This window comes from Macaca nemestrina, chromosome 11 (genome assembly GCF_043159975.1).
Source record: "Macaca nemestrina isolate mMacNem1 chromosome 11, mMacNem.hap1, whole genome shotgun sequence".
Classification (NCBI taxonomy): Eukaryota; Metazoa; Chordata; class Mammalia; order Primates; family Cercopithecidae; genus Macaca; species Macaca nemestrina.
This window is the reverse complement of record NC_092135.1, coordinates 131,359,013-131,463,310: the sequence shown is the minus strand read 5'-3', so window position 1 is coordinate 131,463,310 and position 104,298 is coordinate 131,359,013. Positions and strand designations below refer to the sequence as shown.

General features: G+C 47.0%; 2 protein-coding genes and 2 non-coding genes across 6 annotated transcripts; all 4 read right to left on the bottom strand.

Moving 5' to 3' along the window:
* Window positions 1-4,394: 4,394 nt before the first annotated feature.
* On the bottom strand, window positions 4,395-44,650 carry LOC105473895 (S-antigen visual arrestin). Its single transcript, XM_071072486.1, has 15 exons — window positions 44,262-44,650; window positions 37,094-37,154; window positions 34,473-34,517; window positions 32,382-32,575; window positions 30,164-30,223; window positions 25,885-25,961; window positions 24,489-24,624; window positions 23,543-23,627; window positions 21,312-21,384; window positions 17,926-18,063; window positions 14,242-14,319; window positions 11,644-11,667; window positions 9,083-9,138; window positions 5,020-5,029; window positions 4,395-4,629 (listed from the first exon to the last, which is right to left on the bottom strand). The coding sequence occupies exons 1-15, from the start codon at window positions 44,334-44,336 to the stop codon at window positions 4,524-4,526; spliced, it is 1,218 nt and encodes a 405-aa protein (XP_070928587.1). The 5' UTR covers window positions 44,337-44,650; the 3' UTR covers window positions 4,395-4,523.
* A 12,889-nt stretch (window positions 44,651-57,539) lies between these two features.
* LOC105473896 (autophagy related 16 like 1) lies at window positions 57,540-103,543 on the bottom strand. Of its 3 annotated transcripts, XM_011728079.3 has the most exons (19): window positions 103,257-103,543; window positions 98,376-98,469; window positions 91,115-91,220; window positions 90,288-90,361; window positions 89,213-89,464; window positions 83,779-83,844; window positions 80,486-80,572; window positions 79,785-79,841; window positions 79,520-79,570; window positions 78,789-78,891; window positions 75,920-76,025; window positions 72,233-72,303; window positions 70,659-70,730; window positions 63,236-63,356; window positions 62,858-62,963; window positions 60,932-61,081; window positions 60,776-60,823; window positions 59,832-59,933; window positions 57,540-58,938 (listed from the first exon to the last, which is right to left on the bottom strand). In XM_011728079.3, the coding sequence occupies exons 1-19, from the start codon at window positions 103,369-103,371 to the stop codon at window positions 58,845-58,847; spliced, it is 1,875 nt and encodes a 624-aa protein (XP_011726381.1). In that variant the 5' UTR covers window positions 103,372-103,543; the 3' UTR covers window positions 57,540-58,844. The 3 variants fall into 3 exon arrangements, with proteins under 3 accessions (XP_011726381.1, XP_011726382.1, XP_011726383.1); XM_011728080.3 differs by lacking the exon at window positions 79,520-79,570 and having other exon boundaries at window positions 103,257-103,542; XM_011728081.3 differs by lacking the exons at window positions 79,520-79,570; window positions 79,785-79,841 and having other exon boundaries at window positions 103,257-103,542.
* Window positions 64,251-64,515, bottom strand: LOC112425251 (small Cajal body-specific RNA 6). The gene has a single exon (XR_003016318.1). It is a non-coding gene; the product is annotated as a small Cajal body-specific RNA 6 (non-coding RNA).
* Window positions 77,572-77,847, bottom strand: LOC112425253 (small Cajal body-specific RNA 6). The gene has a single exon (XR_003016320.2). It is a non-coding gene; the product is annotated as a small Cajal body-specific RNA 6 (non-coding RNA).
* Window positions 103,544-104,298: the final 755 nt, after the last annotated feature.

Genomic DNA, 104,298 nt, shown 5'->3' with positions numbered 1-104,298 from the left:
ACCTATCGGGGATTATTGCGCTGATTACTTGGGTGACAAAAGTATCTGTACACCAAACCCTCATGACATGCCATTTACCCATGTAACAAACCTGCACATGTACCCCCTGGATCTAAACTAAAAGTTGGAAAGAAATATATGTATTACTGGAAACAAAATTTGAGTCATTCAGTGTGGCAAATGTACCTTACTCATGTAAGGGTTAATAATAGGGGCTTTGAGGTGTGGGGGACCTCACCAGAACATCTTTGCAACTTTTCTGTAAATCTAAAACTATTCAAAATAAAAAGTGCATTTTAAAAAGGATTAGGCTTGGTAAAAATTATGTTCTTAAAGCAAAGAAAACTCTGGCATGAATGTTCTTTGATGATGAAGCAGCTTTTTTGTTCTCCCCGTGAGCGCACAGTGTGGTTCCCCTGGAGATCTCAGGAAGGGCTGAGACATCAACTCCCCCAAAGCGGTGGCCTGGAAGAGCACATTCCCTCCGGTGCTTCTTTATTGAATGAGTCACACTATGAATCATCTCTAACGACAGCCTGCTCCCTGAGTCTACCCCACCTTGAGGGCATATCAAGGTGGCAGTAATAACACACTTCACGTCCAACCTAATCCTTCTTTGTGGCAGGTCAGTGAAGAGGCACAACTCTTGTCAGAAAGAACCACTTCACATTGGAGAATATAAACGGGAAACTTGAAAACATGGGAATCATCCAATTTTTACCCTCAACTAGGGTCATGATTGACATTTGGAGCAGCACATTTCTCCATTGCATGTGACATAGAGCTTCTGGTCCTCAAGCATGTGAAAACCAAAAACCACCACACACATTTCCAAATGTCCCCAACTCCCACCCCGCACTTGCCCTACTCCTCAAAGATCAGTAAATGCGACTCAGTCCTGTGAAAGTAAGGTGGAAGGAAGAAACGTTTTTTAAATGTTAAATAGAAAACAGACACCCTAAAAAGAAATTACACAGGTGACAAAATTGTAGAGAACTAAATACACATACAAGTACAAGTCCAGTTGTGGAGATCTGAGATGAGCAGACTGGACCCATGTCGATACCCCGGTGTGATACTGTACTATAGCTTTACACGATGCTGCCACTGGAGGAAATCAGGTAAAGGGTTCCTGGGGTCTCTGTATTACCCCTCACAACTGCATGTGAATACGCAATTCTCTCAATGAAAATTTCTTTTTCTTTCTTTTTTTTTGAGACGGAGTCTCACTCTGTTGCCCAGGCTGGAATGCAATGGCACAGTCTGGGCTTGCTGCAGCCTCCATCTCTTGGATTCAAACAATTCTCCTGCCTCAGCCTCCTGAGTAGCTGGGATTACAGGCACCTGCCACCATGCCTGGCTACTTTTTTTGTATGTTTAGTAGTGACGGGTTTCTCCATGTTGGCCAGGCTGGTCTTGAATTCCTGACCTTGTGATCCGCCCGCCTCGGCCTCCCAAAGTCCTGGGATTACAGTCATGAGCCACCGCGCCCGGCCTGAAAATTTCGATGGAAAAAAATAGCAAGGGCCAAGGGCAGTTGTTGAATCCTAAATGCTAATCTCCCTCCCCCGACTCCACCAAACTCTCCTACTTCCATTCAGCACCATTCAGTGGGCAAAGGTCTAGTTACAGACTGAGGGACACCAGCATTCAAGCCTTGACTCTCACTAGCTGTGTGACCTTGTGTAAGGTACATAACCTCTCTGAACCGCAATTTCCTCATCTAAGGAATGGGAATGATGCTACTGATTTATAACTACTACTGGAATGGTTAGATGTCAGATGTGAAGTACTTGGCACAAGGTAGACGCTCCATCAGTGGCAGGGATCCCCCTTCTCCAGCCCTTCATTGCTGGTTGCAGAACTTTCTCCGTGCAGCACCTTCGACTGCTCTGTATCCCGTTTCTTGCACTGCACCTGTCCCAAAAACTCTGGGCCACACATTCAACCTACACATAGACTTCCTGCCTCCTGATACCAAGGGACACTGCATGCCAGTAGACAGCCCCACACATGTGCAGGCTGAGCTGAGCCAAGCTTCCACTTTCTGCTCAGGGCAGCTGGCGGCTCGCTTCCTTCCCCAACTCCCTCCCCAGCATGGCCAGCTGCAGGCCATAAACAAGCCAACACCTGGAGGGCGTGTCCAGACTTTTGGCACCAAAATAACTAGGAGGGCAAGGGCTGTTCTGACCTCTCGTCTCCAGGGATTGGTCTTCCAGCCCTTCTCTCCGGCTCTCTCACCCACATAGTTCCAAAGGTCGGGCTTATTAACGTCCACCCTGACTTAGGATGTCCTGGGGTCAAGCAATGCAGGAACCAACGGGCTGGTCCTTGCACCAGGCACCACGGGGCAGAATCCCAGGCCCTGGGCTAGCCCAAGAGCTCTAACAGGAGCTAAACACAGCAGCCTGTGTACTGTGGCAGAGGGCAGGGGAAGGACTCAGTGCAATGGGGAACAGCTTTGAGGATCCTCAGAGGAGTGTGCCACCCTGGCCGTCCCTTGCCTGCATGCCCTGAGGGGAGCATGGGTTAAAATGGTTATGCACCATTGCCTTAGCACAGACAGAAAAAGAAGGAGGGACTGTGTCTGATCCTGCTAACCCACAGCCTGAAGGACCAATCTTCCACCTGTAGTCTAGTGTATTTTAAATCCTCCTCCCAATGCCAAGATGCCTGAGTCAACACACGGGTCCACACCTCGTTTTGTCTGAGATCCCATCCAAGCTTCCCAAGTGGAGCCTCCTCATCTAAATCCCAATCTGCAGGACCCAAACAGCTGGAATCCTGCTCAACAACCCCAGATGTTGGGAACCTTCATGTGTATGGAACCCATGCCCTGGCCAGCCCTCTGTCGCCACATTCCATCCCAGAAGGCCGAGCCATGTGTACTCTCCATCTAGAAGTGAGGGTCGCCATCACAGAAGGCACCCTCTGCCTTCTGTGAGTGGGTTGAACTGTGGAGGAATCTCCAACGCCCCTTTACCCTGCTCCCTTAAAGCATGGACCAGAGATGGACCACAGCCTACGCATCCCCAACCCTTCCTTGGCCGCCATGAGCCTGTTCAGTATCTGTGCCATCAGCAGCAGGCCCGGTGGGTACCTCAGGGCAGGAAGGGACCCTACAAAGGGAAGGCCCCTGGTATCACCTCTATTATCCCTCCTCCACCTGCAGCTCACCTTCCTCCCTGACTTTCAGAGTGCTCTCCCCTATGCCTTTCATGCCCCGTCTCAGTGAAGCACACTCTAAGTAAGCCCACGTGACTCACAATCAACCCCTTTTTCTGGGACTCACCATCTTCAGGGCTGGGCTCTGCCATCGCTAGCCATGGGGTGTTGAATCTCCCAGCCAAAGCTGAGCTAGTTGGATTCTCCTTCCCAATAACTGCCCACTGGGACCAAGAGACGCAGAGCTGGGAGCGTGTAGTGTGGGGCCACATGAATAGCTGCCCTGGAGAGTGGGTCCCTGACCTCTGGAGCTTCTCTGATTCCTGCTCACCCCAGGTGTGGCAGCTCAGGTTCGTCCTTCAGTTCTCTGACCACACCACAGTCCTCCCACAACATTCCTTCTCCCCACCTTAAGTTGACCAAATCTGATTTTGTTTCTTGCATTGAATAGATCTTAACCAACAACCCAAAGCTCAAACAGGCACCTGGACCCAAAAGTTGAATCAGTAACCAAGAGTATTTTTGTCCACAGGTGTTCTCTGCCCTGTTTAACTTGGGAGGCTCTTTAGGGCCTGGAAGTTGGGACTGGTTAGGTAATTAGAAACATACACACCAGGCCAGGCCTGGTGGCTCACGCCTGTAATCCCAGCACTTTGGGAGGCCCAGGTGGGTGGATCACCTGAGGTCAGCAGTTCGAGACCAGCTAACATGGTGAAACCCTATCTCTAATAAAAATACAAAAAATTAGGCGGGCTTGTGGCACGCGCCTGTAATCTCAGCTACTCAGGAGGCTGAGACAGGAGAATCGCTTGAATCCAGGAGGCAGAGGTTGCAGTGAGCCGAGATCATGCCACTGCCCTCCAGCCTGGGCAACAAGAGCGAAACAAGGAAGGAAGGAGGGAGGGAGGGAGGGAAGGAAGGAAGGGACGGAGGGAGGGAGGGAGGAAGGAAGGCGGGCAGGCGGGCAGGCGGGCAGGAAGGCACTGTTTCCAGAGAAACACCTCAGATTGGGACTCCTAGGAACGCCCCTGGACACACCAAGGGCCCCACCTGGTAAGCACATTGATTTCCAGACACCTTCTGTCCCTCATGGGCCAGTGGTGAGCCGTTCTGTGGAAGGCTGGCCTCCTCCCCAACCCTCCGACTCCAGGGACCCTAAAGGTGGCAGCTTCTGTGTCATGTCATCAACTCGGCCTCCCCAACAAATCAACCAACTCATGACTCAGGGGAGAACAAACAAGCTTTATTTCTCAGAAGAAGACTCATCCTTTCATACGTAGCATAACTCCAAAGGGCTAAACTGTGGGGCTTTGCACTGGTAACTACAGGTCATTTTCCGGCATCCTGAGCTGACATCTTCACTCATCAACGTCATTCTTGTCTCTCTTCCCCTCCTCAGCTTCTCCTGCATCTTTCAGATTATGCCGAGCAAACTCCTCAAAAACTAAATTTGCATCCTGATAACTAAAATAACACAAACAACATTTTGATCATTGCACGCCCTTTGAAGCTGAAACTGAAACAAGATCCTTGATATTTTTGCAACAAAGGAACTGATCAAGGTTTTCCCCATGATAGAACATGGGAGCACGTCATTTTCCTCAAGGCTTTGTTTAAAATTCCTTTAACTAGCACCAATGGGAGAAAACAAAGGCACGCACAGAGTGAGCAAGCCCAGCGTAATGGTGCGCGCATGCCGTAAGCACTAGGGAGCAGACAGGAAGTAGCAGATGTGCCTCCTGAACCGGCCGGAGAGCTTGGGATATGTGAAAAGACTCAAAGAGGGGTTTGTGCTGGAGGAGAAGGTCCCAGGGCACAGGGCAAGTCAGGGCCACATTCAAGAGGCTCACTCACCTTTCCTTAGCTGTAAGCAGGAATTAAAGGGAGGCAGGGAAGAGGGAGAGAGAGACATTTGTTAGTATAAATTCTATATCATAGCTGTACCTAGAAAATGCCTCCCTTTTAGGTGACTTTACGGTTTGAGAGATAAGGCCTAGATACATGTAATTCACGATCACAGCGTGTAATTCCTGCCTCCCTGCCTTTCCCACTTGAACAGCTTTTCTCCTTGCATTTTATTTTATTTGAGACTGAGTCTCGCTGTGTCACCCAGGCTGGAATGCAGTGACACGATCTCTGCTCACTACAACCTTTGCCTCCTGGTTTCAAGAGATTCTCATGCCTCAGCCTCCTGAGTAGCTGGAATTTCAGGCATGCGCCATTACGCCTGGCTAATTTTTGTATCTTTAGTAGAGACAGGGTTTCAGCTATGTTGGCCAGGCTGGTCTCAAACTCCTGACCTCAAGTGATCTGCCCGCCTCGGCCTCCCAAGTGCTGGGATTACAGGCGTGAGCCACTGCGCCCGGCCTCTCCTTGCATTTTAAATCACTGCTTCCTTTACAATGTGCCACAACCCTCACCTCCTCAAATGAAACCCCCCCAGTCTCACCTCTAGGACGCTTTCCCTGATCAGCCTTGCCCCCTCTGGTGTTGCTTCTCCTTTCTTATTATTTATTTATTTATTTGAGATGGCATCTCGCTCTGTTGCCCAGGCTGGAGTGAAGTGGCACAGTCTCGGCTCACTGCAACCTCTGTCTCCATTCAAGTGATTCTCCTGTCTTAACCTCCCAAGTAGCTGGGATTACAGGCGCCCACCACCACGCCTGGCTAATTTTTGTATTTTTAGTAGAGATGGGGTTTTACCATGTTGGCCAGGCTGATCTCGAACTCCTGACCTCAAGTGATCCACCTGCCTTGGCTTCCCCACCTTCCATGTCCTCTGGACCCCATCGAGGTCAAGGTCACCAGGGTGCCATGAGCATGTGCGCCCTGGCACCTCCATCTGTCAGGCTTCAGAGGGCTGAGACCTGGGACTTGACGTTCACCAGCACCCCAGGGGTGGGGTGTGCATTAAAGCTTGAAGACCAATCCCCAGTCACAAAGTTTTCAATTTCTGTTAACACACTGATTTTGTTGTTGTTGGGTTATGTTTTCACATGTGTTGTATCCCCAGACTAACTGCTATTAATTTGAATGGTTTTTGTTCTTTTTTAGCTTTCTGCCCACCTAGTTTTGGGAGCACAGTGGCAATTTGATGGTGAACCCCTGCTCTTGTCTCTGGTGCCCACCTGGAAGCCAGCACTGGGAGGGACTGTCTATGAGGGTCGCTACGTACGGGGCCGTAGAGAAGCCAGCTTGTCAAAACATCCCCTGGGCAAGAAATGCCCTGCAGCCCACAGTGCTAAGCGAAGAAATGACACTAAGTGGGACCATCAGCCTTGCAGAGGTAGACAACGAGGATGAATCAAATCAGCATCTTCGGATTCAGTACAGATACCCTTGACAGGGGGCAATAAAAACTTGGTAGCATGTCACAGCACTTATTACACACAAACTGCTTGGCCCCCAGGCTCCAGCAGGGCTTAACTACATATAGCTTATGCTTTCTCTGCTTAGAATCTTACCAGCCTAGACTCAGGGAGCCGAGAACTAGGCAGAGAAGACAGGAGAGATGGCATTTATCTCTAGAAATCTCATCTATCTCATATCTATCTCATATCTCTAGAAATCAGAATTTTGTAACCATGGGGTGATTTGTCTTAACCTTTGCACCCAGAAATCTCACAGTACAAAAGATCATTGTTTCATCCTGACATTGTGATATGTTCGCTGTTAAGGTCATAATGACTGGAACATGAAAGTTGTATATGGAGAAAGAATTTTTAAAAATTAAGTCAGGCCGGGCACGGTGGCTCATGCCTGTAATCCCAGCACTTTGGGGGGCTGAGGTGGGCAGATCACCTGAGGCCAGGAGTTTGAGACCAGCCTGGTCAACATGGGGAAAACCCATCTCTACTAAAAATACAAAAATTAGCTGGGCATTGTGGCACACACCAGTAATCCCCCAGCTACTCGGGAGGTTGAGACAGGAGAATCACTTGAACTTGGGAGGCAGAGGTTGCAGTGTACCAAGATCGTGCCACTGCACTCTAGCCTGGGTGACAGAAAGAGACTCTGTCTAAAAAAAAAAAAAATAAAATTAAAGCATAAAGTCTACTCAAATTCCAAAAAACAACCCAACATAAACTATGACATATCCTCAAGTGACTATCTTTTTAATGTGCTTGAAAGGAACCAGAAAGCATCTTAATCTCACACCATTAAAAAGTAGTATTTTAATGACACAAGCATAAATGAATTGAAAACGTATAGCTAGACTACATTTTCAATTTTCTCCAATTGAAAACATATAGCTAGACTATATTTTTCAGTTTTGGAAAAGTTCATTGAGGGTCTGAATCCAAAATATTTGGAAAAGCTGCTTTGAAACAAAGCACTGTTGAAACAAAACCTAAAATGAATAGTGGGGGCTCATTCTAATGTTTAAATGGCATTTCACTATCAATATAGAAAAGCTACTTGTAAAGTATGAGAAAAATAAACCCTGCTTGTTTATACCACTTTTACTTAAAATATCCCTTATTCCTATACTTGTGGAGAGTTCTCATTTAGACAGATCTGTTTTTCTTTCCTGTCAACTAAGCTGCCTCAACGTGAAGAAAATGTTTCTTTAGAATTTCTGAGATTTCACCTATATTATTTTTGCTGCTTCATTTACCTTTTTAGAAAGAGAATGATTGAGATCAAATTCATATACCATACAATTTACCTTTTCACAGTGGACAGTCTAGTGGGTTTTAATATGTTTTCAGAGTCATACAACTATTGCATAATTCCGTATCCATACAAGAGCCAGTAGATTTACAATTCAAATGAGCTGAGGTATCAGGAACCCAGCCCGACCCTCTTTTCTAGTATTTTCTGTATTCTTATCATAACTGCCACTGTCAAAAATAGTTATCTTGAGGCCGGGCGCGGTGACTCACGCCTGTAATCCAAGCACTTTGGGAGGCTGAGGCGGGTGATCACCTGAGGTCAGGAGTTTGAAACCAGCCTGGCCAACATGGTGAAACTCCGTCTCTACTAAAAATACAAAAATTAGCCCGGCAGGGTGGCAGGCGCCTGTAATCCCAGCTATTCAGGAGGCTGAGGCATGCGAATCACTTGAACCTGGAAGGCGGAGGTTGCAGTGAGCCTAGGTTGTGCCACTGCACTCCAGCCTGGGTGACAGAGTGAGACTCCATCTCAAAAAAACAAAAAACAAAAAACAGTTATCTTCAGCCAGGTGCAGTGGCTCATGCCTGTAATCCCAGCACTTTGGGAAGATGAGGCAGAAAGAACACCTGAGCTCAGGAGTTCAAGACTAGCCTGAGCAACACGGCAAGACCTCATCTCTACTAAAAATCAAAAACACTAGCTGAGGGTGGTGGTATGCCTGTAGTTCCAGCTACTTCAGAGGCTGAGGTAGGAGGATGGCTTGAGCCCAGGAAGTCGAGTCTGCAGTGAGCTTGATCACACCACTGCACTCCAAACTGGGTGACAGAGTGAGACTCCGTCTCAAAAAAAAAAAAAAAAAAAAAAAAAAAAACCTTTTAAATGCCTGTTAATGCTTTCAAATGAAACATGAGGCCTTTCGTTTCCAAATGAAATGCAAAATCCTTGTGCTTTCAAATTAAGTTTTTACCTAAATCATCTTTAATTCTAAATCCAGGTCTGTTGACAGCAGAGCTTCTGCTCTTAAATCATTCTTGATAAAATCTCACGAGGTTGTCCCCATCCAAGAGCAAGGATGCTACATCTTGCAGACTCCAGCTGAAGTTGGATAATCTACCCAGCTCAGTGCTGAACAGATGGGCTCTCCCTTTCCCCCAGACTATTCGCCTTGTAGATGACATGGAATCTCTTATACCTGGCCACTCCATGCTCTAAGGTGTGGTCAAGAAAGACTAGAAATACATCAACAATAAATCTGCAAGTAGGAAATAATTAAAGAAAGCCAAAAAAGGACAAAACTGACCTGGGTCCTCAGGCTGAGGGTGCATGAGGCGGAATGGGACCTCAGTGGCGACTTCACTAGAAAAAAAGAATGAAGATTGGTGTGAACACACACACACACAATTATAAGTAACACAGCACAGACCTATGACTGCAGAGATTCACAAAAGATCCCCAGGCCCAAGCTGAAAGACAAGACAATGCAGTGGGATTTTTTTTTTTTTTTTTTTTGAGATGGAGTCTCGCTCTGTCACCCAGGCTGGAATGCAATGGCACAATCTCGGCTCACTGCAACCTCCACCTCCCGGGTTCAAGCAATTCTCCTGTCTCAGCCTCTCGAGTAGCTGGGACTACAAATGCATGCCCCCATGCCTGACTAATTTTTGTATTTTTGAAAAGTAGAGATGGGGTTTCACCATATTGGCCAGGCTGGTCTCAAACTCCTGACCTCAGGTGTTCCACCAGCCTTGGCCTCCCAAAGTGCTGGGATTATAGGCGTGAGCCACGACGCCCAGCCTGCAGTGGGATTAAAAACAAAACAAAACAGAAATGGTCAAGTAGAAATTGGAAAGGTTCCAGAAACTTCACTTACACAGACACGGCCGAGGCAGCTAGTCTATTTAGGTCTCGCTTACTCCTGTTTACTAGGTACGGTGACTTGATACTGTGAGTGGGGAAGAGGTGAAATCCTGAAGAAAGAATTTTTTAAAAATATTCTTTGCAACAACATACACCATGTTTCATATGTTAAAATTTCTGCAAGGCTGGTATGTTGCTGGCTGGGCACAGTCTCTTGCTACAGAGCAGAACGGAGACAAGCAGGATCCACTGAATTCCAAAAGCTAAAGGGCTGTGGGGCGACTTTCAATTTACATAAAACAAAGGAAGGAAGTAGAAGGGAAATTTAGAGAAAGGACAAATGGAAAAGTGGAGAGAGGGGATGAAAGAAAGGATTACTCCTCACTTAACCCAGGACCCAGGGCCTTCTATCCAAGGCTTACCTCCAGCCCAAGCACCTCTTTTTACAATGAAGCCACCCTCATCAGACCCAGGAGCAGATGGGTCTAAAAGAAAAGGTGGAACCTGGGCTCCAGGTGAGGGAAGGAGATGAGAAGAGTTGGGATGATGGAGTACATAAGCTCAATGCCTGTCTCAAACATTTCTTAACTTGCTGCTGCTTCGTGCATAATTTTAAAAGGCAGCCGTCACTATTTGCAATACCAAAAGGTAGAAACAACTCAAATGTCCACCAACAGATGAATGGGATAAACAAAATGTGGTATATCCATGCAATGGAATATTACTGAGCCATAAAAAGGAACGGAGTACTAGTACATGCTACAACATGGATAAACCTTACACTAATGACACTATGCTAAGTGAAAGAAACCAATAACAAAAGGCCACATATTGTATGAATCCATTTACACACAATATCCAGAACAGGTAAATCTACAGAGATAGAGAACAGATTAATGATTATGTCAGAGACTATAGGGAGGGAAAATGAGAGTGACTGGTTAATGGGTATGAGATTTTCTTTTTGGGTGATAAAAATGTTCTAGAACTAGATAGTGGTGATGGTTGCATAACAGCGTAAACATATTTAATGCCACCGAATTGTGCACTTTAAAATGGTGAAGGCTGGGCAGGGTAGCTCACGCCTGTAATCCTAGCACTTTGAGAGGCCGAGGCAGGTGGATCACTTGAGGTCAGGAGTTCAAGACCAGCCTGGGCAACATGGTAAAACCCTGTCTCTCCTAAAAATACAAAATTAGTCAGGCACAGTGGCGTGAGCCTGTAATCCTAACTACTCAGAATGCTGAGGCAGAAGAATCGCTTGAACCAAGGAGGCAGAGGTTGCAGTGAGCCAAGATCATGCCATTGCACTTGAGGCTGGGCAACACAGCAAGACTCCATCTCAAAGAAATAAATAAAACGGTTAAAATGGTAAAATTTATGCCAGGTGTGTGGTGGCTCATACCTGTAATCCCAGCACTTTGGGAGGCCAAGGCAAGATGATCACTTCAGGTCAGGAGTTCAAGACCAGCCTGGCCAACATGGTGAAACCTCGTCTGTACTAAAAACACAAAAATTAGCCAGGTGTCGTGGCACACGCTTGTAATCCCAGCTACTCAGGAGGCTGAGGCGGGAGGATCACTTGAACCCAGGAAGTGGAGGTTGCGGTGAGCCGAGATCACGTCACTGTGCTCCAGGCTTGGCGACAGAGTAAGACTACGTCTCAAAAAATAAATAAATAAATAATATAATAGTAAATTTTATGTTATGTGTATTTTACCACACACACACAAGCTGACTGCGTGGAGTGCGCCAGTTTTCTAGGTGTGCATATGTGTGTCCTTACACAGGCATAGGTCTAGCTGTGGTTCCAAAGAAATGTGGTCCCAAAGAAACGCCTATGAGCCATGGTTCTGTGATGCATCTGAAGGCAAAGCATCATTCCTAACACCTCTGAGCACAACTGCCCAGAAAGCAGCTTTCACCAGAAACCATTTTGGAGCCCCAGGTTTGCTGCCTTTGATATTTTGAGAAACAAGCAAACAGGAAGGTGAACAGACTTACCTGGAGGTGAGCTCTCCCAGAAAGCTAGAAAACACAAAATAAATGCCTGTCGTAACTGTCACAGTGGTAACGCAACCCTTTCCCATGATTCAGAGGCAGGACACAGCCCAGCTCTCATGGTCCTTGCACCCGAACACACAACGTCCAGGGTCTTTGCATCCCTTAATGTTCAACTTCATTCCTGCTGTCTACCTGTGACTTCATCTCTTTCTCAAGATGATTAGTTTAAAAGGGGCTGGGCATGGTGGATCACGCCTGTAATCCCAGCACTTTGGGAGGCCGAGGCGGGTGGATCACGAGGTCAGGAGATCGAGACCGTCCTAGCTAACATGGTGAAACCCCATCTCCACTAAAAATACCAAAAAAAAAAAAAAAAAATTAGCCAGGTTTGGTGGTAGGCGCCTGTAGTCCCAGCTACTCGGGAGGCTGAGGCAGGAGAATGGCGTGAACCCCGGAGGCAGAGCTTGCAGTGAGCTGAGATCGAGCCACTGCACTCCAGGCTGGGCGACAGAGTGAGACTCCATCTCAAAAAAAAAAAACAAAAAAACAACAACAAAAACAAAAAAAAACAACCAAACCCATCTCTACTAAAAGTACAAAAATCAGCTGGGCATGGTGGCAGGTGCCTGTAATCCCAGCTGAGGCAGGAGAATTGCTTGAACCTGGGAGGTGGAGGTTGCAGTGAGCTGAGATCATACCACTGTACTCTAGCCTGAGTCTCAGAACAAGACTCTGTCTCAAAAAAAAATGTTGGTTGGGCGTGGTGGCTCACGCCTGTAAATCAGCACTTTGGGAGGCTGAGGCGGGCAGATCACTTGAGGTCAGGAGTTCAAGATCAGCCTGGCCAACATGGTGAAACCCCGTCTCTACTAAAAATACAAAAATTAGCCAGGCATGGTGGTGTGCACCTGTAATCCCAGCTACTCGGGAGGCGGAGGCAGGAGAATCACTTGAACCTGGGAGGTGGAGGTTGCAGTGAGCCGAGATCATGCCACTGCACTCCAGAGTGATACTCCATCTCAAAAAAAAAAAAAAAAAAAAATGTCAAGCCCTGACATTCAAGGTAAGTCACATGGGTTATTGTGAAATACCTGCTGGTTGCTTTCCTTGACTGCTAAAAGAAACTCCACCCTGTTTTTAGATCCTTTTATGCACTATCCACTGTGAGAAATTAAAAAAAAAAAAAAACTATACTAACGAAAAATGCAAAACAGACCCATGTTCTACTTTGTTAGAAATTTGGGAAACTCTTTTTTTTAAACCCTTATTTTATTCAAGGGAATTTTTTTTTTTTTTTTTTTTGAGACGGAATCTCGCTCTGTCGCCCAGGCTGGAGTGCAGTGGCGCAATCTGGGCTCACTGCAAGTTCTGCCTCCCAGCTTCACGCCATTCTCCTGCCTCAGCCCCCCCGAGTAGCTGGGACTACAGGCTCCTGCCACCACGCCCATCTAATATTTGTATTTTTATTAGACACGGGGTTTCACCTTGTTAGCCAGGATGGTCTCCATCTCCTGACCTCGTGATCCACCCGCCTCGGCCTCCCAAAGTTCTGGGATTATAGGCGTGAGCCACTGCGCCCAGCCGGGAATTCTTCACTACTTAGAAGTGTGAAACCTAGGCACAGACTTGCCTTTGATGGCAGAACTACTCAAGGCTTGTCCAAGTAAAAGGCCAGAGTCTTTGGCAATGGAACTTGAAACAAAAATGAGAATTCAAGTTTTTCCTTTTTGGTAAGATTAAACAAATGGAAGAAATTGGTTTCACACGAAAATGAAAGTGGAAACCTGGGCCGGGCACGGTGGCTCAAGCCTGTAATCCCAACACTTTGGGAGGCCGAGACGGGCGGATCACGAGGTCAGGAGATCGAGACCATCCTGACTAACACGGTGAAACCCCATCTCTACTAAAAAATACAAAAAACTAGCCGGGCGTGGTGGCGGGCGCCTGTAGTCCCAGCTACTCGGGAGGCTGAGGCAGGGGAATGGCGTGAACCCGGGAGGCGGAGCTTGCAGTGAGCTGAGATCCAGCCACTGCACTCCAGCCTGAACGGCAAAGCGAGACTCCGTCTCAAAAAAAAAAAAAAAAAAAAAAAAGAAAGTGGAAACCTGTTCCCTTAAAACTCTGAGATATTGGCACTCTTGTATGAAAAGAAGACTCCTACGCCCTGTGATTACATGTACGAGAAGGGAGGGGAAGGTCCCTACTTTATGGATCGATACCTTCTAAGATGCAAATACATGAAGATTTACTGGGTCATTTCACAGCAGTTACTCTTTTCTGAAGGATAACCTTTGACTAATCTTCATTCTTGCACATCAGCTTCCACCACATGCACATATGCACACGTATTTTTGCAAAGTGGAGCTAAGAGTGCACACATTTCACAGTCTGCTTCTCCACCCTTTCCCACCTGACATTTTATCAGACAGAAGCATGGTACTAGACAAACAGAATCTCTCCCAAGCTCTACTTGGTAATCCTTGGTAGAAGCTGTGGGCCTTTCCTTGCTTTCTGTCTCCCAGTCATTCAGGAAAGGAACAGTTCATACCATCTAAGACCAGGACAGAGCAGCCCGAGGGTTGGTGCTGGGACACTTACCCTGACACTGTGAGCTTCACCTTGATCTGGTAAGACACCAGGATCCCCAGGACGGTCCGGTCTATGCCCTCTTTAATGCTGCCCAAACAGAAAGGAAAAGGAGAAGGATGATGGAGAGCAGAGGAGGGTGAAGAGCAGATGGGCAACCTTTCCATTCCAGGCAGGCATGCCGTCATGGAGGTTCTCCAGGGACTGGTAAACTCACTGAGCTGCCAAAGTCCTAGAAGTTCACGTACTTGGGGAGTGGGTATGGGGACTCCTTGCAGGCACTGGAGGAATTCCTGCATCTTCTCCTCTAGAAGCTCCCAGAGGGCAGAGCGTGCATCCCCCTTCTCTGTGCTTGACCTCTACAGATGCACATCCCCCGGTCATCCTCCTCAGCTCCTCCCTTCTACCACCTGCCAAAACTGCCATCTCTGCAGGTCCCCAAGTCCTCCTGCAGGCTTTGCCTGCCTGGATTATCTCAGCAACTCATCTCCCACGTGCCAGGCCCCTTCTCTGAGCTCTGTGGCCACCTGCAGGTTCAGCCTCAGAAGCAGCCCGTAAGCCGCCCTGGCCTGCCTTTGCTACTTCATCTCCAGCTGTGTCCCAGCGCCCCCCGCGCCAGACTTGCCAACACAACCCTGCACCAGAATGACCCCTCCTTCTCTCCTGCCTTCCAAGATATCCAGCTGTGTGTCCCCAGCACCCAACATCAGACCTGGCACCAAGTGAGAGCTGTCAATATTTAAGTGAATGTGCAGGATGTGCAAGACCCTCAGATGTGTCCCCAAAGACAGTGCAATGTGACATTCCTTGACAGAAATGTCATTCCAGATCCCACTAATATGTACTGAAGTCCTACTATCTGGCAGGCACTGTGCTGGGCATTTCATCACCGATGCTTATCACGTGGGATCCAACGTGGAGGACATGAGTACTCCAGGATATCCAATAACAGGAATTAAGGTATGAAAAAAGTCATGAAATGCTAGCAAAAATCATGTAAATAATGATAGAAAACAAGCCCAGAAACCGGAAGGCTACAGGCAGAAGGCAGGGGAGGGTGGAACAGCTCTGGAAAAAGAGTTGGGGAGGTGGCCAGCAGGTGCTGGGCCTGGAAGAAGACGTCAGCTCGGGAGCCTCTGAGGGGAAGTGTCTCAGCACATGTTTCTAGAACCACAGTGCTCCCCAGAGAGCTCATTGGTGTCTGGAGCTCCTTTAAAAGAGGACAGAATAGCCAGACATAGTGGCTCACACTTTTAATCCCAGCACTTTGGGAGACCGAGGCAGGCAGATCGCTTGAGTTCAGGAAGTTCAAGACTAGCCTGGACAACATGGTGAAACCCCATCTCTATTGAAAGTACAAAATTAGCCAGGTGTGGTGGTGGGAGCCTCTAATCCCAGCTACTCAGGAGGCTGAGCCAGGAGAATCTCTTGAACCCGGGAGGCGGAGGTTGCAGTGAGCCAAGATTGCGCTACTGCACTCCAACCTGGGTGACAGAGTGAGACTTTGTCCGAAAAAAAAAATAAAAATAATTTTTAAAAAGAGGGCAGAATATCTTTATGTGGACTTACGGAGTATGGCCAAGTACCTCGTGAAGAGAGGATGCCTCCAAAGGGAAAAAAAGGGGGTACAAGCTTGAGATCCTCCCCTTGCTGGGATTGACTTTTTTTTTTTTTTGGAGACAGGGTCTCATTTTGTTACCCAGGCTGGAGTGCAATGGCATGATCATAGGTCACTGTAACCTTGACCTCCTGGGCTCAAGCAATCCTCTCATCTCAGCCTCTCAAATAGCTGGGACTACAGGCATGTGCCACCATGCCCAGCTAATGTTTTCATTTTCTGTGGATATGGGGTTTCGCCATGTTGCCCAGGCTGGTCTTAAACTCCTGGGCTCAAGCGATTCACCCACCTTGGCCTTCTAAAGTGCTGGGATTACAGGTGTGAGCTACTGCCCCCAGCTGGGACTAACTACCTTGCACTGAATAGGGCCGAGCAGCTGCTGAACAGAATGTGATCTGCCACCTGCCTGAGAACGCCCTGCAAACTTTGTTCCCTGGCATCTTCCTGGATTGGGAGATTTGCTGTGGAGTGTACTTTGCTCTGCTATTAACTGATTTAGTGACCTTGGATAAGTCTTTCATTCTGGCTCAACCTCAATTTCTTTATCCATAAAATGCATATAAATATACCTTCCTCATGGAGGTGCGGAGAGTCATAAATTTTTTTTGTTTTGTTTTGTTGTTGTTTTTTTTGTTTTTTTTTCTGAGATGGAGTCTCGCTCTGTCAACAGGCTAGAATGCAATGGTGTGATCTCGGCTCACCACAACCTCCACCTGCCAGGTTCAAGCGATTCTCCTATCTCAGCCTCCCGAGTAGCTGGGATTACAGGCACCCACTACCAGGCCCAGCTAATATTTGTACTTTTAGTAGAGACGGGGTTTCACCATGTTGGCCAGGATGGTCTCCAACTCCTGACCTTAGGTGATCCGCCTGCCTCAGCTTCCCAAAGTGCTGGGATTACAGGTATGAGCCACCATGCCCTGCCGAGTCATACATGTTTAGAAACTAGTCCACACACCACGAAACATTCCCACAGTGCACTGAGCCATCATTGTTCATCTTATTATTCCTACGCCCTTGAATGCATTGATCTAGGCTCTCAGTTTCCCTGATAGTCTCTCCTGGAGTTAACGAATGTGCTTTAGAATCTAACACAGTCACTTGGCCAATTATCCTCAGAAAATCCTTTGACTTCCACCTGCTTTCTGCCAGTTGTTCACTGCTCCCCACTCTCGGTGTCTGAGAGTGTGAGCTACTGAGCGTCAGGGTCTTGGGGTCAAACAATCCAGTCTCCCAGCCGTTGGCATCACCTTGGAGGTGGTCTACTGGGGCCACAGAGGGAACCCGCAGCACATCACATAGGGAGGTGGCAGTGAGTGGGCCCTGAGCCTGGGTTTTGGCCCCAACCCAAAACTCTGAGAGTTCACCAACAGACACGCTCCTGGGAAGGGAAGCGCAAAAGCATGGCTCAGAAGGACAGCGGATGCTATCTTGGGAACTTCACTGCACAGTCTTTGCTAGATCTGCTGCCCAAATTCAGCCAGTGGTCCTTTGAGTCAGGGTCAGCAGATCAGTACCTAATTTCATTTAAATTTAATGGACATCTAAAGTCATTAGGACCTCCTGTTCTTCACAATTCCTGACGGAAATGGATGAATGAATGAATACAGCCAAGAGTATCACTCAGTTTACATGCTTAGGGCACTACACTAGCCAGTGATGCTTCTAAAACAGTAGCTGACATTCCTGGAGCACTCACTGTATGTCAGGCCCCACACTTTACATGGACTGTCTCACTGAATCCTTATAGCCACTCTATGAGACTTGAACTATTATTGCCCCCACTTTACAGACAGGAAAACAGGTTCTCAGAGAACTCAAGGCATTTTCCCAGGGTCAGCAGCAGAGCTGGGATTAGCGCACAGCTGTCTCCAGGGCCCACGGGTGTAACCCCCACATCACACCAGGGGTGAGAGTGGGATCCTTGTTTGGGCCCCTAGGTATGCAGTCCACACTACACACACCAGGCCACCATGCTGCATGTGTGCGCCTGCGAGTCCAGCAGGGTGACGTGAAGGGGAGCAGACCAGCACCAGCCCGCCCTGCTGGGGCCTATTCCCTGAGCCTCAAGGACTTACATGGTGCTGGAGGCAAGGTTCGTGTCCTCATGCTTGATTTTCCCGTCCAGGGCAATGCCTCTCCTTTCTCGATTGTTAGCCAGCAAGGGCAGCAGCGTCAGCGTCTTGGTCAAAGTGCTGTTTGGCGGCACTTTTTCTCTAGAGGAAGAAGAACAGAGGAGATTTATAACCATAAAAGCTGCCATGGGCCCCATGAGCCCCTATTTGACATTAGGCATTTTCCAGGATCCATATCCCCTGATGGACCTCCTGGGAAGCTGGGATCAGGTGCCTGGGAACTTGCCTTACGAGAAGCAGAACAGTGCTTGTGAAATCTCAGGGTGGGCTGGCAGCACAAGGAGGATATTGCTTCAAGCAACTCAGCCTATTCTGAATTGCTGAATTTCTAGAATATTCTATGGAGTTAATGAGACCAACTGGCTTGAGAGTCAGAGACCACAGTGTCCTCCTGAGACTATGAACCACACAGTGGCCTGCAGAACCTTCTGGTTAGCGTCAGCAACGAGCCCAGGCCAGAAAGGCTCTTGTCACCAAAAACTGTCGCTATAAGGAGGTCACAGTGTGACTGTGTGGTAAGTTGTCTAGAGGGGCAACGCAGGGACCCACAGTTTGTGGATCACACAGACAGACTGGCTTGGGTCCAAACAGCACATGTTCTTTCTCTACTGGATCTTCTTCCACATCAGTCGGGGTATAGATTTCTCAACATCTGACAGATGGCGGGGACCCTGTGCCAACGGGCGGGTCTGGGATCAAGCTGGGGACACAGCAGTGTGTGTTTCTCCAGGCAGACACGTGGCAGCACGGCCAGGATCACGAAGCAGCCTCCGCGACTGGGGAGTTGGCTCCTCTGCTCACATGCGTGCTGTGTGCCGGACCTGGTGCTAAGGCCTGTCCCCAAAACCTCTCACCTTACCCTCATCAACTCCGTACCAAGCAGGTGCTCCCAAGATCCCCATTTTCCAGACGGGAAGTGTGCTCATGGTCACGTGGCTGCACACTGTCTGACGGCAGAGCCCATTCGTGCCGGCAGCACACCCTCCCTCCTGTGCCTAGCCAGAAGAAGGTGGGGTGTGGCCAGCATCAGGACCATTCTAAGGCTGTCCTGAGACAGCTGGAAGTCTGAACTGCCTCTCTGGGAAAGGACTTCCTTTCCCTAATCAAGTTTTCCTGGATAGGTAAAAGCAGCTGTTCCCTATCCTGCCTCCAATGTCTACAGGATGCTCTTTCCGGAAATCTGCCAGAGCCCAAGGTGGCCCACATCCTACCATCTGGGTCTTGGTAGAACCTCTCTTCATCAGCATAATTTGGGCATTGAAAAAAGCAGAAACAGCATTGTAAAGATGGCTGGAATAGGAAGAGGGCCCTTGGGGTTGGGCTCAGAGGATGGACTTTGTGTGTGTGTGCAGAGCTTGCCAAAGGACTATGTCTAGGCCCTGGGGCCGCTCCCCAGAGCTTCAGGATGTGGGTTTGGATGGCGGGGAGCAGCTTGGGAGTCAGGTCTGACCTGGTTCCGTGCAAGCCTGCCCACCAAAGCCCCAGAAGCCACAGGGCTCTGGGACGATGGCTCCTGCCCTGCAGCCTTCCGAGTGACCTCTAGCCTGAGACTCATCAGCACGGTCCAGTCCAGCTCCCAGGCTCCTCCAGCCTTCGGGGGACTTTGGGATGCTTTCCAGTTTCCTGGGAATCTTTGACCCAATATGCACCCAACACTTTGAAAGAGGACCAGGCGATGGAATACATATTAGAGGAAAACTGGGCCAGGACCCTTGGCTCCCATGTTGCTGAGCACATGTGGAAAGGTGAACCAGGGCCAAGACCCCCAGGACACAGGGATGTGTGAGGATCCCCTAAAGGCAGAACAGAGCCCAGGCTTGGCAGAAAGGAGGCAATAAGTGGTGGTTCTTTCCTGTCTCCCTCCCTTCTAGACCTGAAGGTTGAATCTGTTTTGAGTAACAGTAATAGTTTCTCCTAAAGTTGCCTTTTAAATATTACCGTATAGGCTGGGTGTGGTAGCTCACACCTGTAATTCCAGCACTTTGGGAGGCTGAGGCAGGTAGATCACCTGAGGTCAGCAGTTTGAGACCAGCCTGGCCAACAGGTGAAACCCTGTCTCTACTAAAAATACAAAATCAGTCAGGCACGGTGGCTCACGCCTGCAATCTCTCAGCACTTTGGGAGGCCGAGGTGGGCAGATACCTGAGGTCAGGGGTTCGAGACCAGCCTGGCTAACATGGTGAAACTCCGTTTCTACTAAAAATACAAAAAATTAGCCAGGGGTGGTGGTGTGACCCCGAAATCCCAGGTACTCAGGAGGTAGAGGCAGGAGAATTGCTTTAACCTGGAAGGCAGAGGTTGCAGTGAGCCGAGATCGCGCCATTGCACTCCAGCCTGAGCAACAAGAGCAAAACTCTGTCTCAAAAAAGAAAAAAAAAGAAATTTAGCTAGGCGTGGCGGCGGGCATCTGTAATCTCAGCTACTTGGGAGACTGAGGCAGGAGAATGGCTTGAACCTGGTAGGTGGAGGTTGCAGTGAGCCGAGATCTCACCACTGCACTCCAGCCTGGGCAACGGAGTGAGACTCCATCTCAAAAAAATATATCTATTACTTTATATTATCTTAAGGAATCAGTTTGTCTTTCATCACTCCCCTACCCTAACCTTCCTCTAACCCTGCTAATATTTTTTACATACAATGGTGCTTAGAACATGCCAGCGAGGCAAAGAGTTAAGACCTGGCCAAGCTATCCTCTTGTGGGGCTGGAGGTGGGGGATCATCGCCCTCCACTCCAAGCCATGTGTTAAATCAATCTATTGACTTTGTGGCACACCGCAAAGCTGGGCAGGTCTCTCAGGCCAGCATAAAGGAACCATGGCAGGATTCTCATTTGTTTTTGATTCTAACAAAGGGGAAAAGTCATTCACAACAACCGGCTAAGAATGGATATATTATAATCCAGCTGTCACTGGTATTACGATTTTCAATTTGAGATCAAAAGATAGGGAATCCTAGCCTGGGCTGACAGTTCATTTGACCATCTTCTGGGAGGCGGAAATAGTATCAAATTCCTAACAATTCATTCCAAGGATAAATAGAAAAAGCCAGTTGATCCCACGGTGACATTTCTGAATTTACGTCTCTCCTCTACATCATTCTTTGGCTAGGATTAATCCTCAGAACTCCTGTGAGATGGGCACAGAGGGGTGTGGTAGATGCAGAGATAAGATGCTCACTTTCTGTGCAGCCCTCGAAGGGAGAAAGAGGAAGGAAGTGGAAGGCTGGCGAGCTAGCTGAACATTCTAGTTCCCTCTTCAGCAATAACCGGTGAGAAACTTGACACAGAAGGCTGAGACGCCCAGGAAATGGAAACCCCACCAGCTACTCACTGCGCTTCCTCCATAGCCACAGGCTTGACGTAATAATCACTCGAGTAGAGAACCACATTGGCCACCTGTTCCACTGCAAGAGGAAGACGGGAGTCAGGTGGTCAGCACTGGTCCCCCAACACATGCACATTCCCTGCGGCCTCCCAGGGTGCACGCTGGTCTCTCCTCTCTGATGATGGTTTCCCTCCACTTCCCAGGCTTGGCTTTCTCAGCCCTCAGCTTCAAGGCTGTGGTTTTGAAGTTCTTTCTCCAGGTCATTTCTGGTCACCCATAACCTGCTCTGTATCAACTCCCACCCATAGCCCAGTGCCTGCAACTCCCAGGCTGCAGCTCCTGGGAGACCCCTCCTTTCCCATGCTTAGCCCCATCTAACACCCTCCATCTTATTTCATGAACATTGTCCTTCCTGTCCTCCAAGAGACTAGTTAGAGGCAGCACAGGACCGATTGGTGGGTGGAACACGGTGGACAGGAAGGTGGGCCTGGAGCCAGGCTGTTTGGGTGCCAGTCTTGGCTTAGCCACTAACTGTGGGGAGAATTATTTAGCTATTCTAAGCCTCAGTTTCCCCATCAGTAAAATGGGGGTAATAACTGCATCTAACTCGTAGGGACGTTGTGATGATTAAAAAGATGACTTTTAATCACCTTTAAAATTAAGTTTAAGGATTAAAAAAATAATAATAAAGGCAGGGTCTCCCTACATTGCCCAGACTGGTCTTGAACTCCTGGGCTCAAGGGATCCTCCCACCTTGGCCTCCCCAAATGCTGGGATTACAGGGTTGAGCCACCACACCCAGCCAAAGTTTGAGGATAAAGAAACAATTTGTGCAAGGTATGCAGCAGAGTGCCCAGTCTATATAAAGCAATTACTATTTTGTTTTAAAAAATTTAACAGCTCTCTGGGTGCAGTGGCTCATGCTGGTAATCCCAGCACTTTGGGAGGCCGAGGCGGGTGGATCACCTTAGGTCAGGGGTTTGAGACCAGCCTGGTCAACATGGCGAAACCCCCCTCTTTACTGAAAATACAAAACTAGCTGGGCAAAATTGGTGCACGCCTGTAATCCCAGCTACTTGGGAGGCTGAGGCAGGAGAATGGCTTGATCCAGGCGGTGGAGGTTGCAGTGAGCCGAGATCACACCACTGCACTCCAGGCTGGGCAACAGAGGGAGACTCTGTCAAAAAAAGAAGGAAGGAAGGAAGGAAGGAAGGAAGGAAGGAAGGAAGGAAGGAAGGAAGGAAGGAAGGAAGGAAGGAAGGAAGGAGGGAAGGAGGGAGGGAGGGAGGGAGGGAGGGAGGGAGGGAGGGAGGGAGGGAGGGAGGGAAGGAAGGAAGGAAGGAAAAGAAAAGTCTAGAATTCCTTAGCCTGCACGCATCAGAGTTGCTGACCCTCATCTGTGATGACTCACAGGGAAAAGTGGTATATGACACCTAGGGCCACTGCTCACCCTGGCTTGCCTGGGATAGCCCATTTTAGGACTGGAAGTTCCACATCCTCAGTCCTGGGCCACCTGGGATAGTTAGTCACCCCAAGATGTATAAGTCTCATTTTGTCTCGGTCATCAAATGTTTGAGTTAAAAACTGAACTTAGAGGTTACCCTCACAGGTGATTCCATCATGTCTTTCTCGTAAAAGAGCCACATAAGACCAACATATATGACCCCCTGTGCTTTGATGCCCTCTGAGCTTAGTTAATGTGTGGGAACAGCAGGCAAAGGCACCTCCCCTGTAGGATATGGCAGGGTCAGCCATGACATGATGGCCATTTGAGCCGAGACAGTCACACTTCAACATTTACAAAGCGCCTCCACATGGGACCTCTCCTTAGAGCCACACAAAGCCTGGGAAGGCAGACAAGGAGCCCCTGCTGCAGATGCTGGGATCACAGAGCCCACAGCAGGAGTCCACAAATTAGGCCTCACCCACGACACTGTGCTGCACCTGTCAGCAATGCTGAGCACTGTGGGCCCCTCCAGGAAGGCATGACCATGGAAAGAGATCACTTGTCAGGAATTTTGTTCCAAGACAAAAGCCAGCCGTAAGTGGGCAGGAAGTTGACTGAGATGACTTGTAAGGCCTTTCTCCCTCCACAGTCCTGCTGCCGATGACGGCAGAGACAAGTAGCCAGTTCCAAGGACCCAGAAGGGCCTTGTCAGACCAGAGAAGTGACCCCTCAGGAAACAGGATCAGAAACTCTAGAAGACTACCCTCTACTTTTGAGAAGAAGGTCCTACCGAATGCTTTAATCTTCTTCACGGTCTTCTCTGTGTTATTGGTGACAGTCACGGTCACAGGGATGGGTTCCCCATGGAAATAGATCTGAAAAAGTCAGCAGACAGGTCAGAAGAGAACAGATGTGGTGGTGTCTTTAATCTCACAGCTTTCTAGATTCATCTCAATCCCTTTCACTAGATGAAAAGCGGCAGAATGTGAGGAAGATGAAGTGATAGCAATACGTTTCTTCCAAGGAAGGGCCTGAAACACATTCCACCCACCTGTGGGAAGCTAGGGAGGGGATGGAGTTCCAGTCATCCCATGGAGGAGGCCAGGGGTCAGGAGGTGATGGGGGCAGGATGAGTGAAGTGAAAGGAAACCACTGGGAAAGCCAAGTGCTGGCATCCCGCCCAGCAGAGCCCGTGTAACCCAGCCCCTGGGCACACCCCCACACGTGTATGCACACACAGTGCACACACGGCTGACTGCTGACCAGAGGAACCAGAGGCAGCCTCGGCCAGCAGCTTTCACCTTTTCCCACCATGCCACCCCTAAGAGATGACATCACAGGTGACACCGCCATCCCATATGGTTTCTGCAAAATTTAAATTTCCCAGGAAGTGAAGAATTTGCGATATCACAGCTATTGATGCTCCATGGTGAACAAGGCCAATGGAGGTGGAGAGGGCAAGGATAGCTGGGGGGCAGGTATGTGCAAAGCAGCGCCCCTTCCTTCCCCAGTCCCTCGGGACAGCCAGTAGGTGGAAACCCTCCACTAAGGACCATGCTGACCAGCTCCAGGCTGTGAAAACAGGCCAATCACTTACGCATGTTGATGCTTTATCCTAAAAACAAGCTTCCTTGCAAGGCACCCACGTAGACAGAGGCTGGGGCTGGTGAACAGGGGGTGTGGGGCCTGCCCCCAGGCCTGCTGCCCTTTGGGTAGTAGCGATGGTAGGTGGTTACCTCTTTGCTGAGAGAGACCGCAAGCTGCAGGGGCTTGTCAGACATGAAGAACTGCCAGGCCGCCTCAGCTCGGGGCTGGGGACCCATCTCAAGTGGGGCATGCTGTACTTTCCGGATCAGTAACCGCACGGAGCTCCTGCGGGGAACAGCCACAGACAAGCCAGGGATTGGCACCCAGGCCGCTTCAGGGAGGCCTCTGTTCTCTCCCAACCGTCACACGGGGGTTCTCCAGGAACACTCCACATGGAGACAGGGTGGACGGAAAGAGGGCAAGGACACTGGTCAGAGCCTGAGGCAGCCCTGATGGTGGGAGAGCCTGGGGGTCTGGTTTCTGGTCCCTTCCCTGGGGGGAAAGCTGTGGGGCCAGGCAACGTCCCAAGGGCCAAGCTTAGCCTCTTAGGCTCCATGGGCTCCCGGCTCTGCCTCCTCTCAGAGAGGCTGAGGTGTGAGGGCCTCAAGGACCCCATGGAATAGCTGCGATATACATACAAGCTCCATTACTGCAGCTCACTCTCCTGCGCCTCCAGAGATGTGTACATGGGGCAGGAGGAGACTGGGTGAAGGGCCAGGCGGAAACCTTGTTTAGGTAAAAAAAGAAAACAGCACACGGGTGGGAGAATGGGAGGGATGGAATGGTAGGCTTAATGGTTGTAGAGTTCCTGCTTGGGCAATGAGAAAGTTTTGAGTATAGACAGCAGTGATGGCTACACAACATTCGGAATGTCCTTAAGCCACTGAATGGTACATTTAAAAGTGGTTAAAATGGGCCGAGCACAGTGGCTCACGCCTGTAATCCCAGCACTTTGGGAGGCCAAGGCGGGCGGATCACTTGAGGTCAGGAGATCAAGACCAGCCTGGCCAACATGGTGAAACCCCGTCTCTACTAAAAATACAAAAAAAAAAAATTAGCCAGGTGTGGTGGCGGGCACCTTTAATCCCAGTTACTCGAGAGGCTGAGGCAGAAGAGTCGCTTGAACCTGGGAGGCGGAGGTTGCAGTGAGCCGAGGTCACATTGCACTCCAGCCTGGGCGACAGAGCAAGGCTCCACTTCCAAAAGCAAAATAAAATAAAATACAAAAGTGGTTAAAATGGCAAACTTCATGTTGTGTATATTTTACCACAAACAAACAAACAAACCAAAAACCTAAAGAAAGGAGAAACCTGGGAGTTTCACGGGATTACGTGAGCCCTGGAGGTTGCTAACTTCCCTGTCATTTTCTTGTATTTTTTTTTTTCCCAAAAATGATCAACCTTTGACCTCTATCCCACATGCAGATGGTACCCCAGCTGTGCCAGCCCTGTGGGAAGAGTTCTGTCCCACAGAGACAAGGTAAGGCCATTTCTTCTCTCCACCCCCACCGCAGACCCCTCACCTATTCCACAACCAGACTCTTACTTCTTGGGGATTTTGTCCTCTTCGTCATCGGCGCTGTCTGTGGCGAATGCTTTGACCTCAAAGTCAACCCCACAGGACTGTTGGGAAGAGAGAGCAGACAGGCAGCGATCAGCGCCTCCCGCTCTGGGTGCCGGGCCAGAGGGCCACACCTCACGTAGGGCACGTGACGTGGCACTATCTCTTTTTGTCTTGGCCGTGTCCTATTTGGGGTTGCACCATTTAGGGATTTGGAAGCATACTAACAGTGAAACAATGACAGTAGCACAAGGAGTGTGCCATGGGCCCAAAGCCCTTAGAGGGAGGGGATCCGCCTGCCCCATGAGCCCTCCTGCTGCCGTGGACAGTCATTTGCATCCTCGCTGTCCTTGCCTCCCGCCACCTTGCACACTTAGGTGTCCCCAACTGTGACCCCGCACATGTTATTGACTTCCACTGCCTACAGCAGGGGCCAGAGGTACAGGCACTCACAGGGCCAGTGCTGGGGTCCAGGAATCCCCTGATATAGTGTGAAACCCTGACCCCCATGGTCACCTGCTGTTCAGCGGCAGCCTCATGTGGCCAGGCAGCAAGGCACCCAGTGCTGGCAGCTCGATTTTTTATTTTTTATTTTTTATTTTTTTGGAGACAGAGTCTCACTCTGTTGCCCCCAGGCTGGAGTGCAGTGGTGTGATCTCGGCTCACCGCAACCTCTGCCCCCCGGGTTCAAACGATTCTCTTGCCTCAGCCCCCAGAGTAGCTGGGATTACAGGCATGCGCCACCATGCGCGGCTGATGTTTGTATTTTTAGTAGAGTTGGGGTTTCACTATGTTGGCCAGGCTGGTCTCAAATTCCTGACCTCGTGATCTGCCTGCCTTGGCCTCCCAAAGTGCTGGGATTATAGGCGTGAGCCATCGCGCCCAGCCAGCTCAATTTTTTAAAAAGAAACTCCATGTGGAATTTGGAGTGAAATCTCCTAGTTTTTAAATTAAATAAAAAGACTTTTGGCCGGGCGCGGTGGCTCAAGCCTGTAATCCCAGCACTTTGGGAGGCCAAGGTGGGCGGATCACAAGGTCAGGAGATCGAGACCACAGTGAAACCCCGTCTCTACTAAAAATACAAAAAATTAGCCGGGCGCGGTGGCGGGCGCCTGTAGTCCCAGCTACTCAGGAGGCTGAGGCAGGAGAATGGCGTGAACCCGGGAGGCGGAGCTTGCAGTGAGCCGAGATCGCACCACTGCACTCCAGCCTGGGCAACAGCGTGAGACTCCGTCTCAAAAAAAAAAAAAAAAAAAAAAAAGACTTTTAAGCATTGTGTGGGTTGAATGAACACATCTGCCAGTGACCTTCCCCCGATTCCCAGTGTGTGAAGCCCCTGGCCCCCAGTGCAAGCCCTCGGTAACCTCCCTCATCTCTGCACGTTCACAGGTGTTGGGGAGCCAGAGGAGGGCACCAGCCTGCCCTCCACCACTGCCTGGAGGGGAAAGGAGAGCTGACAAAAATTACAGGAAGCCAGTTCTGTCCATGGTGACATATGAAGCACGGATTTATCGGTTCTGCAACCAGGGAACCATAGCAGTTCTAAACTCTAGGTGGAAAATAAATACGCATCCTTCCCTGCCATCAGCCAGCCATTGTTCAGCCACACCAGCGCCTGCTCTGCTTGTCCACCTGAGTTCCTCAGCTGTCGAGCCCCCAGGCCCCCAGGCATTCAGGCACTTCTCTCAAACGCCCTGGGCTCAGGGCTCGCCCCCTTTCCTGAAGCCCTGCAGCTGTGCTAAGACCTTCTCCTCTCCTAGAACAGGAAACAGGTGGTGCTTTGTTGGGCCTGTACAGTGTTGTAAAAATCAAGAAAGGTCACCTAAAAATCTGAATTTGGGGTCTCTCTTACAGAAAACTATAAGATCTAACACAACCAATTTCATTTCCCATTGTTCTGTGCCCCCTTCTTCTGTAATCACCTCGTCTTCCCCCATCTCGACTGCGCACACCCCACCCCATTTTCCTGGACCAGTAGCTTAGAGATGTTCTGAAAGTTGGATTTGTAACATAGCCCAGTAAACAGACACAAACATCTGAAACAACTCTCCTGATACCATATTCAGCTTCACCATGTGTGACCCACTCTGAGATTTTCCAATCCATTCCGTTTTGTTCTATTCTATTCTATTGTATTCTTTTTTTTTTTTTTTTTTCCAATGGAGTCTTGCTCTGTCGCTCAGGCTGGAGTGTAGTGGCGCAATCTCAGCTCTCTGCAATCTCTACCTCCCAAGTTTGAGCGATTTTCCCACCTCAGCCTCCCGAGTAGCGCACCACCATGCCCAGCTAATTTTTGTGGGTTTTTTGTTTGTTTTTTGTTTGTTTGAGATGGAGCCTTGCTCTGATGCCCAGGCTGGAGTGCAGTGGCACAATCTCGGCTCACTGCAACCTCCGCCTCCCAGGTTCAAGCAATTCTCCTACCTCAGCCTCCTGAGTAGCTGGGATTACAGGCACCCACCAACATGCCTGGCTAATTTTTGTATTTTTAGTAGAGACGCGATTTCACCATGTTGGCCAGGCTGGTCTCAAACTCCTGACCACAGGTGATCTGCCCACCTCAGCCTCCCAAAGTGCTGGGATTACAGGCGTGAGCCACCGCACCCAGCCTGTTCCATTCCATTCCATTCCATTCTGTTTTTTAAAAATGCCATTTTGGATCCACAACATTGATTTCACAAACCGCTATCAGGTCAGATGCCCCAGGACAAAAACACTGCCCTTGTCATCACCTATCACTGCCCAGCCCATAATCCAGCTACAGAACCTGCCACTCTGCCCTCAGTTGTATCTGTGTAGCTCCCTTCCTCATGAATCCCAGATCCAGTGGCTTACGGGGCCTGAACCCACAGGTCCTGGCACCTCCCTCTTCTCCTGTCCCTACTGCCTCCTTCGACGCTGGAGCCCCGTCCACCTGCCTCACTCCTCTCTCACACACCCTCAGCCCCCAAATCACATGCTTAGCCAACTCAACTCCATTCTCAACTCTGTGGCCATAGTGACCGTTTGGAAAGTCAGCGCCTGTCATTCATAGCCTGCCAATGGCTCCCATCTCATTCAGGCAAAAACCCAAGTCTCTACAACATTGACAAGGCCCTTCGTGATCTGGCCACATCTTCCCTTCCACTCTAACCTCAGCTTCCCACTTTCTTTTTTTTGTTTGTTTTTGAGACAGGGTCTCACTCTGTCGCCCAGGCTAGAGCGCAGTGCAATGGCATGATCACAGTTCACTGCAGCCTCTGCTTCCTGGGCTTAAGTGATCCTCCTACCTCAGCCTCCCAAGTAGCTGGGGCTGCAGGCATGTGCCACCAATCATGGCTATTTTTTGTATTTTTTTGTAGAGATGGGGTCTCGCCACATTGCCCGAGCTAGTCTTGACTCCTGGGTTGATCCACCCGCCTCAGCCTCCCAAAGTGCTGGGATGACAGGCCTGAGTCACTGCACTTGGCCTCCTCTTCCATTCCTTGCTCCTCTCACTCAGGAGGCAGCCTCCTCACTGCCCCCGGAACACAGCAGGTGAGGTGTGCCCTCCACCTGGAAGGCTCTCCCCTGGGAGAGTGTGGCTTCTCCTTGGCCTCATTAGAGGCTGGCTTTAAACACCCTCAACACACATCCCACCAGATACTCCCGTAGCCTCTCACAAGCCTCTTGTTTTCCACAGCATCCGTGGCCACCTGACACGCCGTGTAGTTCCTTGTTATTTGGGTTTACCTGGTGCTCTCGGTTAATGTGCGAGACTCACGGGGGTCGGGACTCTGTGATTTTGTTCACAAGGATGTTCATGGTTAATAATCGCTGAAGATGAGTGATGGGTTCATAGAAGATCTTTATACTGGTCACTCTACTTTTGGGTATGTTTGAAATTTTCCGTGATGAAAAGCTATCTTTAAAAGACTAATGGGCCGGGCGCGGTGGCTCACACCTGTAATCCCAGCACTTTGGGAGGCCAAGGCAGGCAGATCACTTGAGCTCAGGAGTTTGAGACCAGCCTAGTCAATGTGGTGAAACCCTGTCTCCACACAAAACACAAAAATTAGCTGCGCGTGGTGGCACACACCTGTAGCCCCAGCTACTCAGGATGCTGACGCTGGAGAATCCCTTGAGCCCAGAAAGCAGAGGTTGAAGTGAACCAAGATTGTGCCACTGAGCCCCAGCATAGGCAACCGAGTAAAATCCTGTTTTGGAAAAAAATAAAAATAAAAAAATTAAAAGTCTATTGAAGGAATGAACAAATCCATGAAACCATGGCATTTCTTCTTGAACTAACCTTTCCTGTATCTTGTGGAGCTGGCTGCAACATCACTGAACAGGGCAAGTAGTCAGGAAACTGTGGAAAGAAACAAATGAAAAATCATTTATTTCAGAAGGGGCTGTTCCATAGGTAATATATAATCATGTAAAAATTAGAAAATAAAGATGATAAGCAAGAAAAAAACATTCAGCTATACTCCTGACACCCAAATACATGTTGCTAACATAACCTTCCCAAAATTTCCTGCCTGTACACATAAATATGTATGTTTTGTCTTGAGATGGAGTCTTTCTCTGTCACCCAGGCTGGAGTGCAGTGGCATGATCTTGGCTCACTGCAACCTCTGTCTCTTGGGTTCAAGCAATTCTCAGGCCTCAGCCTCCTGAGTAACTAGGATTACAGGCACACACCACCATGCCTGGCTAATTTTTGTATTTTTGCTACAGATGGGGTTTCACCATGTTGCCCAGGCTGGTCTCAAACTCCTGATCTTAAGTAATTCACCCACCTTGGCCTCCCAAAGTGCTGGGATTATAGGCGTGAGTCACCGCACCTGGCCACGCCTAAATATGTGTATGTGAGAAGACATTTTACAGAAATGGGACAAAGTACTGATCATGTTCTGTAGTCTGTTTACTCACGTCATTAATTCTAGTCCTTTTCAGAAAGGATTGTGACCATTTTCCCACATCATAAAATATAGTTCAGAATCATCTGCTTTAGGGCTCTAGAATATACATTTAACATAGCCAGTCCCCTTTATTGGCTACTGAAGTGGTCATTACTTTTTTTGCCATTATAAACAATGCTGTAATAAATCAGTGTTAGCCAATTAATTATATAAGCTGCACTGCTAGAAAGAGAACCACATTTTTTTTTTTTTTTTTTTTTTTTTTTGAGATGGAGTCTCGCTCTGTCACCCAGGCTAGAGTGCAGTGGCACAATCTCAGCTCACTGCAAGCTCTGCCTCTCGGGTTCACACCATTCTCCTGCCTCAGCCTCCGGAGTAGCTGGGACTACAGGCGCCCGCCACCACACCTGGCTTTTTTTTTTTTTTTTTTTTTTTTTTTTTTTGTATTTTTAGTAGAGATGGAGTTTCACCATGTTAGCCAAGATGGTCTCAATCTCCTGATCTCGGAGAAGCATATTTTTAAAGGCTTTCAATACATGTTGACATATTGGCTCTAAAAGGTTATGTCACTTCAAACTCCCAGCACAGGTATATGGGAGCACCCAGGACCATATAACTTTTTCATAAATGTGATTTTGTAAAACAATTGTGATAAACATAGAATGACATCAAATTTACCATTTAAGCTATTTTTATGGTTCATTGGCATGAAGTATATTCACAGTATTCTGCAGTAATCACCACTATCTATCACCAGAACGTTTTTCATCATGCCAATCTGAAGCTCTGTTCCCATTAAACCCCAACTCCCCATCCTCCAACCCCCCAGCCCGTGGGAAGCACTATTCTGTCTCTGTCGGTATGAATCTGATTACTCCAGGTATCTCCTGTAAGCGAAACCATAGAGTATTTGTCTTTTTGTGTCTGGCTCCTTTCATTTAGTATAACGTATTCAGGATTCATCCATGGTGTAGCACAGAACAGAATTTCATTCCTTTTTAAGGCTGAACCATGTTACTTTGGAAGTGTATATACTCTTAAGACAAATAAACATGCTAATAAAGGGAATGGTAGCTTCCCCAACTGAGCTCACGCCCAAGACTTCAGAGAGTTTGCACCCTGGCACCGTAGGTAGCCAGGTCTCAATGGATGAGAGACGGGCCCCCAGAAAGATGAAGATATCTCCTGTGATCCCCCAATCTGCAGGCAAGGGAAAAGATGACGTCTTACTTCCCTAAGCTCTCCCGTCCCGTAGGGAACCCTTTCCTGCTCAGAACTCCCCAGGGCCGAGAGGCACTTCTGTGAGCTTGCTTTTTCCAGCTTAGCAAGCAAAGGAATAACACGTGCTCATGTAATTAGGGGGTCGGGTGAAGGGAAATATGTAAACGGTAGGTTGAAAGGGTGTCTTCAAAGGCTGAGAGGCTATTTTCAAAGACTTAAAAAAAGACAATCACAGACCATGCAATCTAGAATTTCTTCCAAGGGTGCAATTTCCAGGCCCGCGGATGTGAAGTTCTTCCTCTGTCCCCTTCCCTTTGCCCCCACCCACATGATAAGGTGCTGCGGGTGAAGGAAGCAGGGCCGGCTGGAGGAGTCACCCACCGTCAGCAGAAAGGGGTACGTGTTGCTCCCCAGCTTTTTAAGCAGGCTCTCTTGCAGCTTTGTGGGGGTGCTCGCAGCCCCCACAGGAGGGTACACCTGGACCCGGGAGAAGTACAGGTCCCTGCGGAAGGCCAGGCCGATCACATCAATGTCCTCTTGGCCATAGCGGAAGGCGCAGGTCAGAGTGACATACACTGCAAAGGAGATGAAGGCAGGGTTGGACTTGGCACTCGGCCTGGCACCCACCACCACTGATGGAGTGGGTAGCGGGCCCGGGTTTTCAACTTTTAGCATCTGGAAAGGATGCGGGTTGGGACTGGAGAGAACCCTGCCACCCAGCTACTCCACACCGCTCTGGAGAATCAGCCCCTTCGTGAGGGTTCACCACTCTAACCGGAGATCCTGGCATCTCCCTCCCAATTGTGTCATGTTGTCAGAATGGTAGGAATCTGCAGACAGAGGACCCAGTCCCCTCCATCCTGCCCGCCCCCTTCATTCCCTAGCTCCCTGGCCTCAGAGGCTTTGAGACAGTGCTGGCTGCTCACGTTCTGGCGGGCAGGATGTCTGGACGAATGAAGGAAGAAGGTAAGATGCAGAGGGAAACAGTGCTGGGCAGCCAAGCAGATGTGGGCCAGAGTTAATCGTGGGCTAAGCGAGGAGCCAGAAGGCTCACAGGCCACATGGGGAGGCGAAGTCCAACTTGAGAAGGCTCGAGTTCCAGCCTCCTTTTCACAGTGCTCTGAAACATACTGAGCGTGCTCCAAACCCCCACTTCTGAAAATTCCACTTGTTGAACAGACTTAAAGTGCGCGCCCAGTGGACTAAAAGAATTGTATGGAAGTTCACTACGCCTTCTAAAAAACACACAAAGCATGTATCTCTCAAATATAAAGCGCGTCAGAGGTGGCCCCTCCAAGTGCGTGGCGGCTGTTGGTTGAGAATTTTGCCTGTCAGCCTCAAAGGTAAGTGCCCCTCGCTGCTGACTCAGAAGAAATGGTGGCCACTCACTCGCCCCTCATTCAAAGTCAGGACTAAGAAGGTGCCCAGAGACCACCCAGTTTGACAGCTGTCCTGTGCTGTGGCTTTCCCTGAGAACAGGCGCCCTTCTCTGGTCAAGGACATGGGCTTTCAGATGTCTCCTGGTCCAGAGAGGAGCAGGGCACCCAGATGTCTCCTGGTCCAGAGAGGAGCAGGGCACCCAGATGTCTCCTGGTCCAGAGAGGAGCAGGGCATCCAGGAGGAAGGTGGAGAGGACAGAGGGGGCCGTTTGGGGCCCCATTTCAGCCATGCCCCTCTTGATGCTGATGGCCCCACAGCTGACATATTCCAGTGGCACATCCAGGGTTCTCAACAATTCCTTGATGTTGCCAGTAGCAACATTCAAAAAGGCATATTTAGAATGGAACTGAGTCAGTGACATTATCACAAGGATAGCTGGAATCTGTTCTAATTTGGTTTACGCAACTGTTATTAGTAACAAATTACTTACCACACACATCAAAACTGCCAGAAATCTTCAAGGGCACCGTGACACTGGTTCAGAACCATCAAAGTAAGCGCCATCATAAATTCCGGGTCTTACTCCCCCTGTCTCCCGGCAGGCATCATTTGCCCCTTTTTAGTGTTGGTTGAGAATTTTGCCCGTCAGCCCCAACAGTAACTGCCCCTCGCCACTGACTCGGAAGAAACACTGTCCACTCACTCTGCCCTCATTCATTCAAGGTCTGGTGTCCTCCTGAGTCCGAGGCAGCCCAGGCGCCCTCCTGAGTTTGCCCCTAGCACAGAAGTACACGATACAGGGGTTAGCACACACCGATGGGGGCCACAGACCTGGGCTCCATCTACCATCTACTTATCTGCCACCCTGGACAATGACTTTGCTGAGCGAGTGAGCTCTGGTGTCAACGGGACCTATGTCACGTGAATTAAGTACGGGAGTGTGGGTCAACGGGCCTGGCGCTGGTTCCATGTGCAAGAGCACTGCCTCTGCCTTCCTGTCTCTCCTTCCACGTAAATGCCCCTTCCCAGAGCCGCCCAGAGAGCAGCCCACTCCACCCAGAAACCAGCCTGAGACAAGGGGCTTCATCTCACCTTTCTTTCCCTTCACGAGATCAGGATCAACCAACACGACACCATCTAAGGCAAAAGAGGGAGAGAGCAGTGAGGGTGGAGAAGATCAAAGAAACCAGACACCTACTTTAAAAACTATGTATGTTTTTAATTGCACATGTAATCCATGTTCATTATAAGAAAGAAAGAAAAGTTAAGGGCAAAAAGTCATCCAAATTCCTACTACCTAAAAATACCTATTGTGAAGCTCTCGGTGCAGACTTTTATTTTATTTTTCCAGGCCAGGTGTGGTGGCTCATGCCTGTAATCCCAGCACTTTGGGAGGCCGAGGCAGGGGGACTGCTCGAGCCTAGGAGTTTGAGGGCAGCCTGAGCAACACAGTGAGATCCTTGTCTCTACAAGAAGCTTTTTAAAAAATTAGCAGCAGCCTGGGTAACAAAATGAGAGCCTGTCTTTACATAAAATTTAAAAAGTTAGCTGGGTGTGGTGGTGCATGCCTGTAGTCCCAACTACTCAGGAGGCTGAGGCAGGAGGATCCCTCAAGTCTGGGATGTCAAGTCTGCAGTGAGCCATGATCATGCCACTGGACTCCAGCCTGGGTAATAGAACCAGATTTTTTCTCAAAACATATAAAAAAGAAAAAAGAAAAAAAGTTAGCAGGGCATGGGCCAGGCATGGTGGTGCCTGCTTGTGGTCCCAGCTACGTGAAAGGCGGAGGTAGGGGGATTTCTTGAACCTGGGAGGTTGAGGCTGCAGTAAGCTGTGACCATGCTACTGCACTCCAGCCTGGGTGACAGTGAGACACTGCCCCGCACCCCCGCCCAAAAAAATTTTTCCAGACATATATAACTTAATTATATGAATGCTTTTACTAAGAAAAAAAAGATCCTATTGTACTTACTGTTCAGCTAACTGCTTTCCTCACTCAATTATACATTGAAAACATCTATTCAAACATACATACATCTATACACACACGTATATATATACACACACATATAGACAAAACATGTGCTAAGCATTTTAATAGCTACATATTACTCCATTGAATGGATGTACCATAATTATTTAATCACTTTCTATTGTTAGGGCATCTAGGTTTTTTCCAGTTTTTCCCATTGTGATTAATATTGTGATGAACATCCTTATACATACATCTTTATATCTCTCCATGACTTTTTAAAAATAAATTATAGAATTGGATTTGGCTTTTGATAACATGCTGTCAAATAACCTTCCAGAAAGTGTTTTGCCAAGGCACATTTTCATATCCAGTGTCTGAAACTGCCAGTTTTTCTACACTCTTTAAAAAACGTTTTGTGTTGAAATGATTATAGATTCACAGGAAGTTGCAAAGATAGTACAGAGACGTCCCTCGTATCCTTCATCCAGTTTCTCCCAATGGTTCCATCTGCCATAATTACAGTACAATATCAAAACTAGGAAGCTGACGTGGGACGTTCTGAGAAACATTTTGGTTCTTTCCGGTTTGGAGTTACCACAAATAAAACTGCTGCGAACAATCATGTATAGGTTTTTGTGAGGACACAGGTTTTCATTTCTCTGAGATAAGTGCCCGGGATGCAACTGTTGGATCATATGGTAAGTACATGTTTCGTGTTTTAAGAAACTGCTGCTGGGCGCAGTGGCTCGCACCTGTAATCTCAGCACTTTGGGAGGCTGAGGCAGGCAGATCACTTGAGCTCAGGAGTTTGAGACCAGCCTGGGTAACATGGCAAAACTCTATCTCGACAAAAAAATTAGCGTGGCATGGTGGCACATGCCTGTAGTCTCAGCTACTTGGGAGGCTGAGGACAGAGGATCGCTTGAGCCCGGGAGGTGGAGGTTGCAGTGAGCCAAGATCTCGCCACTACATTGAAAGTAATGGCAAAAAACTGCAATTACTTTTGCAGTAACCTAAAATATTTTAGCCATTTTGGGAGGCATATAATACACTCTCACTGTAGCTTTAATCTGTATTTCCCCGATGGCTAATGATACCAAAGATGTTTTCACGTGCTTGCTTGTCTTCGTGTATCTTCTTTGATGAAATGTCTCTCACTGTCTTTCCCCCGTTTTCTCATAGGATCTTGCTTTTTGTACTGCTGAGTTCTGAGCGTTCTTCATACATTCCAGACATGAGTCCTTTGTCTCTTCACACTCTTTAAAATTCTTTCCAGCCGGACACAGGTGGTTCAAGCCTGTAATCCCAGCACTTTGGGAGGCCGAGGCGGGTGGATTAACTGAGGTCAGGAGTTTGAGACCAGCCTGACCAACATGGTGAAACCCCATCTCTATTAAAAATACAAAATTAGCTGGGCGTGGTGATGCATGCCTGTAATCCCAGCTACTTGGGAGGCTGAGGCAGGCGAATCACTTGAACCTGGGAGGCAGAGGTTGCAGTGAGCTGAGATCGTGCCACTGCACTCCAGCCTGGCCAACAAGAACGAAACTCCATCTCAAAAAAATAAAAATAAATGTAAATAAAATTGTTCCCACTCAGCCAGTGGAAACTCACTGATGTTTTAATTTGCATTTCTTTAATTAGATTATTAGCAAGGCTGATTTTTGAAAGTACAAAGTGAGCAGTTATCTGTGACTTAAAGGAAAACCAGCATTACAATTTTCTCCAAGCAACTTACCCACAGGCTGGACTTGGCTGACATGGTCTATGTAGTCTCTCTTCCCCAGGTAGATGGTCACCTGCAAGACAAGTGGGTGTGGGTCTAAGGGCCAAAGAATGCTAAGCTAAGGCATCCATGATAAAAACCAGCTGCAGCCCGGGTGCGGTGGCTCACGCCTGTAATCTCAGCACTTTGGGAGGCCAAGGCGGGCGGATCACGAGGTCAGGAGTTTGAACCTGGCCAATACGGTGAAACCCTGTCTCTACTAAAAAAAAAAAAAAAAATACAAAAATTAGCTGGGCATGGTGGCATGCGCCTGTAGTCCCAGCTACTCAGGAGGCTGAGGCAGGAGAATCGCTTGAACTCGGGAGGCAGAGGTTGCAGCGAGCCAACAGCATGCCACTGCACTCCAGACTGGGCAACAGAGTGAGACTCAGTCTCAAAAAAGAAAAAAAAAAAGAAAAATATGCAAATGAGATGTTTGCCATTCATTTGCATATTACATCTTTTATTTCCTGTTGTGGAATGAAAGGTATCCCCTCTTTGTTACAAGAACTTCTGGACAGGCTGGGTGTGGTGGCTTAACCCTGTAATCCCAGCACTTTGGGAGGCTGAGGCGGGTGGATCACCTGAGGTCAGGAGTTTGAGACCAGCCTGGCCAACATGACGAAACCCCATCTCTACTAAAAACACAAAAATTAGCCGGGCATGATGGTGTGTGCCTGTCATCCCAGCTACCTGAGAGACTGAGGCAGGAGAATTTCTTGAGCCTGGGAAGCGGAAGTTGCAGTGAGCAGAGATAGTGCCACTGCACTCCAGCCTGGGTGACAGAGCGAGACTTTGTCTCAAAAAAAAAAAAAAAGAACTTCTGGACAGAGCAAAGAGGTGGGAGTTCTGGAGAAGCCCCTGAAATCCCACCAGGTGAACTTCTGCACAGGTAGACCTGAAGCCGTAGCCCGAGGGAGCTGGGTGGAGAGGGGATGGCCATTATCTGGGCCCACAGTCCCTGCCCCTGTCCTGCCCCTGGCAGCAAAGGTCTCCACCCACTCATGGGAGAGCAGGGTTGGGTTCCCCAGCCCTCAGCACTTTAACCCATAGGACTGTGCCTTGGTGGTGGTAACCCAGAGTCTCTGCACGTCTTTCAGCATCTACTGCACAGTCCCGGGCACACAGGGATTCAGTGTTTGCCAAGTGCAGCCATGAATGAGAGCACACTCTTTCACTGAGTGGCCCCCTGGCTGGCCCCCTTCTTCAAATGAATATTTTGTATTCCAGGAACGGCCTGAATCATTTTTGTTGGCATTAAGTCCTCTCCTATACGCTCCCCTTCCACCCATATCAGATGTCCCGAAGTGTGGCCCTGTGTCCTCTAAGTTACTCGCATGATTGATGCTGAAGCGACTTCAAGCAAATACCGCTAGAACCCTGGTTTACAGAGAAGATTCCGCAGGAAACCTTATACTCCCAGCGCTAAGCATATTTGGGAGGCCTCGCTAGCCTGGGTGGTGTGGAAGCCTGGCATCTGAGAGGAGCGGGCTGACCAGGACACACACTGCTACCTGCTGGTTCCTGCAGTGAGTCCCAGCTTCCTAAACACTGTGGGTGTATTGGCCTTGCCCTCAAGATCCCCCTGGGGGCCTGACCAGGGTGTGTTACCCTAGTAGATTCCCTGGTCTTCCAGCTTCTGGGCAAGGTGGGCCAGATGTTTGTCCCCACCTTGCTTGCATGGTGGCCGGGTCTGGGGCTGGCACAGCCCCCTAGTGGGGATCACAGTTCCTGGCAGGTAGCCCTGAGGGCCTCGGGGTTCTGAGACTTGTGTGATCCCTTAGCCCCAGGGAGGTGCCAGTGCCCAGCTGCTCGTCACTGCCATGTGGCGCACTGAGCTCTTTCTTGTAATTTTTTTTTTTGAGACGAGGTCTCATTCTGTCGCCCAGGCTGGAGTGCAGTGGTACTATCTCACCTCACTGTAACCTCTGCTTCCCGGGATCAAGTGATCCTCTGACTCCCAGCCTCCCTGACTTCAGCTGGGACTGCAGTTGCACGCCACCATGCCCAGCTAATTTTTTATATTTTTTTTTGTCGAGACGGGGTCTCGCCATGTTGCCCAGGCTGATCTCAAACTCCTGGGCTCAAGCAATCCACCCACCTCGGCCTTCCAAAGTGCTGGGATTACAGGCATGAGCCACCACTGTACCTGGCTATTTCTTGTGATTTCTTTCACACCTGCCTACACCTTAGCAAACAGCTCCCTTTTTTTTTTTTTTTTTTTTTTTTTTTGAGACGGAGTCTTGCTCTGTCGCCCAGGCTGGAGTGCAGTGGCGCGATCTCGGCTCACTGCAAGCTCCGCCTCCCGGGTTCACGCCATTCTCCTGCCTCAGCCTCCCGAGTAGCTGGGACTACAGGCGCCCACAACCGCGCCTGGCTAATTTTTTGTATTTTTAGTAGAGACGGGGTTTCACCGTGGTCTCGATCTCCTGACCTTGTGATCCGCCCGCCTCGGCCTCCCAAAGTGCTGGGATTACAGGCGTGAGCCACTGCGCCCGGCCAACAGCCCCTTTTAGAAACTCTCCTCTGGCCAGGTACAGTGAGTGGCTCATGCCTGTAATCACAGCACTGAGAGACCGAGGTGGGAAGGATCGCCTGAAGTCAGGAATTCAAGCCTGGGTAACAAAGTGATACCCCCTCCTCTGCCCCCTGCCATCTTTCCAAAAAAAAAAAAAAAAAAGATTAGCCTGGCAACGTGATGCCTGCTTGTAGTCTCAACTACTTGGGAGGCTGAGGAAGGAGGATCACTTGAGCCTAGGAGGTTGAGGCTGCAGTGAGCTATGATCATACCATTGTACTCCAACCCTGCTCTCCCACAAAGGGGGTAAAGAGATCTTCACTGGTCCCCAGAGTGAGACCCTGTCTCTAAAAAAAAAAAAATTCTCCTCAAATCAACCTATTTGGAGGCTGCCTTGCAGGAATGGTAACTATTACATCGCTATTCAGCTGCTCAGTGTCTAGTGGCTGCTCACTCCTTCTCTGTGGCATAAACTCCAGGGCCTTGTGCGTGGCCACCCTGAGAGTGTCCCCTCTAACAGCTCCGCTCTTCCCTGGGCTCTGGCCACAGCGGCTCTGCCACAGCTCCCCCAAACACCACAGATTTGTGCCTCTGTTCCTATTGTTTCCACTCTAAGGAAGGCCCTTCTGCTGCCCTTTCACCTGGGGGCAATCCTATCCACGCTTCAGGGGACACCTCAGGGTCCCCATCTCTCCCTTTGCCCAGCACCCCCTGGCCTTTGGTGCCCCGGGAGCACATGGCCTGTGATTCCACCTCAGCGGCAGCACACTGCGTTCTGGATGTTCTTGCAGGAGCCTGTCTCCTCTGCTAGACTTCGCCTGTCAATTAGGCAAGTGCTGCTTTCATTCATCCCATACACGGTTATGGAGGCCCCAGCAGCTGCTGGCTACTGAAAATAAAAACTGAAGAAGACATCCCCTTGGTCCCCAAGGTCCCTGCTTTTTGGTTGGGAGCCCAACAAGTGAACTGACAATTGTGGCCCTCGAATAAATGCCAGGGCAAAGGCTGGTGGGGAGGAAGCCTGAGGGGAGGGCAGGGAGGAGGGAAGGAGAGATGGAAGGCTCTTGCTTTCAGAGGAGGCTCTATCCAGTGGACAGATAGCATAGCCAGGGGACAGGGGACGGTGAGGGCATGCTGTCTGAGCAAAATGTATACAAAGCCCGGGGCCCTGAGATTGCTTCTGGAACTGCCAATGGCTTCACCTGCAGGTGAATGGCCACCGAATGGGGATGCAGGCTGCTGCTGAAATGGTCTCATAGGACGTGGCCCTAAAGAACCTCAGAAGACGTTGAAGCGTTTTAAGCAGGATGAAAGACTTGAATTAAACAGTATTTAGAGAAGCTAAATAGAGAAATAGCTTTTGGAAGAATTAAATAGCATTTAGAGTGCTTATCATGTATCAAGGGCCAAGCTAAGCACTTTGACCACATGGTTTCACTTAATCCTCAAAGCAACTCAATGAGATAGGAATGGAGCCCATTTTATAGAAGGGAGCACTGAGATTTAGCTCATATCAGCAGTAAAGTGGAGAATGGATCGGCAAGGGGAGGGCCGGTTAGGCAGCCTGACTGTGGTGCAGATGAGGGGCACTGGAGAGTGGCTGGGAGAGAAGAGGGTAGGTGAAGAGAGGACGTGTTTCTTCTCTTTCAAAAGGTTTGGTTGCAAGGGAAGAAGAACTAGAAAGAATATAGGGTCGAGGGTAGTTGGTGGTTGTTTTGAGGTGCATAAGATCAGTACTTACTTATTTATTTGTTTTGTTTTGTTTTTTGAGACAGTTTCGCTCTTGTTGCCCAGGCTGAAGTGCAATGGCGCGATCTCAGCTCATTGCAACCTCTGCCTCCCAGGTTCAAGCAATTCTCCTGCCTCAGCCTCCCGAGTAGCTGGGATTACAGGCGCCCACCACCACGCCCAGCTAATTTTTGTACTTTTAGTAGAGACGGAGTTTCTCCATGTTGGCCAGGCTGGTCTCGAACTCTTGATCTCAGGCCATCCACCCGCCTCAGCCTCCCAAAATGCTGGGATTACAGGTGTCAACCACCGCGCCTGGCTGGTACTTCTTTTCATGCCCAGACGAAGTACTAGCAGAGAGGAGAGGCTGCAGACACAAGCAGACCAATGGCTGAGGCCCCTGAGGAGGTGGCCAACCATGAAACCCAGGGTGTAAGAGGTGGTGAACTTCAGATGGGAGCAAAGCACCCCTTCCACTGCAACAGGAAGGGCAGGGGCAGGATGGGGGCAGGTAGAGAAGTGGGTGATGGAGACTGTAGCCAACCTTCAGGGGGCCATCCAACAGCCACACACCCCTTCTTCTGGATAAAAGCTGCAAACTGTGTTCAGGGACCACCATCTTCCACCAGGCGGTGTGCTCAGAGGAGGCCAGCTCCAGGGAACGATTCTTGATTGGCCTGATTCACTGTGATCATCTAATTCTTCTGCCTTGGGATTGGCTTACGGTGGGCATGTGACCCAGTTTTGGCCAATGAGATATGGGAGAAGAGGCTTGGGAAAGATTTCCTGACCTTTACAAGAGACCCCAGGAAACCACAGCCTCTTCCTTCTAGATGTTGTCAAGTGTGGGTGAGACGCCGGGAGCGGGGGCATTTAGCCACCTGCTGGAGGATGAAGGTCAAAGAAGAGGGCAGCGTCCGGAGAATCACAGAGAAATGGGCTCAAAGCCCTGGCACCTCATGCCTGGGGCCACACAGACGTCGCTGGCAAAATGATCTGAATACATGAGACAGGAATTGAATTCTCTTTTCCCCACTGTGATGACTTATCTACAAAAACCCTCTACATTTCTGGGTGGAAAGGACGTCTATCTAGGAGTGAGGGGAAAACAATGTGGGACACCAACACGAGTGGTTTCCTCTTCAGCCAGAAGTTGAGATAAAATGGACTGGAAAGATGCAACTTGGGAAAGAGCTTGGAGAACGAAAGAATCAGAGTACTTGATTAAAATGACCGAGTTCCTTAGCTAGGAAAGGAGAAGGCGGAAAGCACACAGGCAAAGCCGGATCTCCTGGGTGGCACAGTAAGGATGGGGAGGTTCTTTGGCCCCCATATGGGTTTCAGAAGTCAGCCACAATGGGCCAGGTGCGGTGGCTCACACCTGTGATCTCAGCACTTTGGGAGGCCAAGATCGGGGGATCGCCTGAGGTCAGGAGTTCGAGACCAGCCTGGCCAACATGGTGAAACCCCATCTCTACTAAAAATACAAGAATTAGCCAGGCGTGGTGGCGGGTGCCTGTAGTCCCAGTTACTAGGGAGGCTGAGGCAAAAGAATTGCTTGAACCCAGGAGGTGGAGGTTGCAGTGAGCCGAGATCACACCACTGCACTCCAGCCTGGGTGACAGAATGAGACTCCGTCTCAAAAAAAAAAAAAAAAAAAAAAACCAGAATGATGGCGAGCTACCCTGTCCAGTAGGGTAGCCACTGCTTAAGGTGGTTCCCGGACACCTGAAATATGGCCATTCCAAATTGACATGTTCTGTAAATGTAAAATACACACCAGATTTCAATAATTCTTATATTATTTATGAGTTGAACTGACAGTTTTTTGGATATAATGGGTTAAAATAAAATATAGCATCAAAATGAATTTCACCTGTTTCTTACTACTTTTTAAATGTGGCTACTAGAAAATTTAAAATTACGTATGTGGCTTGCACTGGATGGTACTGAGCTAGATTTTTGGCTCGTAAGAAGATGTCAAGTGGCACTAACCGCAGACGCTGGACGGTGGACCCTCTCCCATGCCAGGAAGTTCATGGACACACCTGGAGCATCTAACGTGCTCCTGGAGAGTGGTGGAAGGGGGGCAGACTGGGGCCCTGCAGGCCCAGCTGAGGCTTGAGAGTCCCGTGGTGGGGTAGGTGCACAGCGAAGGAGTCACAATGATCACTGTCTGGGTTTTACCCAGGCAGGTGACACAAGAGATAGACAAAAGGCCAAGGGAATCACAGGTAACACTGACAAAACACTGTTTAAATAACAGTGTTTAAATAGTAGGTCAAGGGTTCAAGGCCGGCTAGGAAAAGAAGCAGAGGTGGGGCAGACAGTGTGGGGATTGAGGGATTGGGAGAAAACTGAGGGTCATAGGACTAAAGTCTTGATGAGATTGAAGAGAACCTATGTTTCTGCAGTTCATTCACTCATTTATATCTCAGTGATCATCCATCTTAGACAGAGACGAAAATAGACACAAAGCTTCCCTGGCCCTCACAGGGTTTGTTTGTTTTTTATTTGAGACAGAGTCTCCCTCTGTTACCCAGGCTACAGTGCAGTGGCATGATCTGGGCTCGCTGCAACCTCTACCTCCTGGGTTCAAGTGACTCTTGTGCCTCAGCCTCCCAAGCCTGGGATTACAGGTGCCTGCTACCATACCCAGCTAATTTTTTTATTTTTAGTAGAGATGGGTTTTGCCATGTTGGCCAGGCTGGTCTCGAACTCCTGGCCTCAAGTTATCCCACTTCAGCCTCCCAAAGTGCTGGGATTACAGGCATGAGCCACGTGCCCTGGTCCTCAAAGAGTTTTGATGTTGCTCGTGACTACACTGTATGTGAAAAAGCTCCATTTTTAAAAAACAATAATTTCTATCAAACCACTCACTGCTGCACCACTCACCGATTTGTCCCGGGAGATCTTCTTGAAGATAACATGGTTCGGTTCGGACTTGCTGGTCTTCCCGCTGGCTGCCATGTTATCTGTCCCTGGCAACTTCTACCACCTTGGGGTGTTGGTCAGGCGTTAAGAGGACTGGAGAAAGGTAAGACAATCCTAAATATCAAGTCAAGAACATCCTGGGTATGAAATCTACTCACAAGATGCGGTGCACCCTCACCATTCCCTTCTACCGGCTTCAACATCCGAGTTTCACTGATAAGTCTTTGCTTAGTTTGTATTTTACTGCAGCATGATTTGGGGTGTTTTCGATATTTTATTTTTCTTGGTAAGCTTCAGACATTTCTCAGTAACCTCACCAGGGAGTCTAGCTAGATTCCAGTGAGGTTTTACTTTCTGGCTAACCTTTGGTGTTATCACACTTAGCCAGGTGGAATTTAAAGTTCTATCGTGACTGTGTCTAATGGCAAATAAATCAAAAAAGTTCCTGAAAACCACAACATAACTACTTCACAAAGACTGTTTTCAAGAATATATTAATGGCCGGGTACTGTGGCTCACACCTGTAATCTCAACACTTTGGGAGGCTGAAGTGAGAGGATTATTTGAAGCCAGGAGCTGGAGACTGACCTGGGGGACATAGCAAGATCCTATCAATTTTTTTTTTTAAAGACTATATTAAAATCCCAAAAGTAGGCCGGGCGCGGTGGCTCACGCCTGTAATCCCTGCACTTTGGGAGGCCGAGGCGGGTGGATCACGAGGTCAGTAGATCGAGACCATCCTGGCTAACATGGTGAAACCCCGTCTCTACTAAAATACAAAAAAAAAATTAGCCGGGCGCGGTGGCGGGCGCCTGTAGTCCCAGCTACTCCGGAGGCTGAGGCAGGAGAATGGCGCGAACCCGGGAGGCGGAGCTTGCAGTGAGCCGAGATGGCGCCACTGCACTCCAGCCTGGGCGACAGAGTGAAGACTCCGCCTCAAAAAAAAAAAAAAAAAAATCCCAAAAGTTCTATTCAGCAATTCCTACTAAGAGATAGCCACCCTGTATTACAATTAAGAGGCCGTCTTAGTGGTCTGGAATTAAACATACTCTGAGGTTTTTTTTAAGATATAGGATCTCGTTCTGTCGCCCAGGCTGGAGGGCAGCATCACAATCACAGCTCACCGTAACCTTGAACTCCTGGGCTCGTGATCCTCCTGCCTCAGCCTGCTGACTCGCTAGGACTACAGGTGTGTGACACCATGTCTAGCTCATTTATTTTTATTTTTTTTTATTTTTTTATTTTTTAGAGACTGGGTCTGACTGTATTGCTCAAGTTGGTCTCGAATTCCTGGCTTCAAGTGATCCTCCAGCCTCAGCCTCCTGAGTCGCTGGGACTACAGGCATGAGCCATGGCACCCGGCTCACTCCGAGTCTCCTTAAATAGCAAAGTCTTACGGAAACCACACAGAAAAGGTGAAGGCGGGACCTACTGTCTGCATGAAAACGCCCATCCTGGCTCTTCCCCACACCTGCCCCAGGTTTCTGAGAAGGTTTTGGCCTGTGGTGGTCACATACCTTGTGATTTGTCACCAACCAGGTGGGAAGGGCCGGGTGGCAAGGAGAGGGTCTCTATGCTCTGAGACGATGAACAGCCAGCCCCTGTTCTGAGCAAGCTGGTGCCGTCTCACCAGTTGAGCCTGCAGAGGCACCGCTGAGGCCCCTGGCCTGTGTATGTGGGGAATTTGTAGGGGATCTAGCGAGGATGCCCAGCGTCCAGGTCTCAATGTCTAAAAGCCAAATCCCACTTAAGGAGCAGAGTTGGATTAGTGCTGAGACAGTGAACTGGTAGTTTCAGCAGTTCTAAGCATTAAGCAACACCCCCGTCCCGGTCTCCATACAGAGGGTCTTAGATGTGTCAGTCACCCAGCTCACTTGGGGAAGGTTGGTGGGAGGGCCAACAGCTAAATGAAAGCTACTTTTTCTTCTAAACCTCTTTGGATTCTGGAAATAGACTGATTATCCCTTCATTCCCGGGCATTGCCAGGACAGGAAGAGATTTGATTAAACTCAGCAGGCAGCTAATGCGACCTTGGGGGTGGGGACTAAACAAAAAGGTCAAGGAGAAATGTCAGCCTCAAGATGAACCCGGTGTTATGCAAACCAAGCTGGATCTGTCCCTCTCCTCCACCCGCTCCTACTGACTGATGGCTCCAGGAGTCCTGTTGATCTCCTCACTGTCTCTGGAACCTGTCTGCCTCCTCCCATCCCCAGCACGGCCTTTGCTTCCCAGGACTGGCCTGACTACATCTATTTCTTTTCTTTTTTTGTGTTGTTTTGTTTTTTGTTTTGAGATGGAGTCTTGCTCTGTCTCCCAGGCTGGAGTGCAGTGGTGCAGTCTCGGCTCACTGAAACTTCTGCCTCCCAGGTTCAAGTGATTCTCCTGCCTCAGCCTCCCGAGTAGCTGGGACTACAGGTGCCCGCCCACCACACTTGGCTAATTTTGTATTTTTAGTAGAGACAGGGTTTCGCTATGTTGGCCAGGCTGGTCTCGAACTCCTGACCTCAGGTGATCCAACTGCCTCGGCCTCCCAAAGTGCTGGGATTACAGGCGTGAGTCACCACGCCCAGCCGACTATATTTATTTCTACCCTCCAAGCCCTTTTCCACACAGAGGCAGAGAGACCTTCTGAGCCCGGACCTGTCACCCCTTGCTTATAATCACCCATTGCTCTTAGAATGCAGGCAAAAAGCTTGCAGCCTCTGGAACCTCCGCCTGCCTTTCCTTCCACGCCGTCTGCCACGCTTCCTCCTTCCCACTGTTCTTTTTGCCTGGAACAAGCCTCTCCTCTCTCCACTTTGTTGACTCTTCTTGGCCTTTCAGATTTTTGACCAGGAGTCGCTTCCTCAGGGGAGCTATCCCCAACCTCCAGGACCAGACTGGAGGCACACTTGCATTTCACTCTTTTTTATTTTTTTATTTTGAGATAGAGTCTCACTCTGTTGCCCGGGCTGGAGTGCAGTGGCGCCATCTCAGCTCACTGCAGCCTCTGCCTCCTGGGTTCAAGCAATTCTCCTGCCTCAGCCTCCCGAGTAGCTGGGATTACAGTTGTGTACCAGTACGCCCAGCTAATTTTTGTATTTTTAATAGAGATGGGGTTTCGTCATGTTGGCCAGGTTGGTCTCGAACTCCTGGCCTCCTGAAGTGCTGGGATTACAGGCATGAGCTACCGTGCCTGGCCGCATTTCATTCTTGGTTGGGAATTATTCTACGGTCTCTCTTCTCTCACGGGAGTCTAGGCTCCATGAGGGCAGGGCCTAGGTCATTTCATTTCCCTCACTTTTGTCTTCACAGTGCCCAGAACGATGCCTGCTCCCAAGAACACTCAGGGAATGGATGGAGGGGACTCTGTAACCACTAACACACTTACATGGGGGACTGACTTGGGAACGAAACGAGTATATGCAGAAAGCTTGTTCCGACATTTGGGGTATCAGCATCCACTCAAACATTCCAATGGCTTCCCATCTAAGTCTGGACAATGCTTGCCAGGTCCAGCATGCTCTGGCCCCCCGTTACCTCTGACTTTCTCACCACTCTCTCTCCCTTGTCCACTTCGCTCCAGAGTACCGAGTCTGTTTTCTTTTAGAGACAGGGTCTAGCTCTGTCACCCAGGCTGGAGTGCAGTGGTGCAATCACAGCTCACTGCAGCTTTGAACTCCCGGGCTCAAGCGCTCCTCCCACCTAAGCCTCCCGAGTAGCTAGGACTACAGGCATATGCCACCACACCCAGCTAATTCTTTAAAATTTTGTAGAGATAGAGTCTTGCTATGTTGCCCAGGCTGGTGTCGAACTCCTGACCTCAACTGATCCGCTCACCTCAACCTTCTAAAGTGTTGGAGCTACAGACATGAGCCACCATCGCTGGCCTGCTTTTCTTTAAACCTCCGTCTAGGCCTTTCCACTTGCCATTTCCTCTCCTGGAACATTCTTCCCGCAGCCGGCGACATGGCTCACTCCTTCAATTGCTTTGAGTCTTCACTTCAATGTCACCCTATCCTTAGCATATTCTTTTGTTGGCCTCACCATACCTGAACTGCAAAACCCCTATTTTAAAACACAAAGATTATTCATTGGTGTTAAAACCATCAGGTGAAGAGTTGATGGGAAAATGACTGTAGGACTGAAGCGATGCCACATGGATCATGCTGTCATCCCAAGGTGCATGGCAGATACCAGGGTCAATCTTCATATTGCCGGTGGTGTTAGCCACATGGGATGTGTCCCTTGGGGTTAACTTGAATCCATGAGCCTTCCGACATCATTTCTAGTTTATTGGAAATACAAAGAATGAGCTACGTGACACAAGTGAACTGCCAGACAAATCCAACAAACAGTGCCATAGAAATGGGGTTTACTAGGCCAGGCGCGGTGGCTCATGCCTGTAATCCCAGCACTTTGGGAGGCCGAGGCAGGTGGATCACGAGGTCAGGAGTTCAAGACCAGCCTGGCCAACACAGTGAAACACGTCTCAACTAAAAATACAAAAATTAGCCAGGTGTGGTGGTGGGCGCCTGTAGTTCCAGCTACTTGGGAGGCTGAGGCAGAAGAATCGCTTGAACCCAGGAGGCAGAGGCTGCAGTGAGCCGAGATTATGCAACTGCACTCCAGCCTGGGTGACAGAGCCACTCTGCTCTGTCTCAAAGAAAAAAAAAATGGGGTTTACTATATTAAAAGATGCTGAGGCACTCGACACCCAGATGTCGTGTGCAGCTCCAGAATGAATACACAACTGGCCAAAAGGGATGTGTAGGACATTTTGGGTTCATTGGGAAAATCTGACTGTGGTAAAATGCCTGGAGTAGAAAGGTGAGAGATTGTGACAGAACCAACAAGGTTGTAGAATGGTGCGTGTCGCACGTCCACGTTTTGAAAACACACAGAGGCTATGTATTTGTGTATATATACATATATGTACATTTACAGAGCACTTTGAGAGGCCAGGGCAGGTGGATTATGTATTTGTGAATATATACATATATGTACATTTATTGAGCACTTTGAGAGGCCAAGGCAGGTGGATCGCTTGAGCACAGGAGTTTGAGAACAGCCTGGCAACATAGTGAGACCCCATCTCTATAAAAAGTAAACAAAATTAGCCAGGCCTGGTGGTGTGTGTGCCAGTGGTCCCAGCTACTTGGGAGGCTTATGTCAGAGGACTGTTTGGGCCTGGGATGTTGAGGTTGTAGTGAGCCGCGAGCATGTCACTGTATTCCAGCCTGGGCAACAGAACGAGACCCTGTCTCAAAAAAAAAAAAAAAAAAAAAAAAAAATGCTGTGCCGGGCACAGTGGCTCACACCTGTAATCCCAGCACTTTGGGAATCAGAGGCGGGCGGATCATTTGAGGTAAGGAGTTCGAGACTAGCCTGGCCAACATGGTGAAACCTCTTCTCTATAAAAAATATAAAAATTAGCTGGGTGTGGGGGTAGGCGCCTTTAATCCTAGCTACCTGGGAGGCTGAGGCAAAGAATCACTTGAACCTGGGAGATGGAGGTTGCACTGAGCCGAGACTGCATTCCAGCCTGGGTAACAGAGTGAGACTCTATCTCAAAAAAAAACCCAAAAAACAAAAAACAAAAAACAAAAACAGACAAACAAGAAAAAACAAAAAACAAGTCATTCTTTTTCTTCTTCCCCTCTATCTTCATTGAGATATATATATGAAATGGGTGAATTTTGAAATAGAGATAGACATAGATGAGTGTAGGCAAATACATATAGAGGGAAAATGTATCTAATAACTAACAAAATTCACCCATTTTGAGTGTACAGTTTGATGAGTTTTGGTCATCATCTACATTGTGTAACCATCGCTGTGATCAATTCCACCACTCCCCAAAGTTCCCTGTACCCATTTCCATCAACAACTCCATCCACCCTCCTGCCCCAGGCAATCACAGATCTGCCTTCTGTCATGAGCTCTGCATATTCTACAATTTTATTATGAAATTTTAAAGCACAGAAAAGTTAGAAGAACAGTACAATAGACACCCACATGGTCAACTTCAAGATTTGACAATTAACATTTTGCTGCCTGCACTCCTCTATATCTACCTGTTTTTTCCCTTTTTAACCATTTGAACGTACATGCACACATCATGACACTTTACCCGTATCTCAGAATGCAGCTCCTAAGCACAAGGACAAAAATGTTCGTTCTTTTTATGAAATAACAATCAAGAGTATGTGGTAGTTTAGAAAAAAGTCCTTACTTGGCAAAAATTAAAAGCTGGCAATCTTCCCCTATATTTATTTTTGAGAATTATTGGTCTATGAATGCTCAAAGTCTGGGCACCAGTGGCTACAGCATGCTTGTTTCTCTGGGGTTGGCTTCCAGTGAGACAATGCTTTGAACCCTGTGTTTCATCTCCAAACACTAAACACAGCAGCCGGCTTGCTGGGCAGGGGAGGTGGGAGCGGGGTGCAGGCATCCAGCTAAGAGGTTTATGGGCTTTGGGGCGGGGTTGTCGTCTTAGGGGTTTACTGGGGCTCATGCACGAGGAAAATGGGTAACTCTGCTAAACATCAGCTACAAAATGAAAATCTCGTGTCCTCATTGCCTTGATTTTACTGAAGCAGAGAACACCTGGGCAGCTTGAAGTATGGATAAAGACTGCCAGGGAATCGGAGCTTTTAAAAGTCACCTTAATTCCAGTATGTATCTCCTAGACTCAGTCAGTGAGTTTAAAGAATAGAGGGCTGTTTGGGGTTGGGCTGGCTAATAATATCTGCAATCATAAACGCAATCCTGTGGGTCTGCAAGGTAATGAGAGACCTTTAAAAAATCACTTTGTTCCCATTCCATCCCTTACTTTGATCTCCTCTGTTAACATCTCCAATAAGTTACTGAAAGCTTCCAAGGATGGGGAAATCACTATCTCGTTGGATTTGTTGGATATCCATTTTTTTTTCCAGATAGAATAAAGAGTGAAAAAACTATTATTTACTAATTATTAGCATTTACTATTATTAGTATTTACTAGTATTATTTACTAATTAGAATTAGTAAATTATGATTTACTAATACTAAATTATTAGTATAAAGAGTGAAAAATTACGTTAGGATGGAACTGGCTTCCCTTCTGCTTCTCTCCATCGCTCGAACTTAATCTTTTCCGCACGTGAATCCTTCCATGATTAGCCTTGTAGGCACTGAAGCCCTCTCACCACCCTGGGGGGCCCACTCCCAGACAGATTTCCAATGTCTGTCTGGAGGCACTGTGCTGAAAATGGTACTTAATGTTGCGGGTTCCCATGTAATAGGAGCATGCTGTACAAACCGCCCCAGACGGAGTCCTGGGTTCTTGGCCTACTGCTGAATCCATTATGACCTTGAGGGAGTAGCCTGGCCTATTTCCTTTATCGGTCTGAGGGGACCCCCCAGCCTGCCTTGTCGTGCAAAGTGGAAAGATTCATGGAATGTGCAGATGGCCTTAAGAAGGTCAAGTCTTGTGCGGGACGATCCTGATCAAGATTTTCTCTTGTCCTCTCCAGCGGTGAGGCTCACACCTATCTTGTGTGCTTCTTCAGCCTCTGGTCATGCCACCTGGGCCTCAACGCTAAAGGGGGTTCTGACGATGATGAGGTTGCTTCTACAGAAGAGTGGAGAGCCAACCACGAACTGAGGGCTTACCCTGGGATCCCTGGATGGGCTTCAGGATCTGTGAACCTAAGCTGCATGCAAAGTTATGTAGATATGCCTTTTTCTGGGGAGAGGGCTCATAAGTTTCCTTCAGATAGATCCACTGCTACTGATCAAAAACGTCTGAAAAGCACTGATCCTCTTTCTTGCTGGAATTAGAGGGGGTGGTTGCACAACATTGTGAATATATTAAATGTTGCTGAATTGTTTACTTTAAAATGGTTTATGGTATGTGAATCTCAAATTTTTTTTTCTTTTGAGACACTGTCTTGCTCTGTCGCTCAGACTGGAGTGCAGTGGCACCATCATGACTCACTGCAGCCTTGACCTTTGGGGCTCAGGTGATCCTCTTGCTTCAGCATCCTGAATAGCTGGGATTACAGGGATGTGCCACCACACCCGGCTAATTTTTGCATTTCTAGTAGCGACAGGGTTTCATCATGCTGCCCAGGCAGGTCTCAAACTCCTGGCCTCAAGTAATCCGCCCAGCTCACCTCAGTTGGGATTACAGGTGTGAGCCACCATGCCTGGCCTACTATTACATTTTTAAACGATTCTCTCTTCCTTTCAGCTAGTTATACTTTGGGACAATCTTGGGGCTGGTTTGTTTTCCACTAATTCTACTACTAAAAACCCACCACGTGCCAAGCACTCTATCGGGTGTAAAGCATATGACGGCCCTGAGATCTTCTTAGTCTCTTAGGACCATCTGGGTGTACTCCTGGGGGCAACAGGACTTACGGCTTCCTAACTAGAAGCCAGGCTGTTTACAGTTTATCCTCTTAGTGCCTGGCTCACAAGCATGCCTACCTATCCTCTCCTCACTGTAGTTCTCTGATAAAAATGAAGCCCAAAGCCAGAATTTGCCTGCCGTCACCTTCCTGTGCCTGGGGTCAGAGCAATCCACAGTGGGGGCTGGGCCCACAGTCATGTGCAGGACTAATGTCCCCACTTGAGATACAAGTGTATGCTTATGGAGAAGCCAACCACATCCAGTGTGGGGCATTCAAAAAAAGGTCAGCAAGAATTACTGTCCTAGAATACATACTCAGCGCCTGTAATCCCAGCACTTTGGGAGGCCGAGGCGGGCAGATCACGAGGTCAGGAGATGGAGACCATCCTGGCTAACATGGTGAAACTCCATCTCTACTGAAAATACAAAAAAATTAGCTGGGCATGGTGGCAGGCACCTGTAGTCCCTGCTACTTGGGAGGCTGAGGCAGGAGAATGGTGTGAACCCGGGAGGCGGAGCTTGCAGTGAGCCGAGATTGTGCCACTGCACTTCAGCCTGGGTGACAGAGTGAGATTTAAAAAAACAAACAAAAAAAAATGACCCAAGGATAGTGACAAGGGCTTGCTTATACACGGATGCTTGCTTGCTTGCTGTGCCAGCAATCCCCCCAGCAGATGTGTGAACAAAGCCACCTCCACCATCCATCCCCACTAGACCAGGTCAGCTGCCTCACAGAATCTTAGTAAATAATCATTGTTTTAAGCCATGAAGTTTGAGGTAGTCTGTTATACAGCAAAAGCTAATTGGATTTTGTTTCAAACCAATCATAAGAAACACCGCTGCAACAATCAGGAACATTGGACTGAAGGGTGGGTGATACCGTCATACCGTCACTGTTAATTCCAGTAGGTTAATCACAGCCGGGTCTCCTTGCCGGGCTGGGTTGGGATGCATGGTAATTCATGGGTAAAACAACATGCTTGAAATTTGCGTTAAAATACTCTGGGGGGAAAGCATCAAAGAGGGCTGACTGAGACTGACAGGGCTGTTGAGTGGTGGGTACACTGGACTCGTTAGAGACAATACTGTCTACTCCCTTGGGTTCTGTGTTTGTCCTGATTTGGATGTTCTCACTGTGCTCACCAATTGCAGGTTAGAATATGAAGGCAACGCAGTGCCGGGGAAGACTCACTAAGCAGTGGGGAAGGTTGAGAGGACAGGAACAGTTGGAGCATGCACAGAGAGGGAGGATCTGGAACAAACAGGCCAGGAAGGGTTGAGACCTGTTAGGAAAGTCAGAGTTCCTGGAGGCCAGAGAAGTCAAATTTTGCTTAAGTGAGGCAGCTAAGAATCATTCTGTGATTAGTCCCGTCTTTTACTGGCAGGTACCACATACCTCATGCACTTTTACAGCATCTACGCAGATACAGGCATACCTCATTTTACTCAAGATTTCCAAAGGTTTTTTTTTTTTTTTTTTGAGACAGAGTCTTGCTGTGTCACCCAGAATGGAGTTCAATGGTCCGATCTCGGCTCACTGAAACCTCCACCTCCCGGGTTCAAGCGATTCTCCTGCCTCAGCCTCCTGACTAGCTGGGATTACAGGTGTGGACCACCACACCCGGCTAATTTTTTGTATTCTTGGTAGAGATGGGGTTTCACCGTGTTAGCCAGGAGGGTCTCAATCTCCTGACCTCGTGATCCGCCAGCCTCGGCCTCCCAAAGTGCTGGGATTTCCAAAGTTTTTTGGATGGAAGATAGGAATTTCTAACACAAGCCGAACTTATTAAAGCAGGATACTAGAAAAGGCCATGCGGAGGAGCACAGCCCATTCACTTTTGAAGACACGGCTTAGCGTCACACCTGTCCCTGTGGGCGTGGCCAGGTGCAGTGGCTCATGTCTATGATCCCAGCACTTTGAGAAGGCAGACGGGTGGACTGTTTGAGTCCAGAGTTCGAGACAACCCTCGCCAACATGGCAAAATCCCATCTCTACTAAAAATACAAAAAAAGAAAAAAAAAGTGCCAAGCATGGTGGCAGGTGGCTGCAGTCCCAGCTACTCGGGAGGCTGAGGTGGGAGGATCACCTGAGCCTAGGAGGTCAAAGTGGCAGTGAACTGAGATTGCACCACTGCACTCCACTTGGGTAACTGGAATAAGACCCTACCTCAAAAGAAAGAAAAGATCTAATCAATTAAGATTGCTGTTGTGCTACAGACACTCAGGTAGTTGTGCAGGATTTGGTACACTCAGCAACCTGCGACTTCCCAGCCGACTTGCTCCTGGAGCCTAAGAGCAGCCTCTTCCATCCAATCACCCTAGTGTCCCCACGAAACATCGGATGCCATGCTGTGAAAGCAGGAGGGGCTTTGGGACATCTATGGTAAGAGGCAGCATATGAACAGTATGCACTTTAACAATAAGGCTTTGGGTAACATGGTGAAACCGTCTCTACAAAATATAAAAAATTAGCTGGCTGTAGTGGCACCAACCTATCCTATCGTCCCAGCTACTTGGGAGACAGAGGTGGGGGGATCACTTGTGCCTGGGAGGCAGAGGCTGCAGTGAGCCAAGATTGTGCCACTCCACTCCAGCCTGGGTGACAGAGATCTTATCTCAAAAAATAAAAATAAAAACATAAAGAAAAATAGGGCCAAACAAAAGTGGCTCCACTCCCATACTCCCGGCACTTTGAGAGGCTGAGGCAGGAGGACTGCTTTTGGCACTGCCATTGGAGACCCTCCTGCAACCTACTGAGACCCCATCTCTATTAAAAATAAAATTAGCCAGGCATGGTGGTATGCTCAGGTTGAGGGAGTAGATCGCCTGGGCCTGGGAGGTCGAGGCTGCAGTGAGCAGTGACCATACCACTGTACTCCAGCCTGGGCAGCACAGCAAAACCCTGTCTCAAAAAAAAAAAAAAAAAAAAAAGAAATAAAAACACAACTAGCTGCTGGAAAGGCCCTTGTCCACACCCTAGGCAGGGAGTTAAAAGGCAGCCACACTCCCCGGTGCTGTGAGACCCTCGCGTTGACCTCAGCACTGGCGGGCAGTTACGGGACTGGAATGGAGCTCAGGCTGAGCAAAGAACAGCCATGCTTCCCTCCAAATGCAAAAACAGCATGATCTGAGACTATTCGAACACTTGTTTGGGGCCTATTTGGAGAATCACCTTCTTGAAGTGATTGCAAAGGGCTCATCCAACTTTTTTTTTTTTTTTTTTTTTTAAGAGACAGGGTCTTACTTTATCACCCAGGCTGGAGTGCAATCATAGCTCACTGTAGCCTCCAACTCCTGGCCTCAAGTGATCCTTCTGCCTCAGCCTCCCAAAGTGTTGGGATTACAGGTGTGAGCCGACACATCTCGCCTTCATCCAGCTTTGTGCAAGTGCTGGCTGCCTCAGACTTCAGACCCTGATGGCACCTTGACTGCAGGTGCTAGGCTAAGTGGAGACTGGCTGAGTTTCCTGAGCAGGGTGGTCATCACTTGTCACAGCTCAGGCTGTGTGTCAGGTATCTGAGCCACCACAAGTGAATGCCTCTCCAGCGTGGCGTTTCACTGGAGAAAGGCTCCGTGTGCGGGGCTGAAGAGGAATCGTGCGGGGCTCTTCTACTGCAGCTGGTAACGTTCTGAAGAAATACCTTTCCAGTGTCCGTTAAGATTTGCGTGACATGAAACTGGAACACTAGTGTTTACAGGGAGTGATACTTTGTGGAGTGGAGCTTACATGATGAACGAGAAAAGGCCATTAAAAAGTACTAGCCATTGTCACTATTCACAATAGCAAAGACTTGGAACCAACCCAAATGTCCATCAGTGACAGACTGGGTTAAGAAAATGTGGCACACATACACCGTGGAATACTATGCAGCCATAAAAAAGAATGAGTTCATGTCCTCTGTAGAGACATGGATGCAGCTGGAAACCATCATTCTCAGCAAACTATCGCAAGAACAGAAAACCAAACCCCACATGCTCTCACTTATAGGGGGGAATTGAACATTGAGATCACTTGGACACAGGAAGGGGAACATCACACACTGGGGCCTATTGTGGGGAGCAGGGAGGGGGGAGGGATAGCATTAGGAGATATACCTAATGTAAATGATGAGTTAATGGGTGCAGCACAGCAACATGGCACATGTATACGTATGTAACAAACCTGCACGTTGTGCACATGTACCCTACAACTTAAAAGTATACAAACAACAACAACAAACAAACAAACAAACAAGTAGGACACTCCACACAATTCAACCTGGTTCCCAGACTGCTCCCAGTAAATGGGAAAGTGCATCAGTTAAGCCGGTCAATGGCAACGGAGAGGCACATCCAAGGCGGAGCTGTTCAACGCTCTCTCGCTCCTTCCTCCCTCCCTCTTTACCTCCTTCCTGTCTTCCTTCCTCCTTCTATGTGTTTGCCTTTCTCTCTCTTCCCCCCCTCAACTTTATTAAGGGACAGACATACAATAAACTGCCCATATTTAAAGTACATAATTTGATGAGCTTTGACATATGTATATAGGTATAAACCCATCATCACAATCAAGGTAACAGACATTTCCATCGCCCCAATTGTTTCTTTGTGGCCTTTTGTAATTCATTCCTCCCCCTCCCTCCATCTGCAGACAACCAATAATCTGCTTTCTGCCACTATAGATTTGTTTATATTTTCTAGAATTTTATATAAATGGAATCATGCAGTTAAAAAAAACAAACAAACGAAAAACACAATAAACACTTGGTAAATGGGGAAAAAAAAGTACTAGCCATTGTTTACAAATAACTACCAGGTAAACAAAGAAATCACTTTCTTTCCCTTTCTAAGGATAAGGGAGAATAAAATCATCACCACGAGGCATGGAGTTTGAAAAGTATGTAACAGATTTCTTTTTAATTATTTACAATCAAGTTCTGTTGGGCAACATAACGAAATAAATAAAAGATGTGCCCTGGCCCGTGAATTTCAACTCTCCTTAAGTTCTCTGAAGGACAAATTGGAAAGTGGCGACCAGGCAGGGAAGAGAGGGCAGGTGGAGGCCAGGACCATCAGTGGGAAGGCGGCCTGACACCTCTCACTGGCTCTAGCACTCACATCCCCAAATGCCCAGAGAACAAGCATGGAAGAAAAAAAATAAAGTGCAAATTTAGAAGTGATAAGGGTGTTTTGCACACTCAATGAACTAAAACTTTATACACAGGTAAAATGGTAAAGATAAATGCTTTTCCTTGGCCTTCATCACAACCCCTGAAACGGAAAGATGGCACTGCTGTGCTTCTGAGCCTGGGCTTCTTGCACTAAAGCACCAAGGGCATGGCACACAGGCTTGGCAGAGGGGCCGTGGCCAGAATCACCAGCTTCAGACAAATATGTTGGAGGTCTCAAATCCCTTGGCACCCCAAGCATGCAGTGTGCACCCACCTTCTGGGTGTCTGCAGATCGATATAGGAACACATCCTTACCTCTGCAGCAAACCCATTTCCCTGGAAAAGATTTTCTCACATCCTCTCCCACCTCAAAAAAACATAAAAACATTTTTTTTTAAACCACACAGAGATCTTTAAATATGTCGAATTTTGTGGGGGAAAGAGAGCCAGAAAGCTCTGAAGAACAGTGGAAGAGATCTGAGGAAATTTCAGCAGTAATGAGACACATTCATGCAGCCCACCAGGGAGGGGTCTGTAGCCTTGGAGTTTCCGTTAATCCAATGCTTAAAGTGAGTTCACCGGGCAAATGACCCCACGGTGATGGGACATGCGTCAGGCCAGAACCAACTTTGGAAGGATGAGAGAAAGCACAGAGAACACCACCTTGATGTGGGGGCTGTTTTTGGCACTGCCCTTGGTGAGGAGGCCCAGCGGGGCCCTGTGCTCCCCCAAGTGAGGTATGGAAGGTCAGAGCTAGTAGTGTTTCCCAAAGCAAGAACCTGAGCCTCTGCTAAGTGACCGCAGCGTCAGGTTTTTTCAGTGTTATTCTTCCAGGCCAAGAGAGACCTCAGTCAAATCTTCAGAAATCCCATTCACGGCAAAGCTACAGTGCCACATAGCTTGAGCTTCTCTGGGAGGTCCATGCTGTACCCAGCACATCACCTGCCAGGACAGGGCTGTGGGAGCCCACGTGCTTCTTCTGAGGAGGGCGCTGGGGTCCTCCCAGCCCTGAGAGCCCCGTCAATACTGTGCCCACAGCACAGCTTTGCATCCTTTGTCCACGCTGACAACGTGCGAGCCAGAGGGCGACCACGCCACCGCATTGATGGACGAGCTTCAAAGGAGAGATCAGAAAAGTACCAAGTTTCAGAACATTTGGGATGAGATCTTAGTAAACTAAACACCAGAAGCTTGTGCACTCAGGGAGTCACAATTTTGCCAACTTCCATTTCACTCTCTGGCACTGTGCCCACAGCAAGGCAGGAGCTCACTACAATGCAAAAGACCTCTGAAAAATCCAGTGGTGTACTTAATTAAGTCACGCTGGGATGAAGGGAGTTTGGCCCCTTTGGCAGTCAGCGCTTATCACTCTCTCCCCAAGAGAGGAGCTCTGGGTGAGCTGGAAAGAGACAGGACACATGCCTCTGAAGAGCCAGGCAGTGGGGGCCAGCACTGGTTAGGTCTGCGAGCAGTTGCTGCTGCCCAAGGGCAGGGAGAGAAGGTTCTGAAGGAAAATGGTATCTGGCTTCCGACTAGCAGGTGGGCTTGTGTGGGCAGAACAAAGTTAGGAAAAAAGGGGGTCTGGGGCCTGCCTATCAGGTGGAAGATAAAATAAGGTGTGTGGAAATTAGTGTTTAGGACATGTCAATGCACTGACAACAGGGACTTCCAAGGGAGAGAGGGAGGCAGAAAGGAAGGAGAGTAGAGAAGGGGAAGAAGACACAGAGGACATGGGACATAACCAAAGAGACAGGGATGTGTTTCTATAACCCTTTCTCCAGCGGCCGCCACTCTAACCGCTCTACCTGGAGTACTCTGTAGACTGTGGCCTGCTGTGCTGTGAATGGCCCCAGCTTCTCTCCACTGACCTAGCTCAGTCAGCCGAGCAGGTGGGCGGGCGGGCAGTGCCCTCATGGTGTTGACTGAGGTCTAAACCGGATGACCCTGAGATCAAGTCAAAGGCCGTGCTCACAACGCAAGGGGGCGCTGAGACAGGGCTCGTCTTACCTGTGCTGCTTTGAGAGAACCTTTTCCACTTTCCCTGTGAGCACACTCCAGATGTAGAGAGAGCCCTCAGCAGAGCCTGCCGCCACGTAACTGCCGTCAGGACTAGAGAAGACAGGAAGAAAGGAAAGGCTGTCAATTCCCCATCCCCCATTCAGCATCTCCGTGGCCTTTTTCCCAAGAAGGAATGTTTGTTCTTCACTGATGGCCACTCCTGTGTGCCTAGACCTCAGAATGTGTGCTATTCATGGCCCTTCCAGCCAAATCTGCTTTTCCCCAGTATTTCAGCACCATCCGCTAATGAAGAGTGGCATCACATTACTTCTTGGGGCTCCAAGTCCTTAACCATCTACAGACTTGAACAAAACAACATATAGGGAGATCAAAGCCAACCTCCACATAGCTCAGGGTTTCAGCCCGTGGACTGCCTTGTTACATGCTTCAAAGAGGAGGAGGAAAGAGAAGAAGCATCTTAGCAACCGAGCCTGGAAACGTATTTGGAAGAAGCACGATACATGGAAGAAGGGAACAAGGAGCGGAAAACTGCAGACCACCTGCACACCCTTCTTCAAAAAGGCTTTTCAGTCCCACCCCAGGCCCACAGCCATTCCTGCCCTTTTCCAAAGCTCTCACACCTTCCAAACTTAAGGTGTGAGGCAACAGTTCTTGCGTGAATGAGTGATGAGAAGTGTACCTAATGGGCTCACCCAGAAGAAAGCAACCAGCCAACTGTTATTTTTTGGTACAACACGTTAGGTTCCTGTAATCACAAAAGGAACACTGGAAAGAGACAATAATGGTGGCCTGCAATAATGAACTTACAAGCACATTCCTGGAAACACAGGTTGGGCACTGAACAAAATTTAGCTCTGTATCCCCAGTGGGAAAATGCCCACACAGAACTCTTTGTGATGAACCAAATTGGGAGGGGGTGGGTCACTACTAACCTGAAGACAACTCTGGTCCAGTCAGAGCCGCACTTGAACCCAGGTGCACTGAAACAAACAACAGGGCACTGTCACTCAGGGAGCTCAGGCCATGCAGCACGTAAGAGAGCAGGGCTGGGACTCTGGTCTTCATGCAACCAGCACGTCTTCAGTTACCTGAATGTCTGCTTGACAGCATTTGTTCGGAGATCAATAACTTTTAGCAAGTCATCCCGGGAGCAGCTCAGGAGCTCAGTCCTTTCTGGGTTTAAGTCCAGGGCAGTAATCTTTCCCAACAGCTCCATCTCTCGAACTATACTCTCTGATCTAAGAGGGACAACAGATTGGAGAAATGTAACATAGGCCAAACTAGACCTCATGCCGTGGAGGAAAAAAAAGGCGCTGCAATTCAACTAGCATGCAACGCTCTGCCAGCGCAGTAAATGTGTTCCCAGCCTTCTAATAACCTGTGACCGCTTTTCTTACTTTCTCATCAATAGACCCTAAGACAGTCATTTCCAGACTGGAACTCTGAAGTTGGTCAGAATTTCCTCATCCATTTTTGGGATGACAACAGTCACCAATCAGAGTTTCTGATCAGCATGAGCTAACTAGGGCTACTACCCAATTAGTATTAGTTCAGTGATGTGATTTCAACTTTTGGATAAAGTTGGCAAAGAAACGTGCACTCGCGGGCCTGGGCTGCCTTGTCAGTGTAACCCTGTAGGCTCTTGCAGGCTTTCTGCCCTATTCAGTGTGGCTCTGTGGCCCTCCACCTCTAGACATGGGGCCAGGAAAGCCAGCGCAGAGCCACGGTTCTATGCACCTCCTTCTTCTTCTCTGTGCTCCGGCCCATGTCCAGGTCGGCTAACGGCCACCCTGGGCAGGGCCCTGTTGGTGACATTTACAGCCAAAGTGGGTGCTGACCTGTTCTGTGATGACTTTGTTGTAAGCCTTCAACGAAACCATTTTCTACCTCACACCGTAACTAAGCAAGAATTTATCTGACTGTTGCTAAATATGCAGCTTGAAGCAACCTACTCCACTTCCTTGGGACTCGGGGTCTTCACCTGTCAAATTATGGGATGGACTAAGAGACTTCGAACATCCAGCTTAACTCTCAAATTCCATGTTTCAAGTTCCAGTTTCAGGTTTTAAAAGCAAACTAAAGATTATGAATAAAATGTGAAGTGGTGTCCAGGAACCATGAGCATTGTCAGGACTTTCTGGTGCCATGCTGTGTTTCAAAGCATCATCTATCACCACAGGCCCTGTACCCCCGCCCTCTCTACAACCCTGCTGGGAGGCTGTCCTCATTTACTCTCCATCCTGTCTTCCCCCTCCTCATCCTCTGCCTCCAACCTGTCAACAAGCCCTGTCCAAATTCTCCTTCAAATAGATTCCCTCCTCCACATGTTCCTCTACTGACTTGAACTTAGGTCCTTATCAACTCTATTGATTTCCTGTTCCCCAATATGCCCTCTCAAAATGCCACCAAAGTCATCTACTAGACTCCTGCAAAGCAACCACTTCCTTGCTAAACACCCAACGACTTACGGGATCGAGTCGTTTGAAAATGGCTTATCAAGCCCGTGGCAACCTGATTTCAACGCGCCATAGCCACCTCACTGGCTTCTGCCCACTTGCCATGTATCAGCCACCAGACACACACTCAAAAGTTTGAGCGGCTTTCCTGCTGTGTGAATCCTACTCAAGTCTCCGGAGACATCTGGAGAGGCATTCTTTAGCACACTTGGGCAAAGGGACCTGCCTCTACTTCAACACACGAGTCACTGACTTTTGTGTCTGCCTTCCCTACTACAGTTTAAATTACCTAAAGGGAGAAAGAGTATCCTGTGTGTCTTTTCTCACCTGCCAGCTGGTGAAGGGCCCAGCACTCACTGCATGCTCAATAAATGACTGCTAAGCTCCACAGGCTACTTCACGGGAAAGAACAGCCGAGCGTTAATAAGCTAACACTACACATGCACGTACTGAAGCTCATTTCTGTCATGTCCTGAGATTTTAAAAGCACAACCCACGTACAGAACCAGCACTGTGGAGACTCTCATGTGCCTCCTGTCAGGCGCTTGGGTATCATACCGAATGTCCCAGAAACGAATTTTCTTGTCAAAATGTCCACTCATTACACATTGCTCTGTGCAGACAATATCATTGCAACTGGATCCTGCAAACACTGTCTTTATGCCTGAAAGAAACGCAAACATCATTAATCAAGCAGAGGCACCAACGTGGCTGTTTACATAATGCTGCTACCCTCGAACCACTGACTTGTCAGAGTTACTCACTTAATGAAGCCTCAAACAAGAAAAACTATCACTACCCTCAGTGCCCCTCTAAACGTGAAGCCAGATCTGAAATTCAAACTATATTACATAAATGCAGGCTCTGACGTGCACACACACACCTCCACGCTAACATCTAAGCATATACACAGACAGAAAGACTGAATTTCCTCACAGACTTTGCTGCGTAGATCCCAGAGTTTGAGAGTCCGGTCGTGACTTCCTGAGACGATCCGCGCATTGTCCAGCAGGAACTTAGCAGACAGCACTTTCCCACTATGTCCCGTGAGTGTGTGCTAGGAGAGAACACAGCCAGGGTGAGCCTCAGGGCGCCAGGCCCTGCCTATGCTAGCAAAGTATCCACAGCATCCTTACCTCCAGTCAGAGTGTCAGACCACCCTGAGATCCGGCCAGGAACACTCAAAGCGATAAGACAGCAAAGGAAAAAGACACAGGTCAGGCACAGACTCATGCCTGCAATCCCAACACGCTGGGAGGCCAAGGTGTGAGGACTGCTTGAGCCCAGGAGTTCAAGACCAGCCTGGGCAACACGGTGAAACCCCCATCTCTACAAAAACTTTTTTCAAAAATTTGCAGGGAGTGGTGGCATGTGCCTGGGGTCCCAGTTACTTGGGAAGCTGAGGCAAGAGGACTGCTTGAGCCTGGGAGGCGGAGGTTGCAGTGAACTATGACAATGCCATTGTACTCCACCTGAGTGACAGCAAGATCCTGTCACACACACACACACACACAAATCCCAAACAGGATACGAAGCAACAATTTCATTCCTGAGTCTTATCCAGAGGCCACACATTTCATAGGAAGCCTATCTTTGAGTGTTGGCCAAATGTGAGGTATCAAGACCAAAAGGATAAAATTGCCACTAAAAATAACATTAAAAACAAAAACTGAACATCACTAGGACCAAGCTTCACGTGCTCCCCATCCTCAATCTTGAATTTGAAATCAGCTCTACCACAGATATCTGCTGTACTGTTTTTGTAATTTTTTGTATGTCTGGATTATATCAAATTTTAAAAAGTTTAAAGCCTCGATTTTGCCCCATGCTGCTGAAAGTCAGTTCCATATTTAAAGTCAGACTAGACAAGGTCACCACAAGCATAATTTACAAAAGGCAACATCAGGACTCTATGTAAACAATTAAAACCCCTGGGGGATTTTCAATCAGAGGTCTCAGCTTGAACAAGTCTGATCATAGCCACAGATATCAGCACTCCCAACAATCAAATCCCTTTGTGACTAAGCTGTTGGATGCCAACCAGTGTCTTCCCTGAGCTCACGGAGGGACGCAGAATGAGGGACATCACGGAGTGTCGGCTGCCCTTCTGCCCATCACAGCACTTCTGCAGCGCGATGGAGGAGAGGCAGCTGGGGATAACTGGGATGCTGGGAGGGGATCTGAGGACTCAGACCTTTTACCATTCATCATTGACCTCTATGCAGTGCATGATCAACATTTTTCTACGTGTTAAAACACCAGAGGTTCAGAAGGTATTCACTGATGTTTTCTTTCTAATTAGAAAATGCAAGGGTGGGCAAAGTGGCTCACACTGGTAATCCTACCACTTTGGGAGACCAAGCTGGGAGGACTGCTTGAGCCCAGGAGTTTGAGACCAGCTTGGGCAAAATAGTGAGACCCACATCTCTACAAAAAAATTCACATTAGCTGGGTGTGGTGGTATGTACTTACAGTCTCAGCTGCAGGGGAGGCTGAGGTGAGAGGACTGCTTGAGCCCAGAAGGTCGAAGCTTCAGGGAGCCCAGATCCTGCCACTGCACTCCAAACCTCAGCTCCCAAAGATGAGACCTCATGGTTCGGGGTTAGATTTTTTGTGTTAACATTTTTGAAACCAGTCTTTCCTCTATTTTCAGTGGAGTTAACTCCACTTCAGCACAGAAACAAAAAACTTATACTACCACATATACTACCCTCTCGTCTTCAATGCGGGAAGCTTGCATGAGTTCTCACACTGCCTTATCCCACATTCAAACCTCTGAAACTGGGACAGCATCTTACAACTGCTGCCAGTTGGGTGCCGGCTGTGCTACAGTTGTGTGAAAACCTCCCACTGATCCTTCTGTAAGATCAAGAAAGCTCCACTAACAAAGCCTCCACTACATACAGTCCATGAATAATGATTCCATTCAATATAAAACATCCACTCTGCACAAATCACGGGGAGAGACAAAAAAACTTGGGTAGGCTACTTCTTAAATTCTTTTTTTTTTCTTTTTTGAGACAGAGTTTCGCTCTTGTCACCCAAGCTGGAGTGCAGTGGCGTGATCTCAGCTCACTGCAACCTCCGCCTCCCAGGTTCAAGTGATTCTTCTGCCTCAGCCTCCTGAGTAGCTGGGACTATAGGCATGCGCCACCATGTCCAGCTAATTTTTTTTTTTTTTTTTTTTTTTTGAGACCGAGTCTTGCTCTGTAGCCCGGGCTGGAGTGCCGTGGCCGGATCTCGGCTCACTGCAAGCTCCGCCTCCTGGGTTTACGCCATTCTCCTGCCTCAGCCTCCCGAGTAGCTGGGACTACAGGCGCCCGCCACCTCGCCCCGCTAGTTTTTTTTGTATTTTTTAGTAGAGATGGGGTTTCACCGTGTTAGCCAGGATGGTCTCGATCTCCTGACCTCGTGATCCGCCCGTCTCGGCCTCCCAAAGTGCTGGGATCACAGGCTTGAGCCACCGCGCCCGGCCAATTTTTGTATTTTTAGTAGAGACGGGTTTTACCATGTTGGCCAGGCTGGTCTTGAACTCCTGACCTCAAGTGATCTGCCTGCCTCGGCCTCCCAAAGTGCTAGGATTACAGGCATGAGCCACTGTGCCCAGCCTTACATTCAATTCTTAATAACTATTTTATCAAAAATTCAAATTTGTATTTATATTCACTATCTGTTTCTTAATGTTAAGAGTAAAATCACATTTCACAAACACAGGGAATAAAAAGACATTGTGCCTAAGTGGGATATGGCAAGTACAGATGATCCTCAACTTATGATGGGGCCAGTCCTGACAAACACATTGTAAGATGAAAATCCCCTACATTGGGGACCATCTGTATATTCATTTTTACATACTTTCCATGAACATGTTAATCTTTACACAATTATACTCTTCCTAAAAATGTATCCATTGCTCTTTTAACCTTATAGCATAAGCACTTTTTCATATGATAGCTGAAAATTCATGGGCTTTGGGGTTCCACTGATTTAAACACCCTGGGTCTCTGTAACATCTGTGAACGGGAAACATCCTTGTGCTATCTTAGTATGGACTCAACAAGACGAATGGGATCAAATCTCTTCCTTGTTGCACCCCCCTTTCTTTAAGAGTCTGTCACAAAGGTTGCTGCAGTGAACATTCATGGGCATAGAGCTTTCTTCTCTTAATTTATTTCCAGGAATGAAACTGCTGAACTAATGGAATAAGGGAAAGGGACGTTTTGTTTCTTGGCTCCTTGTATGTATTGTCAGCTTGCTTTTTACAATGTTTGGGCTTCTGCTCACCTTATTCTCAGTGAGAATAAGCTGGAGCTGCCTGAAGCTGACTCGCCCACCGTGTCGGTGCTTCCAATGGTATAGAGCTGGGCCTCCTACAGGCATTCAATCACCGCTATCATTTATAAAGAATCCTTTGAAATGGATCAGATTTAAACTTCTTATATCCGTTAGGTGTTTCCAAAATCTATTTTTATGATTAACACCACTTTTAGGTTTCATCTTCTACTTTTAAACAGGGATTAACAAGAGAAGGGCAGCGGATTTAGATGTCATCAAGGCCGGGGCCTCAAAGCGGGGAGGCTTCAAGATTCCTCTGCTCCACTGGGCTCTGCACAGACTCTCTCTGTGCCTCATGGCAGATAACGAGTGACGACCCCTATTTCTTTTTTTTTTTTTTTTAGACGGAGTCTCGCTCTGCCGTCCAGGCTGGAGTGCAGTGGCCGGATCTCAGCTCACTGCAAGCTCTGCCTCCCGGGTTCACGCCATTCTCCTGCCTCAGCCTCCCGAGTAGCTGGGACTACAGGCGTCCGCCACCTCGCCCGGCTAGTTTTTTGTATTTTTTAGTAGAGACGACCCCTATTTCTAAACACAAAATTGCCCATTCAGGTAACAACTTAATCATGCAGCTAACATAACACCAACCAAAGACAACTGATTCCAGAAGAATGCAGAACTCAGAGAGGAACATTCCAAGCAGAAACCATCACCGAGCAGCCATAGCTGATCCTCACTGTGGCCGCCTCACCACACCACGACAGAAGTGGGCAGGGGGTTCTCCAAGCAAGTTCCTCAAGTCAAATCTTACCAAGCAGCCGGGCAGTTTTGTACTGACTTTAGATTTTTAACAGAGGCATCACAGAGGACTCCTTTCAATGCCAGGCTGTTTCTAGGGTGCATTTACAAAAAGGATGTTAAAGCAAGCACTCAACCAGCTGCTTCTTGATTGCCAGTCTCTCCCAACACCATTCCCTTGTCATAAGAGCAAAGGAGATACCAACAGGGCATGGATGTCTGTGAGTTTCACAACATAGATGAATGGATTCCTATTCTCCAATACCATCTGTTAACTGGGGTCTAAAAAAAAGCCAGCACTCCCTAGAATAAGGAGCCTATTTTACTTTCTGCAACCTGGTAAAGTTTTCAGGAGAGTTCTCTGGGTACAGGGAATCTGCTGAAAAAGGCCTCCCATCTTCACACATTTACCAAGGAACAGGACAAGGTTATGAACAGGCCAGAAACTCAAAAGCCAACTAGTCCAGCACAGGAGGCTCCTGCCCCAGCATGGCATCACCAGAAGCAGCAGCCCAGCCGCCTGCACCATGCTCCCGCATACTGAGAACATTTCCCCAGTGAGACCTCTGTGTGCCAGCTCAATGTTATGACCTTTGTCTCTCAGTTTAGCTCCCTGCTCTAGGTCCCCTTCTTGTTATTTCTAACCCAAAGGCTGATGCCCACCTGTATAGGACTCCTCTTTTACCAATTAAAAAATATCATCCTGTACTACTGGTTGACTCAACTTCTTCCTCTTCTCCTCTAGGGGACTATCATAAAAAAGGCCATAGGCCCCTCTCCAATAATTGGTCAGTTTTACTGTATCTCAGTCTAGAATAAAAGGTCAATGATTAGATAAATCACAATATTCCACAGGATGGATTAGAACGTAGCCATGAGTACTGCCTAGGCCATCTTTTCCATGTGTACAGTACAGAACAACAGGGCTTCAACTGAACCTGTTCAAGCATCTGAATCGATGTGCCCCGTGGCAGGCTCTCTAGCAGCGCACTTTCTGAGTCCGTCATTAAGACAAGAACATAGGCTCCTCAGCTCTCACAGCACGTCCTTGTCATCGTCAAAGTTCATTATTTTGCACCTTCGGACCTGGATCGTCTTTCAACTGCGAATTAAGAATGACTACCCCTGAGGTATTGGCTAGCATCTAATACTAATAATCTTCTATACAACCCTCTCAAGAAAATCACCAGAAACCCACCTAATATACCATTCTACTACAGCTCCTCCACCTCCCTTGTAGATTTAGGAAATTCATCTGGGCCATGTGTCGTGGTGCACGCCTGTAATCCCAGCACTTTGGGAGGCCGTGGCAGGTGGATTACTTAAGGTCAGGAGTTCGAGACCAGCCTGGCCAACATGGGGAAACCCTGTCTCTACTAAAAAAATACAAAAATTAGGCCAGGTGCAGTGGCTCACGCCTGTAATCCCTGCAATTTGGGAGGCCAAGGTGGGTGGATCACGAGGTCAGGAGATCAAGACCATCCTAGCTAAGACGGTGAAACCCCGTCTCCACTAAAAATACAAAAAATTAGCTGGGTATGGTGGTGGGTGCCTGCAGTCCCAGCTATTCTGGAGGCTAAGGCAGGAGAATGGCGTGGGAGGTGGAGCTTGCAGTGAACCGAGATCGTGCCACTGCACTCCAGCCTGGGCGACAGAGCAAGGCTCCATCTCAAAAAAAAAAAAAAAAAAAAAAATTAGTTGGGCATGGTGGCAGATGCATGTAATCCAAGCTACTTGGGAGGCTGAGGAAGGAGAATCACTTGAACCTGGGAGGCAGAGGGCAGAGGTTGAAGTGAGCCGAGATCACGTCATTGCATTCCAGCCTGGGCGACAGGTTCCATCTCAGAAAAAAAAAAAGAAAAAAGAAATTTTGGACAGGCACGGCGGCTCACACCTGTAATCCCAGCACTTTGGGAGGCCGAGGCAGGTGGATCATAAGGTCAGGAGTTCAAGACCAGCCTGGCCAAGATGGTGAAACCCTGTCTCTACTAAAAAATACAAAAATTAGCTGGGCGTAGTGGAGGGCGCCTGTAATCCCAGCTACTCGGGAGGCTGAGGCAGGAGAATTGCTTGAACCTGGGAGGCGGAGTTTGCACTGAGCTGAGATGGCGCCACTGCACTCTATTGTGTTTAATAGCCTGGGTGACAGAGCAAGACTCTGCCTCAAACAAAAAACAACAACAACAACAAAAAGAAATTTATCTGGCTGGGCAGTGGCTCATGCCTGTAATCCCAGCACTTTGGGAGGCCGAGGTGGGCAGATCCCTTGAGGTCAGAAGTTCAAGACCAGCCTGGCCAACATGGTGAAACCCCATCTCCACTAAAAATATAAAAATTAGCCACGCCTGTAATCCTAGCTACTCAAGAGGCTGAGGCAGAATTGCTTGAACCCAGGAGGCAGAGGTTGAAGTGAGCCGAGATCATACCACTGTACTCTATACAAGAGCAAAACTCCATCTCAAAAAAAAAAAAAAAAAAAAAAAAAAGAAAATTCATCTTAACATTACTTCCTGTTTTTGGTGTGGGTTGACACACACAAATGGCTTGTGTTGAACTTTTTTTTTTTTTTTTTTAGTAAAATACCTACTGATGCCAAATTCATTCTCCATTATATCTTTCAATAGCTTGTGTTTAATAAGCTTATGTGATGATTCCTTCAGGCTTATGGGGTAAAAAAGTCTGCAAATTAAGTTACATGCTTCCCCCTATGCCCCTGGCTCCCCTCAGAACAAAAATGATACAATCAAGTTTTGGTCTCTATCTTGGGTGCCAAGAGAATTCTCGGCAAGTTTCGGTTCAAATGCAGCTTTCCTCAACATCCAATCAGTTCTTCCTGCTCTGACACCTGTCCCCTCTTTCTCAGCTGGGAGTTTTTGTTTCAGAATTGTCTTATCCCTATGATACATCCATTTGTACTTCTATATCCCACTTTACTCTGTGAGGTAATTAAGTTTTAGAGCCCACAGGAATCATAATTCCTATGCTGTTGCTAAATTCTGTGCCATTAAGCTAAAATTGCTACCTATGAAAAGCATCTAGTCCTTATGAAGAGAATTCCAAGGTTTTCATGCAAATGTGAGGGTCTTATTGCAAATATTTTGAAACTGAGTCTTGGACAAAGAGTATAAAGTGGAAACACAGATTTCCCCAAGGAGGAAAGGAAGGGCAGGGTGAATCAAGCATGATTTTCGGGAAAACAAAGTCCCCTAATTAAGCAGCTGCCAGTTTGTGCCTTGATAACACCACATGAAGTCTGGAGATTGCACTAACTTTCTTAACTGGGTCTTACCCGTAACCGATAATCATCCACAGTCCAGATTCGGCTTGCAAAATCATTTGAAGCTGCTAAGAGGTAAGAACCCTATGGGAATAAAGAAGAGGAAAACCAATTTTTAGCCAAATCAGAGGAGTTAAGTTCACACGATATAAATTCCCCAATAATCAAGTCCAAGAAGGTTTAGATGCCTCAAACTATACACCCAGCCTGAATACCAGCTACTGTCATGAGTGTGCTTTAACTCACCACTCTCCTTCGAGCTCAGACCTTTTTTTGAGCCTGCTCAATTTCACCTGAATATTGTAGACACCTCAAGCTCAAAATGGATCTCAGCCTTCCCTGCTCACTTTTCCCTTGGCAACCTTCACTAGCAGCAAATATCAACAAGTCAGAAACCTCAGAGGCACCCTTGACTCTCTCCTGGCCTAATCTCCCACTCACTCTGAGAACTGTTCATCTTCAATGTGTCAAGCCTGGTCCTCTCCTCTCTCCCCTATTGCCTCAGCCCCCACCTGGGCCTTCTGCATCTCTGTAGAAGCACTGAACGCACGGGCTGCTGCAGACCTGCTTCCTCCAATGCAGTCTTCAACACTGTCACAGTTATACCACAATTTAACACCACACCCATTTCTAAAAATCTCTCAAGTCTCCACATGGCTTTACAGAAGTCTAAACCTTTCAATACAACATACCCTCATTTTCCAACCTTATTCCCTTATCATTCCCCAATTAAATTCAAGGAGCAGTTATTTAGAACCTAATAGGCACTGTCCCAGGTGCTGGGAGTACAAAGATGTTTAACACCCAGACACCTGTCCTCAGGTAGTCAGCTCTCAGCTTAGTAAAAGAAGCAGATATACACAACCACTGTGCCATAGAATAGGTTTGCACAAGATGCTGGGAATACAGAAAGACACTCAACCCACCCAGGAATGTGAAAAAGGCTCCCCAGAGATGACAACCAAGATAAGGACTCTTGGTAGATGAGGACACTGCCTTGGCCTCACCCAGTCATCACCTCCACCCAAGCGCCTGCACCTGCCCAGCCCAACCTCCTCTGCTCCCTCTGCCTGTGGTGTCCGTTCCTGGCTTTTTGCCTCAGACCTTTGATTATCTTTAGACCCGCTTTAAATGCCTTACTGTGGCCCCTAACCCTTGCCCCAGAATGAGCTACTCTCTCATCAGTATTTCCTTTCTACTCCACACACATCTCAACCATAACCTCAACACAATGCTTTGCAGTTTAATGCTTTCCCATCACTCTCATTTAGATGGTGAATCTCTGAGGGTAGAGACCACACTGGCCCCTGGAGTACAGCATCTATAAACTCAAAATACAACTATTAAGTGAAATTACACAGAGTACTGAGTAACATCACAAGCCTAATGCATGAAGCAGAACCCAAGGGTTTATCAGAGTTGATACAGCAATTAACCCTATAATCTACTTCCATCTTTCTTTAACATGGATTTGACTTAAGATACAGAGAATGGCAGAGAAATCGGGTAAGTTATTTTATAATTTCAAAAACTGAATGTCTTAAATTATTTCTAAAAACCTAAAATCATAGCTATTTGATACTTACAGCACTATCAAATTCAATGCTTGTAATTCCTGCATTACTGCCAGATAGGGAACCCTTGAACTCACATTTTTCTGTATAAAAAGAAAAAATTAGGATGATGGGAAGTTAAATAAAGTCAATAAATACATTAAAACTGGGCACTGAAATACAATGGAAGCCAATTATACTGCTGAAACAACAGCTATCCTGTACCTTTACAGAATCAAACAAAATAGCAGGACAAACAGAATATGAGAGATAAAAGATACTGCTAGTTTCTAAGAGGAATGCATGTCTAAGTGGACACTGACCCCAGTATCTTGCATGTGTGTTCTATTCTTTAAGAAATGTAGTTATTCATTCTCTTTAGAAAAATAAAGTGTAGGAATGCATAAACCATGTCAATCAAACTAGAGACTGGGTTTATTCAGTTCCATTATTTCTCAGTAAATTTTAAAAACTTACATAAATCTTTGAATTGATCAGTATTTGTGCTAACTTAACTATCACTTTTGTATAAACTGGCAGTCAATTTCCAGATCCATGGTGTGGTAATTTTCATTAAGGTGTGAAAAGAAATTGGGTTAGTTACATTTAAATGACTAGTCATTTAATACCAGTCATTAGAATTAGAATACCAGTCAAGCTAGTTTGGAGTTTCTGGAATTTGCCCTCATACTTTATCTCCATGAACCTAAGATCCTGGCAAGCGAACTAAGTGCCAGCACCTCCCGTCCCTCTACACAGCTCTCCCTCACCAACAGAGCCACTGTCCACTTTATCTACTCTGCACTGTCCACCTTATCTACTCTGCAGTGTATACTTTATCTACTCTGCACTGTCCACCTTATCTACTCTGCACTGTCCACCTTATCTACTCTGCACTGTCCACCTTATCTACTCTGCACTGTCCACCTTATCTACTCTGCAGTGTCCACTTTATCTACTCTGCTTCCAGACAGCCTGGCCACCCACACAGAAATTTCAGGAACCGGCAATCCCAAACTGAGAAGAGCAAAAATCTCAATGATTTGATTGAGTTCTTTTGAAAAGGGTAACTTAAGGATGATCCACACAGATAAGCTAGGAATTAGGGAAGCAGTGTAATCTTATTTGTAGAAGAGGAACACAGAACAGAAAACATGTCCACACATGTGTATCTTATTCAGTACTTCTAAGTAGTAAAAATAATGATTGGAGCCAGTATCAAAGTGACACGAATACTGATTTGAAGCTGTCATGTACGTTCAGGCCACAGACCGTTAACCTGGTTGATGAACTTCTCCTGTAAATCCACTTGCAAAATACAGCATATTTAATGGCTTTTTCCGGATCCTAGCTTTCTTAAGATTTTCAAAACGGTTGAAAAAGGCTAATATTCGCTAAGATCTTCCTTTAGATGAAGTCGTCACAGATAAAAATATTACTGCAAATTCTAAGAAATATCTCTTTGGCTTATGCTTAAAATATTGGTCTATTTGCTTGGCACGTAATACAGTGCTGAAATGTAAGAAGTGACCAAAAAATTAATGCTATTCAATATGAGAGACTGATCTCAAAAAGAACAAAGACTGTATTAAAACTAATTATCTACTAGGTATGGGGTGGGGGTGGGGAGTGCTATGTCAACAGCATTTGTATAATTCCCAGTGGAACTTCTGCTTTAGAGAGAATGAGCAAAACCAGATGTTCCCAGTGGGAAGAAAGTGCCATTCTTCTGATATTCTAAAAGGATGAAAAACCAGGACCCCCCAACTATTTCAGAAAAGGTCTCTTGAACTTGGCCTCTTCCAAGATTCAGTAAATAAATATTAGCCAAGAGGAAAAACCTAGTAGACTGAAAAAGCTGTTTGTAGAAGAAAGGCCCTACACAAAACTGTAAGAAATGCTGCCATACGTTCTTCTACTTCTGTAGATTAGGTAGAAACTTAATTTGACTAACACAAATTATGCGCTGGCACAAATTATGTCAGTATTAACTTCAATTGATGTTCATTTCCTTTTCAGCAGCAACAAGGTTACTAGAATTAAAGGTTGATACCTCTAATTTTCTTATAGGTGTTTTTACTGACCAAGGAGTAAAACAAAAATATTTCTAGTGTTATATTTATTTAAATCTCAATGGTATAATCAAAACAGACTGTTTACTTCCATTTTACAAATCAAATTCCCTAAAATTTCCTTTTTTTTTTTTTAAAGACACAGGGTCTTGCTCTGCTGCCCAGGCTGGAGTGCAGTAATGTGATCATAGCTCACAGCAGCCTCGCACTCCAGGGCTCAACTGATCTTCCCACTTCAGCTTCCCAGGAAGCTAGGACTGCAAGTGCATGCCCACTGCACCCAGGTACTTTTTAATACTTTTTTTGTAGAGACAGAGTCTCACTTTGTTGCCCAGGCTGGTCTTGAACTCCTGGCCTAAGCAACCCTCTTGCCTCAGCCTCACAAAGTGAAAATTTCTTATGATTTGTTTTTATTATTGTTTTCTAATAGCTTCAGCCATTATCATTCATAAGCTAAATGTTTCCGGGCAAAACAGCAAATTTTAGCACGCTTCGATGGGCTGTAACTGCTGAGCCCCTTTCCTGAAAATCAAAGGACGGGGCAGACAGGAGGAGTGCTTTACTAATAATCTATTCTAATAAGTTGTTCCTGCTCTAATAATAAACCTTAAAAGCAGTACTCCTATGATTTTTCAGTTGCTAGAGAATGCTGGAGAAGGCTACAGTAAGAAGAGCATGGAATTTCAAGTCTTCTGACCTGCATTAGTCCTAGTTCCACCACTTCCTCACCATGGAAATCATTCACCAGCCATGTAAATCACGTAGTGTCTGAGTTTTATTCCCTTTATCTGTGAAATGGCTCAATCTCTACCATTCTAACCACCCAGGGCTGTTGCGAAGATCAGGGGAATTAACAGACAAAATCACTTTGGAGATACTTATTGCTGGACAGGGATAATGTATGGACTATGGACACCCGACAAAGTGGTTCCTATTAAAAACCTTAAGCCTTATTCTTTGGCCTTACTTTAGTAAAAATACATGCATATTTAACTGAATCTTGAAAATGTCAAAACTGGGAAATGCCCAGCTTCAGATTTCTAAGAGATGGTTTCATTAACTTCCATTTTCTGTTTTAATGCCATCCATCTCTGAGCATCCTAGAAGTCCAAAGAGACTGAGTCTCCATCTAAGGGCCCTTGTCTGATACACTGTGAAAGACATCTTTTCTAGGTAACACACGTCTCTTTTCTGAAGCTTAGACATGACGCCAGTCATTTTTCCCCTAGGCTATTGCCATTGTCATTAAATGCATCAACTATAGCTTAATGTATAGTTTAACTGTAGAATCCATGATCATAAGACTTATTTTCCTCATAAAAATGGTACTATTTTGCAAGATGTTCTGATTGGTATATACTTGAGAAAAATTACAGAAACCTTACTAACATAAACATATCCATAACAGTATTTTCTGGTCACTACTTAGAAAATGACAGCAAACATCCACTCGGATGTAAAGAATAACTGAGATGTACAATGCTTTGCTCAAATGATCCCTTACATAAAATGTATGTTTTGAGAAGATGAACAATTCACAGTGCCTGAAAGCAAGGTCAACCAGATGCCAGCAACACAGCTTCTTTCTGTGGTGCAAGGGGTGCATCACCTCAAATTTTCAGTCTGAGATCACGCAGCAGGCTCTCACCTCCAAATACTTCCCAAAGCTTAACCCTGCGGTCCATGCCTCCGGTGGCCAGTAACCGGGAACCTGGACTGAACTGCACAGCGTTGACTTCCCCATCATGTGCATCCTGCAAGACAAGGACCCTGCGTCAAACCCAGTCATTCTCATTCCAAGAGCTCAAGAAGCGCGAACACTCCAAATGCCTCATTCATGGGGAAACGCTCATCCTTAAAGACAGGTGGAGCCAATCACAAACTAAACTGGACTCCTAGCTCAGGTCTCCTAAGATTCTATTATCATTTTATTCTTCTAGTTACAGTTGCATCAGAGTCCAGCGCAACCTTCTCAAAAAGTACTCAAAATCTGTGTAGATTGCTTAAAAAGTTGGTCCTTGCATTAATATCATTTGTTCTAACAACAATAATGGCCTATATTTATCTTAATAGTTTAAAACTAAACCTAGAATTAGTTAATTTTGGTCTAGACTGAGTTGAATATTACTTATTGATCTACTAGTAATTACTAATTTACTAATAATATTAAATACTACCTATTTAAATAATGTATAGTACATGGCCTCTCATAATACAGCTTTCACAATGAGACCTAATATAAGCAGATGGCAAAAACATCAATCTGTGTTACAATGGAATTCTATGTAGTTCTTTGTGGAAACATTATGGGACTAGTGTGTACTGGCAGTGTGACCTCTGCCAAGTTTCTGAAGTCTCAGTTTGCTCAGCTCCAGAAAGGTTTTTGCAACCCAGAATAGTACCTGTTAAATGAGTAAGCCGTGGATAAAAATGACAGTCGTTATTTTAGGAGAATTTATATTTTTAATAGGGAAATTTCTGATACTGGCATAAACACTGGCAAAAGATGGTACTTATGTTCAGGATGACAAAGAAAACCAAGTAAAAAAGCATCCTGGCTGGGTGCGGTGGCACACATCTGTGATCCCAGCACTTCGGGGAGACCGATGTGGGCAGATAGCATGAGCTCAGGAGTTCAAGACCAGCCTGGGCAACATGGCGAAACCCCATCTCTTAAAAACAAAAAACCAAAAATCAGCCAGGTGTGGTAGCACACACCTGTTGTTCCAGCTACTCGGGAGGCTGAGGTGGGAGGATTACTTCAGCACAAGGTTGAGGCTGCAGCAAGCTGAGATTGTGCTACTGTACTCCAGCCTGGATAACAGAGACCCAGCCAGCATCTCATTCTAGAATGGGAAAAGGGAATAATCAAAAAATTCACTATACTCTCTTAAGAAGATTATGGGTAGTGAAATATTTTTAGATGAAATATAATGCCTAGGATTGGCTTCAAATTGCTCCAGCAAAAGTGTTTGAAAATTTCTATAATAGAGAAGGAAAAGAAAGACTAGAAAACATAGACTACCAATATGAGATTGTTAAGTAGATAATCACTTGTCTAAAAGGTCACTTGGGGAAGAGAATATGTGATACTCACATTCGCTTGTGACTAAAAAAAAAAAGATGCTTGAAGAATCACAGAGAGAGCAATACAGGCTGGGCAGCAGGCGCCACTTTGGTAATTTCATTTTCTATTTTCCCTCCCTCTTGTGACCCACTGCTGAAAAGTATGACCGGTGACCAAACCTTTTACCCCCATGAAACTTCCTTTTCTTTTTCATGCTTTCTTTCTCCTTAGGAGGTCTCAGATTGAAAACTTGAGATCATGCACCATCACACCCATGACTGCCACTCGTCAGTCTCCTGTGTAACTGGTTTTGTTGGATACTTGTCAGCTGTGAACCGATCACTCTCAGAAACACACACTGACAGAATCCCAAATTATCAGCTGCTCCATGATCCCATACACATGACTTAAATGTGACAGGAGGAAAAAAATGGGCTGCTGGGAGTTGAGGGCAACAAAGGGACTGTGACATTCAGTGCAATCAGACCTTTTACCCATCATCATCGACCTCTGCAAGGCGCCCGGTTCATCACGGAATCACAGGAGTGGAGTGGGACTGGGAAGGGGCCTTGATATGTCCCACCCCGACTCCTCCTCCAAAGCGGAACTCTCTTTACAACAGTCAAGGCAGTTCATCACTCAGCCAGTCCACTGCGTAACTAGCAAAGTCCCTCCTTACACCCAAAACCCAAAGCTCCCACCACATAAATTCCATCCCACTTTTACGGCAAAATCTTCCCTGCTTTGAAAGCTGGCTCCTTTCACTTACCCGCTGCCAGTTATTAGGCCAGTACGGGAGTCAGTCCAGCTCTCCAGGTTCTGTTCTTTGCGCTCTGTTTCCTACCCTCCTCGTACTTTGACAGTTCTGAGCCAGGTACTGAATGTTTCCCCAGGCTGGCTCCATTTCTGCTCAATTACCCCTGCTGGGATGCAAACTATCTGCTAGCACTAGGACCCAGCTCTGAACTCCAGGTGACAGCCCTGGTATCCATCACAGTGGCTTCTGCCCAGGACTGCTTCCAATCATAGACCCCTAATTGTTGGGAGTCATACAGATAGGGGTATAATTCATGAAACCAACAGCTGTCCTACTTCCAAAATAGATCACTGACTGGCAACTCACTCTAAACTGGAGCCAATTGGTGACAATAATTATATAAATCACTCTCCCATTTCTCACCATTCCTAATTACTTTTCCTTTGCCCTATCCTTCATGCTAGCAATCCTTTCTGTCAGCTCTGCCATTACAGAGGATGGTTGTAACAAATTTTTTCCTCTGAAACTAAGCAAAATAGATCGATTTCTCACAGCTGACAGAGCCAACAGGTGTAAAAGCTTGATATAAGTAAAATAATGGAACGCTTAGCTGCAGGCATAGAAAGGACCCTTTAATTGCCAGGCTCTGTCACTATATCAAGCACGTGGGGCTTGGGGCTGAAGCATACTTACGAAGACACACAAGGCCGTAGTTGGTACCCTCACTTCTTTACCAGAACCAGGATGAGTATCCACATTGTCCTGGGGGACTGGGAAGGAAGAGACAGAGCGTCTCCTAAGAAATAACATAAAGACAAATGTCAGACAGGATTGCAAAGGTTTACCGCTCATCAAATTGTTAGAAAGGACTCCAAGATGACCTTGCTTAAGCAGACTGCCTGTTGATAGCCTGTCCCTTCTAGATTCTTCAAACTATAGAACAATTCACAAAAAAATCAAAAGCACCCTCACTCAAATGAGAAAGAGAGCCAGCACATGCCTTACTCTCCTGCACAGTAACCGGTGGACTCCTAAACCCAACAACAAAAAGCAATCCTGAACAATTGCTTTCCCAGTCAATAAGCTGCTGGGAAACTTTCTCAACGTAACAGCTAGCTCGGAGGTAGCTCTTTGCTATTTTTCGCAAACCTATTTTATTTCTATGCCTAGTTAGAATCACCCTCATCACTTGTGATCAATGTGGAGTCTAACGCATGCCAAAAGAAAGCAACAAGAGCATGAGTACTGTACTAAGTGTTCAATGTGGCAGCCCTGCTCTGAGGGCTCCCGGCATTCCTAGGAACATGCAAAGCATCCGGGTTAGCACGTGAACATCTGATGACTGAGGGCAGTGAAGCGGTGATCGGCATAATTGTTAAGGACCCACACTCACATGCTGGACTAAGAGAGGATAATAGTTTCACCTGGCAGCATCAGAAGAAGAATGATGTCCCAAAAGGGAAGACTCGGACAGACTAAAGGGAAAGGCCAGAGATCAGCACGCAGCGAGATTAAGAGGAAAGGAAGTTGAGGGAAAAAGGAAGAAGCTAAATGAAAAGCTGATATTAAGGCACATGTATACTCTGCACCACTGAAACCTGGTGTACATTTAAAAAATAAAAATAAGTCATGTACATATACTTAGGTATACTTATACACATTTTAAAAAGGAAAGGTCTTCTAACCTACCCAAAGATATTAGTGATAGAATCCAGAAGGCCTCCAGCAGGCTGCGAGAGTCGCTTACTAAAGAGGAGGGGAGGATAGGTTTAAACCTTAGAAACATTTTGCCCAAATAATCAATAAAAACAGCCCACAAAAACAGGTACCTGGGAGTATGTTTCCCGTTTAGTTCCCAAACCCCAGCCGAGAGAAACCCAACATAGTACCAAACTGCCAGAAAATAGTGGGAAGGGAAAAGGGAAAACCCAGCCTAGAAGTTTCAAAAGAAACAAGGTTCCCTAGTATTAAATTAATTTCCCTGGAAATAAAGCATTAGACAACTAACACCTCACAACTCCTGGCTACCTAACCAATCCCCACTCTTTTAAGGGCGGTGGGGAGGGGAAGCCCTAGGAAGAATGAAACAGGATGATCTAAACCTAAACAATCATTCTGCTTACTAAGGTTTAACTGTCCATATTTTAGTAAGCCACTACATTTTTTTGTATTTAGAAGCATTTGAAGCCACCCATGTTCTGCTTCCCTCCCATTAAGCAGAGGTGCAGTGAGAAAGACTAGACACCTCTGTGGTGTGTACAACGCTGGGTGTCCCAGCAAAGCGGTAGGGAGTTGGGTGCATCTGACTGCATTCTTTGTCAGGTCCACAGATGTGCCTTCATACTGCTCCTCAAGCTGTCTTTTCCCCTGGCTCAAACCCGCCTACTTACGTGGCTGCTCTGCTGATGGCTCGCACAGGAGAGGTCTCTTCTGTGTGATCAGAGGTTTCATCCACAATGACCTCAATATCATCATCCCTGAAAGAAAGGCAAGAGATTCTTTGATTCTCTTGAACAGGAGCTCTGTGATTAATCTGTTCTGCAAATGCTAATATCATTTTCTAGTTAGATCTTAGATCACTTGTCTATGACAGCAATGTTTTAAAGGTTCTTTGGAAAAAAAGGAAGAGCTGCCATGTTCTGAACAACACTAAAATAAACATTTAACCTGTTCAAATCAAATCCAGAATTTCAACTGAGAATAAATTTAAAAGTGAGCTTTTGATCCTTTTAGGTATAAACACAGTTCCTACTTGGAAAGCAATGAAATATGATCTGTTGAGTCTATAATCACATAACCAGTGCCAAAGCAGGGCATTCCATCAGCAGTCAGCATCACAGTTGAAGGGCTGCAGTACTCACCAAGCACAGTTCTCATGATACAAGGGCTGAGGGGTACCTAGGATAGTTTGGGGCAGCAGCTATAGAATATAATAACAACAGTGTAGGGAGAAGAATTCAGGGAAAGAAGGGATGGCTAAATGGGCCATGAAATCAACAGCTGACTTAACCCAGTTTCAAATATTACTTTAATTAAAAAATAGAAAAACAAAATGTAGGCCGGGCGCGGTGGCTCAAGCCTGTAATCCCAGCACTTTGGGAGGCCGAGACGGGCGGATCACGAGGTCAGGAGATCGAGACCATCCTGGCTAACACGGTGAAACCCCGTCTCTGCTAAAAAATACAAAAAAAAACTAGCCGGGCACGGTGGCGGGCGCCTGTAGTCCCAACTACTCGGGAGGCTGAGGCAGGAGAATGGCGTGAACCCGGGAGGCGGAGCTTGCAGTGAGCTGAGATCCGGCCACTGCACTCCAGCCTGGGCGGCAGAGCCAGACTCTGTCTCAAAAAAAAAAAAAAAAAAAGAAAAACAAAATGTAAGCACTATGCATTTTTGACTCTGCATATTTTATGTTTAAATACATAGTGTCTCTGACATTAGGAGAGCCCATCACACTTCAAATGACATAATCAAGTCATAGGACATGTTCCCTTTGTTGCTGTTTGTCCCAGCAGATGCAAAGCACCTCTGGAATCCCCCTTCCTCATATGGACCACGTCTTTCCTAGTTGGAGGAGCGCAAGTAATTATTTTGGTCTTAATGACCTCCTACTGACATGCAACCTTCATGGAGAAGATAATTAAATGTAATAACCCAAGATTTCATCACCTACTGTTTGGATTCACAAGAACTTGACAGAAAGATTTTTCCTTTTCAATGAGTAATTATCTGGATTAGGTAAATATATACTTAAGAACCTGTTACTAAGCAAGTTAAACCAAGTCAAAGTAAATTTATTTTCCTTAGCTATTTATTCCAGGACTATGTGTAATTATTGCACCACATTTTGGCCAGGATGTAGAAGGGAATAAAGCCAGGTCTAAAGAAAGAGGACAAGGCTGTGCTTTATTTTTTTGATTGGCTTTCCCAGAGAGCTAGGTTTGTGAGAGTCACCTGTGCCCACACAAGGACGAGAGAACTGCAAAGACAGGAACTGCAAATATGAGCTGAGCCTTTGGCAATGTCCTGTTGAAAATAGAATTTTATGGTTGTAAGTACTTGGAACTGTGCTTAGGAGCGGGACCATAAGGAAACACTAGCATTTGCTAAGTTATCAAAACCTTTCAAAGATGTATGTCCTCTGACCCAGAAACTCCTTAGGGAAGCATAGAGATTAAGAACAGGCCTTAGGCCAGGCGCAGTGGCTCATGCCTGTAATTTCAGCACTTAGGGAGGCCAAGGCGGGTGGATCACCTGAAGTCAGGGGTTTAAGACCAGCCTGACCAACACGGAGAAACCCCGTCTCTACTAAAAATACAAAATTAGCTGAGCGTGGTGGCGCATGACTGTAATGCCAGCTACTTGGAAGGCTGAGGCAGGAGAATCACTTACACCCGGGAGGTGGAGGTTGTGGTGTGCGGAGATCGCACTATTGCACTTTAGCCTGGGCAACAAGAGTGAAACTCTGTCTCAAAATAAAATAAAATAACAGGCCTTTACAGCCCTGTGTTTGCATCCTACCTTGGCCCCTTCCTGTATGATCTTGGGCAGGATGCTCAACCTGTCTAAACTGTCACAGTCAACCTGGTTATGCAAATGACACTTTTATAAACTGTTATTTTGAAGAAACCAAATATCATTTCCAGGTCAACTATTTATTTACTTTGTGATTTGGGAAAATACAACTGAGATTAATCTTCCACATCTGAGTGTGCAGACACACACGTATCCTACACATCTAAAGCAAAGGCATGATATGGGAACCTTTGTTTCTTCATAAATTAAAACGTTAGTTGATGAATGACTCCTAGTTGAATTTAAACCCCTCCTCTTATAAGGAATCAACCAACATTTTAAAAAAATAGTGGATCGTAACTCTAAAACTATATTCCAAAACACATTTCAATAGAAAAGAAACATCCTAGAGCAAAGGAAACTGTTTTCTGCCACTATCAAAGCTTCAAATCTCGGAGAAGATACCCCACCTTAACTTGTAGGCAGACTAGGAAAAGCTCCAGAGCTAGTTCAATTCCTTCTGTTCCAAGAGCTCTTAGTTTTCACTTATGTTTCCACTTTAAGTTACAAACCAAAGGGAGCAAGGAGGGAAAAAACAAGCAAAACAACAGGAACAACCCCACCGCAGCATCACATGGCAGGCACAGTGGAGAGGCAGAAAACTGATCGTTCAAAGCGCCATCAGGAAACTGCAAGGCAGTAATGTGTACCGAGCGCAGGAAGTTAGAATTCACATTCACAGCTGATGAACAGAAACTTTTCAGAAGGTTGTTTGGTGGTATGTTCCAAAAGTTTTGACCCACCAAATTTTATTTTCAATAATCTATCTCAAGTAAGTAATCAGAAATAGGGTCAAAGGCCATATTAGTACATTATTTGTAAGTGAGAAATCAGAAGCCACCAAAATACAATTAAAATGATATATGAATGTTAGTTCTGAGTGGTGGAAGAATTGTATGGTTTCATTTTCTTCCTTCAAGTATTCTTTCTAAAATCTGTAAGATGATTTTACAGAAATAAAAACATTAGAAGCTATGATCACACCACTGCACTCCAGCCTGGGCAACAGAGCAAGACCCTGTCTCAAAAAAAACAAAAACAAAACGAAACAAAACTTTTAAGAGACCCAAACTCTCAGGAGCACAGTTTCGATTCATTTATCTTTACTTACTGTTCGACTGGTAGAGGTTCCTTTGCTGCTTCTGCAAGCTCTTTCTGTAGCCGGGCTTGCCGCCTCCTGTTTTGAGAAAAAAAAAAAAAAAAGCCCACTATTTATGTCTGCTTAAGAAAGCATGGGGTTTGGGCTCTCCAGAAGCTACCAGTTCTAATAACACATTCAGTGCATGTGAAATAACAACTACCCTGAGCAAAATACTCAAAGTCACAAGCCCAAACTCATAACATCAGTGAGGCTCCCTTTTTAAATGGTTTCAGAGTAAAGCCTAGAAGACAGATAGGTCACATTATTAGAGAAAGCAGTGAACTGGTAAAGGAGGAGGCCTGCCTTCTGGGACCCAGGGTCTCTTAGGATAGACACGTGCCTCAGGCTCACTGAGGGTTAGTCATGGTTGTGGCTTAAGTTTTCTGAAGCAAATAGTCTTATACGGGTTGAGCATCCATTACTTGAAATGTTTGGGACTACAAGTGTTTCAGATTTTTCATTTTCTCAGATTTCGAAGTTTTGCATAAACATGATATGAATCTTGAGGACGGGATCCAGGTCTAAACATGAAATTCAGTTGAATTGACGGTAAATCGGAAATCTGAAATGCTCCAATGAGTACTTTGAGTGTCATGCTGGTACTCAAGAAGTTTCAGATTCTGGAGCATTGTGGAGTCTGGGATACAGGATGCTCAACCTGCATTCACACACCCACAGCATGATTACTAACAGTGACGATTTACCTAGGACTTCCCCGTACCTGACATTGTTAATTACTTTACAGACTTTAACTCATTTAAGCCTTATAACAACCTTTTGAGGTAAATACCATTATTGCCACCTATAAAAGAGGAAACTGAGGTATAGTGAGATTCTTCAACTGTCAAAATTTACGTAACATTAGAAACTTTAGGCCGGGCGCGGTGGCTCAAGCCTGTAATCCCAGCACTTTGGGAGGCCGAGACGGGCGGATCATGAGGTCAGGAGATCGAGACCATCCTGGCTAACACGGTGAAACCCCGTCTCTACTAAAAAAAATACAAAAAACTAGCCGGGCGAGGTGGCGGGCGCCTGTAGTCCCAACTACTTGGGAGGCTGAGGCAGGAGAATGGCGTGAACCCAGGAGGCGGAGCTTGCAGTGAGCTGAGATCCGGCCACTGCACTCCAGCCTGGGCGACAGAGCGAGACTCCGTCTCAAAAAAAATCAAAAAAAAAACAAAAAAACAAAAAAACAAAAAGAAACTTTAATAGAAGTCTTGGCTGTGACAAATTTTACCATGGTCAAAGTTTCATCCACTAACTCCCCTTCTCAGAATCATTTTTGTCTCTCATTCAAGTCCTAAATTCAGAAACTCCCTAACTTCTAACCCTGACCTCACACTCTCTTCTTTGACAAATTTCACTTCTAACTATGGCTATACCTGTTAGGTGGAGGACTCCTAATTTAGAACTCCAGCAATGCTACTGAGCTGCAATCAAGAATTCTGCTGAACTTTCTCTTAACTTCTACCATAGTGATAATTCTCAAAATGAAGGTAAGTCCTCTAGGCAGTATAGCAGAATCTTGGGAAGGGGTGTGGGCATAGCTTTAAAAGTACAATACGCTTTTGATTTTATACCTCGAAGACGAAAAATAACTTTTACAGGGCAAATTACCAAAAATACAATTTATCCAAATTTTCTTACCTGGAAGAGACAACCTGTGAACTCTCTTCGAGGAAAAACAAGAGTCTCAGTATGAGGTGTGTGAGTACCACTACTCTATGATTAAAGCACTTGTTGATTGTCTGATATCTACTTTCTATAACTTTAGGTTATAGAAATATATGCAAGGTGGGGATAAAAACTTGACCTAGGGTCACAGGGAGAGGAAACCACCACCTGTCATCAGGGTTTCTTTTTTTTTGAGACAGAGTCTCGCTCTGTCGCCCAGGCTGGAGTGCAGTGGCGCAATCTCGGCTCACTGCAAGCTCCGCCTCCCGGGTTCACGCCATTCTCCTGCCTCAGCCTCCTGGTAGCTGAGACTACAGGCGCCCGCCACCGCGCCCGGCTAATTTTTTGTATTTTTAGTAGAAACGGGGTTTCACCGTGGTCTCGATCTCCTGACCTTGTGATCCGCCCGCCTCGGCCTCCCAAAGTGCTGGGATTACAGGCATGAGCCACCGCGCCCGGCCAGGGTTTCATCACTATAGCTGAAAGGAAAGGTCTTTAATAGTTCAGAGTCTGTCTCTGTCACCCCGGCTGGAGGGCAGTGGCATCATCTCAGCTCACTGCAATCTCCCCTTCCTGTGTTCAAGCGATTCTCCTGTCTCAGCCTCCTGAGTAGCTGGGATTACAGGCACCCACCACTACATCCAGCTAATTTCTGTGTTTTTAGTAGAGATGGAGTTTTTCCATGTTAGCCAGGCTGGTCTTGAACTCCTGACCTCAGGTGATCCACCTGCCTCGGCTTCCCAAAGTGCTGGGATTACAGGCGGGAATCACCGCACCCGGCCCCGAGTGCATCTTATGAAGCAGTCACTGTGCCTGACCGCAGGGACACGTGGCAGCATAGGGAAGGAGGCAGTGTGTGAAGAGCTATCTCAAAACAGTGTGCTACATATGGCCCAGGTAAACCACAGCTGCCAGAAGCAGGAAGATGAGGGACATCTAAGCTGGGGAGGCAGGAAGTGGGTAATGAGGCGGGAAGGTTTCTAGGAGGAGAATCTACCTAAGCAAATGAAGACTCCTCAGGCCCGACATCTGCAATCACATGATACCTCCGAGTGCACATCCCTAGGAAGATGCTTCAAAGGGTGGGCTAGGGAATGAGGACCCCGTCCACTGCACTGCTCAGGGGCTCTTCCTTGACATCGCCACACATCTCCCCAACTTCTCCCTCTAGCAGCCTCTCAGCTGACGTGAACGTGCAACCTAGCAGCATCTAGCTCACCTGAGGCCCCTAACACCCTCACACTTCTGACAGGTTCCATGGCATAAGCCAAACAAGTCTGCTTCAAGTAAATGTGAGACAGAATAATACAAAAAGGACAGCTTACTTTCTCTTAATAGAAACCAGAAAATTAGAAAATACAGGTAAGTATAAAATGAGAAATCAAAAACCATAATCTCACCACCCCCAAACATCAACACCAGTAACAGTACATATAATTCCTTCCAGTCATTTTTTTAAAAAAGTATACAAAATTGGAATCATTTGTATGAAAACATTTTGTGTCCTATTTTTGGTTATATTAATTTTAGGCATTTTCCACAGCACTAAATATTCTTTTTGTTTTGCTTTTGCTAGAGCCTAGTGGCATGATATTTGGCTCACTGTAACTTCCACCTCCCAGGTTCAAGCGATTCTCCTGCCTCAGCCTTCTGAGTAGCTGGAATTACAGGCATGCGCCACCAAGCCCGGCTAATTTTTTTATTTTTAGTAGAGACGGGATTTCACCATGTTGGCCAGGCTGGTCTCGAATTCCTAACCTCAAGTGATTCACCTTCCTTGGCCTCCCAAAGTGCTGGGATTACAGTGAGCCACCACACCGGGCCAATCTTACACCTTCTAACAGTATTTCTGTATCCATTTGCAGCATTTTTGTATCCATTAAGTAATCTCTCTTTAACCTCCCTCCCCACTACTTTTCTCATGCTCTGGTAACCACAGTTATACTCTGTATCTCTAGAACATTTTTCTTTTAGCCCCACAGGTAGAAGCATGCAATATCTGCCTTCCTGTGTCTGGCTTATTTCACTTAATATACTGTCCATCCAAGTGGTTGCAAATGACATGATTTAATTCATTTTTATAGCGAATAATATTCCATTGTGTATATGTACAGCATTTTCTTTATCCATTAAGCCAATGATGAATATGTAGATTAATCCATATCTTGGCTATTGTGAATGGTGCTGCCACAAACGACGGTAGCGCAGATCATCTCTTTGATATACTAACTTGTTTTTCCATCAACACCCTTTAAAAGACTCTTTCCTATCGTAATTTATTCCCTTTAAAAGACTCTTTCCTATTGTCATTTATTCACTTTTAAATTACCTGGAATAATCTCTTCAAACTCAAAACTACTGATATGGGGATTTAAAAATATGTATGTTCTAATCTGTAGAGCTTTTTTGTTTGTTTCTGGATGGGGTCTCACTCTGTCACTGAGGCTGGAATGCAGTGGCACAACTTTGGCTCAGTGTTGCTTTAAACTACTGGGCTCAAGCGACTCTCCCCCATCAGCCTCCTCAGTAGCTGAGACCACAAGCACATGCCACCATGCTTAGCTTTTGTTTTAGTTTTTTGTTGTTTTTTTTTTTTGTACAGATGGAGTCTCACTATGTTGCTCAGGCTGCTCTTGAAACTCCTGGTTTTAAGCTATCCTCCTGCCACCGCCTCCCAAAGGGCTGGGATTACAGGCATGAGCTACGTACTGCATCTGGCATCTGCTGAACTTGTTTTAATAGCTTTTCAGCTCATTTTCTTAGGTTTCTAGGTGGATGATCACCCCTTCTTTTCAATGGTTGGTTGGCCAGAACATCCAGATCGGTGTTCTCTATGAGTTGTGAGAGTGAACCTCTCCTTGTTCTCTTGTAGGTTTTAGTAAGAGTGTATATAGATGGTTGATCAGTGGGCCTTGACCAGGGGATGACTGGACTCTCTGGGGCAGCTTTTAAACACACACATTTCCCACAACAGAGATTCGAATTCCTAATATAACTGATTTCTTGATAATCCACTTTTTAATTCCCATGTCTCAGTACGTTTCAGATTTATCTTAAACAGACTTAGAAGGATTGCAGTGAATTCTTTAAAAATCTATCAATGGCCAGGCACGGGGCTCATACCTGTAATTCCAGCACTTTGGGAGGCCGAGGCAGGTGGATCACCTGAGGTCAGGAGTTTGAGACCAGCCTGGCCAATGTGATGAAACCCCACCTCTACTAAAAATACAACAATTAGCCAGGCATGGTGGCGTATGCCTTAATCTCAGCTACTCAGGAGGCTGAGGCAGGAGAATCACTTGAACCTGGGAGCTGGAGGTTGCAGTGAGCTGAGATCACGCCACTGCACTCCAGCCTGGGCAATAGAGCAAAACTCTGTCTCAAAAAATAAATAAATAAAAATCTATCAATGAGTCTGATTTAGGAATTTCACATCTATATTCATATGAGGTTGTATTATAGCCTCCTTGTGCATTAGCAAGATCAGAATTTTTATATGGACACAAAAAGCTTCACAAAATTATAGGGAAGAATTCTAATTGTGGTTTCTTTCCTTTTTCTAACTCTGGTTTAATTTATATTGTTCAGAATTAGCCTTTCTCCTCGAAACACTGAAAGAATTCCCTGGCAAACCTCCTGCAGTAACTGCCAGGTTTATGTCTTTCTTTGCAAAGACCTAGGTTCTACTCTACTACGGATGGAAACCACTAACTGTGGATTGATAGCCCACCTGGAGTCTTTTTCATTCTCTGCATTGAGCCGATTGGCCTCCTGGGCTTTCTCAGCCATCCACCTGGTGACCAGCTCCTGGTTCTCTTCCGTAGTTTTCCTCAGTTTTTCCTCCAAGGCAGTAAAAGTGATCTGCAGGGCATCATATTCATCCTTCAGGGTCTGGTTGGCTCTTTCAAGGTCACAAAGCTTAGTGCGCAGTTCTAGGCACTCCGTCTCCAGGTCAGAGATAGTCTGCAAACATTCTGCGATTCTGGAAGCATGACATCAGAGGAGGAATAGTACCTCGCCAGAGCCCTGTGCCAGAGCCAGACGGACCTGGCTGCGTGCTTAACACTTCGTGTCTGTTACATCTTTTAGCCAGGCCCATCCCCATGAGGTACAGGATAATCCATTAGGAGAGGAAACACTTAAGGTGAAATTAATCCAATTAACGACTAGGAAAAACACGACGTGAAGGAAGAGAAACGTTCAATGCTTAGATTGGTAAAGGGGAGTTAAAAGGAGGCTGGAAACCCTATATATTTCACCAGCTCTGACATTTCCCAAGCAAGAATGCCTGAGCAAGTGCCCTGCCTTTCCAAGCCTCTAGACCCCTTTTCACATATTAAGGAAACCCAAGCACCCCCCACCCCAGCTCCAAGGTCTCAGGATTCAGAGTCCTGATTTATCTTGTCTGTCAGGCTTCTCTCTGATCAGCAACAGTTTTGCTCACAAACTCATTCCCCTTTTCCCAAGGGCCATGCGCTCAGCTATCCTGGCCCTACCACCTCCACCACAGGAACATACCAGCTCCCACACACAGTGGCCACAGGAAAGCTGCTGAGTGTCTCTGGGAAACTTGCAAGAGCCAAGGCGACTTCCCTAGGAGGACGCTAGAAGCTTGCGGGACTATCCTTGCTTTTCCTTCTCAGAGCTGGTAGAAAAGGATCCCAGAGCGTGCATGCACTGAAAATCAAACTCTCGCTAAGTGCACTGTGGCCACTCACTGCCACTGGCCTTGCTCACAAGAGGTCAGCAGAACAAGGACATGGGACCCAATGACCAGGCTCCAAGGAGGCACGGTCTCTACTCACTTTGCTTCATTCATCTGCATCTCCCTGTCCTTCTGCTGCATTTGGTTATTCAGGTCAATCACCAATTGAGCTAACTGGGAGATAAAGAAGAATACTTTTATAAATAAAATTTTAGGACCTCACTTGGAAACTACACAGTGGGTGGCGATTTATATTTAAGAAAGAATAAATGAGCTGGGTGACAGCAAGGAGCCGAGGCACCTATGGGGACACAAAGGGGAACTGTCCCTGCCGCTCCCTGTTGAAGGACAGCTTGGCTGGAATGAGAAGTGTTCCAGATGACTGCCAGGGGCTTGCTGAGGACAACTGTCTACTCCTCAACCTCAGCTACCTTTTTGGAGACTCATTTCTGCTGAAAAGACAATCAATTCAGCTGTATTGATGGTGAACTGTATTTTCCCAAATGGAGCTTTGCTGTAAGACCACCATCCAGGCGAACACATCCCTGGACTTGATTCTTTCTCATGAACGTCTCTGAAATTTCAGGGTTCGTACTGAAAAGTTATGAAACCATCAGTGAGGCCTTCAGCAGGCCAGGGAGCAGGCTTTTTTGTTCTTTAAAGCCTCTCCACTCTTGCCCCTCATGCTGATTTTGGAGCATGGTAACTGGCAGCGCTCTCACAGGATGGCCCTTCTGGCAATGGGCCTCAATCTGCCTGGTCTTTTAATTCTGTTTTCCTTGCCCTTTTATTCCTATAGAGGGGGCTTTTGATGCCACATATGGCTAAGGCCGCTGCCAATTCTGGTGAGAAGTGACTGAGCTCCCCCACTCCCCACAGGACTCTCATAGAGGGCAGAGGACAGATGAGGAAAACGGCTAGCTTTACCTCCCCACGTTTCTTGTGTAATTCAGTCAGTTCTTCTTGGTGCTTGATCCTCAGCTGGGCCATTTCTTGTAGCTGACTGTCATTCCATGTGCCGTCATGTCCGGGACTAAATTGGCAAACCAGGCAGATGAAGAGAATGTGCAAAAAAAGGAGGGGAAAAATGAGACTCCAAATCTTTCCAATTAGGCAGTGAAACAACAACTCCAGAAACATGTTCACAAAGCCAATAAACCATTTGGGTGTCTCCAGCAGCTGTGGTTACAGGCACTATGAGTGGAAAGGAGGAGACGTGAAACACGTGGAAAAAAGCAAAGCAACCGTGACCACCAGGCATGTCAAGAATAAAGGGTGGAAAGTTCCTGAATGAAGTCCCAGTAACAGGCACACCAACGAGGCCCACCGGCTCAGCAAGGACCTGAGTGCCGATGATGCAGCAGTGAGTGCAGGGCTCTGCTTTCACACAGCTGACAGTCAACTGAGAGCATGTGTGAGGTCAGGAGTCACATGTACTTGCCAAAAACTCCAGGAGAAGAAGAAAGGGAACGGGGGCGGGGGGGCTATTTTAATGTAATTGAGGAGGGTTTCTCCAATGTGACACACAACTAGAGACTGTAAGGAAGTGAGGAACAAGCCATGTGGACCCCTGGGTGAAGGGCCCTCTGGACAGAGGGAGTAGCAGCAGCAGGGCCTGGAGAGGAGGTGGTGTATTTGCAGGAAGGGTGACTGAAGCCCCAGCACAGGGGGACAGAGGAGGTGCGGCCAAGTAGGAGGTGGGGAGATGATGCAGAGCCTTGTGGACCCCTCTGAGGGCTGTGAGGTATACTATACTAGGCGTGAAGGGAAGCTGCTGGAGGGCTCTGAGCAGCTGAATGACTTAGGTTTTAAAAGGAGAGCAGATTGCATGGGGGTAAGGGCTGAAATAGGAAGACCAGCCAGCAGGCTACTGCAAAGTGCAAACATGGGACAGTGCAGCCCAGACCAGGGTGGGAGCAGTGAGGTGAGATACTGTCTGATTCTAAATCCATTCCAAAGACAGTGCTAACAGGACTTGACTTTGAATTGGGTATGGGGTGTGAAGAAAGATAGAGTCAAGGATGACTCAATACTTTTGGCCTGAGCAACTGGTAGAAGGCAGGTGTCAGCCACTGAAATGCGCAAGACTGTGAGAGAAGCAGGTTTTGGGGGAGGCCTGAAGAGTTCAGTTGTGGCCAGTCAAGTGAAAACTGAGTATTGCCAAATGGAAACTGAGTATTAAGAATCCGGGCCGGGCGCGGTGGCTCAAGCCTGTAATCCCAGCACTTTGGGAGGCCGAGACGGGCGGATCACAAGGTCAGGAGATTGAGACCATCCTGGCTAACATGGCGAAACCCCGTCTCTACTAAAAACACAAAAAATTAGCCGGGCGAGGTGGCGGCGCCTGTGGTCCCAGCTACTCGGGAGGCTGAGGCAGGAGAATGGCGTAAACCCGGGAGGCGGAGCTTGCAGTGAGCTGAGATCCGGCCACTGCACTCCAGCCTGGGCGACAGAGCGAGACTCCGTCTCAAAAAAAAAAAAAGAGTCCGAACCTCAGGGAGAAGTCCAAGCTAGAGGCTAACATGTAGACACTGTCAGCAAATAGATGTGCCTAAGGCCACGGGAGTGAGTTCAGATCACCTCCAGAATCAATGCAGTTTTGGAATCTTTGCCAAGTGTTTGCATGGTATCTCAGAAACAGCAGAAGACAACTAGAACTGTGGATTTATAGTTCGAGAGAAGGCTGGTGTCACAGGTGAGAATTATCAGATTATAGTGAGTAGCTGAAATCAGTGCCTAGGGAAAGCTTGTAGATGGAGAAAAGGAATAAGGCTGGACACTAGGATACTAACATCTGAAGAGAGCGGAAAGAACTGCCCACTCCATATGACCTAGAATAAAATAAAAAGAGGGGGATAAAGGTGGCAGTATAGCAGTCTTTCCATCTCTATATGTATTGTTATTACATAGCTAAGCACAAACTAATACCTTATCTTGAGGCAACCTGGTACTTTCCCAATCTTAGCCCAAGAAGTAATGCCAAGAGATTAGAAAGTAGAACACACTTTACATGAAACTATCCTAAATTAGGCAGAATAATTATCAAATCTTCCCCACCTTTTAAAAAAGTATTGAGATGGTATCTATGTTGCAAAGGCTGGCCTTGAACTCCTGGACTCAAGCATGTAGGACGTGGTCCCGCCTTCCAAGGAGCTGGCTAGCTATAGAACAGATTCATGAAATAAAAACTAACAACAGGCCGGGCGCGGTGGCTCATGCCTGTAATTCCAGCACTTTGGGAGGCCAAGGCAGGCGCAATCACGAGGTCAGGAGATCGAGACCATCCTGGCTAACACAGTGAAACCCGTCTCTACTAAAAATACAAAAAATTAGCTGGGCGTGGTGGCAGACGTCTGTAGTACCACCTACTCAGGAGGCTGAGGCAGGAGAACGGCGTGAACCCGGGAGGCGGAGGTTGCAGTGAGCTGAGACTGCGCCACTGCCCTCCAGCCTGGGCGACAGAGCGAGACTCCGTCTCAAAAAAAAAAAAAAAAAAAACTAAAACTAACAACATAAAGAAAAACAAAAGTGTATCAAAGAGTGATGAGAGAAAGTGTTAATCATGTTCAGAGGCAAAGATTTCCCCAGACAAGGATGGTTTCATTTTGGGAGGGGTTTCCCAAGAGGAACTAAAGTAGGAATCTCCTAGGAAGGGCAAAATGGAGGCAAGATCATCAGGCAGAGGGGCCTCAGGATTAGATGCTTAAACTTCAAAGTCTACCAAGACACAGAACTCAACAGAAATGCTAGGAGAGACTCAGGCAAGCAGGACACAGCTCTTTCCACGACCCAAAGCCTCCAAGGACTTCCTATTTTACTTACAATGAATATCATCAGCCCATGAAGGTGCTTTGGCAAGTAGAAAAAAACAATCACTCGGAGGGCATGTTTCAAGCACAGATTCCTGCAGCCCGCTAACAGGTGATCTGCCTTCCTAGCAAGGCCCAGCAATCTGCATTTCTCACTTTCTGTGCGCTGGTGATGGGAATGTTGCTGGTTCCAGGAAGTCTGAGTAGCAGTAAAGGTGGCAGTGCTCAAACTTTAGAGGTCACTAGAATCACCCAAAGCATTTCTGAAAACACAGACTACCAGGTCCCACCCCTGGAGTTTCTAATAGAAAAGGTCTGAGATGGGGCCCAAGAATCTTTGTTTCTAACAACTTCCCAGAAGATGCCACTAGTCCAGGAACCATGCTTAGAATAAACAATTTTGAGGCTGAAAAGTTTGATTTTAAACTGTAGGCAAAGTGATGAAAATACTTAAGAGAAAGTCTGATAACTGATGCAGATGACTATTTAAGCACAGTGTGCACTGTTTTACGGTTAATTAGGATGAGACAGGCAGGGACTTTGGAGAGATAGGAAGGAGGGGAAAGGAAACCAATGAAGTGCCCAGCTTCTGTGAACACCCTTACATGCTCTAGCAAATGTCCCTTTGAGTTGGTCTCCCCCACTAGACTCTACTCCTCCTCAGAGCAGGGACTCTGGCTTACTCATCTCTACACCCCTAATGCCCAGCCCACACTGCGGTCACAGAAGTCTATTGAGTGAATGAGGCTCTCACCACAGTCTGGGAATAAGAAGATAAATAAACAAAGGAGGTGGCAAAATAAATGTAAACCAAAGGATGCAAGAGGCTAGGGGGTGGAGAACCAATGGGCTTGGTGAATATGGGGAATATGAGGAATAAAGGAAAGTGGGGAGGGGAAGATATAGAGGGAAGAAGGAACCATAGATGACTCGTGGAAAACAACGATACCGTGAATGGAAACAAAGAAGTCAGGAGGGCAGACTTATTATGGATAACATTTGTGGAAATGGAAAGACCGAACAAGGGGTAACCTGATGAAGCCCACCATTCAACCTGCCTTGCCTGCTTTTCATCACTTTTTTCTAGTTCCAAACTCCCACTAACAAGTCAAGTTGCCAAACAATACATAACTAAACTCCCACTAGCTTCCTTGTAAATAATAACTGACTGTGGCTCACTACAATAACTGGTGCTTAAAGTTTTTCTCCAGGAACTAGGAGGCAGCTCTTGCTCATTAAAGCCGGCTGAGACCCCCAACCCTTCAACTGGGCCTGTGTGAATGCCCAAGAGGTGATCAGAGGGCCAAAACACTCCTCCCTCAGATGGCGCTAATGCCACCATTTTCTGCATGTGTCCTATGAGGAACCACATAGCTAGATTATGCTTGCATGGAAGCCCCAATGACCTCATCTTTCCTACCCACCAGTCACCTCTTCCCGCACTTTAGACCACCCTGCTTTCTACTGCATAAGTACCCCCATCCCTATTTTCAAGGAGGTGGATTTGAGACCTGTTCTCCTGCCTCCTTGCTTGGCCATGTTATGAATAAACTCTCACAAAACCCATCATCTCAGTGATTAATTTGCTGTGAGTGGGCTGAATGAACCTGATTTATAACAAGACCTCCAACTAAATGACCATCCCACTGGATGTGATGGCTCATGCCTGTAAACCCAACACTAATGGAAGGTTGAGGAGGGAGGATCACTTAAGCCCAGGAGTAAAGACCGGGCTGGGTAACATAGTGAGACCCCTATCTCTACAAAAAATTAAAAAATTAGACCGGCATGGTGGTGCACACCTGCAGTCTCTAAGCTACTTAGAAGGCTAAGGCAGGAGGATTGCTTAAGCCCCGGAGGTTGAGGCTGCGGTAAGCCATGATCATGCCGCTGCACTCCAGCCTGGGCGACAGAGAGATACTCTGCCTCAAAAAAGACTATCCTAGGCCGGGCGCGGTGGCTCAAGCCTGTAATCCCAGCACTCTGGGAGGCCGAGGCGGGCGGATCACGAGGTCAGGAGATCGAGACCATCCTGGCTAACACGGTGAAACCCCGTCTCTACTAAAAAAAATACAAAAAAAACTAGCCGGGCGAGGTGGCGGGCGCCTGTAGTCCCAGCTATTCGGGAGGCTGAGGCAGGAGAATGGCGTAAACCCGGGAGGCGGAGCTTGCAGTGAGCTGAGATCCGGCCACTGCACTCCAGCCTGGGCGACAGACCGAGACTCCGTCTCAAAAAAAAAAAAAAAAAAACAACTATCCTAGTGAAATTCAGCCAAAAGAACTGCTGCATATTCCAAGCACATGAGTTTGGCTAACAGATAAAGAATACAAGAATACAGTCACCAAGGGTTTAATCAGATAGAAATGTTTTTAGTTTTCAATTGGATGAATTTAGATGAAAATGGTGAAACAGCATTATCTACACCTAAAGTTAACCAAAATACTAAAACTAATATCTTAAGTACTACAGAAGGCCTCCCAGGGCCACAGCCAGGCAAGATCTCCTGAACTGTTACAAAGCAAGGACGGAAGTGAGGCCCTGCCAAGCTATCTGTTCTCTGGTATCTTTCCCACTCCGTACTCTACCAGGAGATCATCCTGCCCGATGAGGAGACTACAGCTACCATTTCTAGACACCATAAATCACCAACCTTGTTTTTACAATTGCTAAATTGTGGAGATTTCAGAGAAATAATGGTTACTGTTCCCATACCAAATTTAACATGCAAACACAACGAATATTATGGCAGAGAACAGTAAGACTTCAAATATATATAAATGCACACAAATGACCCAGTAAACACAAATACGCCAGCATGAACAAATACGTATCTCATGAAATATTCTATTAATACACACACACACACACACACACACACACACACACACACACACACACACAGATATATATATTTTTGGGATGGAGTCTTGCTCTGTCACTCAGGCTGCAGTGCAGTGGTGTGATCTTGGCTCACTGCAAACTCCGCCTCCCAGGTTCAAGCAATTCTCTGCCTCAGCCTCCCAGGTAGCTGGGATTATAGGCGCCTGCCACCAGGCCTGGCTAATTTTTGTATTTTTAGTAGAGACGGGGTTTCACCATCTCGGCCAGGCTGGTATTGAACTCCTGACCTCGTGATCCACCCGCCTCAGCCTTTCAAAGTGCTGGGATTACAGGTGTGAGCCACCGCGCCCAGCACACACTGATATTTTTCTAATCTAGTTCTTAAAGAAAAATAAGAGCTTATTGCAATCTGCTCACTTCTGATGTTCCTCTACTTACTGAGGCTAAGTCCCTTTAAACCCATCAGAAGTTGAAAATACATAGTAGGTTGAGAATATATTCAATACATCTCACCTACTGAGTATCATAGGTTACACTTACATTAGCCTACAGTTGGGCGAAATCATCTAACACAAAGCCTATTTTATAATAAGTTGTTGAATATCTCATGCAATTTATTGAATACTAAACTGAAGGGGAAAAAACGGAACCGTTGGATGGATACTCAAAGTACAGTTCTACTGAAAGTGTATCACTTCTGCACTATTATAAAGGTGAAAAATTGTAAGCTGGCCAGCATGGTGGCTCACGCCTGTAATCCCAACACTTTCAGAAGCTGAGGTAGGTGGATCATTTGACGTCAAGTGGTCGAGACCAGCCTGGCCAACGTGGTGAAACCCTGCCTCTACTAAAAATACAAAAACTAGCCAGGTGTGGTGGTGGGCACCTGTCATCCCAGCTATCTGGGAGGCTGAGGCAGGAGAATTGCTTGAACCCGGGAGGTGGAGGTTGCAGGCTGCGGTGAGCTGAGATTGCGCCACTGCACTTCAGCCTGGGTGACAGAGCGAGACACTCTCAAAAAAGAAAAAAAAAAAGAAAAAGAAAAATTGTAAGTTGAACCACTGCAAGTTGGGGACCATTTGTATGTTGAAAAAAACACCAACCTAAAAAAGATCAAATAGACCCATACTGCACAAAAGCAATTTTTGTGTATGTACCAATCAATCTTATATTAATAGGATCTACAAAAACCTGCTCAGAAATACTTAACTTGTCTGTGATTATTTAAAAACAAACAAAGAAACAAAAAACATGAACCCTGGCAGGTTAGATGAGAAACTGACGTAGGGTTACCACATGAACCTGCCTTAAGAAATTTCTCAAGCTGAGAGCACTGTACTGACAATAACCTTTCTAGGTATGTACATACCTTTTAAAAAACAATTTTAATTACACGGTTTTAGTTCTTACTTGAAAGGAGCTGACAAAAACCGGAACACAAAATAGTACTTGATTTGCTTTTAAATTAGAGAAGTGACAACTGAACTGAGATAAATCTCATTAGAGACACAAATAATATAGGTTAGTTTCAAAATACCTTATCTCATGCCTGTTTGGTACGTCATGTTTTTCAGCCTGTAGTTTCTGGGCCAACACTGAATGAAGATCAGACTTTTCCAGCAATTTGTTATCTATTAAAATAAAGAAGTCAGAAATTAAGTTATTATAACATATGTACACTTGCTAGGTACCTACCTTGTCATGCATTGAAGAATAAAATACAGGAACATACATTCCTCAGCCATAGTAACCTACAGAATCACCTGCAAGAATGTCTTCTCTATTAAAGGGAGCTGAAAATGCTTCCTACCCCCGAAGTTATTTGTTTCTACCTTGGGAGGAAAAAAGAAAAAGAACCACACGAAACACAATGGCAAAGTGAAATGCTATGGACCTTTAAGTACTACAGGAGAACTTTACCATAATTGACACATTAAATTACTTTTTAGGTCAGGGAACTAGAAATAAAAATAAATGACAGTCCCCAACATGAAGGAGTTACCATTTAATTCAGTCAAGTATAAAAAGGTACAGAGAATACACTCTGTACTCATTTTTATGAATGGTGTCACAGGTGGTGATATATGAGTTAAGTCTTAAGAGAAGATGATGGAGGCCGGGCGCGGTGGCTCAAGCCTGTAATCCCAGCACTTTGGGAGGCCGAGGCGGGTGGATCACGAGGTCAGGAGATCGAGACTATCCCGGCTAACATGGTGAAACCCCGTCTCTACTAAAAATACAAAAAACTAGCCGGGCGTGGTGGCGGGCGCCTGTAGTCTCAGCTACTTGGGAGGCTGAGGCGGGAGAATGGCGTGAACCCGGGAGGCGGAGCTTGCAGTGAGCCGAGATCACGCCACTGCACTCCAGCCTGGGAGACACAGCGAGACTCCGTCTCAAAAAAAAAAAAAAAAAAAAAAGAGAAGATGATGGGCCACGCAGAAGGAATAACAGAGTCTTTTGGTAAGTGGCTGGAAATAAAGGTTGGAGCCAACACTGGAAAAAGCAGGATCAGAAATTTAGACTTCTTACTGGCAATGATGAAATAAGAAATTATAAAAGCAGGCAGTTACATTAACATATCCGTATTGGTAAAAAGTCAAAGATTATTCTGAGACTCCTCGCTCAGGCAACTGGGCAAAGGATGCTAACGTGTGAGAGAACACAGGAGGGGAGAGCTAAGAGAGGAAATGAGTTCTCTTTCCAAACATAATCAATTTGACAGGAGACAGAGTACAGAAACTCAAAAGACAGGATGAGAAAGAACATGGAGTTAAGAGTAATACGCACAGCCGGGCGCGGTGGCTCAAGCCTGTAATCCCAGCACTTTGGGAGGCCGAGACGGGTGGATCACGAGGTCAGGAGATCGAGACCATCCTGGCTAACACGGTGAAACCCCGTCTCTACTAAAAAATACAAAAAACTAGCCGGGCGCGGTGGTGGGCGCCTGTAGTCCCAGCTACTCGGGAGGCTGAGGCAGAATGGCGTGAACCCGGGAGGCGGAGCTTACAGTGAGCTGAGATCCGGCCACTGCACTCCAGCCTGGGCGGCAAGCGAGACTCCATCTCAAAAAAAAAAAAAAAAAAAAAAAGTAATACGCACACAGGCCAGGCGCAGTGGCTCACGCCAGTAATCTCAACACTTTGGAAGGCAGAGGAAGACGGATTACCTGAGGTCAGGAGTTCGAGAACAGCCTGGCCAACATGGTGAAACTACTAAAAATACAAAAATTAGCCAGGCATGGTGGCACTTGCCCGTAGTCCCAGCTACTAGGGAAGCTGAGGCACGAGAATCGCTTGAACCCGGGAGGCAGAGGTTGCAGTGAGCTGAGATCGCGCCATTAAACTCCAGCCTGGGCGACAGAGCAAGACTCTGTCTCTAAATAAAAAAAATAAATAAATAAAATGAAATAAAAAATAAGAGTAATAGGCATACAGGCACCGTTAAGATCAGATATGGGTACCGGTTCTGCAGGTACCAAGCAGAATAAGACAGGGTTTATGCTAGTGACTATTCCTGTTAAAAGAGCTTGTTTCTCTTTTAAAGAGTCTTGAGTCCCACTTCCTGATATCTGAAAACAGAATTCCTGGGTAGAAACACTCTCATCTGTATTAGTCAAATGAATTAGCTCAGCCAAACTGGGCATTGGTTTCAACCTGGGACGTCATGATCAAGAGAAAGGTTTAAAATCCACCAGTGTCAAAGGGCTCTAGTAAGATCTTCAGATGTTAAACCAAAGCTTGGTGCCCTGTGATAATTTTAGGTTCTTTCAAAAAACAGAGGCATTCAAAAGAAGTCCTTCTCAAAGGTTGCTCCCTGAAGAGAAGGCTGGAGACAGAGGGAAGCCTTTCCCCTCCCCCTACAGCTTCTTTCCACCGTTCTCTTCAGACTCAAAGGCACCGACTGAACAGGGAACAGACTCCAGGTTGATGGAGGGTCAGAACTTGACTGGCCTGGGGAGGCTGGAATGAGCGGAATGAAGGTGTTTCACAAACTATAATAGAAACGATCTCCCTAAACGTCAATCTCTCCACCTAAACAGAAGATCTTAACAAGCAAAGGCTGTCTCACTCTCCTGTTCATTGTTAGCTTCTCATCCCAGTCTCCTCTCCTGGTCCCTCAGGCAAGCATTACTGGCTACTCTAGTACCTTTTAAAGCTATCTTCTTTCCACAACTGACCTCTTATTCTGACTGTTCTACATGTTCCTGTCCCATCAAGATGCCATTTTCAAAGCGCAGGAAAACATTCCATTTGTGTCAAGAGATAATGCTTTACAATTACAGGCTATTATACAGATGGCTTTGAAAGCATTATATGCACAACACTGTTTTTATGAAGTGGGCAGGGCAAGCTTCATTCCCATTTTATAGACGAGGCAAAACAGATTCAGAAAGTAACTGAAAAGGTTCAGTGAGGGGTGAGTCAAGCCTCCAACCCAATTTGACTTTCAAAGGATATTAGCTTTTAAAGCATAAGCACCCAATAAACACCTAATGAACTGATTTATGTCATCTGTCAGGGAATCATGTTTTGAGTAAGAGGGACTTGTGCTTCTGAAACAGTACTGTTCTTCACGGCCTCCTAGAACAGCAAAGCATCCTCTTTCTTCTCAGTTTTGTTAAAACAATGGGTGCAGTGAAAGCAAAGAACCATTTGCTGGGGGAGCCAGTGAGAAAAGCAAATGCAAAAGTTAGTCATCAAGCCTGAGTTCAAATCCCAGTCCTGGCTGGGCTCGGTGGCTCATGCCTGTAATCCCAGCACTTTGGGAGGCCGAGGCAGGTACATCACCTGAGGTCAGGAGTTCAAGATCAGCCTGGCCAACATGGTGAAACCTTGTCTACTAAAAATACAAAAATCAGTCAGGCGTGGTGGTGCTCGCCTATAGTTCCAGCTACTAGGGAGGCTGAGGCAGGAGGATCTCTTGAACCTGGAGGTGGAGGTTGCAGTGAGCTGACATCGCACCACTGCACTCCAGCCTGGGTGACAGAGCAAGACTCTGTCTCAAAAAAAAAAAAAAAAAAAAAAAAAAAAAATTCCAGTCCCACTATTAACCTGCTGTGCAACTTCAGAAGTTACCTATTCTCTCTTGGCCTCAGTTCCATGTATGAAAATGGCAATAACAGTTCCTGCTTCATAGATAGAATTTTGGGAAAGATAAAATGAAATAACACATGCAAATAATTACCACTGCACTCAAATTTCTCTGCACAGTAGAGTCATTTGGGAAGCATCAAAAAACACTGATAACTTGGCATGCAGTTCTAGGCTGAATCTCACACACGATACCTGTGTCCTAACTTCATATATTGTGATTTAGTTGGTCGGGGTGTGGCTTGGGATCTGTAATTTTTTAAAGATCTACAGGTGATGCTAATGTGCACCTAAGTTTGAAAACTACTGATTTTGCACAATCAGAATGCAAAAAAGGCAGCAATTTTTTGAATCCCATGATCAACATAACTTGGGAAAGTTGTCAGGTTTACTTTCAGGGACAGATGGAACCACCTTAGGACCATTACAATTTAGGTAAAGGTACAAACATTTTTGTACCCTTAAGCTGCAAGCAGTAAGCGGAAAGACAACCACCTCTTTCATACTGAAGATTTCAGTAACAGCAAAGGTTCTGTCCCACCTAAAAGAGATTAAGAATCAAAATGTATGATAACGCCAAGGTGGGGCCGGAATTATAGGCTCACGCCTATAATCCCAGCACTTTGGTAGGCCGGGGTGGGAAGATCGCTTGAGACCAGGAGTTGGAGACCAGCCTGGGAAACACAGTAAACCCTCGTTCCAAAAAAAAGACTTTTTTAAAAATTAGCCGAGCGTGGTGGTGCGCGTCTGTAATCCCAGTTACTCGGGAGGCTTAGATGCGAGGATCACTTGAGCCTGGGAGTTTCAGGCTGCAGTGAGCCGTGATCTCCGCCACTGCACTCCAGCCTCGGCGACAGAGCGAGACCCTGATCCCCTATCCCTCTTTCCCCGCAAAAAAAACACCAAGGTAGAGTAAGGGAAGTAAGTTTGAGGAATCAAAGGCCACCCGTTCCAGTGCATTGAGAAGGCAATGTTAATTCAGCGACTTAAAGTCAACGACCGTTTCATTAACCTGACCCCATAAATGGGATGTTTCTGGGACCTATTTAAGTGCATAAGCGTTGTGTGAGCTGCTGGGATTCACAAATACAAACACGAACTGTGCCTCCCCACAAAGATCGCAGTTTAGCAGGGAAAATCCTCCAAAGATAAAACACAAGTTAGAAAAAACATTTAAAAGGCTTGGGACGTCCCAAGCGCGGGGTACCCGGGGCGGCCGCCAAGCGTGAGGGCGGCGCCGGGGACTCGGCCTCAGGTTTCCGCGGGCGCCCCGCATGCCTCCGCGGGACCCGCCCGCCCCGCTCCCAGCCCGCACCGGCGCCGCTCACACTGCAGGATGATCTCCTCGAACGCCTGTCTCTGCAGCCGGTCCCGGCGCCTCAGTTCCTCCGAGATGTGCCGCTTCCAGCGGGGGAAGTCAGCGGCGCGGAGGCCCGACGACATGTCGCTTCCTGTCCCGGCACCTCAGCGCCACCGATGCGAGCGGGGGCTGGCGGTCGCGGCCTGCAGCATGAGGCAACCAGCGGACGCGGGAAAGCCGGCAATCCCGGAGCTCACCTCCACACACTGACCGTCCCCGAGGCCATCCGGGACGGTCTTCCGGCTCCTGCCGGAAATGATTTTCCAGAGAGCCGGAAGGCCCTCCCCCTCACCCGACGTATCACGCCGCACGGGCTCAGGGGCCGGTGCCTACGCAAGGCGCTCGCTGGTGACGCCAGCCTGTAGCCGGAAGCGTCAGAGGCAGAGAGGTGGCCGCTTGGGGGCGTCCGGGCCCCGCGCAAGGCACAGCTCCCGGCGGGAAGGAGGCGGGAAAGGGGCCGCTTCCTCCTAAGTGCTTACTTTTGCTGCTTTTCAACCCTTTTCGTGTTTTCTTTCTTGGCCTGTTTCCCCCAACATTTTTTTTTTTAATCGCAGTTTAGGAACAAATGGGGTTCCCTCCCTTCATAGTAGCTCTGTGACTGTGGATGATGGCAGCCTCCCTAAGCCTCAGTTGTCAGGTAATCTGTAAACTGGGGTCAGTAGTGATACCTACCTCAGAAGGTTGTCACGAATAGTAAAAAGAAAAACCCATGTAATGCAGTCAGCACTGTGCTTGGCACAGGGGAAACCTAAGTTTACAAAGACACTCGGTGTCTTCCCAAGGCCTACCCTGACAGCAGGAGCGTTGCCATCTTGGATAACTGCCACCATTTTAAGTTCACCTTGATTAAAAAGCCACCTAAATCCAACCCAAAAACATGAGCCTAATGGTAATGTCCGCATAACCAGAAACATTCCAACCCTAAGATAAACCCCCTTCCAACCAGAAACATGCCAACCAGGAGATAGCCTCCCCTCTGATCAGAGACTTTCCAACCCTGCAATAAACTT

Bases quoted from the DNA above. Each gene is read 5' to 3' on its own strand.
- LOC105473895 (XM_071072486.1), bottom strand. From the start codon at position 44,336: ATGGCAGCCAGCGGGAAGACCAGCAAGTCCGAACCGAACCATGTTATC. The intron at 23,628-24,488 runs GTAACCACCTAC...TGACTTTTTCAG, and splicing joins CGGTCTCTCTCAGCAAAGAG to ATCTATTTCCATGGGGAACC. The intron at 18,064-21,311 runs GTGAGTAGCTGG...TTCTTCCTCTAG, and splicing joins GTGGCTATGGAGGAAGCGCA to AGAAAAAGTGCCGCCAAACA.
- LOC105473896 (XM_011728079.3), bottom strand. From the start codon at position 103,371: ATGTCGTCGGGCCTCCGCGCCGCTGACTTCCCCCGCTGGAAGCGGCAC. The intron at 90,362-91,114 runs GTAAAGCTAGCC...TTTATCTCCCAG, and splicing joins TACACAAGAAACGTGGGGAG to TTAGCTCAATTGGTGATTGA. The intron at 62,964-63,235 runs GTGAGGAAATTC...CGTTTCTTTCAG, and splicing joins GGATCTACGCAGCAAAGTCT to GCATAAAGACAGTGTTTGCA.